We start from the raw sequence: 144,179 nt of genomic DNA, 5'->3' as shown, positions 1-144,179 counted from the left end.
CTTAAAAGGGGGAAAAACCTATTTGGTTAGATAGTCAAGGATAACCATGTAAATTCAGCCGTAGCGTCAAACAGATGAATCAAAGCTCAGAGCGTGGTTTAGACTGATTCATGGCAGCTGATCTGAAGGATCGAAGTTTGGGCACAGGCACCTGCTGCCCCAAGGACCTTCTGAAATTCTCCCGAGGTCAAATCAGGAACCAACCTGACAACACCTCAACTCCCCTTTCAGTGTCTCCCAGTAAGTGCATTGCTCTACACGCCTGAGAAAAAAATTGTTCCCAATGCGCACGAATTTCTTTTTTAAATGTAAAGAACGGTATTCTAGGAACAAAAGGCCTTCTTAACGTAAAGTACCACCATCATTGCTTTGTAAATAATGATTTACATTAGTCATGTGAAATATGATTCAAAAATCATCTCCAATCAAATCTGTTTTGAGTTTGTTGTTGTTGTTATTGTTAATGTGTATTAATTAACTCATAATTTAATTTTCAAAAATCTAATCTTTTGATGAAAATATCATTAGCCGGAGGTAATAATGAATTCATATATGAAGTGAGCCATTGCATAGCTCATTAAAAATAAATAGTATGGGCTGAAACCGGTTTGGCTCAGTGGATAGAGCGTCGGCCTGCGGACTGAAAGGTCCCAGGTTCGATTCCGGTCAAGGGCATGTACCTTGGTTGCGGGCACATCCCCAGTAGGGGGTGTGCAGGAGGCAACTGATCGATGTTTCTCTCTCATCGATGTTTCTAACTCTCTATCCCTCTCCTTTCCTCTCTGTAAAAAATCAATAAAATATATTAAATAAATAAATAAATAGTATGGAGTTAAATAAATTGTTGGAGAAAATTAATGAACATAAATTAAGTTTTATTTTTCAAGTTCTTATTTTGAATGTTAAATTCTTAGTTTTCAAATAATCCCATTATTAAGTTTTGAAACATTTGCCCAGGCAAGTCTTTCAGTTTCTCGAATATGTATAAATATTTTTGAAACAATTTATTCTGAATGTTCTTACTGAGAGAAGGCTATTTACTCTCTTGTGCTTTCTAGCTTTTCTGATTTTCTAGTGGTTAATTAACCAGCGGAGTCAAAAAGTGTTTATTGAGGCTTTTCTAGGAGTTCAGCTCCTGTTTCACTGAACTGCCTCATCACGGAGATGTAACACTTGTTGAAGAGTTAAAACGCAAAGGTTTGCCTGGGTGGCTGGCTTAGTTTTTGAGCGTCGCATGAGTCAGGGGGTCCCGGTTCAATTCCTAGTCAGGGCACATGCCCAGGTTGCAGGCTCTATCCCAATATGGGGCGTGCAAGAGGCAGCCGATCAATGATTCTCTCATCATTGATGTTTCTATCTCTCTCTCCCTCTCTCTTCATCTCTGAAATCAATAAAAAAATTTTCTTAAAAGCAAAGGTTTTATTACCATGTAAAATGAGGAGATCAAATATATAAACACGGATTCACCTGTTTCTTCCATTATGTTTTCACAAACTGTGCCATTTTGCCCAAAGTTAAGAAAATCCGAAGGATCCTTAGGGCTGCTATAACAAATAACATTGACTGGCTACCCTATAACCAACATATCAGCACTTTTTATTAGTAACACTAAATATATGGATACAACTATGAAAATTATTGCAGTATCAGTTCGAGTTTCCATCTTGCCATGAGAATAAGATTGTCATTAAAAAATTGACAAAATCTCCCCCATCAATAGCATGCACTTTTAATACTATACTGGTGCTCAAATTCCTCAAGATAGAGTTTGATGGGCTAAAAAACCAAACACCTAACTTCGAATTCTATGAAAGTATCATTTATAATAAAATAAAAAGGTGGGGCATTTAAATTGATGTGGGACAGAAGAAAAAGTCACTAATAAGTTTGCAAATAAGAATGATAAAGTAAAAATCGAACTCAGTCATTTTTAGTATAAATTTCTCATGGTATCCACATAAATTTAAAATAAAAACATTAATCTCAAATATAAATTATTTTTACTTTCCCATTACTAAGTGAAGCTGTTAAGAATATGTATAGGCTTAACTGTGTATATATTGGGAGAAAGATCACATTTCGCATTGACTATTAGTCTCAGTAATCTTAAAAATCCACTTCTTTCATTGTACACAAATGGAGCGTTAAAATCTTGAAAAACTGTCAGAGGTTGCAAGTACACATCTGCTACATAAGCAGTAGCTTTATTTAACGACTATATAATCAGCCTTTAAGAACTTCTTATGTTTAAAAAATAAGGGAAGATTCTGTAAAGCATTCACTAGAGATATGGAAAACTTCATTTTGGACACAGAGAACCCCAGGAATTGGCAATTGCATTATTTGGGCATGATTTAGAGGAAATAAAAAGAGCTTTTTTTTTTTTTTGAGACAACAAAAATTACAACAATGATCTTTGGATGGCTCAACAAGTGTGTTTTAAGTTTAAGTTTGATCATTCTCCAGGTGCACATGATTTCACATTTTTAAATATCTGGGGTAGGTTAGTAAATATTCAGACAAGTTAGATACTGCAACACACTGCTAACCCATTTCTGAGATTTCATGCATTATGTAATTCATATACTTCAATTTCTAGTTTCAAGTGGAGTTCTTTTATGACTGTTATAAAAGTAAATGATGTTGAGAAGTATATATGAAGACTCTAGTACTTTCACAAAATACTACCACTTATTCTCAGAGTTTAAGTGTTTTAGTGGAAAAAGTTTCTTGGTTTTTGTTATTTAGATGATGAAGCAAAGACCTTGGATATTTAAGTTGTAGACTTTTATTTTACTTTTAAAAAATATATATATTTTATTGACTTATTACAGAGAGGAAGGGAGAGGGACAGAGAGTTAGAAACATCGATGAGAGAGAAACATTTATCAGCTGCCTCCTGCACACCTCCTACTGGGGACGTGCCTGCAACCAAGGTACATGCCCTTGACCGGAATCAAACCTGGGACCCTTCAGTCCGCAGGCTGACGCTCTATCCACTGAGCCAAACCAGTTAGGGCTTTATTTTACTTTTTTTAAAATATATGTTTTTATTGATTTCAGAGAGAGGAAAGGAGAGGGAGAGAGAGAGCTAGAAACATCAATGAGAGAGAGAATCATTGACCAGCTGCCCCCTGAACGCTCCCAATAGGGGTGGAGCCTGCAATCTGGGCATGTGTCCTGACCAGAAATTGAACCGTGACCTCCTGGTTCATGAGTCAACACTACACTGAGATCACCGGCCAGGCTATTTTACTTTTAATAATTTTATGCAAACATTCACACCTTTAAAATGTGACAATTCTTACAGCAAGAGCTGCATTATCTTTGAGTGGGATTTACTGTTTTTAATGGACTGAAATGTAGAAGTTTAATTTTAGGGATTTTGCGTATTTACATCTTTACCATTTTATGTTTTTGTTATAAAAAAAATTTTAAACAAATCTGAAGAGGAACCTTGATACTTTTACACCTTTTAAAGCTGCCAAATGATACAATTTCTTATGTGGCAGCCTAAGCATGTTCAGGCCTCTTTTTTTGACAGATGAGATGAATTTCTCTTTCATGGTAAACACTGAACCATTTGGGTGCTAGCTCTCCTTGAATTGCTGCTTTTAATATCTTAAAATCCCCTGTGACTTACGTCTCAGCCCAGGTTGATGTTCAAAGCTGTACATGAATATAAACTTGGAAAGAGAGATGGCCACAAACAGTGACTGGTCTCAGGGGGACCACAAAGCCGATCTGCCTTCAGGTTTTCAATCTCCACTCTCCCGTGGTTCATAAAATCCGCATTACAGCCCTAACCGGTTTGGCTCAGTGGAAAGAGCGTTGGCCTGCGGACTAAAAGGTCCCAGGTTCGATTCCAGTCAAGGGCATGTACCTTGGTTGCGGTCACATCCCAGTAGGGGGTGTGCAGGAGGCAGCTGATTGATGTTTCTCTCTCATCGATGTTTCTAACTCTCTATCCCTCTCTATTCCTCTCTGCAGAAAAATCAATAAAATATATTTTTTTAAAAATTCGCATTACAGAAGATTTCCTTTTTTAAAAATCTAACTTCTATAGATGCATTGATTAGGAAATATATATATATTTTAATCAGGACATTATCAGAAACCTTAATTGAGAAAGTGTCACAATATATTCTATAGTAAATGTTTCTATTTCCCTACAATCCGTTTTGCAACTGCAGTGATCGGTAAAGTGTCATTGCGTTTGCAAAGGAGAAGCTGGGTTCATAAAAAAGCAATTATCACCGTACACCTGAGAACTCACAACTGTTAGGCGGGAATTGTTACCCCTGGATGTCACGTCCTCTCATATCTGCACCATCAGACACGTAAATAAATCACAGCTCCTTCTTAATGAATGGTAAAGCAGAATGAATGGTGATATTAATGAGTTTTGCAATGTGTATCTAATATCTAGGGTGGTTAGCTTTGGGTCAGTGAATGAAGATTTGTTTTAAAAGAGGAGGAATCATAAAGTGTCAACTTTCTTAATAAATGCAAAATGATTCATGCTACTGACTAAAAGTTTGCTTTTTTTAACGAGCAAAATGGCTGTAACCTTCTAACCAAACAGCGGATACATTTTCTGACATTACTCTGAGTCTCTAACAATAACCTGCAAATATTTTCATACAATGTTCATTTTTTATATTATTGTCAAATCTCAGCATGCTTATGAAGTTTAAGGAGAACTCTTACGGCTGAGAAGAAATGCCTCCCTTTACATAGATTGTACAATTTTTGTTCTGAAACGATTGTGGACATAATGTTTTATTTCTGGGCATTTGTTCCGTACAGGGATTGCATGTTAAAGGTAAAAGACATTATTTTAAAATTTAAAAGGACATAGAATATTGAGTGTTCCAAAAGAGAAAAATCTTCTAAATCATATAATTTATTGTCATTTTTATGATCCTTGGAGAGCCATTAAATAAAATCTAAGCTCCCTCATGTCTAACAAACTCCCTCCTTGGCTTCCAATTCATTTCATACCAGGAACCCTACAAACTCCAGATTTCATTCACAAGGTGTTTCTTGCCAGTCCTACAAGTAGTATTTTTGGCAGTTTTAGAAATGGTTATATAAATGCTGTTTGTCAAGTGTTTTCTTTTTGATTCCTGGAAATGCCAACCATCTCACAGTTAATTCAACTGATAAATTCTTACTCATGTTTCAACGCTGACCACATATGTTCCCTCGTCTGTGGGGCCTTCCAATCATGTAGATAATGTAAACTTCCCCTCTCTGCCCCCTCCCTCAGTGTTTAGGTCAAGCTATTAACACAGCATTATGATATTATGACACTGTGTTGTTTTGGCTGTTTTATATCTTTTCTACTTTCCCTGAACTGACACCACTAAATTAAACTCTGTATTGAGGATTTTGCTTTTGCTATTCAAATAAGTTGCATTTTATTTTAAAGTTAAAATCTGAAAATGTATGTCTTCTCAACACATACTAAATATTGGAAACCCATATGCAAAAATAAAAAAAGAAGTTTGATCCATATCTGGCACCATGTACTAAAAATTGATTATAACGCCCAAAACTACAAAACTTCCAACATAAAACATAATAGAAAACCTTTTTGATTTTGTAACCACAAAATTATTTCTTATATATCACAGCAGTTGCACAATTCATAAAAGAAAAAAAAAACAAATTAAATTCATCAAAATAAGAACGTCTACTCTTTGAAAGACCTTGTCAAGATAATAAAAAATCCAAACTAACATAGAGCTTACATCTTTTACAAAAATTAATTGAAAAATGGATGACAGATCTAATGTGGTACAACTCAAAACTCCAAAATTCCTAGAAGATAACATAGGAGAAACTCTAGATGACCTTGGGTTTGGAGATGTCATTTCAGACACAATACCAAAGTCATGCTCCATGAACGAATTCACCACGAAGGGCAGTTTCTTAGAAAAGTAAACATACTTTTACCATATGACCCAGCAATCACACTCCTCAGTATTTACCCAAGGAATATAAACACTTACGTCTACAGAAAACCTTGCATGAGGGTGTTTGTAGTAGCTCTATTCATAATCGCCAAAGCTTGGAAGCAGCCAAGATGTCCTTCAATAGGTGAATGGATAAATCAACAGCGGTCCACCCAGACTATAGAATATTATTCGGTAGTTAAATGAAATGAACTATCAAGCCACAGAAAGATATGGAGGAAACTTAAGAGCATATTTCTAAGTGAAAGGAGCCAATCTGATAAAGCTATATGCTGTATGATTTCAACTACATGAAAAATAATTTTTTTCAATATACATATTTTTGAAGGAAATAAAACTATGGAGACAGTAAAAAGATCAGAGTTGGGCCCAGCCTGTGTGGCTCAGTGGTTGAGCATTGACCTATGAACCAGGAGGTCATAGTTCAATTCCTGGTCAGGGCACATGCAGGGGTTGCGGGCTTGATCCCCAATACGGGGCGTGCAGGAGGCACCTGATCAATGATTCTCTCTCATCATTGATGTTTCTATTTCTCTCTCCCTCTCCCTTCCTCTCTCTGAAGTAAATAAAAACATATTTAAAAACAATAAGGTCAGAGTTGGGAGGGAGAGAAGAATAGGAAGAGCACAGAGGATCATTAGGGTAGTGAAATTACTGTGTATGGAACTCTAATGGTGAATACTCGTCATTACACATCTGTACAAACCAGGAGTGAATATAGTGAATAAACAATGCCAAGAGTGAACCCTCATGTGAACTATAGAGGTTGGGTGATGATGATGTACTAACATAGGCTCATTGATTGTAACATAGGCATCACTCTGGGAAGCAGGCGGGGAGGGTGTTGATAATGCGGCAGACATAAGACATATGTTGGGGAGTAAGGGGTGTATGGGAAATGTCTGTACCTTCTGCTCCACTTTTCTGTGAAGTTAAAACTGCTCTAGAAAATAAAGTCTATTTAAAAAACAACAACAAACCACAAATGAGGTGAAGATACCATATATCTGACAACAAATTTTATCCAGAATTCAGCAATTAGAAAATAAAACAATAAAAATATATAAACACTTTGACAAATAAATATACAAAATGCAAATATCCTCAAGTGGGGGGGGGGGGACGGGAAATTCAAGGACATATTCTTACATATCTATTACAATGGCTGACCTTACCACATATTGGCATTGATTTGGAGGAATTGGGAGTCTCAGAAACATGATGGAAAACAGTTCAGCAGTTCCGTACATGTGTAAATATACATGTATCATGTGAGCCAATCTCTAATTCTATGTTAATATCAAAAAATGTGAGTGAAAGACTGTAAACTAATGTCCACAGCAGTTTAATTTGTAATAGCCCCAAATTTTCTACAATTATATATATATTTTCTCCCAATTCCTTTTTGACAAGGGTGCTTTTGTGAGATGTCAAGATGCTAATTGTTGGGTTTTTTTAAAGAAATATGTCTTCTAAATTCTTAACAGTGCATATCATAGACTCGAGATATTTCTAGCTCTTAGAGTTCGATCTATGTAAGGCTGGACAATAGATCAATACATACACTGCATCCTTCAGGATAAATCAGTTAGTGGTGAATGAAAGAAATCCATTCACCCAGTAAACACTCCATCAGTGAGGATGAAAGAATTGTCACTACAACAAGGATTCAAATGTGAAGTTTGGGGATTCTTGTTGGTTTGGTTTGTTTGTTGTTGTCAATGGACGGTTATTCTTGGTTGTGATGCAAGAAGCACAAGATATTGGGTGTGATTTACATGCACACACAAAAGGTATATGTAATTTGATATTTTCCCCGCAAAACCTGCACAGTTGAACAAAGTAAAAAGTGGAGATTTCTTTGATCACAAATCCATTTTGTGTCAAGTCTCTCACGCCACAAATTAATCTACAAGTGAAAAGCCCCAACCAGATACTGTGAGGTCAAATAAAAATAACTCATATGCATGGTAAGGGCTTGGTTAAGACGGAATAGGCATTACATTTATGGGCGGAAGACGTGAACAGAAAACGTGTTCCGATTGGTGGCAACAGGCTGCCCCAGAAAGCAGTGAGTCTATAGGACGACTTCAGCCAGGTATCCCTGGAGCAAGTGACCTCAAGCCATGAACTGCAGGTAATGGATGCTTCTTACACAGACTGAGATCTGGACTGAAAAATGTAAAAATTACAGGAGAGAGAGATAGACAGACAATATTCACAAAACTTGTATTACAGTCTATTGTTATAATTGGTCCATTTTATTATTAGTGATTGCTGTTATTCTCTTAATGTGTCTAATGCATAAATGAAACTTTATCATAGGTATGAATGTATAGAAAAAACCATGGTACATATAGAGTTTGGTACTATTATCCACAGTGTTTGGCATCCACTGAGGGCCTTGCAACATAAGCCTTGTATGTAGATAAGAGAGGACTTACTGTAGTTTAATCACAGATCTCTTAGCTTCCACGCCACAGAAATAGTTACAAGTAGGCTCTGGCCATACAAAGAACGTATGGGTAGACCAGCATCTGAAATGCTTCCCATTCATTTCTTTCATGATTCTCTGGAGTGTCAAGATTCTCAAGATTTCAGGCAATAGGTTTAGATAACTAGTTACTACCCTCTGGGCTGTGGCTGGATCCTGACTGTTGATGATAACTCTTGCTGGTGTGACTCCTCTGTGTGAAGGTCATCTATTTTTATCCATGGAGTGATGCTCACCTTCTCCTCTGCTCTTTGTCATAGAGACTCCTCTTAGAAAGCCACAGCAACCTGGCCAGCCTGGCTAAGTGGTTGAGAGTCGACCTATGAACCAGGAGGTCACGGTTCGATTTTCCACGTCAGGGCACATGCGTTGTTTGTGCGCTCGATCCCCAGTGTGGGGCTTGCTGGAGGCAGCTGATCAACGATTCTCTCTCATCACTGATGTTTCTATCTCTCTCCCTCTCCCTTCCTCTCTGAAATCAATAAAAATATATTTTAAAAAAAATAGAAAGCCACAGCAATAGTTCCCTCTGACCCCAGTAGCAATCTAGGCACCAAAATCTTTCCTGGGCTCAGAGTCCTGTTATGCCCAGAGTTCGGGATCCCCAATAATCAACCACCAGGGAGCCTTTTCTCCGATGCAAAAACAAAGAGTCTTTATTCAAACCCGGGTTTGGCTCCCGGCCTCTTTCTGGCATAGCAGTGAGACCAAAGAGAGCGAGCCCCGGGAGAACGATAGGTTATAAAGGGTTGGTCATTTGGGTGGGCTTAGGGAAGTGACGTGGGTTACAGAGATCGCCTTATTAGGTTAGGGTTTTTCAGCAGGGTCTTACAGCAAAAGGTCAGGAAGTGACCAGTACATTCTGAGGCTGGAGCCATCCCCCATTGTTTCCTGACTGGTCAACAGTGATGCCCTGTGGTTATGCCTTATTAGGACCTAAGCTGCGTCTCTGGAGCTTCATTGGTCCACTCAGGCAGTGGTTGGGGAAGTTAGGACATTCCTGACGCTCCTGTGGCCACTCCCAGCAGCGGAGGAGGGGGGATCAGACTGACTAGCTCTGCAAGATAGAGGATAGCCAGTTCTGCTTTGTCCTTTCAGTCACAGTACGTGGTCCTGTGGGTCCACTTCTTGTGGGGCCACCGGATGTGATGGGCCCCTCTACTCATGTTCTGGATAAAAGTCATTCTCTGTCCTCATAAGATTTCACATCTCAGCCCATTGTTTGCTAGCTTCTATGTGCCATTCATACAAACTGGATTATAAGGCAAGTATCCAGCTCAAAGTTGCAGCTCTGAGTATCACGTAGAATTTAAATAACTCTCCCAAGAGTGCTGCTTGATGAATCCCATTTGTTTTATTATTTCTGAAATACTGCAATAAATAATTTTAATTGGGTTGCTCTTTGAACAAATGGAGAAACAAACGCTAGCAATCCATGTCTCTGGAAATACAGGGACGGAATCCTAATCCTCTTTACGCGTCATACATTCATAAAAACATACTCCTTGTTACCCGGAAAAATTAAGCGTGCAGTGCTGGAACTCAGAATTGTGAAAACGTTGTGAGCTTTTACCTGTACTTCTGAGCCATCATCTTGACGAGGCTTTTCAGAAAATACCAGACGTCAATGTGCTAGGCTCTCATTGACCCGTTATCATCCCATTACAGAAATGTTAAGTATTTATGTCATGTGCAGAAACAATTTGGTTAGCAAATTTACAGAATATTATGATTTCAACCCCAAAATGAGACACTCCATTGAAAGCATTTATGTGAATTGACACAGGGCTTTATTATAGATGATATGAAACAAACTGGTATGCTTTCCTGCAAGCATCAAAATCCAGAGGAACTGGTCGGTGCTTCATGTTAATGCATTAAGTTGCTCATGTCCAGAGAGGAGCCATAGAAAAATGCAGGACCATTAGCAGCTACTTCATCAACCCTAACAGAGTGCTTACATCTCCAGTAAGAAAGGCAAAAAGGAGACTTGCATTTATCAAATGCCTTTTAATGTCAGCTTCTCACTTAATGCTTTTATGTCCATACAACAGAATGAACTGAGGGGCCCTGTATAATTAATTCATCCCTGTTAATAGTCAGCTGATAAACATAAATATTATATCAATATTCTCCTAAGACAGAAATACAACAGTAGTAAAAATAATGGGAAAAAATACAAAAGTACAGAATCAAAATTGAGGGGGGGGGGGGGGTGGACAACCACCAATGAATGTCTGCAAAACCTTTTGGAAGGCGAAATGTGAATAAATTAGTAGTAACCGATTTAGCCGAGTGGCCAAAACCAATGAGTGTGCAATGGGGGGAGTGAAAGATGTAAGCTGATTTGTGCCACAAAGTAGGTGAAGAGAAAATAAGGTTCCATACTCAAGAGCCAGTTGTCCACACAAACACAAGAGAGATGGAAATGTTTTGTGTCTTTCGAATAAGACTACAAAGGGGTGGGGCAGGCAACAGTGTCAACATTGAGGCATTATCTGGATTTTTAAATCATATGCATGTACTACATGGAGGAAAATATTTTTAAAAATTTAAAAACATGAAAAAAGATAGCTTCAATCTTTGTATTTTACCCTTTCATTGAGTTTTTGCATATAGTAAACAAATAAGAGTGTGTGTACAAATGAGTGAGTGTGGCTACCTCAAAGTCATACTGATAACATTCGAGTGAAGAAATAGAGACTCGGGACGTGTATTCATTCTAAGACACACAGTAATGGATCGATGTGAGTCACAAACCCTAGCTATTTTCATTCTATGTTGAGCGTTTTGCCAACTACATCATGCTAGGTATTTTTCACTGAAAAATAAAGGAGACATAAATAGGTCTAAAGACAAAACAATAGGTATCTGCTTAAGAAAAGAAAAAAGGAAATCAAAATGTTAGTCAGTGAAAAATTATTGAGAACTGATGAACACAAATGAGATTCTCCATGACAAAATGAAAAGTAACATCTAGATAGTACACAGGTGTATCACAGTATCATTAAATGATTAAACTGTTCAAATAATCCTTTAAAAGGATTGCTAATCACCAAACAAGGTTGCCCAAGAGAACAGTCCTCAAACTGGGGAATATTCATAGTGGAAATTACCTGAGGATTCTGCAAAAGAAATAAGCGAGGCTGCTCAAAAGGACTCATCTTTCATAGTCTCCAATTTTATAAACACTAAATGTAGACCATGCAGGAGAATGCCTCTTGTTGAGACATCACCTGGAGTCTTCTATCTTACCTCCCTTATCTGCTTGACCATTCTCTCACTTTCAATAAAGAAAAGCATACTTCTCGCCACAATTGGGCGTCACTCTAGGGTTTACCGGTACAATGCCCTACCCAGAGGCAAATCACTATTTTGAAGAGATTGGAGCTTATATAAAAGATAAGGAGCTTTCTTTAAGAAAAAGATTATAAAATTGTAAATACGAAATTAGGTCTGAACGTAAATATTTATTTAGAATAAGGAAAGAGAGCATACATAATTACTGGAGCACTGGAGTTCAAGATCCATTTCTTGTGAAATTGCTTTAGGCAATTTACCAGAACTGTGTACAGAGAAATGCTTCTTGCTTGCAATCTGTCTTCATTGCCTCTCCTAGCAGGATCTACAACTAACAGTAACTCCCAGCAATCAAAGGAGTCTGTTCTAGGGAGGGACTCTAAACTTGAGGTTCTTGACCTTCCTGGCCATCTACATTGGCTTCCAGGCCTCCAAATAAAGATATAACTTATATGTGGAATCTAATGAATAAAATAAACTAACAAACAAAATAAAAACAGACTCATAGGTGCCGAAAACAGACTGATGAACCATTCTAAGTTGAAAATACCGTAAGTCAAAAATGCATTTAATACCCTTAACCAACCTAAAATTGTAGCTCAGCCTCGCCTATCTTGAACACAAGCTCAGAACACATACATTAGCCTACAGTTAGATTATTATCTTGAGTTTTGTCAGCATATACAGTAGCTTCATTTTCCCCATACTTGATTTCCTCTCTCTAATATATTAGTCTGCCTTCCACAGTTTCTCATAGTTTTCAGTGTGTGGCTTAGCAATTCTCTAATGATAAATCTCAAACTTCCTATGATTTCTTCCCTTAGTCTCCATTCTGTGCTGTAGACAACCTAAGTTTATTTCCTCTTTCATTGAGGTGCTAACCTATAAACTTAAGAATACAGCTTTTCCCATTTCAAAGTTAAATCTGCATATTGCTCATTACTTTGTATATTATTCACTGTGTCAAAATTCTCATTATAGTTTTTTCCCCCAGAAACAGGAATGATGTTTAATTATGGATAAGAAACTTACCACTGATGTTGCTCCAAACATCATGACTGCACTGGGACAGTTATTAGTGTAGTAATTTTAATATTTGTGTAAAACCTTCCAGCCCCCTCAAATGCTTCCTTATCATGTGAAATTACAGCTTACAAGTCAACAAGGGATAATTAAGAATGGCAGATGTAATGCCCTAATGCCACCCTCCTTCCTTGTCTGTATTTGAATGCAAATGGTGCCTTCACATTTATTCTGTTGAGGTTCATCTTAATAGGTTCAAGTTTTAGTCTTGACTTGTTGGCTGACCTTGGACAAATTTATGAATCACTGTGGATCTTTCACTCTTTCACTACTTATTTGATGTTAGGAAACTTCTCAACCTCAATTCATTCATTTGCTTAAACTTCTTATGCAAATCACACCCAGTGAGCTGAGATTAGTATCATTTGTGTGGGATGATTTACCTAGAAATGCAATGTGAGCAGAGGAGTAATCATTGCATGTGTGGGAGGCTGAGAATGTTGTTTTCACAAAATACTGAAGAAGAAAAAAAAAGCGCAAAAAACAAGTGTCCAAAATCTACTGGTAAATTCACATTTCAATCTTCCTCTAATAAAAGAAACCCAGGAATTCTCTTTGTTTCTCAATAGGGTGAGGATCAGGAAATTGAATCTCTTCTCTGCCATTCTGCATTGCTAAATGCAATCGTGTCTGTGGATGTGACAAGAAAAAGAAATGCTTTACCTCCTTAAAAAATAAGAATAATGAAACATTCACTATAACATATGAGGCAAAAAGTATTTTCCAAGAGAGAGAACAGTGCCAAGATACAATCAGAGCTACAGTATAAGACGTGCTAGTGCCCTATTTTTCATCCAGCAGGTAATTCCAAAATTCAACGGCCGGAATGAAAAGAACAAAACTCCTAGAATCACCAAATAATTTTAACTAAAATAAACCCACACAACTGATGGGTATTTATTTGGCCATCAATGCTAAAGAAAGCGTATTTTTTTCCTAATAATTGATCCCAGTAAAACATTTGAATATATATTTCCCAAACACTGAAACCATTAAAAAACAAATCATTGACAATGCAGTTAGGTGAAAAGAAATGCTCTTTTTTTTTTGGAGAGACCAACCAAAAAGAGAGAGGTTGGACAATTTATAGAGAATAATTAGGAAATCAAATAGCATCACCAGGAACAAACAATACAAGTCTTCAAGTCTGCGGAATTGAAGGCTGTAGAGAGTGTAATCTTGTTGACTTTTGAGAATATTTTATATGTAAAATGAAAAAAAAAAAAAGGTAAGTACATACATTAGGGTTATAAAATTATACCTTATGCATGTTCGTTCTTTCTTTGGTCTATTGTTGTTTTCTCAAAATTCGTGAAAGTAAAATATTTTGTTGGTCAGTAGAATTTCCCTCCATTTACAAAGTAGCGGCAGGCCAGAAATTCTGAAGAAGAGCTATAAACCTCACGGTTTCCATTTCAAGACTGATTTATATATAGTGACAAATCCTTACTCAGATTCCAAAGGGAATCAAACATTGTAGTTTGGGTACAATTAAATGAAATGGCACTGACTCTCTGCTGTACTCTACCAGCGCAATCGGCATCTGTGCGAGTTTGTTACTGTCGTTTCTTTTCTGTTTCTGAGGTGCTGTATTGACACATTTACACTGAGTGGCCAGATTATTATGATCTCTGAACGCATAATAATCTGGCCACTCAGTGTGTGTGTGTGTGTGTGTGTGTGTGTGTGTGTGTGTGTGTGTGTGTATTATGGTGACCAGACGTCCCACTTTTGGCGGGACAGTCCTGATTTTTAACAATTTGTCCCGATTTTTGGAAAGAATGCACGACAAGCTAAGGAACGGCGGGAGAACGGGAAGGGAATATACGGTTTTCGGCGGCCATGTGGCTATTTAGCCAGGATATGAGTTTTATATTATTTTTGTTAATTTTATAATGTTAAACTTTAATAATAACAAATAATTGTTGAGAACTGATTATCGAGAACTGCTTATCAAAGTTCGCATTGTTGATCAGTTGTTAGAATTCGACCACCATTGTTTGGACTTAATGAACAATGGCATTTTTGGGGATTGGCAACAACGAAAACATTTTGTAACTGTCTCTCAGACGATACACATCGTACTGCGTGCTAGTAAGCTAAACAAGTGATGTCATTACAAATCAGCTATTCAGATAATTTAGGTAATTTATTTATTTATTTCATAAATACATAAATTTTCTTAAATTTAGCAGACAGTTCTCGTATTATTTATACTTGTTGTTCCATATAGACCAAATTTTTAATCAAGAACACCCCCCCCTACCCCCGGTCAATGGTGCCTATATATATATATTAGAGGCCCAGTGCATGAATTCGTGCATGGGTGGGGTTTGGCCAGCAGGAGGGAACATGGGCAGTTGGCTGGCCTGCCTGCTAGTCGAACTCCAGGTTGAGGGGACAATTTGCATATTAGCCTTTTATTATATAGGATATACACTGAGTGGCCAGATTATTATGCGTTCAGAGATCATAATAATCTGGCCACTCAGTGTGTATCAGCAATAGGCACATAACTAATTGCTCTTCAAAAGCCCCGCACTGTCTGTTCAAATGTCACTAGTTGGTGATACCACCTGAAGAAATTGCACCTCCAGGTGCTGCACAAACTCTTCGGTGTCAAGTTTAAACAATACTATCCGGCGTCTATTTTTCTAAGAAAAAGTGAAATAAGTAAACTATGTGCATAAGCAGAAGCCTTTTCCAGTCCTATGACTACAAAACATTTCAAGACCACCCATCGCTATTCTGGGCATTTTCCTCATATGCCCCAGCTTTTTACAATTAAACATGCACGCAGGGAATCGAAGACTGTTATTGGTATACTAGAGGCCTGTTGCATGATATTTGTGCAAGAATAGGCCTTCCTTCCCCTGTCTTTGCTTCCAGCCGCCTGGGAGCCTGCAAGTCCTTGCTCCCAGCGGAGCACTGCTCCTGTAGCTCCCTCCATCACCCCCCACTCCCCCTAATAGCAGGCATCCTGCCCCTCCCGGCCACTCCACACCTGCATATGCAAATTAGCCCACCATCTTTGTCAGGTTAATTTGCATACTCACTCCTGATTGGCTGTGGGCATGGCAGAGGTATGGTCAATTTACATGTTTGTCTATTATTAGGTAAGATGAGTCCACACCTACCACAATGTAGTCTACTGCACGACATGCAAATATATGATAGTTGACATATGTGTGACCACTGCCAACTGCCACACATTATATTTGTAGCGTTTTGTAAAGCAAACTTTATGCCTTGGTAGTTTTAATCAAAATGTTTCCTCAAGCTACAAAATTAATGGCCACAGGTATCTGGGTGTACCCTGCCCCTGATGACTTGAATCAAAAATAGATCAATTTGGTCTGGCCGGTGTTGCTCAGTGGTTGAGTGTTGACCTATGAACCAGGAGGTCATGGTTCCATTCCTGGTCAGGGCACATGCCTGGGTTGCAGGCCCAATCCCCTGTAGGGGGCCTGAGGGGGCAGCTGATCAATGGTTTTCTCCCATCATTGATGTTTCTCTCTCTCTCCCTTCCTCTCTGAAATCAATAAAAAATATACATATTAAAAAAATAGATCAACTTAATGAAAGACTGTGCATTTATTCTAGAGCAGTGGTCGGCAAACTCATGAGTCAACAGAGCCAAATATCAACAGTACAACGTTTGAAATTTCTTTTGAGAGCCAAATTTTTTAAACTTAAACTTCTTTTAACGCCACTTCTTCAAAATAGACTCGCCCAGGCCGTGGTATTTTGTGGAAGAGCCACACTCAAGGGGCCAAAGAGCCACATGTGGCTCTCGAGCTACAGTTTGCCGACCACTATTCCAGAGCATCACCTCTGCGTGGTGCTGGTGCCAATTTCTGGATGCGTAAAAACAGAGGGAGGAGTACGAGAAATAAGCTTTCTTTGTGATCCTAGAAGTCTTTGGGAGAGTCTGGTGGCCAAAAGGCATTAAGTGTGTGAGTCTTTCTCTTGCCATGGCCAGTTACACGGTCTTCTTAATTCTTTTTTCTATCTCTCTTAGTGCATTATTCTACCTCTCTTAAATTGAATGTTTAATTTTACCCTACTGTTAGTAGCTTCTAAAAGCTAAAGTAGGATCTCCAGAGATAAGCTACTTTTAACTGGTACTCAGAGTGCTGTTTAGAATCATGGTATTTGCAGTTTAAAAAGAGTCTAAATAAGTTCTGGATTTTAAAAGAAAAAAAACAAAACACAGAGCCAGCGAACACATAGCTGGAATAGAATTACAAGATTTTCTACTTAACTCTGGAAATGTTAAAAAAAAAAATAAATAAAAAGGCAGCCCAGCTGGTATGGCTCAGTTGTTGAGCATTGACCTATGAACCAGGAGATCATGGTTTGATTCCTGGTCAGGGCACATGCCTGGGTTGGGGGCTCAGTTCCCAGTAGGGGGCGTGCAGGAGGCAGCTGATCAATGATTCTCTCTCATCATCAATACTTCTATCTCTCTCCCCCTCTCCCTTTCTCTATGAAATTAAAAAAAAAAATTAAAAAGGGCAAGCAGGAGAGCAGATTAACTTCATTTGGTTATACTCTTAGGGTTTTTTCTTTAAGAGTTACCCTGATGAAACATTTTGCATTTCTCTTCACTGCCTGCTTTTCCTGAACCCTTGACTATAAATAGGAAGAATGGCACTTTAAAAGTAAAAGGGCTCTTGCAGTCACATTTGCTGAAATTTATTTGAAATATGCCAATTACATATGTAAGCGACATAAAGGGACCACTGTGCTTTTTCCTCCCGTCACACTGAGACTCCACATGGGGTAAGAAAAAGTTACATTTTGGGGTTAGTCTAGTGATGCAGATTTTGCAATCTGATATATTTTATAAAGGAAAGTACTACTGTGCGTAGCCGCTAAAGCTCTAAGTGGCCAATGAAAACTTTCACTCGTTACTGGAATCCCAATTAATAGACACTCTATAGCTTTCCCATGAAAGCACTATGGCAATTCACTTATTTGTTTCATAAACAATGGGATGTAAATTGAATCTCTGAGAGGAAAGTGGAGAGCAGGGTGATTAGCAGCCAGGCAATGTTTGCAACCAAACCCGGCAGGAAACTTGCAAATATCACTCTCAGTCTACTTAATAATCCACATCATCGTCTAACTCTGTTTTTTGTCGTTAAAATACGTAAGTGGATATTTCAAGTTGTTTAGAAAGACGAGAGAAGAGTAAACAACGCAATTCCTCATGGATCAAGTAGTGCATAGAAATGTCTTCATCTTGGTACATTTCATTTCCTATTTTACATATTGATTATTTTTTAAGTCTCATCCGCGGATATGTTTCCATTGATTTTTAGAGAGAGTGAAAGACAGAGGGATAGACAGAGAGAAACAATGATGTGAGAGAAACACATTGATTGGTTGCCTCCTGCATGAGCCACGACCATGGCTCAGGCTTGGGAGGAGCCTGCGACTGAGGTCCATGCCCTTGACTGGAATCCAACCCGGGACCCTTTGGTCCACAGACCGATGCTCTATCCACTGAGCCAAACCGGCCAGGGCCCTATTGATTTTTTATGTATCAGTGTACCTACCCATGATGGGGGCAGATACTTATTGAGAAGCTTTTGGGGATGCGGGTGGTGAGTTCAGTGTTGATGGATGGACAATACCAGGCATTGGAAAAGAAGGAGGAAATGTGCCCATCAGCCCATGAGGGTTTGATGAAGCTATGGAGACGATGAAAAAGCAGCCACCTTGGTGCAGTCAGGAGATGACAACCGATAAAAAAAAAGAAAAAAACATAACGGGCAGCATTGCTGGGAGGCTGGGAGGCGGAGATATTTATGGGCACATTACCCAGGGTCAGGGAGAGGTTAAGGCCTCCTCGGCTGGAGCTGGCTGGCTCGCATGTTTCAAAATGTGATATGGCCTATTTTTTTCTTCCTCTCTCTCTTTTTAAGTGTCACAATTAATTATGGTGTCTAACACCCTTTAATATGAGCCAACATAGCTGAACATGGAATACATCAAGAGTCTGAATAAATTTGGGAAGTTGAGAGTAAATTGAAAAATAATATCCAAATGAGAAAACCAAATTGCAATGTGTTTTATAGCTTGAAGGAAAATGAATGTGCCCTAACTCAACAAATTTATCAACTCTAAGCATTTGATTAGGTCAGATACAGTTTGTGAAAATAGTAAAACAGGCTCAACTATCACTTTAACCAGTAGGGAAAATAAATCTCTAAAATCATATTCTAAGGCTTAAAGGTAAACAACGATAATAATAGTAAACACTTAGAGATGGAGAAAGGACTTAGCACACTGTTAATTTTTTTCATTTTATTTTAACCAATGTTAGGACACTATAGTATAATTACCTTGAATGCACTGGGCCTGTTCTTACACTTCACTTCTCATAACAAGCAATGATACTGACTTTACAGTTTTAAATTCCATGACTATACTTAAAAAAATAAACCTGGGTGCTGGCGGGGTAGCTCAGTTGGTTAGAGTGCTGTCCCCACATACCAAGGTTGTGGGTTTGATCCCTGTTCAGAACACATACAAAAATCAACCAAGGGCCCGGCCAGCATGGCTCAGGTTGAGCATCGACCTATGAACCAGGAGGTCACCTTTCAATTCCCAGTCAGGGCACAGGCCCGGGTTGCAGGCTCCATCCCTAGAGTGGGGTGTGCAGGAGGCAGACAATCAATGATTCTCTCTCATCATTGATATTTCTATCTCTCTCTCCCTCTCCCTTCCTCTCTGAAATCAATAAAAATATACTTTAAAGTAATCAACCTACAAATGCATAAATAAGTGAAACAAATCCATGTTTCTCTCTCCCTCCCCCTCTAAAATCAATTTAAAAAAACAACAATAACACGTGAAACCTGTATACAGCTTTGGTTTTAGGTTATTGAAAAGGTTATCAATTATTTCCTCTTCATTTTATTATAAAACAGTAGCCCTATATTGATGGCTCTGACTGATCATTATCTTTGGACAGAGCATCAAAGTCTTTGTTTTTCTGTTTTACTTGCTTTTATCTCGTTCCTAAGCTAATTTTATATAATGCTTTAATTGCTCCTACATGTATGTAAACCTGCACTTAAAAGTCATTGGGAGATTAGAATTAGATCATAAAAATGATTCAGCCCAAGGAAGGAGCAGAAATATCAGAAAAACGATGCTTTCACAATCTTTTAATGGCATCTCTGTGTTTTCTTTGTCTGTTTATTTTCTTTTTTTACCTTTTCCAGTAGAATTCTATTGCGCTGTCTATAATAAACAGCCTCTGCGTTGGAGTTGAGCTCTGAGCGGATGCTTGCCCTTAGGAAAAACTGTGCAGCAGCATAATGAGGATACACATTGAGATACTAAAGGCAGAGCTGGGCCCGCATACCCATAAGTGGTCGGGAAAGAGGGCGAGAGGGCATATACGATGCTCGGCCATCTCTGTTACAAGAGGTTTATCTGTCTATTTTAATCAGACTCTTGCTACATTATTCAACACCTATTATAGACTTTGTAGAATATTGGGGAAGTTTAAGAGTATGTGGCACAGGTGTTTTTTTTTCTGTATAAATGTTTCCTATAATGAATGACTTTACACAATCACATATGCTCATTATGTGCTCTTTATAACGAATGACTTTGGAAACCCCTCCTCATTTGCATAATCACTTCAAACTTTAATTAATTAACAGAACTAAGCAATTAATATACCTTAGTGCCACCGAACTTTCCATATAGAGTTTATCTGAAAATATTTTTTTTTTGGGGGGGGGGAAAGATTTTTAAAATGTGGTATCAAGCTTAACTCATTTTCTGAAAATTTAATTTAATGAAACACACTGGAAATCCCTTTTGAAAAAAATCAATAAGGAAATCCCAGTTCCTCACTGTAGTCATAATGTAAGCGCTACCTTAAGAAGCACCTTCCTTGCAGGCAATCTGTTAATTTTTCATCCTCTCTCTGTCTGTGAAATGCACATGCTCTCAGGCACTTGATCAGTGTGTTAGACAATTTGCCAAGTGTACCCTTCAGATTTCTTCCGCAGGGTCTTTTATTCTGCTTTCCACATCTGGTAACACTCGGGCTAGTTTTCTAAATACCTGTCATTAACAAAATAATGTGTTTTTGTTACTCCCTGAACTAATTTCATGGATATAACAGACCTCAAGATCCATTAGGAATCTATAATGCTTGGCTGCTTTCTCAAAGCATCTGCACGAAACTTCATTCTTTGCAACAAGTGGCAACCGCAAGCTATGTACCTACCGATGGGCAGTTTCCATCCAGAGAATCTTCTTTATGGAAGAAACATGGTTATTTTATGTATTTAAGTACAACAGGAAAAGGAGCCATTGTCAGAAGGCTGAGTACAGGGCAGTTGGCTGTGCCCGCTCAGTAATGGGACAAGGGGCCACCTCAGGGAGCCCCGCAGGTGACCTGGCTCCTCTGTAATGCTGTGCTGGGGAGTGACTGTCACCTGATACTCCCAGTATCAGGCAATAAACAGGAGTAACATCTCACAGTTGTCTGATGTGTTGGGGCGGGCCCATATTAATATTCTAACTTGCTTTCTTCTCATTAGGTCTAGAAGGACAGGGCGACCTGAAGGTGATTAGATGCTCGTTAGGAAAAGCTTTAACGTGATGGACCAGGGGCAGGAAATATTAGTCCTCAAATCTCTTGACACAAGATTTAATGATCTTAGGCTACAAGCGAAGGCTGCGCAAGAGGTGTAAAGAATCAGGCCTCATCGGGGTTCGAAAAGTAATTAAAAGGCAGTTAATGTGCTACCATTTTTCATTTCCCAAGAGATGTATGAGAGCTATTAAGAACAGAAATAACATATTTTTTAAATCTCATTTAGGTTTAAACTACATAAATCCTAGACTAAATTTGCGATCCCTATTATTTTCTTACTAGCACTCGATATTCTGTCTCTAGAATATCTACATATCATTGATTTCCTGAAGGGACAACATTTATTGGGTCCTTGTCTTAGCCCCAAGTGTGCTTGTCAGAGTGCAGCAAAAGTATTAGTATATCGATCATTATCTTAACATAGCATGGAAAACCATGAAGGGGTTGGGTGGGAGTATCCCCCCAACAGTTTTGCTTTCTACCTGTTGAAACAAAGAGAAAAGAAGACAGTATATGGGAAAAAAATATCCCAACGTGGACGAAAATACTTGTTTTGAAGGATTGTTCTCATTTGGAAGAATAGGTGAGATATACCATATTCAGAAGGGATGACCAACTACTTTCCAGTGCCGGAAGCCAATTCCAGCATGTCAGCAGGGCTGAATCATCTGGAATGGCTAAAAAGCATCTCCCCAAATCTGAATAGGATAAACATTTGCTGCTAGACAGCTCAGGGCATTTTAATCTGCAGGTTATTGCCTCCTGTTGGCCAAACACCTGAACAGCTATAGGCTATTCCCCAATCTGACAATGCTTCTGTAAACCCTACCCTTTGAAATCCTACCCTTTGACATGCATTATCTCCACCTTGCCTTAGGACAAATTGTGTTAATAAAAGCACGGGTCCTGAGTCAAGGGGTAGTCTTTAGCTCCTTTAACTGAAGCTCTTCTGACCCCCAATGCCTTTCAAAACTATCTTTCGTCCATGGACTCCTTATTGAATCTACGCACAGCCTTTCTCCAGATTGCTGAACCCTTTGTAATGCTGGGACAAGAACCCCAGCACTCCAGGGAATGCCCACAGTGAACACACTTACCCCTCACCCCTCCTGCATGGACCAAACCCATCACCCCAGCAACTGGATTCGTCAAAAGCAAGATCAGCCATTGGTCCTCTGGTGCCCCATTGATTCTGAGTACACAAGGAGCAGTGCTTTATTTCAGTTTCTGGTTTGCTATTGAGTCACAATTTATATACAGGACCTGCACACACATATTTCCTGAATTAACTTTGTGAGGTATGATTATTATGGTTAATAGGATATATTTCTTATTGAAAGGACAGAAGACTAAAGTTTAAAATCTCCAAAGACAGTTTGGATGCATTAATAAAGATGCCACCAGTTGGATAATTTCTAAAGGAACAGAGTTCTAAAATGCAACTGCTCAGTGTGCTATAAAGTGTTGATAAAATGATTGAGATAAAAATAAAATATCAGTCCCTGGTAACTATTTCAATGTCACATACTACTTCTGAAAATTAACTATGATAACATCAACATTTCTCCTTTTACGTTAAAACAAAAATAAATTAAAAAAAATATATTTTTATTGATTTCAAAAAGGAAGGGAGAGGCAGAGAGAGAGAGAAACATCAATGATGAGAATCATTGATCGGCTGCCTTCTGCACATCCCACACGGGGGATTGAGCTTGCAACCCTGGCATGTGACTTGACCTCCTGGTTCATAGGTTGATGCTCAACCACTGAGCCATGCTGGTTGGGAAAACAAAAATAATTTAAGGTGCTTATAATGCAGTCCATTTAAAAGGGGAAAAATATAGATTTTTTTTTTCTAAATAATTTTGTTCTGTTTCTCATTTTTGTTTGTGCCTACCAGAATGCCCAAAGAGCTAATATACAGCCAAGCTTGAGTTAGGATCTGAAATAAAAACCATTAATATTGGTGAAATGGAACAGATTTTGTTGGGGGTGATGCATTAAATTAACTATTAAACAGTATGTAATCACATATTGTACTGACTGCAAAGAATTTTAAAATAGAATGACTCAATTATCCTCAAAACAACCCAAAGAAATAAGCTCAAAGTCATAATCAGAAAGAGCTCCTAGACCATTTGTTTCTAGTTCTAGTGTTCTGCTTTTCTGGACTTTTATGAAAATACATTTTTATTGTTGATAGTATTTCAGATATCTCCATTTCCTCCCCTTCCTCCCCTTTCCCAGCCCTACCCACCCCCTAGGTCTTCACCACCCTATTGCCATGTCGTTGTGATATGCATATAAGTATATAAATTCTTTGGTTTATCTCTTGTTCCCCCACCCCCACATGGAGGTATGTCAGTCTGTTCCATACCCCCCTGCTTCGGGTCTTCTTTCTGGACTCTTTATATTAAATATTAAAGCCCATGGTATGGATACCACATATGAGTAAATATACAGATCAACTAAAGAGTAGCTGAAAGCTGACAAAACTCCTCAAAATCATCTTATAGACATGGGAAAGAGGAGCAGGTAGATTTGAATAGTTAAGTGATGGAGACCTTAAAATAGAATTGTCCTTATTTTCACACTGTCCAAAGAACAGCATGAACTCCATATTCATAAAGTAATTCTGTAAATTACCATGAGGCTAAGCCTCTGAGATTCTGGAACGGACCCATACTGATAGCGAAACAGAAATATCTCAACCAAGGAAATAAATTTTAAAAAATCACGTGACACATTGTTTGCCAGACATATTTCTGACCCATCTAAAAATAATCCAACCCAGAGGGAAGTAGCACCACGCAGAAAGGAGATTATCTGGAAAGCCGTATTCCTGTAGGACCAAGGAGGAAAATAAAATAAATGAAAAAGGAAGTCATCAAGTCTAATAGCTGGGAAAACTAATAACCCAGGATGCCCTGGCGACTCGTTAGAGTAAACAAGAGGAAATGAAAACCTGTGTACAGATAGTCCACTCGACGTTTTTAATCCATGAAAATTAAACCCGGAGAGAAGGTTGGAGAAACTCACAGAAAATCCTGACATACTGTTTTAGATAGTAACGCCTCCAAGTTTATTGCACCTAATTCCCCTGTTACCTTTTCGGTCATCAGACGTGAATACGAAAAGCAGAGTGAGAAAGAGAGAATTAGGAAACCAACATCTATGGGCCAAATAACCCCCTAAATACATACTTCGCTGGAAGCCTCGTATTGTCATCAGGACTTCTCAGCATTTGATGCATTCGCCTACAGTCCCTAATCCTAAATTCAGACTCATCATCTCCATGTCAACGTGTCACATCGTAACCTTTTTTGACTGTGCTAATGACAAATATCTTGGGTGAGGTCATCTTAAATTTAAATAAATGGCCGGTGTCTCATTTTCTTCCATTCCTAAAATCAACAATTTATACGTTTCTTTCCATTCTTTCTTCAAAACATAGTCTGCCTATCATCCTCCTGCCTACTCTTTCCCTTTATCCCAGCTGTAAACATTACATGTTTACGTTTTATTTTGCATAAGCTCCAAGTGACTTCTGATTTATAGTTATGGGAACTTGATTATGAATCGCATAGCAAATGGTTTTATACGATTTAAAGATGTTATTCTAATATACCTCTACACTACTTAGTATTGTTTCTTTTGTAAACATTTAAGCATTCAAGTTGTCTGACTTAGAAATCTTTCCACGCATGTGTGGCTTGTTTTTATGCGTTTTATGGCTGGTCGGAAATGAGCAGCAAGCTGGTTTTAACAGCAAGCCAATTGTGGATGCGGTTACAAATGGAGCTGATATGACTCTGATGTCTACATTTAAATAGAAAAGTGGAAGGAGATTAGCAGCTGATTAAACCTGTTCAAATAAATGGTCCTTTTGAATGGCTTTACAGAAACAACATATTTTTATTTTAAAATCATAATATCATTACAACTTAGTAATCGACTTTCCATTCTCTGTTTTGGAGCTCAAGGAGAATAAACTCTTGGAATACAGTATTTTGTCAAGAAGATAGCAAATGCTCTAGCTTGTCAGAAAATATACACCACTCACAACGAACAGATAATGTTCATTCCCCACAAATTCACATTGCTGTGCAAGGATAAAGGGAAGAAGGTCAAAGTTGTATTAATATTAGTCACTTGACGTATGTCTTACAGGCAACTTTCTTTCCTAGTGTCCTTCAAACTGTCCTAATTTGCATAACATTCAGAGACTCTTTGTAAATGATCACACTTCAGGAAAATATAACATACAGAAAAGATGACACTTTCCCTATAAACAGGCCTCTTCGATTACAGAGAAAATAAACATTTCATAAGGAAAACTGACACGGAATAGTTCAGATCCTTTGGTAGGCAGGGAGCTCTCCAAATCGCCAGGTATGAGACTGATAAGTTAATACACAGACAACAGTAATGCCTTCGGGGCTCACACAGTGTTGAATCTAGATAAATAAAAATGCCCTGGTCAAGAAGAATTAAAATATGATGTGTATCAGTACAATTTCAATAAAGTTGAATTAGCCGTGGCCTCCTGAGCAAAATACCACTTTATTGTAAGCACTGCAACACTTAGGAAGAATATTTATAAACTCTCTGAGCACAGGTTCTACCGTTTTCTCCTGTGAATCTTGATCACCTACAACATTCCTGGCAGATACAGTTATAGTAAACCCTCGAAAATATTTATTAAAGGAAAGCATGTGGAATGAGGTTTCTACAAGTCAACACTCTAAAGACAATCAGTGCAAAATAAATGAGAATTAAGGGAACTGGATAATATACTTAGTATAGATTAATTTTAAAATACATATGGAATTTTCACCGTTATAGAACTTTTTGTTGTGAAATAAAACACACATGTAGAAAAGTATAAAAATAATGTATATTCCCTATCCTTAACCAAGCTCTACAGTCAAGGACACACTGTGTGGTCTATAGGGCTACGGTATCAATGAGTAGAATATTCTTTGGGAAGATCTACATGGATACAAAATCTTACATATGGCTTATGTATTATAAAAGGATTTGTTCCTCTCTTACAATTTCTGTATTTTAACACAACATTACTCTTTTTGAAGAAAACACTGCAATCAGAATGATAACAATTGTTATAAATGACTTATCGCAAGATGATTTTCATTTGAAAGTATAATTGGATAACACAAAAGAGTGAATTTCATTGTCAGGATTTCAGAGAATATATATATTTTTGCAAGGTTATTTCCTGTGTCTGTACTACCCACTCTGCCCCAAACCCTGTCAGTGGGATTTAAAGTAGACCAGTATGCCACGTCTTGATCAAATGCCCTCTTCAGTGTCATCTACTGACAGCCAGCCTATGTCCAGAAGTTCAGCTGGGTCCTTCGTAATAATTTGATATTGAAAAAAAGTATGGCATTAATTCATTCAATCAATACATTATTGTGTTTCCTGTGTGCCAGATTCTGTTTCTGGGTAATTTAAGATCATTTTGGGCTCTCAGTTTGGAAGAAATTACATAAAAAGGGTATAACTGACTAAGTAAATTGAGTAAGAATCTCTTAGAAAATACACATGTGACTGAACTTGACTCATTCTCACCCAGTTAAACTACTCAAGTATTGGCCACATTTTCAAAATTCACTCCCACTATTGTCACTCTAGGCTGCACGTTATATATTATAGCAAATATATTCCAAACAAGCCATAGGAAGAGTAGTTTAGTATTGACTGTTCTGTTCAGAAATAACATGGAAAGGGAGAACTGGAATGTGAAAAGCCACAGGAATTCCTAAAATTGAAAATAAGGCTGGTCTTCTAAGCTGAGCATCTGAAGAACTTGACAAAGATCTCATATGATTAATTACTGTTTATGTATGTATATACATATATGCCTACATGGTAAAATAGGATGATATACTTTAGTCTCTGTAATTACCAATTTGCTTTATTTCAGTGAAATCTGCAGGGGAAAAAATTGTTTTCAGAAAAAACTCCTAATCATAGTTAGCTAAAATTACGACCTCAGTAAAATTTTATCTGCACCTGAAAACATAACTTATTTATGAGGGGTTCATCAAAAATAAATTATGAAGAAGGCTGACTGATCTATCTTACATTATTGGCAACAAAAGTTGCATGCATTGCCTGCGCCCTGTAAAATGAGGCTCTGTTTTCTGTTTGAAATGTTGACCAGGAATATTGCACATGTATCCTCATTTCTCTTTCATGCATTTTTCTTATTCTAACTTTTGTAGCTTACAAAAGTCATCACTTTTGTAATTATCATTAAACTACCACCCCTTCTTATATATGAGATTCATTTCTTTTTAGCAAAATAAAGCATGTCATTTGTCTAATTGACATTTAATCCTTATCTTTAATAGAATAATATTTAACAATGTATACAATATCTTATTCATGATATCTTTTCATACACGGTAATTCTAAGTAGAAGAGAGGAGTTTTCTTCTTTTCTGGGGAAAACACACAACATATTAATAAATTAAACTGTTCTACTGAGTGGAACAATGGCAGCTTGACCTTGGTTGCTAAACTAATTGCTGTGTAATACCTTGAGACTCATTGGCATTATCTTACCTTTCCAGACCATCTGGTATTTGATAAAAGTAGATACAAAAAGGTACAAACAAAATGATCTTTCTGTATTTCTAGGTCATTCTGGCATGAGAGTCTACCCTATTCTTATGCTTTGACACATGCATTATATGGAAGTACTCAGGACAAAACTTATTTTCATAATGAAATGAGAAGTCATTTATTTACTGATACAGTAGAAGAAGAAGAGGCAGTGAAAATGTTTAGTTTGGTGCAAAGAAAATATATGCTAATTAGGATTTGGCGATAAAGGAAATACAAAGCTGATTTTATTTAACAAAGTGGATACGGCCACCAATTTTGATGGGAATGCCATGACAGGTGACAATGCCCCACACAATGCAAGCTTTGAACGTTCCTGGCATGAATGCTCTACAATGCTGGCAGCAATACTCAGTCTTCAACAATCAGAAATGCCCCCATCAGTTTTCACATTCTATTAAAGGAGGTGGTACCAGCCCTAGATGAAAATCGCTGAGACGCAAGAGGACAACATAGGCTGGGAGATAGATTGTGAGGTTGTACGTAGCTAAATGCGGTGGCTGACACTGTCGAATGTAGATCTGGGGCCTATTACCAGCCCTCCGAATCCTTTACATTCTTGATTATGAAGAATGGGAAGCCAAACATAACTGAACTTTCCTTTCAGTTAAAGGTGACCATGTGACCCAATTCTGCCAATGAGATATATGCAGGTGTCCCTGGGGGTTTCTTCCCTTCAAGAGCATAAAAGATAAACTCTCACAAGAGGAAGGATGTTTTCGGCTTCCAGGCATGGCGATACAAAGGTCAAGGTTCAGCAGCCATGTGATATCATAATCATGAGAGTAACCCGCAGAACACAGAGGACAACCGAGGCAGAAGCAACCTGGTCCCTTGATGATAACATCATACCCTGAGGGCAGCCTTCCATGATTTCTCCTCCCATTTTTGCCGTAGAATATCATAGATTTAAAGTCATTTTAGTAGTTTCCTTTCAGTAACAGCTGTATAATCCTATCAGATACACTGTTAGGTGACTTACAGAGAGATTTTTTTCTTAAGATCTAGTTGAAATGATGTCACAAATGGGTGTGAGTATTATGGTCCAAGATATGGATGGTTGAGATATTAGAAGACAGAGACTAAATCATTTTCATCTGAGAACAGAGAAGCAGATAAAGCTAATAATTGGTAGGATGAATAAAATGAACAGGGTAAATAATTCATTCGAGTTAGGTTAATATCTCTATAAATGACAGGTTAAACTGAATTCTTAAGAAGATGGTGGCGTTAAGAAAGGAATTAGGACTATAAAAGAAAAAAGAAGTGTAGTATAGAAAAAACTTTAGATTAAAAAAACCTCTCAGCTACTGATAAAGAAGAAAGGTAGGTTTAATTGGAGAAAGTATATAAAAAATATAGATGGAGAGAAGTATGTGGCCAATGAGATATCTCTAAAATGAGAGGTCCTAAATATGGGGTAATTTGAATGATTAAAAATTGACTTGATTTCTATAAATAATGTTAATAAATTCTTGCATAAAGACAGATTGTCCAACTTTTAAAAAATCCTCCTAGGATTAAATCCTATCTTTTCATTTCGGAGTTCATCTATTGTAAGCAATCATTAGGATAGCAAACCAGTTCATTATCACTTTAAAATATTTTTATTTCAACATAGTAAACCATAGCAGTGGTTCTTAGCTAAAAATGAAAAATATAAAATAATCAAATGCAAAACCAAGAATGCAGAGTCCTCTCCTCATGAGGCATAAGCAACTCATAATCAACTTGCTGTTGTCAAAAAGCATTTTCCTTGCATCTCATTTTCATCTTTTCACTTACATGTTACTTTGAATTGCCAATAAGAATGAAATATTTGACATAAGAGTGAAAAAATAAAATATTGCGACTGTAGAAAGACACAGTAAAATAAAAATGTGACTCTATGGTGCAATTTAAAAAAGGTAGTCTTTCTGGAAATATTTCATGTGGTTAGTGTTATCTTGTGAAAAATGCCTGTAATCGGTATCTTTTTTTTTTCCAATCCTTCCAAGCTAATCTAATAGACAATGAAAAAGCTAGAAATATACCATTTATAATTCACTTGAATAACCTTTATTTCTTAAATAAATCTAGAAGGGAAAATTATTTGTAGCAAATTTATGAGGACTGCACTGTGTTACTTACAATGCATTAGATCCCTGAGTTTTATACACAACTTCAACTATTCTGTACTCCTTGGAAATGTATTGATAAAGTAAAAGGAAATTTATCCAAAATAAAGGGCTACAGGAATAAATTGAATTTATCATCAGAGGAATTAGAAAATGTCTGTAAATTACAGCATCTATAGACAGCTATGTCTGCCACGTCCCTTTAACCACGCTATGATATTTGCTAACCATGCTTCTGCTATTTGTTCTTATTACAGGCCCAGATGGCCAAGGTTGATCTTTAATTTGTTAGGCTCAAAATAAAATATTGTCCTCTCCAGAGCTTCACAAAGGTTGCTCAACTTTATAGTTTAAGACATTCCAAATAAATCTGTGTTACTCTGTAATTTAGCCAAGGGCTGGATATAAAGATGAGGTTCCCCTGGGATCTTTCCAGCTGCTCTGATTTAAATCCCCTCAATTGCTTGACCATCACCGTCTACTTCCTGTAAAGTCTTCTAGTTTAAGCCATTAAGAAACTATATATTTTTTTCTTTCTATTTAACACTTTCTTATGACATCCATATCCTTGGTGGAGTGCTATTAGTGGGAAGGTAGAATGTAAACACCTTGGGATGAAAAAGAAGGCTTCCAATTTCCCTTCCCCCTCTATGGTCTTAATCCATTTTGTGTACTGCTTCTAATTTGATTAGGTTTCCACTAAAACGAAATACGATTCTAGTTTTAGTTTAAAAAATATATTGTATGGTAGAGGTTTAATATCTATAGGTTAAAGTATCATCTTGTTACGAATTCATTGGTGCTACACAACAAATTTCCACTCAAATAATTCATGAACAACTTTTAAAATATTAAAAACAATAAGCAATGTAGGTTTCCTGGTTTTAGACAACTCTGCTGTTGGGGTACTAGTTTAGTAATACTGCTGCTTTGGGTATAGCTGTAGATGGCATTACATTGATTCATTCAATATGTTTTTTGTTGGGAGTCTATTATGTTTACAGGCAGTACGAGGTAGGGATAACAAATAATGAGCAGTGTCGAATATGCAAACAACTTAATGTCTTAAAAAATAATACTTAAGAAATAGCCTTATAAGAATATAAATGGACTGCTGAATTCAAAATTATTGTGGGGAAGGAAAGTCAACTCATATCATTGATATGCAAGGGAAAAGTACCTTTACCTTTTACTTAGGGAAATGAATGTACATTTTTTGACAGTGTAGTATTTCCTTAATTTTTATTTTAAATTCAGCTGGGGGAAAGTCCAGTGAAGAAAATGCTTATTCCTTTCATAACTCGCTGAGTGTGAACAGCCATCTTTAGTGACCTATAAGTGGGTGTGGTCAGCATGTGCTCTATTGAAATCTAAGAGAGTAGATTAGATTACTTCATAGCCCCGATTAGACAGAGACAGAGCCTAGGACTGAGACAGTATTCCTGGGACTCTCACATGGCATGGTGGGAAGAGGAAGAAGATTCAGGAAAGGAAGCTAGAAGTGGGAGGAGAGCGCTGTCATCGATGCCACAGGAAGAGCCTGGAGATAAAGCAAGTGGCCCATATCATCGAAGCCTGCTGACAGGCCAAATACAATAAAACACAGAAGTAATCGTTGGGTTGGACACCATTAAAGTCATGGGTGTCCTTGACATAGCATTTAATTGTTATTTTAATGATATTAATTAAAATAAATGTTTCAGCGTGGTGGGTATGGTCCTCGTTGGTTGCTGTTGAAGTTAATGGACAGCAATAACGGGGCTGGCCCGCAAACCTGCTAAGCGTTTAATGATGCAATTCGAGCTAGAGTGTCTTTTACTGTGTGGCATAAAAGTTATTAATGTTATTCAAATATCCACAGAAATACAATCCTGACCTGAAAGCCGCCCTCTGGTTGTTTGCTTAATATACGTCCTTGCTTGTATTAGGGGCGGGGCGTGTGTGAGATACACTGAGTGGCCAGATTATTATGATCTCTGAATGCATAATAATCTGGCCACTCAGAGTGTGTGTGTGTGTGTGTGTATATATGTGTACACACACACACACACACACACACATTAGAGGCCCGGTGCATGAATTCGTGCATGGGTGGGGTCCAGCCAGCCTGGCCAGGGAGAGGGGACATGGGCGGTTGGCCGGCCTGCCTGCTGGTCGAACTCCTGGTCGAGGGGACAATTTGCATATTAGCCTTTTATTATATAGGCTATACACTGAGTGGCCAGGTTATTATGCGTTCAGAGATCATCATAATCTGGCCGCTCAGTGTAGTTGCTACAGGTTACAACCATGGAGGTATTTCCAGAAGCATTCTAAATTCCCCTTTAATTCTCTCCTCTCTCTCTATTTCCTTCCCTTCCCTTTTCTTCTCTGTCTTCTTCGCTCTCTTACTCTGCTTCCCTCCCATTACTCCCATGAATATCTCAACGCCCTTCATTAAATAATACAAAATGTAAGACTCCCTCCCTCCCCTCAGCCTTCCATCCCTCTCTTTTCCTCCTGTCGGTCCTCTCCAGAACCTTCCACAGATTGTCTGGGACTTTCATAATCAGAAGTGTCAGAGCACAAAGAGGTGCAGTCTGGAGGTTAGGATGAGACCTACACAGCAAACACCAAAACATTTCCACTTCTTTGGGGTACCTGAGCCCCAGCAGCTGAGTAGCTGCACAAACACTTTTTTTTCCTTCCTGGAAATGAGGGTTGAAGTGATAATAAAAATGAAGGTGATTCCTATTTTGTAACACATAATGCTTTAGTAAACCTGAAGGACTTTCCACTATTATTTTAATAAAATCCTTCCTAGCGGGCCATCTGTTCTACCTGGTTCAGGCTTTGGTCTGAACAGTGTATTTCTGCACTCAGCTAGGGCGGAGAACAGTGGCACCGCAGAGGGAAAGCAAATGAGTTTTGTTTATCCTTGAGTGAACCTAGGGTTCGATTTTGCTTTCTATTGATTGATAGTATAATTACCAAAGCGTAAGTTTTTATAAACAGAAAATCTAGCCGTGGCCTACTTTGTAGGTTGAAAGGTCTGTCTTTCACTGGAGATCCGAAGAGTTGCTTTCACGTGTGCGCAGGGAAATATATTCTAACAAGAGTTCTCGGGTCCCTGCATCCTGCACTCTACTTGATAAATGGTGCCAGTAAGACCTTATGAAAGTGACAGTGGCCTAGCCTTTCTGGAGGCCGGTGTTGAGTCTCAAACCTGCCTCAGCTCCCAGCATGCGTGATTCTAAGACTTGACAAGAGCAGACTAGTAATGTTGAGCAAGATTCCGGGTCGCTCTAGCTGTCAAACTTTAGAATTATGTCTTCTAGAGTACGAAAGAGGATAATCACTGTTGAACTCAAGGACCTGACAGATAAACCCTATGCCTTTATGCTATGACTCTAGCAGAGATGAAATAGGCCAGGAAAAGACTAATTCTTTATTTTTTAATATTAGTGAATTGTTAATATTAGGCATAATGGTAAATAATATGTAGGACTTTCTTTCTAAGGACCTGAATATACTTGAGATGAGACTATCTAATAAGCATGATGCACTAATTATAAGAAAGGTTCTAGTGGTTCACATGGAACATACATGCTCAATATTTTTATCATATTTTAGAGATTTCAAAGGGAAGTCAATGGAGAAGATAGATTAAGGTAGACAACCTTTAGATCCCCCAATCTTTCTGCACACATAAAAATGAATAACATGATGTATATCTTCCCATTCATTCAACAGCTATTCTTGAGTACATAACAAATGTGAGTCACTTTTCAAGGGCAGTCTATAGAATTTAACTCAGAAAAAGTTCATATATATATATTGATTTCAGAGAGAGGAAGGTAGAGGGAGAGAAACATCAATGATGAGAAAGAATCATTGGTTGGCTGCCTCCTGCAGATCCCACACTAGGGATCCAGCCCACAACCAGGGCATGTGCCCTGACTGGGAATCAAACCATAACCTCCTGGTTCATAAGTTGACACTCAACCACTGAGCCATGCAGGCAGGGTTGTTTTTATTCTAATGTTTGGCTAACTGAAGTGGGACACCTTACAAGAATTTTCCAAACAAGACAGTTGTAAAGAAGAAAATGAATGGAAATGTCTGAAGCATAAACTTCATTTTTGTGTGTGAAAATCCTGAAAAGGCCTTTGTAGGGACAATTCTAGCGTAAACATTAGGCTCTTCTGTCCCAGGGATGTGTTTTCACCAAGAGTAATATCAACCACAAGCCAGTGAAAATTGTTTTGGGAGTGGTGGGAAAATCTTAGCTATTACTGCCATTTGTTGTCCCCCATGGATCACAATACATAAGCAACAAAAACAGCATCTCTGGACAGAATGGGGGTACAAATGGGATAAAAAGTCTATACAAGCTGCTTCCTGGACTGAGAAGGAAAAGAGGCTGAAAAAAACTTCATCAGAAATAGGAAGGTGCCTGTGAAAAAAGTTTAATAAAAATTGAAATTGACCTCTTACTACCTTACATTTTTTTAAAATTCTATTTGAGCACCACGCATTATAGCACTAAAATTAAGAAAATATTTTTAATTTTTTAAGAATATATTTTTATTAATCTCAGAGAAGAAGGGAGAGGGAGAGAGATAGAAACATCAATGATGAGAGAGAATCATTGATCAGCTGCCTCCTGCAAACCCCCTACTGGGGATCGAGCTTGCAACCCAAGCATGTGCCCTGACCAAGACTAGAACCTTGACCTCCTGGTTCATAGGTCAACACTCAATCACTGAGCCAGGGCAAGGAAAATTTTAAAATAATAAAATCCTACTGAAAATAAAAATCAAAGAAATAATTACATTTTTAAGGTGAATGAAATAATACATATAACAATAGTGGTACTTAATTATTTACACACATATAGGTATATGTGTGCATGTAAAAGTTAGAAAAGCAATTGATAAATCTGCAGAATGCACTGCATGAAGTTACATTACACTCAATGGCTAAACATCATTGCAGTAGGGGAAGGGAAAATCGCCCTCGGACAAGCTAACATGGTCCTGGAGCGCATTTCCAGCCCTAACATTTTGGAAATCATGAACTTCACTCAGTGAACAGCAACAAGTACAACAACAGTCAGTATAAAGTAACACACAGAGTGAAAGAATTCTCATCAGCTGTTTAATCGGAGGACAGGGACCACAGAGCACAGAGCTACGGTTCCAGGGGGAAGGCAAAGTGTTCCATTTGTTTGTGTGTCTGAAGGTAACACGGTCAAAAGGGAGACAAATGGAGGCCTGACAATTTCGTGATTTCCCTAGGAGACCAGGAAATCCATTTAGATGGAGTGTTAGGCAGCATCTGGTCTGTGGGAAACATTCCCCAGAAGAAGGTCGTGGCTCGAATCTTGTATTCAGCTGGTAACTGAAGGTGGCGATTACTGTGAGTCCTCGGACAACCCAGGGAGGCATCTTTGTTGGAAAACAGGAAAATCCCACCTCTGGCAGCATTTAGCAGGGGAGGGTGGGAAGAAATCAACCAATGAACTTGTACGCATATATGCATAACCCATGGACACAGATAAGGGGGTGGTGAGGGTCTGGGAGGGGGGCATGGGAGCAGGCTGGAAGAGGCTAATGGGGGAAAAAGGAGGACCTACGTAATACTTTCAACAATAAAGACTTAAAAATAAGAAGAAGAAAGTAAAATTTTGTAAAGCAAAACAAGGCAAGAAACTCAGTATCAGAGAATTCCAATTTTTAGGTGGGCATCTACCTTTAGACGTCCCCCTGGGGATTAGTATTTTCTCTCCTCTCGATGCATGCAGGAAGCAAAACAGGATTGCTTTCGGGGTGCTGTGGACTGAAGGTTGTGTCTCCCAAAAATGTCTATCTTGACTTTGAACACCCAACATAAAACATGATGTTGTTTAGACATAGGGTCTTGGGGGAGTAATTAAGTCATGAGATCAAAGTCCCCAGATAAAAACAGACACCCCCACCCCACTCCTCTCAGTAGAAAATCTTTACTAAAAGCAGCCTTGATGCTTGATTACCTCCCAGAGTTCCTACTTTCGCATTGTTTTTAGCCTCAGAAAATCCTGCCTTTTGTGACAACACAAAACTGACTGCTAATGTGCTCATAGAAGGGCTGTTCATGGTTCATTTTCTGCCATATTGCCATTAATGGGAATTTATTCTCTCCCACATTCTGCTTGGCCTATCGAATTTATGATAGAAGACATTTACTGTATTCCTTCCATTACCTTTGCCTTCTCATATATTGATATGTGCATCAGGTTTTATCTTGAATCAGATTATTAGCAAATTCAGTTCATTGAGGTTATTAAACATTTGTGGCCAATTTACAAACACATCAGACAACAACAGCCTTCTGGAAGGTTCGGCTACCCTAGGCTCTTGGCTGTTCACTTGTAATGATGCTTGAAAGCCAACGTTGTAATCAATCATTTTATTTATTAACTTTTTTTGTGTGAGATCCTTCCTAAATATGAGGGAAGAGCAATGAATAGAGAGAAACTGAAGACACATTAATATGCTTAACTCTTTTTGCCTAGGGCTAGCCCTACATAGAACAGTGTATATTTTTCATTAAATAGAATAATAAAAAATCAAATGCAATTAACTGAACTAATATGAAGGGACAAGATAAATGCTATATCCTAATAGAATTCCAATGCTAACAACTTCAAGCCATAGCTGTCTTATTTGTGGAGTAGAGCAAATAACATTAAGCTAAAGAACCAACTAATGGATGATTAATGTTCCTTATTAAATTAGATGAAGGAAAATAACAATGTTAGTTGTTAGCAAGTCACCAGAGTGGAGGAAAAAAATAAAAAGGAAACTTTGACAAGGATAATTTTTCTGAAGTTTTATTTTATAAAGATGGTAAATATAATTACCCAGGGAAATTGGATTTTTTTTCTATTTTGACTGTAAATTTTCTTTGTAATGTTATATGAAAATATAGTGTATGATTGATGGTTGCTTTGACAAGTAGATAGCAAGCTGCACGCTGATCACATACTTGTGAGTATTGTGAATACTATTGGGAGGGCTATGGAGTGATGTATGCTACTGGTGCGTGTGCTTGTATTCAAATCTCTCAGATTTCATGTTCACTTTATAAATTGTCCAGGCAAAAAAAACAACGCCTAAAAATTTCCTATTTAAATTGTGTTCATTCTACTGACTGTGATGGGTCTACCTTAAAATGTTGTTAATGTGTAAGACTTGTGTTTCTTCTTACAATAGAGGGTCAAACTAGCCAAAGGTATGCACTCTACACGTCCAATTAGCATGAGCTCAGCTCAGCCAATCTCCTTGAATCTAGAGAACTTGGGAGAGTATGCCTTAAATTATTTTTTTCCTAAAAGTGTTTGATTTATTTCTAGCAACTAAAGCATTCTTAACTTATTGGGGGGAAATGCCATTGAAATTTTCTAAGAACTTGAATACAGTTGAGTTCATCAAAAGATATATTTCTACAATGCATCATCCGTGTATGTATTGTGTGTTCACCACCCCAAGTCAAGTCTCCTTCCATCACCACTTATCCGCACTTTACCCTCTTTTACCTCCTGAAAGCTGTATAATTTTATTAACCAAGGTCACCCCAATAAATTCAATATTAAAAAAAGGTATGTTTCAATGTGTGAATATAGTTAGGGCTCCAACCTAATAATGCATTCAAAGGAAATTTTCAGTGAAGTCCACTCGTTTAAATATTAACAAGTTTGTTTTTCACATACCAGCCCACTGTTGGTTGTTTAGTCTCTGAGCCCAAGGCATTTCCTAGTTAAAATGTTCCTGGCATGCTGATGGAGTTGGGGTTTGTTGTAGAGAAAAAAAGAGAGAAAGAAACCTCTGGTGTGTTAGATAGTTGAAGGCAAAGGATTTAAAAGTGGGTACAGACTGATATAAATAATACATTTTAAACATAAGGTTTTTTGTGATAAGCATGCTTATGGTTTCCAAAATATATTCTGAAATGGTACAAATCAGTATAAATTTGACTGCATTATTTAAATTACTGTCTTCAATCTTGGAACATCAAATGAATGAAGACAACGCATGTGAAAGAACTTAGCACAGTACCTGGCACATACAAGTGATCAAGCATTTTTGGTAGAAACTGAACACTAAATTCATGATTTTAAAGCCAAAAAGGCCACTGAAGACATTATAAAGTCATTTTAACTCAGTATTGGTACGTTTTTCTGTCTATATATTTATTTATTTGTCCAGGAGGTCTCCGGGTCAAAGAACAGGGTGTTTATCACTCACAGAGCATCTCTTTGTTACTTCCCTGAACCCCAGTCGCCAGGAGGCACTCTGATAAAAGCCCGATGCTACCTATACAGGCACTGAGCTTGCACCACAGGAGAGGAATCCCGAAACTATAACTATCACAGCTTATTGAGAGAAGCCGTCACATTGTAATTACCCATGTGAAAAGGATGCACTGAGTTGACATTTAAAACTTGTGCTAATCAAGGTGACTATATTCTAGAAAGATCTTCCACTCCTCTAGACCTTAATGGCTAATCTATCTGTATGTAGTAAAATTCAATGCAATTATTGTATAAGTGTGCCAGCATGTACAATATGCATGTTAGCATTTGTTTATATTTAAAAACAAGAAACAAAAAACATTGCTGTAAAGAGAATGTCCATGTCCTGAATGACATTCTTGATTGATAAGCTGTTTAAAATTAGCATATTACATCCATGTCAATCAATGGAACACCAAAGGTACAACAAGTTTCTTTGTCTTTAAAAGTAGGAAAGATTGTTGAGCAAATGCATTCTGTTAAGCTCAAGAATTTAACATTTTTTACATGTAATTGATTAATGTTTTAACTTTGTGTCTTTTTATTTAGCATCTTATTTGAATACTAGAGGCCTGGTGCACAAATTCGTACACTGGTGGGGTCCCTCTGCCTGGCCTGCGATCGGGGCCAATTGGGACCATCTTGCCCAGTCCCAATTGGGGATGATAAGGGCCAGCCAGCCAGGGAGAGGGACCATGGGAGGTTGGCTGGTGGAGTGCCTGCCCCCTAGTGGTCAGTGTGTGTCATAGCGACTGGTCACTTAGGCTTTTATATATATAGAAGATTATACTCTCATAGTATCAAGCCATCTACATAATGTACATTTACAACTGTAATAAAATAATGTTTAGTGTTTATTTAATAACCTCCAAAATATAGATTTCTTTCCTAAATCACCATACGTGGTCAATTAATATAGAATATATTATTAGTGTTGAGAGAGTATTCTCATTATTTATTTAAGTATTTATATTTAATAGGTGACATAAATAAATGTGATTAATCAGAATATATTAATTAAAATAATTAAATTACTGATGAAACATATAATAAAAGTGGAAGAGAAATAACTGATGGAAAAGATTTCCATCTTTAACCTTAGCAGGGATTTTAAATTTTAATTGTAGAGAGACAGACGCTCACAATAAAAAGTGATCTTTTATTTAATTTCGCCAATGTGCTTAGAATTTCATCAGCTTTCTTTTTATGATTTGAATATGTTTCTTTCATCTTCCCTGTGTGTTTTTTTTTTTCTTTCTGGGAATGTGCCATTGGCACTCACCCATCACAACGGCAGTGGGCATTTTAATCCCAATTATTCCGCTGCTGTCTGTTATTCCCCACGGGCCATAACAACGCATCCTCCTGAGATCTGTTCTCCAAGTGTGTCTTTTATCTCTTCCACCTGTGGGCACGTGGTGGGAGGCAGTTTAATTCTATCATTCCCATAAAATCACAGAGCTTCCATCCCTCCCGTTAAATATCAGGTAAATCATTAAGAGGAAAAGACTCGGAGCTGATGCTTGCGCGAGCCGGGGCATGAATAAACATGAAGAACTTAAGTGAAAACCCCTCGGGTACTTGGGATGTTAGGAAGTATTTAACAGCAGAAACCTGTGAGCAACACAGAAAAGTTCTTTAGAACAGCAGGGTAGCCTATTTTAGTCACTCAACTGAAAACTGTTCTCAACAAGCCAAAGCCACAGCATTCTTAAAGAAAAGAAACCATCTCGCCTACCTCCCACCCCTCCCCAGCCTAGAGCCTTAGGGAACAGGAGAGGAGGCAGAGGCTAGGCAGGCTTATTCTTTTGTTGTTGTTGTGAGTCCTGCCCAAGAACATTTCTTCCATTGATTTTTAGAGAGAGGGGAAGGGAGGGGAGAGACAGAAGAACATCAATGGGCACTTTACAAGTCAGGGCCTGGAGGAGAGCCACACCTTCTTAAATATCAATATTTATGTGAATCAGGTGCAGTGCTGGTAGACGCAGACAAAGCTGTAGCAATAGAGGACTTCTCAAAACCATAGATAAGACCACCTTCTCCTGCTTTCTCTCTTCCTTGATTTTATCTCCTCCAACCTACCTCAGCTCTTGCACTGTGCTACCTGCCAGTAGCTTTCCATTGTGTTACTATAGCCCACGTAAGGCAGCCTCGAGACCAGGATATACACTGAGTGGCCGGATTATTATGATCTTTGAATGCATAATAACCTGGCCATTCAGTGTATGTATGTGTATATATTAGAGGCCCGGTGCATGAATTCGTGCATGGGTGGGGTTTAGCCAGCCTGGCCAGGGGGAGGGGACATGGGCGGTTGGCTGGCCTGCCTGCTGGTCAAACTCCTGGTTGAGAGGACAATTTGCATATTAGCCTTTTATTGTATAGGATATACACTGAGTGACCAGATTATTATGCATTCAGAGATCATAATAATCTGGCCACTCAGTGTACATGACTATACAAAACACTCACACAGGCCCATGTATGTGAAAAATGGGTCATCGAAAACACTTTTCCTACTCGCAAATTTTCCTTCTATTTCCAAAACAGTAGCCATGACCCATGAAACTCATCTCAAAACCCACTAATAATATGTCACTAGTAGCATTATTTGAACTTTTGTATAATCAGAGTTGTGCAATATTCTACTCTACAATAACTCAATGCTCTCTCTCCATCTCATTCCCTTTACATCCACCACTCCAACAATTCCTTGTCCAATTTCCCCCAAATACCCCAAGGATTCCATGACCGATACACACTATTGCTTATCACTTGCATGTCGTCTATCTTTCCATGCCTAAATTTGGTCATTTGGCCTATAATTCTAATCATACTCCTGAGTGTATAGTCAACCCCCTTTTTTTTCTTCTTTTCTTTTTCATATTATCTGGAGGAAGACTAACTCTCGCTAGATAAAAGCCCTTATTCTGTGCCTGCAGCCATGCTCAGGTATTTGGTTGGGCAAAAACACATAATTATACTCACTGGATCCATGTTAAATTCAAAACCACCAACTTTACACATGACTTTACTAGGATACTATCAAATGATGGGCCTTTTTCACAATTAATGAAGAAAATAATCCTTAGATGAAAGCATTCTAAAGCTACCACTACTGAATTTACCTACTTACTTTTTAAAAAAATATTTATTGTTGAAAGCATTACATATAGCTCCCCTTTTCCCCCATTGACCCCATCTAGCCCACTGCCATCCCTTCCCCAGTCCTTCACCACCCTATTGTCTGAGTCCATGGGTTATACATACAAGTTCTTTGGTTGATCTCTTCCTACGCACCCCCACCCACCCCTGCCTTCCCTCTGAGATTCAACAATCCGTTCCTGGACTCTATCTTCTCTCCAAAAGTTAGGTATGAATATTGCATTTCTAATCCCATATGCCAAACCTGCCTTTTTTACACCAGATTCTAGCTTCTGTCACTCAAACAATTAGAGTGGCTAGCAATTTCCCTTTCCCTCAATCAAAGAAGTGTTTATGATACTGATTAGTCGCATAATAAATGCATTTGAAAAGAAGTGAATACACATTTATTGGCAATAATCATCAGGTAATAAAGGGTATCAAAGAGCTATTAACTTTGATTGCTAAGTTTACAATGTCTGTATTGAAATAATTTAATGTCTGTGTTAAAAACTATGCTACCAAGGTTTTAAAGTCAAAATTATATTACTTTAACATGAATAACAACAGCTCAAATAGTCTATATCCTATTTTAAGAAAGGCTAGGTTGATGTAAGAGAATGCCAACTTTATCGGAGCATTTTCTTCCCCTGAAGCTGTCTCTTCAGTTCATTTTAATAATGTCATAGCGGGCAATCAATGTGTTGTCTCCATGTTAATGGACATAAAACTTGTCCCGCATCCAGAATGCATATGTAGGGTTTTATAATCTGGGATTTATTGAGAAAACTGCAGTAAAAGTATTGATGTTCCCATCAGTTTGGGTCTAAGCCTATAATTAATAGCTTGTTTCCATTCATTTCAATGAAAACAATCAAGTTCTAAGCTAATTAAGTGGCGGTAAGCCATAAATTACTCTTTGACTTAGGAGAAAATCTGGTTTTGAAACAAAAGGCCTTCAGAAATTTAGAAAAGTGAATTCATTCACAGTACCTGATTTGACAGTTAGAGATGTTTCCCTTAAAAAATATTTTTTCATTTGGTATTCTCACTGGCGATGCAATAAAAATGCTATCAAATATTGATTATCACAAGAATCCATATATCACTTGGAGATGTCTGTTTCCCAAGATATGCATTACCTCTAACTGAGATCTCTCTTTCATTTGTGAAAACAAAAGCCCATGATATATCTCCTAATATCTCTGCAAAACTTAACTTTTGTTATTATTATGGGGGGGGGGATTTTGTTCAATAAAAAAATAGCACTGATTTAGCCCAGCTGATGTGGCTCAGTGGTTGAGCACTGACCTATGAAGCAGGAGGTCAAGGTGAGATAATTATTCTCTCTTATAATTGATGTTCCTATCTCTCTCTCCCTCTCCCTTCCTCTCTGACATCAATAAAAATATATTTGAGAAAAATAGCACTGATTTAGAACATAATTTGTTGTAACTAAGCATTTCTATTCTATAATATGCTTGAACATAGTTATGTGCAATGTGAGATAATTCTTGGTGTTTTATATTTAATCTTCCATATATCCTTGGGTATTTTCTTTGTAATATAAAACTTTGTATTGCTTAGTAAATGTAATTAAATGCCCATCTAAACATAACACTGAGTATCTATGATAACAGACTGCTTTAATCATTTTGACATTTGTATTCTGAAATACGATCAAAAGGAATAAAATTGGAAGAATTAGAAAAATGAGAGAGAAAAATACATTGCTTACTTTTTAAAACTAGTAAGATGCACTAGACACCATAACTTATTTTTAGGCAAAACAGCCATGGATTGGCTGGTGCATTCTTGATAGAATCAGAACTACTGGTTTCAATTATTTTATTTTTCACTATAAACAATTTTGTGGTTTCATTGGCAATTTGTCAGTTTCAAGACTGAGAAAACCTAGTGTTCCCTCATAAAGCCATGTCTGTTTTATACTTTATGATAACAATTATAAGAATCTTAATATTGATATAAATTCTCACTGGTGATTATATAATTTGCTCTTTTGTTTTTAGATTTCCACCTAAACTTAATAAAAGATCATTAATTTTAATTAATAAAAATATTTAATAATTAAGCTAGTTGGCATTATTCCAGTTTATAAACACTCTAGAGTCTCAATTTGTTTATCTTAAGGCAACAATTTCTTTTTCTTTTTTTTTCTGCAAACCACGAATGAGAGATTATACTCCTCTACTCCCCTAATACCCTCAGGTGATGAAAAAGTCGTCTGGCTATAATGGCCTACTTAAAAAAACAAATACAAATACTGAGGTTATGCATATTAAATGTCTACTTAATATGCCCACCTCCTACAACCTGGGCATGATATTGACCCTGCTAACTCCCAGCAGGCAAAATGCAGTACTTTAGAGAATAACAAAATAAAAACTAGACAACTGTACAAATCGTCATAGAACAAATAATTTCTAGAAAGTTTTGTGTGTTCACAGATTTTGAATATTTATTATAGTCATTTAAAAAAAACATTTTAATTGATTTCATAGAGGAAAGCAGAAGCAAAGAGAGATAGGAACATCAATTATAAGAGAGAATCATTGTTCAGCTGCCTCCTGCACGCCCCCACTGGGGATCCAGCTCTCTACCTGGGAATGTGCCCTGACCAGGAATCGCACCATGACCCCCTGGTTCATAGGTCAATGCTCAACCAGTGAGACACACCTGCTGAGCTATTATAGTCATTTATTAGGTCCCTTGTCATCATTACTATAAACAATAACTGCAATTTCCTAGTTATATTTATGTTCAAACTAAATCCGTGCACCAGTAGCTCTCTGCAGGGCCTGGCTGCTCCGCACCCACGGCCCAGAGGCTCTCTGCAGCCCAGAGGCCCATCCGCGGTCAGGCGTGGCATGCTTGCCTCGTCGCCAGGGCAACAAAGCAAGCATTCTGCCAGGCCACTCACGCTGTCCGCTCTCAGTGGCCACCCCCTACCCGCCCCCAGAACTGGGGGACTCCAGCAGGGCTGCGAGGACTGGGCACCGCCATCTTGTGGTTATGGGCACCACCATCTTTTTAACGGAGTGATGGTTAATTTGCATATTGCCCTTTTATTAGATAGGATATGCCATAGCTTCATTATGTTGAGAATACTAAGTTTAGCAGCAGTCACTTTAACAAGTTGAAAACCCAGTCTGCTATGCCAATAGGTGGTCCAGCACTGTTACCTAGACAACCCAGGTGGCCTGGAAGAGATCCAGCTTCCAGATGAGGCTTATTGGTGCCCTCTGTCACTGTGGAACTCAGTGCCAGACCGGACAGCAGATTGTAAGTCAATCTAGGTCTCTGCGTGTTCTGAGCCCTCTCTCTACCTTCTTTCTCTAAAGAACTGTAGGATCAATGAGAATCGGTGAGTACAGCCCACACACAATCATCATAGCCTTGCCTTATGCTGCACTTCTCTTTCCTCAGGCTGTCCTTGGCTGCCCTGCTCTCTCTGCAGGTGCACATGGTCTGACATAACCAGGTGAACATTCTCCCCCAGAGTCTACACAGGCTCCAACACTAGCAGCGTCTTAATCCTCAGAGGAGGTCTACACTGCACCACAAGCTCTTGGGTCGCTGCTCTGCTCATGAGTCACGTGGACCTAACTTACCTGCCCCCGGGTCAGCAGGGCTTAGCTACTTCTTGTTCTTGAGACAATCTCTTCTCTCCTTCAATTTTTGTGTTTTTCCAATGGGACCCTCTAGACTTCCAAAACTCATTGTTACCCTGTTGTTCACTGGGTTTTATTAGGGAAACCCTCTTAAGTTATATACACGCTTGCAGAAGGCTGGGTTCAAGTACAGGTTAATGTTACTTCCTGAGACTTTGCTTCTTTCCAGTGTATAAACTCAGCAGGTAGGTCTTTCTTATAGGACCAAACTACTTTCTCTAGAGTGATTTCCCCCTTTCCAACAGAGCCTTTAGGTTCTTCCGAATTTTAGATTTCTCTGAAATCATTTTAAGTTTGGCAGAAAAAAACATGTGTGCCAGATCTGTATGTATTTCTCTCCCTCATGAGATTACTGACTTCAATGGTATTTCAGAGGTAAGATGTAGGCATGTTTTAAACAACATTGAAACATTGCTTCGTTTGTGTATATTTCCTCTCTATTTCTATTCTGCTTTCTCAGATTAGTGGATGAAAACACACACACACACAGGGATTGAAGTACCTGCCTCACATCTGCTGAATGCCTCTGTGATAATTTAAATGCACTAACATCCAAACACACGCATACATACACATGCACACAAACACATACACACTCACACAAACGCATGCACACACACACATACACACTCACACAAACGCATGCACCACAAATGATGGTTTCTTTCTGACAGATATTGAAACTAACAAGTGAAACTAACAGCACTGGTGACATGAGGTAACAGTTCACCCTCGGTTCTCTGCGCAGTATTACTAGACCAGTGGTCGGCAAACTCATTAGTCAACAGAACCAAATATCAACAGTACAATGATTGAAATTTCTTTTGAGAACCACATTTTTTAAACTTAAACTTCTTCTAACGCCACTTCTTCAAAATAGACTCGCCCAGGCCGTGGTATTTTGTGGAAGAGCCACACCCAAGGGGCCAAAGAGCCGCATGTGGCTTGCGAGCCGCGATTTGCCGACCACTGTACTAGACCATTTTGAGAGCCTCTGCTGAAGACCATGTGAGGCAAATCCAGTCTTTGTAAAAAAGAGATTTCTAAGGACTGGGACAGACAGACAAAAGAAAAATAGAAAATGAGTCTAAAATATTCAAATGATGATTGCAATCTTATTTCTGACGTGCTTTCTGGAAAGATATTGTTATACAACTCCAGATTCAAACTGTACACCTTAAGAGAGCTTAGCAGCTACTAGCAGGATGAAGTGGCCTCATCCTAAACTGCTCTTTTATGTGGATGTGCTAATTGGAAACAAAGATATATGCAGGCAAATAAGAGAAAAAGGGAAAGATTTTCATTTGAAGAGGGAAGACACCATTTGTGTATTTTAAATCAAAATACCATTTTGCTGTCTGTTAAAATGTACAAATGAACATTGTAAAACTAGTTAAATATAGCCCTTTTAATGGCTGACTAACTTTATGGAAATATATGTACTTCTCAGTAATACAAGGTATAAATAAAAGTATTAATTTAGAATCCTACTCTTTGTAACATGGTTTATCATATATTATGTTCAGCTAACTAGAAAACTGCAATTTGACGGGTACATGCAATTGATGCGATGAATAGAGGCATTATTATTATCATTTAATTATCTTTCTTTAATGGAAGAAAAGTCACCCGTGTCCAGATGTATTATCTTTTTCACCTACAGAAACTTCATATACTTTGGGTTCTGATCTTAACAAAAATGTGTAATTCTGCCAAAAAATGAATCCTAGAAAAATTACCTAAATCCAATGAATAAATACAAAACATTCAGATTACTTGTTTTGTTGACCTTTCTCTTCCAAGGCGATATACCTATTAGAGAATCCATTGCATAAAAATAAAGTCCCAAGAAAATTAATAGGAGAATAAAGAACACAAATATTGGTGAACCATTAGAAAGTTGCTTTATGTTACAGATTTTTAATAAAATGATCTATGTATCAAGTATCCCCCTCTACTGTACCCTGAGGTAGCCATTAATAATAAATCACCTTACTCAAATAAACATACACCATCTATATGTACAGAATCTATCTGTAATTAAAAATCAATCATGTCTATTTTCCAGATCATTTTCCTCACTATGTTTAATAACCTGTGACATGACATTGATATAATTTATTGGAAGATATGATCTTGTGTCCAGAGTTTTGCCACCATCTTCAATGCTGATTGGCATATCCTTTTTGACACATGCTCATATATTTTATTATATTTCTTTGATTTTTAGGACTGTGTATTAGATAGGGTAGAGCTAGTTTCTATGATCGGCGAGCTACAACATATTAATGGCTTAACCCAATGTGGTTAATTTCTCACACATCTAATGATACTGGGTGGTTGAACAAAACTGAGGACAGCCTTTGCCATGCAGTCATTTAGGGACTCCGATGACGACTCAATTTATGCCATCTTCTATATGTGTCTTTCAAAATTTCCCTAAGAACATCGTCTATCATAAGCTAACCAGAAGGTGGAGTTGATCCCCTGTAGGGGATTTACAATTTAGACCTGAGGAAGCACACATCCTTCCACGGTGAAACCTCAGTCATGTCAACACCCCTACTAGCAAGGGGAAGGAACATGCCATCTTATCAATGACTCTAAACACTATTTCATTCAAAGTTGAATAGATAATCATTGAAATGTTCCTATATTTTTAAAAAATCTATATATATATAAAAGTGTAATATGTAAATCGACCAGGCGATAGAAAGACGGGTCAGCTATGATACGCACTGACCACCAGCCCATAGGCCCCAATCACCTGACTGGGGCCTTCAGGGCAACCTCTCGGTCCCTCCCCCTGGCAGCAAGCTCCAATCGCCCCATGGGGAACTGGGAACTAGAGGTGGGTAGTGATGGCTAGCAGCCAGGGAAGATCAGCCCTAATCGTAGGCCAGGCCTAGGGACCCTACCCATGCACAAATTTCGTGCACCAGGCCTCCAGTTTTGTTATAAGATACTTGAGATTCATTGTACCCTGTGTAATCTATAAGCAGTTTTTATGTGGCTTGCTTTACTGCACTGGGTTCCAGAAAATGTTTGTGGTCTCTTGGTCAGGTGACAAGAGCACAATTAAAAATATCAGGATGGGAAGTAGGAAATGACATTACATTTAACAAAACTTGGGTTAAGTAAAATTATTGCTGAACCAATTATGCAATTGGACCTTAGAATTTACTAGTAATAATAAAAAAAACTCTCTCTCTTTTTTTTTAAATCCTCACCCGAGGATATTTTTCCACTGATTTTTAGAAAGAGTGGAAGAGAGAGGGACAGACAGAGAAAAATATCGATGTGAGAGAAACTCATTGATTGGTTGCCTCCTGCTTGAGCCCCAACCAGGCCCAAGCCAGGGAGGAGCCTGCAACTGAGGTACATGCCCTTGAACGGAATCAAACCCGGGACCCTTCATTCTGCAGGCCAACACTCTATCCACTGAACCAACCCAGCCAGGGCATAAACAACTGTCTTGAGGTTGTCCTCTCGTCACCTCTGTCATAAGTTATATAGCAAACATATTATGAAACGTTAAAGCATCATAAAAATATCCTCTCCTTGTTGTTAATAAGTCCACAATATTTGATTTAGATAAGTAATTGCTTTCATGGTATCTGAGTTGGGTGCTAAAAATATTTAGTAGATAATAGGCCTTGTGTCAAAACTCATCAGATATTCTTCGGACTTCTGAGTTTCCAATTCATATCACCTTCTCCTGGGCTGATTAATTGAAAACCATTGAGCTGCAATATTGCGCTCGTCCTCTCTGCACCACTGTTTTATACACATGATTTCATCTGCATAAGAGAAAATGATCCACCACAGCTACTACTTCAAAAGTACAGCACATAAGTCCACCTACGGAAGACCTAACTAATCAACGAAATAGCCCTAGCAGTAAACATATGAAAGAGGTTTCTGTGTTTCCCTTTAAAATACCCTCCAGATTTATGGTATGTATTGTCTGATCTAACAGCTTATAGAATCCACAGAACTCTTGCAGATCGATACCACAATTTACAGACCTGTCACACTATATGAAAGGAAAATCACTTAAATTACTCAAGCGCTCTTAAAGGAAACACTTTCAAATTTAAATAATAGATTCCCATCAAAGAGAGGTTCGCCAAATGCGTTTTTCAGTATTTAAAGACTATTTCTTATGAACAAGGTGGGAAGTCCATTTGTTTAGTAAGAGCAATGTTGACATAAAATTATTTCAGGTTTTAATTAAGGTTGTACAGTATTTCATGCGCCTTTAAGGTTTCCAAAGCTCTTTCATTTAATAGCCAGTTGAGGATGTATTCTAAGCCCCATTTTATAAATCAGTAATATAAGTTTCAGAGAGTTTAATAATTTGCCCGAATTCACAGGATCACATATGTGGCATATAAAACACTGACATCCAAGGTTCCTCATTCCATATTAATGATCCTTTTGCTAGATCATATTAAATACTTCTGTCAGTTTATATCTGTGTCACATTAAATAGAATGTGTGCTGGTCATTTTGAACTTGGCACATGCACTTGAAGCAAAACCATCATATGCAGTCTTTATACTATCTGTATATTTGGAAAGGTTTTTTACTGAAAACTACCATTAGCCAGTCTTTCTTACTGACAATATATTACTAATAATTTTTTTAAATAAGATAAAAAAGGATACACAGTACTTATGCCTTCCCCCAAAGGAATCCAAAATCATATGTGTAGAATTTGCACAAAAATAGGTAGAAGAGCAATGTCTGGCAAGGGTGGCTGAGTAAAAACAACAGCAAGGGGAAAACAGTAAAGTGAAAAGTTCAGGAAATGAAGCAAAAGGAAAGGGGGACACAGAAAAGAATCTAACTTCATACAGCTTATGGTCCTTTTTTATTGTAGTAGGTTACTTCGCCCAATATCTAAGAAGCCCACCACTTTCTGCTTGGTGCCGTCTCTCTAGATACACAAGTTCACAATTACTCTCTTTGAATAACAATATTAAAATAGTGAGGTAATAACTGGTGAAGCATTTTAGAAAAATTGGATGCTCAAAGATAAAAAGTTGGTCATCTGATTTACTTCGGTTCACTCCCAAGAATCTGACAATTAGTCTTTAGTGGGGGATATACCAGAAGCAGGAGGAGGGGGGGGGGAGGGAAAGGGAGAGAGAAGAATAGAAAGGCAGAAGAGGAAAGGAAAGAGAGAGAGAGAGAGAAGAAAGAAAAAGGAAGGTTGGGTTTTTTTGTTTTTCTTACAGAAAGCTTTGGAAGATTGGTGATTGAAGAACATGAAATGTGAAACTCTCCAGTACATATAAGCAGACAACAGTGGAGGCATCTTGAAGTGTCTCCTGAAACTCAGGACTCTCGACCCAGGGAGGGGGTGGTGGTGGCAGATGTCGGTTTGTAAAGGGAGGTTCCCCTGAAAGTACAGAACTGGATCTTTAAGTCACCCCCCCTCGATCCGTCTATGTCAGCCACATATTAAAAAGAGAGAAGAGAAACCTGAAGTGAGGACTAGAAATGTGATTACGATTGTGTAAGGGGTCTGCGTGTGCATTCCACGGGGGAACATCACAGCGGATATGGGCAGAAACACATAGAGGCATTTCAGATCTGCTTGAGCACGTGCAAGACCATCCCGGCCGCCCCTGATGCACTGTCATTTTTGCATTGACTTCCCTGCATGGCTATCCCTGATGCATGTCAAAACATGCTTCCTCGGCTGGGAGAACTCCTCGCCTAGAAGGACAAAAGATTTGTGATTTCTTTGGGTTACTGGTGCCCTTCAGTATCCGGGCTCCCGCCCCAAGGAGAAATAGTTCATGAACAGCCAAAGAAGAGTCTACCGGGCTGTGTCATGATCTTCCTCGTGTTCTCGGTTGTGATTCCATGAAACCAGAGATGGACATAACTGAGTTGTTTGCCTTTCTGTTGGGGATTGCCTTGGGGCAGATGTGTCTAATTTCTGGTTAGTTGTAAAAATATGAAGACTTCTAATAGTGTCATTACTCTTCCTCGTAACAAGACTGGGACGCAGGCAGCCTGTGTAACAGTGGGTCAGAGGCTGGGGACACGGGCTCGACTGAAAGGCCTTTCAAGCAGTAGGTAGATGACAAGTGTACCCAATCTGGGCAAGAAGTGACTTTAGTTTTTGAAGGAGAAAAAAAGAAAGAGAGAAAACCAGCATGCCCTGATTCTTGGAACACCAGATCCCCTTCTTGCCAAGTGATCCACTTGATTGAATGAAGGTTTTATTTGTATGTCTCCTTAACCAAAGAGTTTCAGATGGTGTTTGTTTTCTAACATTTCCATCAGGCCGTGGGGAAAATTCTGGATAAGGACATTTCATGCCAAATTTTTTTTTTTCTCAGAAGAGTCAGACAATTCAATGAGAAGCTGCATTAGGCTGACCTTACCTTTCTGTCTTCTAGTGTTTTGGGCTGTTTGCTATTCACTTAGAAACTAATGATTTTGGAGAATTAGTATAGAATTTTAAATATTTTTTTAAAAATGTAACTGTACATGATAAAAGTTTAGTGTTTTAATGTAGGATATAATTTAGTCAGCTTTCTACATATTTTAAATGAAGAGTTTGAATTTTAAATCTTAACATTATATCATTGTTAACCATGCCATGCAAAGTCCTATACTACATTTAATGTATATTCATGTACAGTTACTAAATGGCTATGAAGAACAATTTTTATAAAGTGTCTGATTCCCAACCTTTTAAAGATGTGGCTTTACTTTCTAAGGTGGAGATTTTTCTATAACAGTGATCATTTATATGATTAGATGTCTAGTTATACCAGGTCATAAAATTAATTTTCACCTTAATTAATGCCTACAGCAATGATTATATTAGTAATCCATTTAGCTAATTGGATTTTGCTAAGTTAGTTGTGTTACAGTTTGGGCACCACTAATATGCCAAGGTCAGTATGTCTCCTATCAGCATCCAATAACCAACGTAAGATTATAGTGAATAATATAACTTATATTTGCAAGTCTTAGATTATCTACATACTCAGATTTCTGTTGGGGGCATATATCATTGTCCTTAAGGATCTTAGAAACAATTAGTTCAGATCCAAGTCTTTTTTCTCCCATGACTGAAGGGTTTATTGGGCCCTAACAGTCTCACATAGGCTAACCACATTCACAGAACACTAATTTGCTTAAGAGCAGGTCAATATATTCATTTACCTTCGGAATTATAACCATCTAGACAACCCTCCTCTGGCTTCCCATGAATGCATTCCTTTCCCGTTAGAAAAAACCCAGTTAGGAAGCCTGGTTAAGGTCATGAAATTGTTTTTGAAGAGCATGATGTCAGTAGGAACTTGATGGAGGGGAGTTAAGCAAATTTCTTAAAAACATAATTCTTCAAAGGGTATAAACAGATTAGGTCCCACTTTCCACTTTAGAGAAAATACATACATAGATACACTCTGAAAGATCACAAACTCTATTCTCCTTGAAGATTTTATAGGAATCAAAGCACCCACCCTTTCATTTAGTCTCATGGCTTTGTAACCTCAGGTTCATGTTATAAAGATTCACTTTCAAAGGGAAGAATTAAATCTTTTCATCTTTCCCTACAGGCTACCCTGCCCATCTATTTAATCATTTCAGTCAATTCTCTTCAAACGCTAGTGTTTTTCCCCCACCTCATTTCTTGTGCATGGTTTCTAGAACTGGAAAGAGATGAGAACAGGGCGGCTGATTCAGAGGCGAGAGAGGAAGGACCATGAATGTGGCAACTTAAGTGCAGACTGCCTGGGAAGTACTATAACCCATACACAGTCCCACAGCGGTGCTGTGGTGGTAACACGATTTAATAAAACGGTGAACAGCTCTTGGAAGCTCTAAACAAAATCAAATGCAATCTCTCTCAAAGTACATCATTATCATATTCCTTGGACATTTAGTGTATCTTGAAAACATAAAAAGTATATGTCAAAAAGGGTTAGGTTCTAAGTTCATAATGTGAAGAAGGCTTTTCACGCAGATGAATGTTCAGAAGGGTATTTAAAATTAGTTTGCAACAATAACAAAAAAGAAAAAAATTAGTTTGCAGCAACCAAATCATGTGAAGGATTACTATGAATCCTATTATACCCAGACACCCTCTGATCACTGCCACTAGATTCCTCGATTATTGTAATGACAATAACATCTTCCAAATTCCCAAACTGCTCCTTAGAAAGTTGTATGATACCTATGCATAGGAAAACCTATGACTTACAGCTGCAAGCTGGCATAAAACACAATAAATCAATTACCATTAGAAACTGGCCTAATTCATAGCCTGACTCTAATACCTATGGCATGGGGCAGTCAGGTGAGACTCTGACTAGTATGCATTCAAGAGATAAACAAATATAGGAAATGATGAAATGGTTTCTCCTCTGAGGGTGTGGATAATATTAGCAAGAGTACATCCAACAGAATAGAGGGAGAAAAAGTAAATTTCAGCAGGTGAAGTCATTTTTAGAAAGACTGAGTAATTTAAACCAGTAAGAATGTATACAACTCATGCATCTTGCTTAGTTGCTAAGGAAGGAGAAAGTTTTTAACTTGTTCAGATCTATTGAGTGAGACAATGCTTATGGAATTAAGCAAATTTAAATTAACGATGTAAACAGTCCTGGAAAAATGTGTATTCAACACATATTTAGACTTGAATTTTTAAAAATGTGGTCTTTTGCCATAAAAGAACAAATTGTTAACTCACGATTCTCCTGCTTCCTCATAACTTCATCTTGAATGACTTCCTTCTATGCTTTTGCCAGGGTCACAGTCCCACACGCCATGTTTGTTCTGCATTCTGGACCTAAAAAAAATGTTGTCATAAACATAGTATTTATTTAAGTTTAAGAAAAAACAATACTCATGTGCAATTTGTTCAAATAATTTACAATTAAGTCTAGAACTTCAAGAATTGATTAATCCTCATGATTTATTCTTCTTGGCCGTCTAAAGATAAATCATTGATAATTATCCTGAGTTTGCCCTCAGTTCAGTTGTTTGCCATTATAAAGTGAAAAACAGAAAAATAAGGTTAGATAAATAATGTCAATATAATTATGACTAAATGGTATACTTTCCATTCACACTGTTGGGTCTGTCTTGATAATCAGCTGTCTTAAAAGTTAAAAAATGTATATATTTAATTAAAAAAAGACCTCACATGTATTATTGTTTACCTAGGATTAGAGATATTAACCAATATTTAACAGGGATTATCTCATTTGTTCTCTATAATAACCTTATGAGCTAGGTCCCTCTATTATCCACTTAAATCAGACCTGAAACCAGAACTCAAACCCAGAATATATCTGATTTCTCAATTCAATTTATTTCAGAATATACTTCTTCAGCTATAACTAAAAGATTTTTAGGTTCTGCAAATCTCTTTTTCTTTTATGTTTCAAAGTTTTGCTAATTTGGAAAAAGAAAAAGAAACAAACCTAATAGGAAAGAATCAAACATGTGTAAGTAAGTACTTAAAGTGTTCCAAGTATTTTAAATTGCAGTTCATTCTTTTTTTTTTCTTCATTCCCTCTTTCTTTTCTGGGAAACGAATTCAATGACTAGTTTGTCTAATAATTTTATCAAATTATGTATAATTTGTGCTTAACGCTAGTCCTTTATTATGGAACAGCCCATTCCTCTTCATGATGTTCAGTGTCTAATAAAATGCTGATAAATGAGTTCTTAGAACTCACTGTTAGAAATATTGTAACAGGTTAAGTTTAGTGTAACACGGAAGCACAGAATAGAGCGCCCAACCGGATTCAAGGGTCAGCAGAAACAATCAGGAGTAAAGGGTATCTAACCCCGAATTGATGAGGGGGACGGGGGTCCATCAAGACATGAAGTGCTGTTTCTTGACTAACCAAGCAAACTGTCTGTCTGTTACCCAGTGGGAGCCTCCATGAACAGCTACCTCCCAGGCCCACCTGCAGTGAGGCAAGCCCCTGAGATCCCATTCCGTCCAAAGAGCTCTTTGATGAAGTTGGTATATTAAAGGCGAGGAGGCGGTTTTTAGAAAATCTTTTGCTTCCAGTTAAAAGACAAGTTTCATAAAATAAGATAAAAATGTTTTCCTGTGAGTAATACGTTTGTTTGTCTGCTTCTCTTGGAGAAAGCTTTCTAAAAGGGCTTTAAATCCACTGTTTTCTCTTGAATATGAAAATGAGTCTCAAAGGGGATACTGCATAATACAATTTGCCCACGAAGGAAATTGGAAATTAAGGGAATGAGAATGTGACTTCCCTAATCAGATTCTCCGTTCAATTAATTGTCTACTGTACAATCGGTGGGAGTGTTATGGAGCTATGTACAGTCTATGGGCTTCAGATCCAAGCATCTGTGCCTCTCTTCCGCCAAAATAAAGACCAGTGAGAGTGTGGGTGTCCGCTGTAAATTCTTAGGCATAGCACATTATACATTCAAATGAGCTCTATTTTAGTACAAAATAAAGTAACTCCCAAGCAACAGGCCACAATAAGAAGAGACTTGAAATTAAACTCATCAGATAAGTAGAAAAAGCAGGGAGTATCTTATTCTTCCGTGGAGATAGGATAAAGGGTAAATAAAAAGACATCTGTTATTTGCAAGTTGTGTAAAACGTGTCTGTTTCTTTATATCCCACCATTATTTTCACATTCTTGGATCTGAAGATGTGAATTACTCAAATGATTTAATAATGATAGTTTCAGTGACATATAGATGTTCACATAAATATTTAATCATTGTATAGAGGTTTTTACAGTTTCTTGCATGTGATTTAAAATTAGAGGATAAGTTTCAATAAATGGTAGCCCTTTACTGCATTATCTGTTTTATGAGTTCTGAAAATCTGCTTACCACTTGGAAGAACCTGAATGGAATGGAATACACCCCCATTTTTAAAGCTTATACAACGTCCTAAATCCAATCTTGTACAACTTGGGATTGCTAAGATCCTTCGAGAATTTATCTAAATGAATGCATCTTGAACATAAAGCCTGATAAAGGATCTGGACATATGGATGAACAACATATCACATGAGCAGTTTATTTTATTTTTTGTTTTCGAAACCGTTTTGTACACACACACATTCACACTTATTCCAGACACAAAAAAACACATTTTGATATCCACCATGTAGAGAAAGTGTTCATTATTTTTTATTTGCTTTATCATTTAGTGGGCAATTGCTATCCAGGGCCCAATGATTCATTTAGTCCTAAGAGTTCAACGCTGAACTAAATGGGTATATTGAACTATACTTCTAATAACCTACTTTAAAAGTGATCCCATCTGAGATGGAGGTGCTAGCTAACCTTAATGTGATCTTCATTTTGCAACACAGGTATGTATCTAATCGTCACATTAAACTTACATAGGTGACATGTCAATAATATTTTAATAAAACTGAGGGAAACGCAAAATAAAATTATAAAATAATTTTTGTTTACTTAATTTTGTTAAATGTCTACAATTATTTTTGTCTACTTAACATTTAATCATCAACAATATAACTTTAACTTTGAAGACTATATATTCTTAGTATCCTCTGGAAAACATAAAAAGACTAGTAGCAAAATAAGTAAGAAGAGTAATTTCAACATTGAAAATCATTTTCCTGAATTATACCTGTGATTTCAAAACAATTACTCTGAAGATCAACTTAGCAACTAAGTCTACACCATATAAATTACCCATATGTCAAAAGCTTATTTTTGTTTAATAAGAATCAGGGATATACAAATAAATCAGGCAAAAGTACTATCAAGTTATTCTTCTGCATATTAAAAAAGGAGGAAGTGGAGAGGATTTGGAATTATGCCTGATTTCTGTATCTGGAATTTAGTATCTATCTATCCTATTCAAAAAATCAAACAAGCAAACAATTAGAAATGCATAAATGTTTTATGTCATTGCAAGGGTATAGGATTTCATAGCCACCCATATTTAGAGGTGCTATATTGAACACATGAGTTTATGTCTGATAGTGCTGACTATTATTCAGGTAAACACATTATAGCCATTCAGGTGTTTACAGTGAGTGTTATCGCTGATTAGGTAGTAGCCATGTTATAGGGAAATACTGTTAAATATTTTATGATATCACCTCTGTCAATGACATCACTTTTAATGGGGGCAACATTCAAAGAAACTATAATAAGATCAACTTAATATTTCTTTCTGCTTGAAAAAATTTTCCACATATATAAAAGGAGTACAATTTTGGAACATTGTGAAAGGACCATGCCTACAAACTTCCCTGATAATCAAGTAGAAGAGCAATGAAAATGGCCCAGCTGCCAATCTAGGAAGAAGAATATGAAAATGTTTGGAGAACTCTAATCAGTAAAGTTATGCTTAAACTAGAGGCCCAGTTTCATGGATACATACGTGCACTGGTGGGGTCCCTGGGGGGGGGGGGGGAGATAGGGCAAAACCAGCAGTCCAACATCCCTCAGGGATGTAGTGTTATGCAAAGCAAGGGTCACTGCCACTCTGCTGCAGTCTCCTCGCGCCCATCCTAGGGCGATACTGGCGGGCCCATGATCAAGAAGCAGCCACAGGCTCGCACCCAGTCAGTCCCAATGCCAGTCCTGATCCAGGTCCTGGTCCGGATGGGGGAGGGGCACCCAGGGGGTGTCCACAGGAGAGGCTCGGGCCTTGAGCCCGGCATCTGGTGCCCCTTGGTCAGCTGAGTGGCATGGGAATGCACTGACTACAAGGGGGCAGCTCCTGCATTGAGCATCTGCTCCCTGGTGGTCAGTGTGCGTCATAGCTACTGGTCAACTGGTCTAATGGTCGCTTAGGCTTTTATACATATAGATAATGATATCAAACTTGGAGAGCACATACCAATAAATGAATAGGCAAGTTGGAGAGTCCACAGTTTGGAGAAAAAAAAAAAAAAACTTAAATAGTTCGGAAAGTTTTTTAAAAAATCAATACTTAGCATTTTTAAACTTTTAATTGGAAAATCTGGGCTAAATATTGAAGATAAAATGTTTGCTGAAGTTTATTAAAATATTCCTTTATGCAGTATTTATTTGTATGCATCTATAAAATATTAAAATGTATGATTATTTTATCAGCTGATATGCATATTCTATAATGTGTCTGGGGAAACCTGGAGGATTGGAGATGCAATTTCCCTGAACAAAAGTGACCAGGTACACAGAGGACAGGCAAAGTTTTCTCTTGCTTATCTCTTCAAGCACATGTCTCCAAACTTCTTGTCCATACACATTGCATTCATTCATCAAAACATTTCTAAAAAGACATGTATAATGTTTGTCACAAAATATACCGATTTGGGAAATACTCTTTAGACTATGAACTGACCAATTATGTATCCTATATGTACTGTCATATTTAACACAATGTAGCATTATGTTCATTAATGTTTGCAACTCAGGTTCTCAGGACTCCGATAAAACCATAATTCAACATAGTGCATTTACCCGCTGTTTATTTATAATCAGCGACTATGCATTTTTCATTAAAACACATTTCATTTCATTGACAGTGCTGACTTGCATACTAAACATGTTGGCTATCACAGACGCTGAATTTTCAGGAAATAAATCTGAACACTTCTCTTGCCTAAAAGTAACCTCAGATTCAAGTAGTATAATTAACTGACCTTAGGTATATAAGGAATTGTTATGTAAAGATGTCTTTCTCTAACTGGCACATTTTTATTTAACAATGGGATTTTACTCATTTTGAAAATCTAATTCCTATCACTTCTATCTTTGACTTCTTTTTAAAAAAATATTTTATTGATCTCAGAGAGGATGGGAGAGGAAGAGAGAAATAGACACATCAATGATGAGAGAGAGTCACTGATTTGATGCCTCCTGCAACCCCCACTGGGGATTGAGCCCGCAACCCGGGTATGTGCCCTGACCCGGAATTGAACTGTGACCTCCTGGTTCTTAGGGCGACACTCAACCACCGAGCCATGCTGAGTGGTTCTTAGGGTGACACTGAACCACTGAGTCTGTGCCTTCTTGAGGCCACCGTTATTTACTGGACTACAGGTGGATGAAGCTAGCTTACGGATACAGGGCAGTGTTTTCATAGGAAGTTTGAATTTACTCTGCGGGTCTATTTAGGAAAAACGAATGCGCTTATAGAAGGAAGAAGTAGCTAGGAAAGCATTAGGACTCTGTCACTAACTGATTCCCTGCAAAGAAAAATACCTGCCTGAACGAGATTCATGACAAGATTGAAGATGACAAATGTTTACGAATCACATTCTAAATGTATGAAGTCAACTGTGCTATAAACCATCTGGCAGATTTAAGTCCTCGCTGAAATGCATATGAATTATTGCCATTTAATGGACTATTTAATGGACCTGTGAAAAAAATTATTTGGCAAAACAACAGGTTTTCAGTAAAAAGAATCAATCTTCCTGAGGATCAAACCTTAGAGAATATTTCCTCGTCCAAATATGAATAATATATGGGATCAAATGGCATATTCTTTTCATTTCAGAGAAGAAAAGCCGTATTTATAATGTGTAAATAAAAGCTATGCATGCCGGTGTCAAAGATAACATTTAGCAGTGTGACAGGGTGGCATGTGAACCCACAGCCATCAATCACCAAGATGAATCAAGTCTCTGAAGGAAAGTAAAATTTTACCGGCATAAGATTTTCAAAATAGCAGTAAAATGTTGAAGCGAGAATGTTCAATAGAAATACATTAACTTGTTAAAACTTTATTAAATCAATAATCTTGCTCAATGATAAAATACTATTTGATTAATATCAGGTACCCTAAACCTAATCAAAAGCAATCTTTATAGTACTGGTATATTATGTTTACCGGTTTTATTAATGTGTTAAAAACAGACCCAACACTAACAGAGAATTGGTGGGTTAAAGATGAAATCCTTTATATTTACCCAATTACTTTCACCTAATAAACTATTGCTTTCTCCATACTATCAATAGTGCAGCAAAATCAAATAGTTACCAGCCTTTTAAGTTATGAAGACCTCAGTTTGAAGGTGGATTTTTTTTTTTTTACTGACTCATCTTAAAAATTTGAACAAGGAATGAATGTCTCCAAAAATTATTTTGTTTATAGATATAACTAGAGGCCCGGTGTACGAATTCATGCACTGGTGGGGTCCCTCAGCCTGGCCAGTGATCAGAGCCGATCGGGGCATCTCACCCAGTCCCAATGAGGGGAGGGGAAGGGGGTGCGGGAAGTTGGCCAGCTGGGGGGGAGGGGCTTGGGGAGGTTGGCTGGCCATGGGGAAGGGCAGCGGGAGGTTGGCTGTGGGAGTGCTCTGATCACCAGGGAGCAGCTCCTGCATTGAGTGTATGCCCCCTGGTGGTCAGTGTGCATCATAGCAACTGGTCAACCAGTTGTTCCTGTCATTCGGTCATAATGGTCGCTCAGGCTTCTATATATATATAGATAGGAGTAACAGTGTTTACTAGGGTATTCCTGGTGATTAGAATTAATAATCTTTTAAAAACATCTGTAGGGTATTCCTGGTGATTAGAATTAATAATCTTTAAAAAAATCTAATAAGATACCTATTATTTTTTAAATCAAGTAGATAAAAATATCAACTATTACCAATTACTAGCCATTGACTATTGGCAAGTACTCCAGTTAATGCTTGAATCTATTATACATGATGTGATTATTACAGCAAGAGTCTGAAATAGCTGTCATTGGCCCCAAATCAATGACAAGGAAACCAGGTTTTAGACATTGGAAAGAAGCGGACAGGTCCCTCGTCAATTCTGTAGCCATGATTTATACCCAGGCTGTAATAACATTGCTGCATTATCTGTTTCCGTGATTAGTGTTACTCCTTTTGATTTGGCACCGATATCTGTCTTTCTGTCATGACAGTGGCCCCTCCTCATGAGGACCCGACCTCTCTCTGTCAGGAACACAACACCTACACGCCCAGCTCCCACCCGGGCATCTCCTGTCTCCTATGATGAATGTAGATCTTCTCTCTCAGCCGATGACAATATCATGGATCCCGCACTGTCGCCTGCCTAGTCTCCCAGCTTCTAAAAGTATTTGTCAAATGTTTGATATTGGCCCTAGCCCATTTGGCTCAATAGACAGAGCACTGATCTGCGGACTGAAGGGTCCCAGGTTCCATTCCAGTCAAGGGAATGTACCTTGGTTGCAGTCTCGATTCCCGGCCCTGGTTGGGGCATGTGCGGGAGGCAATCAATCGATGAATCTCACACTAATGTTTCTCTCTCTCTGTCTCTCCCCATCCCTTTTTATCTCAAAAATGATCAATGGAAAAATATCCTCAAATGAGGATTAACCAAAGGAAAAAAAAAAGTTTGGTATTAACCCTTGAAAAATATTGGGATTAAAATCTCAGTTTGTGGCTATTTCTTACTCTCAGTACTTGTCCAGTTCTGAATGAAAGAAGGAAAAAGAATTAATAAAAAAACAAAACAAGAAAGAAAGATATGGACATTTTTATATTTATTTTATTTCCTTTAAACCTGTTACCCCTAGAGTTGGACTTGGAGCTTGCACCCCAGGTAACCAACTAACCCAAACAACAAAAAGAAGCAATGGTTTGGGGTACAGACCTAGACATATCCAAATCTATTACTCTATGTAAAAGGACAAATCTACATGTACATCATGATGTGTCTTGAATAATCCATCTTAATGATTCCTCTGCATATTTAATATTCTTACACATCACAAGTGTACAGTGGAATCATAACTGAAATGTATTCATTTAATTCTTCACATCTCCATGTCTTCACAAGGACATAGAAATTTTCAGATAAGCCTTAAAAATGCAGGTACCATTTATTAAATATTAGATGTAAGCTAACATATGCCTGTCACAGATTTTAGTTTATTCCATTACCTATTTGTTAAGGATAGATGGGAATAAGAGAATATGGAGGGCAGATAAAGTTCATATGTAACAAAAAATCAAAATATTATTTTAATGTGGAAAAAAATCTGTGGATTTTGTTTATATCTACTATTCATGCCCCCATTACAATGACTAATCAGGAGTTGACTACACTGTAATTAAAACTGAAGTTGAAGAACACCAAACAATTCACAATTTATATTATAATATAGCTCATCAACCCACTCAGTATACATTAATAGGGCATTCAGAACCATGCATTTGGCATTTCAAAGGAAGCATCCCACATCTGGAGTGATTTGGGATAAATTATTTAGTGCCCTCTCTGTCTTGCCACTATTTTTGGTAAGTTCTATTTTGCATAATATTGCATAATATTGCAATCACCCTTTGAGTAGAAAATGTTAATGTAGTGGAGGGGGTTAATCTCCATCTCTTGACAATTCTAAAGAAAATAACACAATCAAGAAAAGAATAGAGAAACCAAAAATCGAGGTAATTAGTCTGAAGAATAAAACAATGTTGATAAATTATGAGATTATTTAAAAATTATAGGTTTCAACTAACATTTAAATTTGAAATTTTCACTTTTTAAAAGTGGAATTTCACTGAACTTGTCTCATGAAATTATATTTAGTTATAAAATACTTCTCTCACAATATTTTAATAATAGCAGGCCAACCTAACACTATTTCAATCTAATTGTTCTTTGATACTACAAAAGACTGCCAGTGATGCATGAATCAACCACAGAATTTCCATTCTTGAAAATACAATCAATGCTTTGTTTGTTTGTTTTGTTTTTTTAGAGAGAAAGGAAGATAGAGGGAGAAACACTGATGTGAGTGTGCAACCTCAATTGGCTGCCTCCTGCACACCCCCTACTGGGGATTGAGCATACAACCAGGACCTATGCCTGACTGGCAATCTTTCAGTGTATGGGGGGACGCCCAACCAAAGGAGCCAGACCTGGAAGGGGAGTTAATGCTTTTAATGTTGGGATCATTTTACTAGATTGAGATGTTGTTTACACATCATGAGTAATTCCTTATAATGCTGAGCTAAAGTTTTCATTGCAGAATGTGTGCAAATGGGACTTGACTTTCATAAACATGTATTATTTTTTATTACATAAATATTTTAGTATTGCATACTAGTATTCCTTGTCAAGGAAAGTGTCAAAAGTGTCATATTATTGCCCGGCCTCAGTGGCTCATTGGTTGTGCATCATGGTTCGATTCCCGGTCAGGGCACATGCCCGGGTTTGCAGGCTTGATTCCCCAGTGTGGGTGTGCAGGAGGCAGCCAATCAATGATTCTCTCTCATTATTGATGTTTCTCTCTCTCTCTCTTCTCCCTACCTGTCTGAAATCAATAAAAATATATTTTAATATAAATATATATTTTTAAAGTGTCATATTCTTCTGTTTCCTTTAGGATAGCTCAGTGTTTCCAGGGGTTTCTACTGGCTTTAGCCTAATGTTATTCAGCTCACTGATGCAATTTGTCATTTCCATGTGTAACTTCCGAATGATTCTGATGTGGTTTATGCATGTCAGAAATGCAGGACATGCCCCTGAAGACTGTGAGAACACATTTTTGAATTACGAGGTGAATTTTTATTCCTGAAATATTGACTTTTCTACTCAAGGAATAATATAGAAAGCCCTGTGGATATGATATGTAAAACGCATGCCGAAGTAGAGCTAAGCATTGCTGAATGAGAGCTGACGGCTTTATTCACCGAGAGGCAATTGCAAGAATGATCCAGACCCTTTGGTTTCCGTACAAAACCTATCACCATGCCTGATGCTCCTGAATAATAAAGTGAGCAGTTTAAATCGCCGCCTTGGTCGGTAAGCCCACGATCCATCACTGATGGAAGGAAGAACTACTTATGAAGTATCTGCCGTCAACATTGAGATATGTACTGACCGGGATATGAACGAACATTTTCTTTTATTCCCCGTTCTCAAGAAACCTAATTGCAGAAGCCTGGCTAAGGCACGCGAAAATAAAGAGGGAACAAAGCAATACATGCCGAAGTCCTAAATCCTCCGCGCAAGGCTTATAAGCGACAGGCTTCCTGCAAAGGGGCAGATCAGGTGATGTAGGGAATTTGAGGGAGATATTAAGGGATGAATGTGCCTGGGATTTCAGGTTTTATTCTTCACGGGCATGATGGAAAATGCACTTTAGAAGAGGGATGCTAAGTACTTCATTTCTGCACTGCCAACTTGACCTACCAATATTTACACTGTGGTCCTCAGCAGATTTGCTAGAAGATAATAGTATGACTTTGAATGAGTTGGCTCACCAGATGGACAGAGGGGAAGTGGCCTAGCGATCAAAGCTGACAGACGAGTCACCAAAGGACCAGAACCGTCAATGAGCAGAGCCGGTTCAGGGCGAACATGGCAATGACGTGGCGTGGAACGGAAAGGAGGGCCTGTGGGAAATACATTGAGAAGGGTTCCGCTTGCAGATGTCACTTGATCACATATTGAACCAGAATGACTTTTAGGGGACGACGATTTTCACATTGACAGTTTCTAGTAGATTATTTCCATCAATGTCCATTTAGTTTTCTTTAAATGTCATGTCAACAAACAGCGATGGAGGTTCAGAAACAATTTAGAGACAGCTATGACAGCACTGTTAAAAGCACTTTGCTATCAAGATATAGGCATTACTTAATTAATATTTTGCTAGACAAGTACACTGTGTCAGCTGGTCTGATTAGAAAAAAAAGTGCATTGCCTGTCCAGTGTGGTTCAGTGGCTGAGTGTTGACCTATGAACCAGGAGGTCACCATTCGATTCCTGGTCAGGGCACGTGCCCGGGTTGTGGGCTCGATCCCCAGTGTGGTTGTGCAGGAGGCAGCCAATCAATGATTCTCTCTAATCATTGATGTTTCTATCTCTTCCTCTCCCTTCCTCTCTAAAATCAATAAAAATATATTTTTTTAAAAAGAAAAAAAGGTGAATTGTCCCTACTATTGAATTTATGTACTTCAACTTCCTAAGCCCGCTGGCCACTTTCTTGCTCTGTTTTCATCCTGTATAAGTTGGAATCGAACCGCTGACCTCTTGGCTCAAGGGTTGATGTTTAACCACTCATCTACACGAGGTGAACTCAACACCTCTTTTAAACCTGATGCCTCCCAACTCTTTCTTCTTGGCTATATTGCTAGTTCTGGCTACTTGTAATCAAGTTTATGTTGTTATTCATAACAAGAGGGACCTATTGGTGTTAGCATAAATTAGCATAAATTCAGAATTGTATAGCATAAAGTGTTGAACAAACTGCTTTGATCATATATAAAGTCATCCAGGAGGCCTCTCAAACAAGAAATAAATATTCATTATTAAAAAGGGCTGAGAGGTAAATGTGGGTTTTAATTGGGAAAGATCAAATTCTAAATGATGTTTTGTATGTATAATAAATAGAGAGAAACCAAGCAACTAAACCATTATTAGCTATCATGAATAGTTCACCAACTATAGCATCATCAACACTAGCAGGAACTACATTTGTGATTTTAATTAATGTTTAGCAAACCAGAACTATACTGCCTTATAAAACATGATAAATGACAAGGATAAGAAGTGCGGTTTTTTCATCATTTAATATTATTATTAAAAATCAGGTTCTTAAATGCTTAAAATGCTTTTTCGGAGCTTCCTATTCAACTCGTGATTTGCAAAATTCAGATTAGCAAACTAAATTCTAGCTCTTTATACAAGTCTAATAATACTCAGATACTATTTCTGGACATCACATATTTCATAGCGTCCATCTTTTTAATTCAATAAACTATAAAAAAAGTGTAGTAGTTCTTTAATACTAAATAAATTGCAATGCTAAACATAAGTTTGTTATATAATTTATATGTAATTTAGAAAATCAGCATCTCATTTTCTGAAGTGGGGAGTAGAAATCTAAGCCAAGTTTGACCTCTGAGAACTACAATCATCTTCAGCCAGACTTACTCTATTACCACACCTTTAGCAGTCCAGTTGCCTGGGAAGTGAGATTACAAAAAAACATTACTGCTTATTTTAGAAACTTTCTAAAAATCAATTTATTCAAAAGACTATTCAGCTAGCTCATCAGAGTTAAAAGTTCCTTCTCAGGGCAACAGCTCACTCAACCAGACCCATCAAACAGTTGCCTACTTTCAGCCACCTATTCACATGGTTGCATCCACTGACCCTAACCCACTTTGCATAAGCCTAACCAGCACCTCTCCAGGGAAAGGTCCACCTTAAATCGGGCGCCAAGGCCATAAAATACTACCTGTGACCTCTCCCTTCAGATGCTCCACTAAGTACAATGACCTTCCTTATTGCAGCTGGCGGTAAATTGGACTTTTCTTATTCAAGGGGTCATACTGGTAATTCTTTGCTGAGTCAACACATGATACCTGACAAATGATAAAATTCAGAACCTATCAACATGGGAGAGGGTCAGGAAATTAGCCCTAATATTATACAATATAAAAACACACATATATATATATATATACATATATATATATATATATATACACACACACACACACACACATACATATATATATATATACATAATATGTAGTTGATACACACACATATATAATCTTAACTTAAAATGAATTACATATATATGTATGTGTGTGTGTGTGTATATATATGTGTGTATATATATAAAAATAATTAATTCTATATATATTACAAGAGGCCCGTTGCACAATATTCATGCAAGAATAGGCCTTCCTTCCCCTGGCTTCACTCCCAGCCACCCGGGAGCCGGCAAGTCCCCACTCCCAGCCTGCCCAAGGAGCCAGCACATCCCTGCTCCCGGCCCGCCCAGGAGCCAGCAAGTCCTCGCTTCTATCCGGAGCACCGCTCCTGTAGCTCCCTCCACCACCACCCCTCCCCCTCATAGCAGGCATCCCGCCTCTCAGGGATGCATATGCAAATTAACTCACCATCTTTGTTGGGTTAATTTGCATACTCACTCTGATTGGCTGTGGGTGTAGCGGAGGTAGGGTCAATTTACATGTTTGTCTATTATTCGGTAAGATAATGCCCCTTCCCCAAAAGCAGTATTTTTGAGAAAAGAAAATCTCATAAAACCCAAAAAGGCACTTTTTTGTATATTCATATAAAAAAGAGTATTAAAACGTATTCATTTTTGTGTTTCCAGTCTTTATCAGCCTTTAAAAGCACAACTGAGAATGCATAAGATTTGGTACCTGGCTCAGAGACTGGACCAAAGGTGACTTATGTTGCTTAAATATAGGAATACTGACAAAAATATTGCCTAAGGTCACTTGGAATTTAGAAAATGAATCCTTAAAATACTGTATATTTATTTAGTCATAAACTCTCTAGGTAGCATCTTGAAAATATGAACCAAAACCTGAAGTCTAAGAAGATATTGAAAAAAATGTTGATCACAGTGATTCTTAATGGCATACTAATTGAATCGGTCCATAAGAAGTTAGCTTCTAGAAAGAACCCTCAATTGCTCTGAGACCACAATGATTCTATCTTCAGAAGAGAACTAATTGGGAAGTTTCAACATACGCATGGTAGAATTTAGACAGAGTGGGTGGTTTCACTTTGATTCTTCTAGTCGATTCCACTTTTCAGTCTTCGTTCAAAAGTACCTGAGGTGCTAACGGAGTACTTATACACCAAAGAAACAACTTTCACATTCTAAAGCTCCTAATATAATTTATATTAATTTTGTGTTCTATAAAATTAAGCTATGCATTTAAGAATTACACGTTCGACAATGCTTTTTTAAACTTCCAGAAAAATACCTTCATGGATCATAAGAAGTGTTATTTGGTAAGAATGAAAGAAGGTAGAATGTTTAAACAGAATTGATTTTATTTAGGCTTGACATGCATTTTCCGGTAAGTAAAGACACTGAACCTTAAATCACTAGCCCATTATTGCTCAGGCTGAGCAAATTAACTCAGCCAATTGACCCTTCAGAGAATAAATCCCTTATTGAGGTCTATAAATGTTCCATTACTTTTCTTTCATTACCTTTCCTTTCATTCTCAGACATCCCTGAACTTACATGTTCAGAGTGATTCTCAAAAAATAGCAAGAAAAAGAAATCATGAAAAGTTTTCTTTGTAGCTTCTGGAAGCTCATAATTCTCTTTTTCCAAGATGTTTTCTTCCTTTGACATGAATTCCATTGATCAATGTTATTTAGTGGTGTCCTGAAAAGCTATACCTTCCTATATTTATGTATTACCATAATTTCCCATAGAATATTTTTCTACAATAAAACTTTTGTTAAAACACTGGTAGTGTTTCTTTGAGGGGAGAGGGGAAAGCAGGTAGGGAGGGAAGAATACAGACATCTCCATTTAAGTACAGAATACAGAAAATCACCTTTTATAAAAGGATTTAAACTGTTTTGGGGATAAATTCTCATTTGTATCGATTAACATTTTTTAATTTAAGTCTCTCTTTAAAGAGCAAATCCTTATTAAACCTTCTTTCAAGACCCAGGAATATTTTTCTTTTTACCCAGGAACCAGCACAAGTCATTCCCTCTGCATACATTTGTAATCCTCTTATAAAAATATGTTTAAGTTTTTTTTAGATAAAAGTTCAACTTTTAATTAGGCTATGTGTCCTTAAATCAATAGCATGTGCCCTGCTCAGCTTCAATTATGCCAGCACACAGCTTAACAAGGTGACGTTATGGAGAACCATCAGACTTCTAATGCATGTAAAGCTTTTTTGTATGTGACCATTCATCTTCATTTTCCATTCTCTGGAATATGAATTCAGAATTTATCAGATGATTGCAATAAGAAGTGAGCTTCCGGTGATGTTATTTCTTCTTAAGCAATCCTGTGTTTTTTATGCAGTAAATTAAAAAAAAAAAAAGGAAAGAAAGAAAGAAAGAAAGAAAGAAAGAAAGAAAGAAAGAAAGAAAGAAAGAAAGAAAGAAAGAAAGAAAGAAAGAACAACAAGGTACCCAGGGTATTCTTACACAACGAGGAGAGTCTAATCTTGGCCTTACCACAGACTAGGGTTTGATTTCACTGCATTCTCTGTTTAACCTTCAGGTCACCCTGTGAGGTGGCAAATGTCATTATCCCAATTTAAGACACAGGTCAGTCAAGCAGCTTTCACACTCGGGCCATGCAGTTATTTAATGGCTGAGCCAAAAATTAAACCCCAACACGCCGGGTCCAAATCCAGGCTCTTAACCACTATCCCATGATGCTTGAAAGCATGTTGTATTGACATAGGTACTTATTTATCAGTTAAGGAGAAGAGAGATCATTATCAATTTGATCCTTAAAATAGCATTTCTGGAGTCAGTCCAGAGACTAAGTTAAAACAAAATGAATTAAAGAAGTATAGAATTAAAGTTAAGGGATAGTTTATGATTCATGTAACACTCAACAATCCCTCTGATATTCGTAGATTATTATTTCAGGAAAAAAACACATACAATTTTGACATCTGTTCCTTAATTGTTACTTCTGGGTTATATTTAGTTTTGGTGAAATCATTGCTGTTGGAATGGGTGTTTTTCCTGTGCATCATAGTTTTCTATATACATCCTACTCTTCGTTTACATTCATTTTTTAAACTTCTCGTTCAACGTGACTATCTTTTCATCTGTCTCAATCATCTTTCATCTACTTTTTCGCTTTCATTTTTTCTATGTGGAGGAAAAGCTACATCTATGATTTAGAAGGAAAGTAGGAGAGGATGAATTATAGATGAGACCAAGAAGACAGACAAACAAACAAACAAACAAAATATACTGATTACAGATCGCCCTTTTTAGGGTCTGGGTCTGCATAACCCAGTGGGGCGAATGACAGAACACCCAAGGTCTGGCTGTGGAGGTTACTTACTAGTAGAAGTCTAGAGGCAGAGTTACATAAAGGAATGAAGACCTTACAAGAGTGGGTAAGAAAGAATCCCTTCTCTCAGAAACAAGGAGTAGATACATGTAATAGCTAGCCCTCTTGCAGGCCACAGACTCTGCAAGCTGCAATGCAATAGGTATACAAAGGCTTCAGTTTTGTTTACAAAAGAAAGAGAAGAATAAAGGAAACCATGCTCACCACCCTGGGTAGAATGACTTCCACAGCCGTGCCTGGGGCTCTTGCCAAATTGGTATCAGAAGTATTCAGAGTAAGTGAGTCATACTTAAAAAATATTTTAAAATTTGCCAAACCTCATGTCAAAATCTATTTAAATAAAGAGAGATATTTGCTCATTTAAAGTCCGGTTTCTTTAACTAATTAGCATACCCAAATTGCACGAACATAGAAGCATCACATCCACCAAGGATCTCTGTAGGGATGACTTAGTTTTCAGCATGACGCAATATGAAGTAGAAAGAGCAAGTGACTAGCAGTCCAGAATGATGTGATTTCATCCCACGAGTCCGTGTGTGAACTCGTCGAGTCATTTAATCTCCCTGAATCTCAATCTCCCTATCTGTACAAACTAGAAATAATAATCCTTGGTCATTTGGTATTTTTAAGGTCAAATAAGTCAAGGGAATGTATTCGGTGTCCTTGAAAAACACCAAAGGACTATGTCTAAATTAAAACTCACTTTGCATAACGTTCAGTACATTCTTTTATGGAAATGAGATTTTTGCCACACATATCAAAAAAGCAGAAGCACATCCATAACTGGCAACGTGTTGGTGACCAAGAATGTGTGGCATTTTTTAGAAGAGAAAAATCCTGAATGTTCACCATCACCTAAAAAAATTGGACACTTTACTTAGAGCATTTAAAGCTTTATTTATTTGCACCATGTTCAGCAAGAAAACATTGCTCATTCCCCTTTAAAGATCTCATTTATTACTTGTCAAACGGGACAGAGTTCAATACACAATTGTTTTCCCGCTGGGGCAGTTTCTTGGCTGCGGTGAGCCAGGGTGTCAGGCAGAGTTGGACAGTTAAAGAATTAAAATGTCCTAAATAGCACAGCAGCAAAAAATCTGATGTGTGGCTCCCGGAGAATGTAAACGATCTCAGAACCAACGGGTATTATTATTTTTAAAAATATTTACTTGGCTCAGAGTGGGGTTGACAATGGGGGGAGGGGGTTTGAAGAACACTGCCCAGAAAAGAAATAATTGGCAAATTCTCCCCTGAAGTTGAAGACAGTTTAAGCAATGGGACACGCAGGAAGCTGCGTGCCCTGGATTAGGGGTTGTGTGCTGAGCTGGTGGGAGGAGGGCAGGGGTGTTAGCAGCCGGAGATGCACAGACAGACCCTGTAAACCTGCTGTGTCAGCAAGAAGCTTGGCAGCCTGAGAGAATCCCACTCTGATTGTATGTTTCTTTTATAAAATCTCAAGCAGCAAAACATTTTTAAGAGACCTAAGAAAAGGGGAGACCGATAAGGATATTCTTCCTACAATCTGCAAAACCCGAACAGAACATGGGTTGTTTTTTTAGTCAGCTGAGCTGTTAGAGGCAATTTCAATATTATGTACAAGTTTCGTCTCAACGGTATTTGAGAAAGTGTCATTGAATCTGACAGCTGCATCCACAGATAGCAAATTCCCAAATCATCTTATTCAATAATATCACCAAAAAATTAGCCTGATTGATCAACGGGAAGGTTAAAATGGCATCGTGATCGTGTACCTTATGTTTGGGGAGAAGGAGACAGTGAAAAAATGTACCAATACAGATGACTGATTTATTTATGGGTTATAATTAAACTGCTAAAACTTGGGGAATGCTAAAAAAAATATTCTTGGCATGGAAATAATAAACGTGACTACCTCCTTCTTGTACAGAATCGGGGATCATCCTTCCTCATTCTTTGGTAATATCTTGGCCATTTCAATAATTTCTTGAAAAAACCTAATTCCCTGGCCAATGAGTTCCATTCCTCCATTTTTCTCCAAAAATCTCCTGTATATATATTAAGCCATCCACTCCTATGGTCATGCCCTAGGTCAGTGGTCGGCAAACTCATTAGTCAACAGAGCCAAATATCAACAGTACAACAATTGAAATTTCTTTTGAGAGCCAAATTTTTTAATTAAACTATATAGGTAGGTACATTGTTATTAACTTAAGTAGGGTACTGCTAAGCTGGCCTTTGCTAAAAACTCAAGGGGCCAAAGAGCCGCATGTGGCTTGCGAGCTGCAGTTTGCTGACCACTGTCCTAGGTCCTGTCTTCACCAATGTCTAACCCGCTCACTAATCTTTGCTTCAGACATTCCTCTAATTACCATATCTGATCATTGACTTCTCTTCGTACCCCGACTCCAACAATTATTCAGACCACCACAACTTCCTACCTATTGATTCAACCATTTTTCACTCTCAAGTATCCCTCCTCACGTATCATTGTTACCTACCCTAGACAACATGGGTCATATTATTAGGATGCTGCTTTTCTAATGTAGAAATTAAAGTTCAGAAGGGTGAAATATCTTGCCCAGGCAGTCATAGAATTCAAGATGATGTGTTCTGACTGCAAAATCTTGACTCTTTCCTTTAACTATTCCAACACAATTCAAGAACGACAAATAGTAGCTAGATCAGCGTTTTTCAAGTTGGGATGCACATTTAGAATTACCTGGGGACCTTTCAAACGCCTTGCTCTAATGTTGTTGTCCTGTGTCTCCTCATGAAATCTATAAACCTGCTATGGACACACAAAGGGTTGCCTAGAATTTTGAGGGGCTTTTGAGCCACTTGAAACGTATACAATAAATACAATGTAAGAACTTATGGATTATTTCCAGGGATGAAGCAGATCTTGTAGGTTCCTAAACACCAGGCAATATTAGGAGCGAATCTAAGGAAACATAATTCCAAATTACAAACACACAATGAGTAATGAGACCTTGAGAAAGGCCAGTGTGAGAGGCCTTTGGGCATAAGCTTCCTCAGCTTCATGGTTAACCCATTTGTGATGACACCATGTTGCCTTCCAACCACTATCTTTAACAAAGAAAAAAGTTGGTGATTTGGGTAAACCAACTAATGATTATGAGTCATTCAGCCCAGCGGAACTATGACTCAGAATTTCCCGCAGGCTAAATTTGGGAGAAATTTCTAAATCCTTATTCTCATTGTACTCTGATGACTCAATATCATATTTCGTTATGTATTGATGCTCTTTTAACTGAGTTAGAGGGAAGCAATACAATACAATAAGAATAAAGCGACAATGTGCAAAGACTACTAATGACAGAAGTGAGTTCCCATATTCCTCACCTAACATGGACTAACAGCAGGTGTATTTGGGTCCTGGCTTTTATTCTGACTTCTGACATCTGAGCCTAAAACCATGCCGTTCAATTTATAGATTTAGTGGGAAAGAGTAAGTGACATCCTCTGATAACACAGTCCCCCTCAGCTTCTGGTGGGTTCTGAATCCCCTGGGTGTTCTGCAAGTTACTGACATATTTTATTAGCTCTGATTTCTGTTAGTTATCCTTAATTTCTTACCTCAGAGCGGGTGTTGGAGTTTGCCACACGAAAACCAAAGCTTTAGGTGAGCCTTTGAAAAGTTCTGGGTATGTTTTAAGTTCAAAAGAATTTTGACCTCTAAATTTCCCCCCCTCACCTCCCCCTGGTCATAGAACAAATTACATGGCTTCCTTAACCCAAACTTTAGCCAAGTCTTCAAGTGAATCCAAACAGTGAACTCTGTTTGAGATGCTAAATGTAATTCACAACCAATCTGCATTCTGAGTTCACCTATTGAAAAAGATTCATTTGTTTATCATCTGTATATTATCATATGAATATTATCATTTATAATGTAATTTTCAAAATTATGGTTAGTCACAAAGCATTGTTATATGCCATATGCAGTTTTAAATATTCTAATAATGATAGATGTTATAGTAACAAATGGAATAGAAATTGGTTAGTATTAATGATTTCAGTCTTTGATTATAAAAATAGAATCACATTTGCATATTATCAATTCACAGTGTCATATTGCATCATATAGTTGATTACTTTTTCTTGCAAACAGTAAATCATGAGCTGAAATTAATTTATTATAGTACTATAATGTATTAATAGCTAAGTTCTAAGCTAAGTCTGAAATGCCTCATTTATACTGTTAAATGTTAAATTAATTCTACATGAAGAGTTGTTTTAATATTTGACATCTTTCAATTAAAACAAGTATTAAGTAAATATTTACAGCTTCAAATGACATATTATAGAATTGTACACCTGAAACATATATAATTTTATTAACCAACTAGAGGCCCAGTGCACAAAAACTTGTGCACTCGGGGGTGGGGAGTTCCCTCAGAGTCGCGCCTTCTCACAGTCCGGGACCCCTTGGGGGATGTCCACTTGCCAGCTTAGGCCCGCTCCCCAGAGGATCAGGCCTAAGCTGGCAGTCAGACATCCCTCTGGCAGCCTGGGAGCCCTCGGGTGATGTCCGACTAACCGCCCAAACTATGAAGTCCCACCCCAGCCCGCATTGCCTACTCCCTGTGGGAAGCAGACCTAAGCCATTAGACATCCTTAGAGCTGCTGCAGAGGTGGGAGAAGCTCCCACCACTGACGCTGTGCTGGCTAACCATGAGCCAGCTTCTGGCTGAGCGGCGCTCCCCCTGTGGGAGTGCACTGACCACCAGGAGGCAGCTCCTGTGTTGAGCATCTGCCCCCTGGTGATCAGTGCGTGTCATAGCGACCGGTCATTCCACCGATAGGGCCAATTTGCAACTTTATTATATAGGATGTCACCCCAATAAATTAAAAGATATTTATAAAATAAAATAAATAATGTATTAATATATTTTAAAATTATCTTCATTTCATACATTTTTCATTAAGTTTAAATTGTCAAGATTTCCAAAGGAGAGAAGAAAGACCCATGTGTTTATTGAAATGAACATACTGAAATGCAAGTTAAAGATGTTTATAGCCTGGGCAACGTGGCTCAGTGGTTGAGCATTGACCTATCAACCAGGAGGTCACAGTTCCATTCCCAGTCAGGGCACATGCCTGAGATGCGGGCTTGATCCCCAGGGTGGAGTGTGCAGGAGGCAGCCGATCAGTGATTTTCTTTCATCATTGATGTTTCTATGTCTTTCTCCCTCTCCCTTCCTTTCTGAAATCAATTAAAAATTTTTTTAAAGATGTTTATAGCAGGAGAGAGGAAGGGCAATTGATACATCACCTACTCTCTTTTCCTGCTCAAGCAGGATGGTTCCCACCTGGTTTGGTGTCCAGGGCTCTTTGTTTCTGGTCCATTCTCACAGGTGCCACTTCCCCAGAGAGATAATGTCCTGCAGTTTAATAGGTTTCTTTACTAGGATGCTTTTTCCCGTTGAGGAGCCATTGTATATGTTCATTACATAATTCCCTTCCATTACATATGGCCATTATCTAGCAGGAAAACGTGCAACATTCTAACTCATAACGTTGATGATAAAAAATAATAAATTACTATTACTAGGAGGATTATTATTAGGAAATAACCTGAATGGATGCTGTGGGCTTGACTTCACATTTGTACGCAGTGCTAATACTGTGCATTTCTTCTTAAATACACAGTGTTGGGAAAGCATTAAAGGTTCTGACTCAGAAAGTAATTGAATTTTCTTATAGATTAGGGCTGCGGGAATGAAGTCGAATAGCTCAAAGGAGAAATAAAATATCTGCAAATACAAACGTGTAAATAACACATGCTAAGGCATAATCAACTTAATCAGATAGGGAGGCCTAATCCTTCACCATTTCATTTAATTGAAATTAAGTCTCCATTCATCTTTCCTGACTCGTAGGTATTATTTTGGAATTTATTTACTAACTGACTCCTTTGAGCAACACGGAATTAGAATTATGGATTTATGACACAATGGTGAACCACACAACACGGGCATGACCACAAACCAACACATTTTCCATTCCTTGAACTGCATTTAAATATCAACCCAATCGAACAATGCTTAAAACAAACATAAGATCTCCCGGTTCGGCAGAACATGAAGCTGGTTATAGAAAATGATCTTGGTAAGGGAAAGAGTGGAGAACTGGAAAAGCACACAGATGGTAGAGAGCAGGATGCAGGGGTTTATGATCAATGGTTGAGCAGCTCACCTTTACAAGTGAACATTGCTGCTCTTGAGGCACCAAAATGTAAGAAAAGTATGTTAAAAACACAAAAACAAGCTGAAATCGAATCTCAGAGGAAACACAGGATTTTTCTGTGTAGAGGCACAACTTCTATTATAAGCAGTATTGTGGTTAATATTGTGCAACTGTGCCTTTTGTTAATATCTAGATTTGCAGAATTGTTATATTTTCCTAACACAAACATTCCTTTTTACTTACCTTATATTTTTCAGTGTTTTGATGTACAATGTAAAAACTATACATGTCACTCATTAAGGCACACAATATCAATAATTATCACTGCAATCGTTTTATTCATGGTTGGGAAACAGATTCTGATCATTTCTTCATCCCCTTTGTAAACCTCTGCTATGTACACAGTAAGAAATTACCCTTTGAACTGCTTTATCATAGGACTGCACTCCAAATTATAATTACTTCCATCAAAACTGTCCTTTAATTTGTAGCTGAATAGTAATTATCATCAGGAGGCCTTACAGATGATACAATAGAAGTCAGAGTCTAAGTTTGCAAAAAGTTCTATAAAAAGCAAGTGAACAGATAAGATGTTCTTGTTCCAAGTAGATAGATTAGATGAACAACTTTGGCCTCTCACCAGAACCTGCTAAACAATTTTGAAATAGTACAGGCAAAGTAAAATTGCCAAGATGCTCACATGGGAGCTAACGCTAGCCAACGTCCTTGGGAAATCAGCATTCCATAGTAAGTGTCAGGATGACAAACTCCTCCACTGTGGAAATCACCAACTCAATGGGAAATGTGCAGAGAAAAATGAGAGAAGTGTCTCCAACTATAAGGCTCCCCGACTCCATTAGTTATAGGTTCTTCATGAGTAAGATTATCAACTAAGTTGTCCAATCATCTTAGACATTAAAAATATAATCTGAAAAGTCACTAGCTAAAAAATAATTGGTTGAGAGTCCCTGTGGTCACATAATCTACTTCTTATGGGCCTGGGTGATACCATAAACAAATTATGACTTATAATGTCTTATCATACACTAGAGGCCCGATGCACGAAAATTCGTGCAAAAGTAGGCCATCCTTCCCCTGGCTGCCAGCACCGGCTTCCCCCTCCGGCACCCGGGACCCAGGCTGCTTCCCTCCTCCAGTCGCCAGCAGGCACCCAGGACCCTCTGGCTTCCCTCTGGCCCTGGCTTCATCAGAAAGGACGTCCGGAATGATGTCCAGAAGATGTCCAGTCTAATTAGCATATTACCCTTTTATTATTATAGATGAGGCACACTATTATTGGTTTTTAATGGAAATAAACTAGTCCTGAAACAAAGCAATTTTTAAAAATCTCTTCTCCCTTTTAATTTCTAATAAAATCCAACTTAATGTTATTCAACAGATTGGTGAAAGCATTAAGCAGAAAGATTCTTAAGAATATTCAGCTCAAACCATGTTTTTTCTTGTGTGTGTGGTTTTTTTTTACTGCAATAATTCCAACTGAGTATACCAATAGAATGGTTAGCTTGAGGCTTGAACAAACAAACTGGTTCATCTCATGCTCCCCTAGAAATAACATTAATTTTCTATTCCTTTTCTTGCAGTACTTTCACTAATAACCAACAATATTATTTCTCTCTCAGTGTGCTTTATCTGCAAGACTAAATTTGCCATTTGAAAACATATCCTGGTTGAAAAAAAAAATGATTGCTAGAGGTAGTCAGCATTTAAGTGGCAAGGACATGCAGAGGTTCTTCGCCATTTTTCCTCAGGGGGTTTGAAACCGCCTTCGGTTGAACATGAAATCATCCTGCATTAAGGACCTCATGAAACTGACCACTGGTAGAGAGAATGGATGCTCTGGATGCATCTCACCTGGGATTTCACTGATACAGGGGATGGGACAGGGCAAAATGATGAGGCAAAAGGCTTACAGACTAAATCACTAACTTGCTAGTTGAAAGTTGGAGGATAAAGTTGGTCATGAACAATAACTCCGTAGTTGTTAATCAGGTGCTTTTAAAAGGACAGGAGCTATTTCTTCATCTGATTTTTTTCCCTCCTTTTCTTTTTTTTCTAACTTCTCCCTCCCTCCCTCTGTCTACTTCACACACATTAGTCTTGGTGACCTGGGAAGTCACATCTCAAAGGCCAATCTCAGCTCCACTCTAAGTAGGAAAATAAAAGTGCTGTGTGATGACGGATGGATGGGGAACATTTAGCCTGGATTTTGAGAAAATACATAAACTGGCATTTTCTTGGAATTAAGTAAGTTCATAAAAGCTAAATATTTGAATCCCGAAGAGAAACTGAAAACATATGCTACACTGATTTTTTTTATTCAAATGAATGCAGTCAAATATATTAGCATAATGAAAAAAACCTGTTTATTGTCATGTTCAATTTGACTTTATCAACTAATGCTTATTGGGTGTGTGCATATGTATGTGAAGAGAAGAATAATAAGCATGTCTTCCCTTTCTCCCCACATGCTAGAACAATAAAAAAAATCAGGTTTAAGTTTACCCTCAATAAATATGTTATATATTAAAATGAGGTGTCAGAATGTTTTCTCGTTTCCTACTTTAATAACTGGGGAGAAGGTTATTCAAGTTCTTGAGACTTAGAGAAAGATTCCGCTTTAAGGGTAAAAAAAAAATAAAGGTTTCAATTTTGGATGGGCTAAATTTCCATGTCTCTGAGCTATCCAAGTGGAAATATCAAAAGCTCAGTAAAAATATCTTGGCTGTAGCTACACACGGGGAAGTGTATGGATGGTATTTCAGGGAGCGGGAGAACCCTAAATTGATGACAGAGGGGAAAACAGAGAAGAGGGTTCGGATGATCAGAGAATTCGAATCACTGAGAGGAAAGAGCTGCCACGAAATTCTGAGAAGGGTGGCTGAGGAGGCACGAGGACACCTGAAGAGGAAACGCCCACCAAGGCCAGGTTGGTTCTCAGTGAGGGGAGGTCAACTCTATCAAACATCGCTAACTTTGACTGACTGCATCTAAAGGAATAGAAGTTAAATATAAGCTTAATGTGTTTCTGTTTCTCTCTCTCAAACAATGATAACATGCCTTCTCATATTTAATCAGAAGATAAAAGATTATCGCCCTAACCGGTTTGGCTCAGTGGGTAGAGCGTCGGCCTGCGGACTGAAGGGTCCCAGGTTCGATTCCGGTCAAGGGCATGTACCTTGGTTGCGGTCACATCCCAGTAGGGGGTGTGCAGGAGGCAGCTGATCGATGTTTCTCTCTCATCGATGTTTCTAACTCTCTATCCCTCTTCCTTCCTCTCTGTAAAAAAAATCAATAAAATATATATATTTTAAAAATATTATTAAGGATTCAACAATCAAGCGGTATAAGTGAGATTAGGATGAAATCAATAAAATACATTAAATCGGAAGTGTTTTTATTTGAGATATTTTGGCAATTTGTCTCTGTCAAGTAAGCTTGTTTGTTATGTTAGTAGCAAAGGTAGGTTATTATAAAATAGTTATTTTGCAGAAATAAACTTTTCCATTGAACTCCAAAGCACACCAAAAAAATCAATTTGTGCTGTACAAAACGATATTATCATATTTTATAGTGATTTATAATGTACAAAGTACATTCACAAATAGTGTCTCATTTGTTTCCTACAAAAGCCCAGTAAGAGAGGTATTATTACTCATATTTATGGATGAGAAAGTGAGAATCAGAGGGATTAAATTATGTCTGTGAGATAACAATAATGAAAAGCAGAGCTGGGATTTGAATTTAGACTTAATTCTCCATCTAGGCTCCTTCCTCCACCATCACATCCCTTTAAGCCCCAATTTAGAGACTTAAAGAGGATTTATTATTCTATCACATACAAGGTTACTAGACAAATTTTGGCCAAGCTAATACAAATATGATGCCACCTTCTTTAATCACAATGCAGGAACAAACTAGAGAGAGAGAAAAAAAAACTGTACACAAAATATCCAAGGCATGAAGAAACCAGAATTGAAATTATTGGAGATGGATCTGGGGGTAGAGAGAAATTAACCCAATCACTTCCACCTGCTTCCTCAGAGATTCTGCCTGGAGGGAGCCCGGGCTAGTGTAGAACAAAATAGTGATTATCTATGTAGAATATAAATTAAATTATCAGGAAATAAAAGGGCCATTCGATTCATTTATCAGTAGCAACGATCTGAAACATGCTATGCTATTTCCTCCAAGGGAAAAATGTTATATATTATTGATGATATTAGACTAACTCAGGGAGAGTCCACACGTGACTATGAACAGGGACTTAGGCAGGAGTAGGGAAAACACAAAGCATGGTGAAGTACCCTCAAGCTGCTGATGGTGGAACTGTTTCCATCCCCAGGCCAGAGGAGAGAAAGAGCCAGAGAAGACTGTGAGAGAAGGCCACACTGGGAGATGCAGAAGCTTTACATTGTGGGGCATTGCCTGGAGGTCAGCTGGGAATAAACATCTGAAGCTCACTTTCCTCCCTTCTTCCAACCTATTGTGTGAGCTTGCTATTAACCAATACAATGGAAGCCAGAGAGGAAAAGTGGTCTATTGAGGTGCCTGTACAGGTCAGGTTCCTGGGCACAGAACATGATGCATAGAATAGCATCGTTCAACCTTTTTCATCTCATGGTGCACATAAACCAATTACTAAAATTCTGTGGCACACCAAAAATATATTTTTTTGCTGAGCCGACCAAAAAAAAAAATAAAAAAAAATAAAAACGGTATAATTTTGATTCATTCACACCTGAGCACATGACTTGGGTTACATTTTCTCTGAAGGCTGTTTTTGTGGTTTTGGAAGCTTTTTCTTCACCTGTTGATACCAGAAACTATACAATTTCCTTGCCATATAGTCATGTGCTTCTTAGCTGGGTTGGGTTCCATTGCTCAGATCCAGTATCCTCACTGGAATGTCTTTATTCTAGCCCAATCCCCCCTGGCATATTTCTCACTCCATCCCAACCTGCATTTCCTTAGTTCACTATGTTCTTATTTCAGTCTTTGCATCTCCTCCTCCTCCTCCTCCTCCTCCTCCTCCTCCTCCTCCTCCTCCTCCTTTTCCTCCTCCCCCTCCTCCTCCTTCTCCTCCATCTGCTCTTCCTCCTCCTTCTTTATAATGTTATTATCTTATTTCACATTAAAAATTATTTTCCAAAGGAAAATGTCCTTTATAAAATGAGTTCCTATTTTACTATATCTGTTGCCTGTAGGTTTTAACAAGAAGAACATCTATAATTTTAGTTGACTTAGCACCAACTATTGTCCATCCAACTCAATTATAGAAATGGTATGGAATATTTTGACCAATGTGAATATTAAAAAATTATCTTTAGTCCCAAATCCCAACTACCTGTTTTTAAAAACGCTCCTCTGCATTGCTTTGCCCTCCCACCGTCCCCATTGCCTTCTTCTCACCTTCACTGTCTCTTCCTGCAACCTGCACCTTCTCCCTGTGTTTCAATAGACATGCGCACCTTCTCCTCATCCTCCCCTTCTTCTCTCACTCCTTACTCTTCCTCCTTAACTACTACTCTTTCCCCTCTCAACTACTTAAAAAAAACCCACACATTTTCTTTTCTACTTTTCAGGGGAGGAAGAGTAGGAGCTATTTGGGGACAGAGTGCAAGTAGCAAACCTTTAACCTCTCCTCACCTGAAAATAATGGAAAAGCCTCAAGAAATGACAATATTAGAATTGTGTTCTATATTGTGACTCACGTGAAGGTCAGAAAGCCTGGCTGAAATGGATCTTGCTTAAAGCAGGAGACCGAAAACGTCAACCTGACCCATGTCTTTGCTCTGAATCTAATGTTTCTGCTCTGGGAGATTTGGATCATCCGATCAGTTTCTAATTAAACTGCTCCCAGTGGGATACAGGTCTGATCATGTAAAACCATCTCCATTTCTTGGCATTTGATATTTACAAATACCTCTGCCTGTGCCATTCTTTCCTGTTCTACAAGACCTGCCATATCTGACTGCCCTAAGGTGAGACCTGGAAATGAAGGTTGTATCATCAGCTGCCCTGTGGCCTTCAATTTGGAAGCCTTTCCAGGAAACAGTTTAGAGAATATAAACTTGGGGGGGAAATCAGAGGTTGCCAACTGAATTTCAATATCATAATTACTGCTTCCATCCACAAGTGACAGACAAATTTCACATAAGTGTAAGAGCATTAATGATGCCAATCTGTCATGTGGCGAAGATTTAAATTCCATTAAAACGGAGAACACATAAATGGTCTTGTGCTCTCTAGAGAAAATAAAAATAAACAACAAAATCAGCTGGGGCTCCATCATCAAGTCAGGGTGTTCGAAGCTCCAAAACTAGCTCATTGCAGCAGCCTGCCTGTGGTAAGCAAGGTTTAGGCAAAACTAAGTTTGAGCAAAGACAGAAATCTCAACTATCATGTGCACCACCCCTAATGTACACCTGCACCTCCATGCCCAACCCCACCATCAATAAAACTACCCCCAATAGCTCACGCGTTCCGGGGGCAGCCACAGGCGCGCTCTCTATCTGCACCTTTATATCTAACAGTCTAGAAAGAACTCTCAGCCCTGCTTCTTTCATGTCCTCATTTAATGCTCATTCATCTAGCCCCTCTCTGAGTCTCCCCTCCAATGATTCACTGGAATGGCTCTACCATCAGTCACCCGCTGACACTGTGGTTGCGAGATAAGCCCCACTCTAATGGATCAGCAGCGGGTGAGCTGTGGACACTGCATTCCTTCGAGCATGTTTGTTCTGAGACCTCTAGGTCACTTCTCAGGCTTCCTGCCCTCTGTGCATCCTCTACACGCTGGTGTGGCACCCAGCTGTGCATAAGCCCGCTCTCTCATCACTGATGTTTCTATCTCGCTCTTTCCCTCTCCCTTCTTCTCTGAAGTCAATAAAAATATATTTAAAAAAAAATCAATCCAGAACTATGTTCACTCACACGTGAATGGGGAGGCAGCTGCATCCGTCCCCATGCCCAGCGAAGAATGGCCGGGCCATTCACACATGAGTGAACATAGGTCTGGATTGACTTTTTTAAATATGCTTTTATTGACTTCAGAGAGGAAGGGGAGGGAAAGAGTGAGATAGAAACATCAATGATGAGAGGAAATCATTGATCTGCTGCCTCCTACACGCCCCACACTGAGGATTAAGCCTGCAACCCGGGCATATGGCCCAACCGGGAATTGAACCGTGACCTCCTGGTTCATAGGTCGATGCTTAACCACTGAGTCACGCTGGCTGGGCAGGTCTGGATCAATTTTAAAAATAACGTCACTAACCTGAAATGTCTCCAGTGATAGAAATATTTTTTAAATCAATTCTTATGTAAAAGGGGAAAAAATATCCTAAGCTCATACACTCCCCAGCCGGATTCACGAAGTCAGTGCCGGCGAAATGGGTCCCTGTCCCTCACTGGGCGCCCGTCCAGCCATCTGATTGCTGAGGTGGATGTGCCAGGTTTGGATGGCCACTGGGAGCAGACACACTTAATTGCTTGTGCAGCGTTCCTTTCCCTCCTCTCCGTACTCCCAGCAGGGATTTCTGAGCTATTACACGATTTCCACACCACCCAACTCCAGGGGCAACGTGGACAACAAGGCGACGCTGGAGCAAGACGCTTATTCTAAGGCAGCCGGAAGCCCAGCTGGAGGCCTGAACAGGTGAACCTGGGATCTGGCATTTCTAAAGCCCACCAGATGGTTCTAAGGCCTCTGCCAAAGCGGAGAACCAGGGTCAAGGCCAAGCACGGCAGTCCTGTCCCCCAGTGTCCTAGGCTTGCTCAGCAAGGCCTGTGCAGTCTAAACCAAGCCCAGACATAAACCATCTGGGGAGCATTCTAGAAAAACCGCCGCCTCCTTGGTAAAAATGCTCTCAATGCAGGTAGGACGTTTACACTGAAGCCGTCAGCAACGCACGTATAAGGGCTGCAGCCAACACGCTGGGATGGCAGAGAACAAAGATCTCCGGCTTCAGCCCCTCCTTTGAGACCTGTTTTTGCCAACTTGCAGCTTGTCTTTTTGTCAAGGTTCAGGGACTAAGGAGGGGTAGCAGGAAAAATAACAATAAGGCTTGGGTGTGGTAAAAGGGAGAGGAGGCATGGTCCTACCATGTTTGTTTTCATCCTTTCACATCTCTATATATAAAACCCTAACAAGAAGAACATCTATAATTTTAGTTGACTTAGCACCAACTATTGTCCATCCAACTCAATTACAGAAATGGTATGGAAGTGACCAATCGACCATTTGACCGGTTGCTATGATGCGCACTGACCACCAGGGGGCAGACACTCAACACAGGAGCTGTTCCCCGGTGTTCACAGCTGGCAAGTGCAGCTTCTGGGGGGGAAGCCTCTCCCGCCATCGAGGCAGCTACCAGGCAGCAGTGACAGGCCATCGGGCTGCGATGAGCACGAGTGGCATGGCTGGAGCTCGTCTTCCTCCCCGGCCACCTGCCGCTTCTTGTACTACTACATCCCCCGAGGGGTCCCGGATTGTGAGAGGGCGCAGGCCAGGCTGAGGAACCCCACCAGTGCACCGGGCCTCTAGTAAGATAATATAATCAACCAATTTTCTCAGTACTTCACAAAGTCATACTTTCATGTTAAATGTGTTATAAAATCTGTTCATTTAATATAACAACTCCCCCCTGCAACCCCCCAAGGAGAGTGACAGGTAAAAAGACTGAGACAGAGAGGCTGATGACTGGCCCAGGGTGTACGCATCTACCAAGTGTTCAGCAGAAGCAGGTTTTCAGAGAAGCTATGTTGCAACTCACTCAGCTGAACTGCTCCTGGATAGAGCATCCTGAACGGATGCACAAGGAGCACGTGTTCCTTAGGAGGTAGAAACAAACTTTCCTAAAAGCCCACGATGCTAATTAGGCATTTTACTGCCAACCAGCCCGGTTGTAAGAGCTTGTGGGAGCATTGCGGCATCGGATCTACTTGGTATTCATGGTTTGAGGACGGATCCCCATCTCCCCAGGCCTCCTCTCTGAAAGACTACCCGAGGAATGCTCATATAAATGAGAGTGATTTTACATCTCACCGCTCAAAATGGAAAGCATAATACTATATAAATAAAATATTATAGATAGTACTTTATTAAACATAAAAGCGATTGTTCTCTTTTATGGCATCATTAATAGACATTTAAATTTCCTGCTTGAAGAAAAAAAATGTTCAGGGAAGTAGTTACATTTCAGCTTAATTGTAATGCAAAATATGCTTCCAACACAGTAAAATGTTAAGTGAATGAGGCTGGTTCTTTCTCTCCTATTCTTCTGGGGTCTATCTTGAGATGTTTGGGGGCTCCTTCTTAGGCTGGGAAGATGGAGAAGAAATCACACTCAACAGTCAGCACCAGGCATCCCCGAACGTCTCATGAAATAGAGTGGAATGAAAGGCCTACACAGAGGAACCTCATGCTCTAACTATGGATGCTCTGATGGACGCGCCATTTGCAAACTTTCTTTCCGCACATGCTAGCATGTACATTGGCAAATCTCCACTCTTACACATTTTGGAGAAAAATACTGGACTACTGATTTTGGTTTTCCTGGTATAAACCTGTTGGGAAGAGAATCAGATTGCTAGGGTAGGAAAATAAATGAGAAAGAAAGGGAAATCATCTACTTTGGATCTCAAAATTGGCTCTTGAGTCCTACATCCTAGACTCCGCTTGTTTTGTTTTGTTTTCCTTTGAACACAGACACAAGCCTGAGGAAACCTATACCTGGCCCTGCTATTTCATCGGAATTTTCTGTAAAAGAAAGTAAACTACTCACTATGGACGATCTTAGGCTTGCTCGATGTATGAGGCGCTAATGGTTGATGGGATCTTGGATACTTGGGACGTACTAATTAACCTGTGAAGGCAAGCACTTTATCATCTATTCTTTGAAAGAGAAGGGTAGAAATGTATAAAGTATTTGAGACCTGCACAAGAAAGAGCCCTTGTAATCCAAATTTTTAATGGTTTTTCCCCTACTTCTTTACTAAGTTATTGGTTAATTTGAAACTTTTCAAAAAGTAATCTGCTCCTCTCTGAACTTACATTTTCTCAGTAAAATTCATATCTTAATGAAAAATATTGCTAAATATTCCAGCTCTGAATCATCCTGTCACCCCTAATGTTTGTCCACGTTAGACATTTCAGTGGTTTGGTTGATTTATGTCTTGGATGAAGTTCTTAGCATATACATTCTTTACCTCACCTATTTTATTCTCCTTCTAACTTTCTGTCTTTTGTTCTATGTTACTTCAATGTTATCAAGAATATAGCTTCTTCATATTTCAGCATTTTCACTTAAATTCTTATATTGAACTTTATTTCCTATAATAAAAATGGGCTTTAGTAGTTTCCTACTGCATGTTTTATTGTTTAACAACAACAAAAATCACACATCACAACCTAGCCTTTCTTATCTACTCCTATCTCCTTTCATTGGCTTTTACTTCTGGATGAAAGGTTACAACTATGGCTATTACCTTTATTAAAAAATAATTCGCTATTCATTCTGAGAGGATTCTGTCTTAACAGAATGTCTTGAACATTACTTATTCAAGTAACAAGTTTGAGAAGCCACATACTTCCAAATGGACTTTCTATTCTGATAAAAAAAATTTTCAAGTGGCCACTTCAATTTTTTAATAAAGGAAAAACTTTATCTGGGAAGTCAAGATGTTTACGCTCGTGTAAACCTTTTCTGATCATCAAGGTGACTAATTACATGACTGCACCTTTTAAGGAGAAAATACATTTGACATTGTGCTTTGAGAGCCTGTGCTTTTGTGCCTAATTATGAAACATGACTAACCAAGCATACGGAAGGGACTTCAGGAATTATGAGCAGTCATCACAAAGTACTTTATTATGCTCAAGTAGTAAGTGTAGGGCCTGAGATTTGGGTTACATTCTTAAAGGTGTTTTGTTTTGTTTTGTTCATTACAAAATTTCCATTTCTACAAATTCAAATTTTGAGAAGTCTACTTTGAGGCTTTTGAAAACATTTTTTTTCTGGTCTTGTCGACTTATTCTATTATTTTTGGACAATTCATTCCAGAACAATTAATTATCCTCCTTGATAATTAATCTTCCCAGTTACTATAGGTTTCCCACAAAAGCTGTCTTCCCCCATAGACCTTTGCAAATACCTTTGTTCCACCAGGTATCCCATGATTCTTTGTTTAAAGAAATCTGCCCTTCCTACAGCTGAAAAGCAAGAACTCTTTACATCCATCTTTATAGCACTGGTTCTTATATGTGACGTGAAGAAGCATTTTTTAAAATGGCAGAACATCAGAGCAAAATTAGTTGTGTGGAAACGGAAATGTATTTATCGGTTTTCATTAGTGAAAACTCCAGGAGTAGGTCTGATTTGAGATAAAGCTGGCTCCGGTAGGGAAAGTGCTAGGTGACATTAAAAATAACATCAAGGTATACTTCATTATCTTAATTCTTGGCAAGAAGTAAACATAACACGCAGTACCTATGAGTTGAATGAATAAATAAATCACTCTCAAAAATATCACACTGAGTACATATGTAAAACAGCACCAGATGTTGCCACATCTGCTTTTAGAGACAGAATAAGAAACAAAGCAAAATGCACTTTAAACAAATTTCACCCCTTTTACAAATTTTCTATTTTCCTCTAGGCAAGAAAAGCTGCAGGTACTGAGCTGGAATCAGAAAGAAAACTGATACTTATTCCGGAAATTTTGCAAATAAGGTGGTCCCTGGTCCATTAGGATTGGCCAGGAAGGACACAGCATAACCCTCCCGCACACACACAACAGAATCCGCGCATTCAGCCCTGTGTGAATTCCTACCAACAGAATATTGCACTTAGACAAAATAGGAGGTTTTATTTCCTTCACATCAACGCCTGGGCAAATCTCTCTGCTGATCTAGCTTTACAAAATGCATTCATTCAACACAACTTCCTCCTCATTCTCTCTTTCTTTAAAAAGCTCTATCTTCCATATAACAAACAACACACTTGTTTTGAAACTCCAGTGACCCAAACTGAGCTAAACATAAGCCTTTGGAGAAGAAAGGATGGTTGCAGTAGATGTTCGGACAGGCACTTGGGCACTAACCCTAGATGGAAGGTTCATTGTGCGTCTATAATGTGAAAGCTGGGCAACAGCATTAACAACAAAGAAACCTAATGAATTCACATATTATTATGCACTTTTAGAAGAAAAGCCATCTATAGCTAAAATATATTAAAATTCTATTTGTTCCCTTATATTTAATAAAGATTGCTCCTATGTCTTGCTATATCAATTTACTTAGACAAAGGGAATCCTATCTAATAAAGACAGAATATGCAAAATGACTGCAACTCCATGACAAATATGGCAGCACCCACAGCCAATAAGGAGGGAATATGCAAATTGATGTGACAAGGCGAGAGGCGGAAAGCGGCTCTGGGCCGGAGCAAAGGTGGTGCCGGCAGCCAGGGGAAGGAAGGCCTATTCTTGCACGAATCTTCATGCATCGGGCCTCTAGTACTTTATAAGTTATGTTTCCAGTGAAAGTAAAGAGTAGTAGGAAATTATTAGGGTGGCACAGTTAAACACACACAACAGTATGGTGGTTCCCAGAGGATAGGGGGGTGGGTGGGGAGGAGGTAGAAGTGGATAAATGGAGGATAAATGGTGATGAAGGAGACTTGACTTGGGTGGTGAACACACAGTACAGATGCTGTATTATAGAATTGTATACCTGAAGTCTGTATAATTTTATTAACCAATGTCACCCCAATAAACTCAATAGGAAAGAAAAAATTATAAAAAGGATTGCACAGTTAAACTCTTAGACTCTCATAAGTATTTGTTTTGTTTTCAGGATTATGGACTTGGATGCAATCACACAAAGTTAGTCACTTTTTTTTTTCTGAAAAAAGGTCTTTTAAAGTATTCCTACTTGACAAAAGAAATTTCACTAGAAAGAAACCAATTAACTAAAATTATTTTTTTACTCTCTAAACGTTATGAGCAATTTTTTCCCCCAACAAAACATCTCTGGAAATTAATTTTTGATTGAGTGATTCAAATCAAAACATTCAACACTCTGCTGGATAGAGAAGCAGTGGTACTGTATGTCAGTACTCTTTAAATTTAAATGTAGAATAATAATAAGGCTTAAATTCAAGTTCCCAATGATGCATTTAATTTAGTTTTAATAAGATTTTGGTAATGTTAAATAAATGCCAATAAATTCCTCAAATCAGACTTAAATATACAATGTTAGCTGTTTTAATTATTAGCACAATGGGTTTGACGTCCTTAATGGCTGTTACAAAAATCAGACCCTTATGGGTGCTGTAGTTAATATGATACTGTACAAAGAACACAGCATTGAGGCTGAAGGTGACTGCTTTTCAGGATGTGAAATTTGAATGCAGCTCTCTCATTCCTTCCTTTTTCCACAGTAATATCACAAGCAACAGGTAAAATATTCCTGACCACTCAAAAAAGATATCTATCTATTGCAGAACATCTACTTGGAATTTTATGGAAGGTAAAATTAAATTAGATTTTACAGCACAAGATCACCTGTAAAGACACGTAATATGGCATGCCCAACAGCCTTCTGAAATAAAAGTGGACATAAAGACTGCATTAAAAAGAAAACTCCTTGGAGCATCATACCAGAAAGTAGGGTATTCTATTTCCACAGGGCCTCAAGGCTAAAGTTAAACATGAGGCTGTTAGAAGGCTCTAGCGATTATGACTAAGAATTACAGAGAAATGAGACATTGGCCAAAACAACTGCCATCCTTCCCAAGGCAACCAGCAAATTATCTGTAAAAATGTGACACCTATTTTTTGGTCAGAATGGAGAAATATATATATTTTTTGGTGTGCCACAGAATTTTAGTAATTAGTTTATATGTGCCATGAGATGAAAAAGGCCGAAAATCACTGCTCTAACAGATGAGACAATTTCAAGACACTGGGTAAGGATTATATTCGTTACACATAAATTGTACAAAGCACATTTCTCAGATGATTTTGTGCATAACAGAAATGCTCTAATATTTATCATTTTAAAAGCTTTTTTATTATTATATTTTTATTGATCTCAGAGAGGAAGGGAGAAGGAGAGATAGAAACATCAATGATGAGAATCATTGATCGGCTGCCTCCTGCATGCCCCACACTGGGTATCGAGCCCACAACCTGGGCATGTGCGCTAACAGGGAATTGAACTGTGACCTCCTGGTTCAGAGGTCGATGCTCAACCACTGAGCACACCAGCAGGCTGTTACCATTTTTAAGTATGAATTTTTAGTCTTTTTTTTTGTAGAGCCTTTTCCATATAACCTTGTTTTTGTTTTGATTTCTGCTTTTTGTTTTGGTTCATTCTTATCTCTGTGTTGGTTGTTTTGTCTGATGTTGGATTTTCATGTAATTAATTGGTTCTGATATTAAACCATGGTTTATGAAATAATGTGTCATTCCATACTGTGTGTACAACTGACTAAAATGTTGGGGCATTAGGGCAAACAAATGTTTTCAATGCACCAAAATGGTCTAGAATATGATTTGTGTATATACACATTCATTCTGAAGAATTTTGTAATAAATGATCTCTCGTTTTGAAGTGATATTTTTAATAGTACCAGTATCCATCAACATAGTAATAAGCATGTTTATTTTACTGATATTTACCCCATTTAGAAGCCTGTGACTTTATTTGAGTTATCATTTGTGCCAACATCCTCGTAACACTTTATAAATACATGTGCTCTACCTGCAGCTTTTAATGAGGAATGATTCCGTTCACAGCGGCTCCCTCAGACCATCAGTCCCAGGGACTGTGTTCGGCGCACCAAGCTGTGAAATTTTCCTATCATTTATGTGTGTTTTTTAGGCACTGCCTGTGGCTTTACTGTTGTTCATTATTAAAAGCAAAGCACTCTCAGAATCTCAATCCGTTCCTTCTACCGGAATACCAATTAAAACCTGCTTAACGCAAGCGTAGAAACCCACTCTGATTCATCACTTTGTTTGTAGCAGAATGTCTTGGCTCAAATAAACCTCTGTTTTCATAAACTAAATTATGCATTACTCATTTCTGCAGAATGACATGTGAATAGGCAAGCTATAGTAATTAGTTGTCTAACCAAGAGAGAAGAAAGCTGACATTCTGTCCACCCCGGGTCTTAATTAGAATTTTGTGAGGTAGCACTGAGTCATGAAGTTGAGTCTGAAGATACTAGGAAAATCTGTGAGCATGGGATTCTGTGTTGAATAAGGGAAATAGCAGGAGAGGCCTTGACAAGACAATTCCATGAAAACACATAAGAATGTGATGAACTATTTTTTAAAATATATTTTATTGATTTTTTTTACAGAGAGGAAGGGAGAGGGATAGAGAGTTAGAAACATTGATGAGAGAGAAACATCGATCAGCTGCCTCCTGCACACCTCCTGAACCCTACTGGGGATGTGACCGCAACCAAGGTACATGCCCTTGACCGGAATCGAACCTGGGACCTTTCAGTCCGCAGGCTGACTCTCTATCCACTGAGCCAAACCGGTTAGGGCTGAACTATTTTTTTTTAAATCAAGCCTTTATCCAACTTAAAATTTTGTGTCTCAGAGCTCAGGCCTGACCCAGGTACAGAAAACTCAGTGGGTGGATGCTGGCGTCAATTTCTACCCTTCCCCCATCCTCCTTTCCTCTCCCACTCAACTGGCCATGGCTCCTGGGTGTGGACTGGAGAGGGGGTGATAGAGACTTTAAAAGTTTGATTCTTTTTTCACCATTGGATCTTTATTTTTGCATTTCTTATTTACTTCTTGTCTTGGTTGAGATGGAATAGAAATAAAGTGCCTGGTATCTTATTTAACTATTTTTATATCTTCCATATGGTTTTTAAAATAAAATTCACTTTTCCTTGGAGTATATTTAGCATATTTTTGAGAAAGATAGAAAGATGTGCTTAATATTTAGCAGTGTAAAAAAGTAAAGTACTTAGTATTGGAACTGAAAAACTATAATGGAACCAGTCATATAAAAAGAGAAATTTCTTACTTGCTTAATTATCTACTGTTTATAAAAAAGTGATGTTGACTCTAAAGTAGGAGAAAGTGACTTAGGTATTCAATTAGTTAAATTTAATGTCTGAATTGAAATAAAGGAAGTAGTATCAGCCAGAAATGAAATGAGACATCTAGGACACGGAGAATCTTGGGTTAACCTTCTGAGTATCAGAAACTGTCTCTGACCTTGGACATGTTACTTGCCATAGGTCATCTTCTGATCAATAACATTTTTGGCAGAGAGATAAGAAATACTTGTTTCTCCTTGGAACAGATAATTGGATTTCACTTAATGAGATTGCACAGCCCTTGAAATATTAGGTAAATAGGCATCAGACACAGATTTAACCTCTGAAAGTGATGTTTTAATTGTGTATTAAATGAGAACAAAACTATTTACTGCTTGGAAGATTTCTCATGATACTCAAAATTGGTTTGTAATAGGTTGATTACACTTTAGGATTCTAACACAGCACGAATTATCCAGAAGCCCGAAATACAGAGAACTGTGTCATGTATCAAGCCTCTGACCAAACTCTGACTGACTGTGAAACATTGATGATCCTAGACATTAGTATGGTTAAATTAATAGCAGAGAAATGGATTTTACTGTAGTCAACATCTCTGTGAAGAAAGAATATCATAACAAAATAACAGATATATTTTACCAGAAAGAATTAGCAATTGTGAGCACATATGTATCAAGTATGTACAGAAAAAATAGGAACCAACCTGAGAAAATGACAAAGCATGATGATATTTAGGCACATGTCTTTCAACACCAACCACAGTGCCAAACAACAGTGGAAGAAAACTCACAGATACAGCTTTTAAATCCTTATTACTTAGTCAAACTAGTAGAGTGCCCAGCTGGCGTGGCTCAGTGGTTGAGTGTTGACCTATAAACCAGGAGGTCACGGTTTGATTCTCTGTCAGGACACATGCCTGGGGTGTGGGGTCCATCCCCAGTGTGGGGTAGGCAGGAGGCAGCCAATCAATGATTCTCTCTCATCACTGATGTTTCTCTCTCTCTCTCCCTCTCCCTTTCTCTCTGAAATCAATAAAAATATATTACATTAAAAAAAAAACAACTAATAAGAGTGAAGCCACGATGTTTCCCATAAAGTTTGATACCTATGTACTTACCCCTGGAAAGATGAAAGGTTAAAAATGAAATAGCGAGAAATTAGAAAAAGAACAACAGTAAACTAAGGGAGAAAGAAGGAGATAAGAAATACAAGACTCAAATCAATGAAACAGAAAAAGTTAGGAACAAGTGCTTCGAGCAACAATAGAGTCTAACAATAAAGGCCATGCTGGATTAACCCCTTGCATAAAACCTGTGCATAATACCCCAAAAAAAATAAGCAGGTGAAAGCACACCTAGTTTGTGGGTTTCGTTTTTGTTTTTGTTCTCTTAGCAGCTCTCACCCTGAGGCTACGAGCCTTTGGCTGGCACAAGCCGAATCTACCTGTGATTTAGCACAGGTAGAAAAAAATCAGTCTTTCTGGTTTGAGGAAACCAGGATTGCTTAAGTAATTCTATAATTTACTAAAAAGTTTTAAAAAATCACAGAAAAAAATGAAAACTATTCCCACAAAGATGGTAGTGCTGGCTTCCAGCAACAAATCATCTCAATCTTATTAAACTCTTCTAAACAATAGAAAACTGCTTCTTCAAAGGAATCCCTGAAGAGTACGTATCAGGTAAAAACCCTCAGGACAGTAGAAGTGATCAGTGAGTGCAATTTTATTCTTCGCTGCTCTTTCTTGACAATTTAGGTAGCGGACTATGCCTGCCAATCAAGCAGGGCTGACTTTCACGTGAGAGCACCTGTCCTCACAGAGCTGTGGTCTCTCACAAGGACTCCATAAAGAGCCACCACACAGCAAAGTGCCCTTCACTGAAGAGGTCACGGTAACATCACGATGACCCTGGAAAGGGAATTCTGTGTGTTGTCTCCAAGAACATAATAATGGATGTGGCATGGTCACGTGTCTTTGGAAGAAGCACACCAAAGGGTTCCAAACATCCAGTCCAAGGCATTTTCACTTCGTCAGCTGTAGGGGTGCTGGGTGTAGCACCCAAGGGTGGCAGGGGGTCATGGAGAGAAACAATACAAAACTGTCCCCGGCCATAAACATGGATGTTACGTCGAGGGAGATGGCCCACTCATACTGTAGTTTCTCTGCGTTGTACACTAAGCAGGTGAATGAAAGGTCCATTAAAATGCAGAATGGGGTTGATGCAAAGCCAGGAAATTTTAAAGGGCTGGGTGTAAGGTAGGGTTATGTGATCAAATTATCCAGATCAAGCTAACACTCTTTTGATTATTGTTTTTTAATTTATTTTATTAATTTCAGAGAGGAAGAGAGAGGGATAGAAACATCAATGATGAGAGAGAATCATTTGATCGGCTGCCTCCTGCATGCCCCACCCTGGGGATCTAGCTCACAACCTGGGCAGGTGCCCCAACTGGGAATCAAACCGTGACCTCCTGGTTCATAGGCTGACACTCAACCACTGAGCCACACAGGCCGGGCTAAACCTCATCTGATTATTATTGGAATTGAGCACTCCTCTGCCCCTGCCCCTGCACTCCCAAGTCTGAAAGAGATCTAATATTTGTGTAAGCACCTAATTCTTCAATGGCGTGATAGTGGTGAAGTAAGATGTCTATGCCTCTGAGAGCATTGTTCTATGGGTCTGCAGCTCTAGCTATAACACGTGGTATGACACCACCTTCAAATATGGTTTTTAGATTTCCATAATTTTACTCCATATTTAATGTCTTCGGTTTGTAAGTTATTTTTCAAAATACACGAAATCCTATAAACTGCAGTCACTATACGTCTGTGTAAAGTTTATATTGCCCTTTAAAAGGACTGAAAATAGCTTTATATTTTTTCTGAACTGGTTCACATAGTTATTCCCAAGGGTACTTACTAAACTTTGGATTTTAAAAAAAATCACACATAGTATTTAAATTTCAAAATGCCACATTCATGTACTCATATACTCATTCAGCAAGGTGTTTGCTGAGAGCTTATCAGAGCGCAGAATGGCATTAGACCTATCAGGGCACACGGTGTCCTCAGATGTCGGTCGAGCACTCCTGCCTTCAGCCACAGCCGTTCCTGCTCCCGCCTCCTGGCGCCCAGCCACCGCGGGGCTGCGCTTCATTCATCAAACCCTGCAGCCCCGCTCTCTGCCTGGGCAGCGGCTCCTCATTTCTGCCCAAATCTCTTCATCATGGAATTGGGTTCCTTTCAGAAAAGTTCATCATGTTGAAAAGGGCCTGCGATGCAAAAACAATGCCATTTATCAGTGTAGGCGAGGGGACGGCTGGAAAATGATCGATTTCCCGGACGTGGCCGGAGTTTATCACCGGCTCATTTTTACTGCTCCTTTGTGCTGGCTGGATCCAGCCGTGTGACGGGTGAGCTGGAGGTGCCGTGGCCCTTGGCCCTGGCAAGTGTGCTTACTAATCCGGTCTGCATTCGTAAAGGTGTCTCCCACCGGACAGTGCACAGGACAGGCAAACGGTAACAACTACAAAATGTTTTCCAAAAGCACCACGTGAAGAATCTATTCTGTCCCATCTTCTAATCTATAATGAACTGCTCACTGGAGATCCAGTGCCCATTCCAGTGTGGTTCTGGGTGATACACCACTGACGCCCTCACCAGGCACAGTCTCTCACTGTGACACTTCAGCCACGGAAAACTAGATGTCCCTGCCCGGCTGGCATGGCTAGGCGGTTGAGCATCGACCTATGCAGCAGGAGGTCACAGTTCGATTCCAGGTCAGGGCACATGGCCCGCTTGCGGGCTCCATCCTGTTTTGTGGCATGCAGGAGGCAGCCAATCTCTGATTTTCTCTCATCATTGATGTTTCTCTCTCTCTCTCCCTCTCCCTTCCTCTCTGAAATCAATAAAAATATATTTAAAAAAACAACTAGATGTCCCAGAATTATGGGCCCCTCCAGGCAGGATTCCGTGCAGTGCCTTCTTCATCCCGTATCTCCAGCTTCCAGATTCACCTCTGGGCGAGTCTCCTTGGTCAGTGGAACTTCGTTCTCCTGCGTGGGATCAGACACACGGACACTGGGAAATAGTTGCTTGCTTCTCCTTTAGGGAGACATGAAATGCCCCGAACTAAAGAACAACAAGGAAGGATATGTTCATCCGTGTCTCCGGCAAAGAGTGCCATTTCCAATTGTTCCTTCGAATACTGGCAACTCCTAGTTGATGCCATCTACACCTTGTTACTCTGCAAGTGCAGTCGGACATTTCTGTTGTCAATTCCATGGCCATCTGCTCTCATGCCACAAATCCTAAGACTAAACTGCCGTTTCCTCCCAAGGGAGATAACTTCATTGTAAAGAAGATTTGAGTTGGACACTGAAGAAGAAACTCGCTGTGCTCGGGGTTACAGAGGGCCAACTATGTTCAACTGAGGCAACAGGAATGTGCTGGAAACCAGGCTGTTTCCATAAGGTTTTTAGGAAGCTCCCTCATGGAATTTCCAGCGGAAATTTCAAAAATTCTCCCAAGGAACATGAATGCTCACTGGAGCTAAGGTAACAATCTGCAAAGCCACAGCCAAGCGTAGCAAGCTTTGTTGTCTCAAAGGCGTTTTCGGGGCTTTGATGTAAGTTGTGTTGGTTTTACATTTTGGATAGTTTTAACTCTATTGCTTATTATCAGAGCACTGTAGACAGAAATTTAATTTATATAACATTGCATTATAAAGAGGCAACTGTGTTTGCAAACAGGTTTATTTTTTGACAATCATTGGGAGGGAGTGAAGAAAGACAGAAGGAAACCTGGGTGGCTATAAGAATACACATTCAGAAACTCCTCTTTGAAAGTTTTCATTTCTGTGTTGACAGAAAAACAAACATGTTCGCCATCCTCACGATTTTTTTGTCCCAAACACTAAAGCAATCATAAATTCCCAATGTAAACAGAGAGTTTAGGAGTTAATAGTAAAATGACAGGCTGCTTATGTGGATGCTTCAACTTGTACCCATTGTGTTTCATTAAAGAGACTTGAAACTCTCTGGTCATACTCAAAGGTAGACACCGTGAAGATCTCATTCACGATCCAAGGGTCCCATTTTTTGAGAAATAAACTCAACAGGTGAACATTTAAGAAATTAATGGTTAGACTTTAATGAGCATTCTTTTATGGAGCTCTAATGGCAACGTGAGATACGTATATCTCAAGTTGTGTACAGGTTGCATCTACTTTACTGGGTTTTGTAAATCGCTCCCAGCCCATCACTGTTGGTCTTTTCATTGCCTTGTGGTCACCAATTATAGTAAGTAAGCAAAGAGAAAAAAATGTCAAGTGCCCATGAGCAGAAGGCTAACAGTCCCCTCCACACAACTCCTACTAACGTAGACGTCTGCTCAAGACTACACTGTGAATAGTGTGTATCATAGGTGGGCTCATTGGCCCTTTAATAGTGACCCCTTCATTAGCTCTTGACCCCTACAGTTCAGCAGTGACGGAACCATAACTTCCCCTTCCCCAGGCCTCTGTACTATTCCCACAGTTCCCCAGTAATGGGGTGTGTGTTTACTGCAGCTGCACTACAGAGCCTTGCATTGCCTGCCCCCCGCAGCAGCCCCACGCAGCTGTGGGTCTTGGATGCGCACTGGTGGAGTTCGTCAATGAGCTGTGCTGATTAGGGCCCACCAGGAAGGCGGGCTTCTTAGGATAATTAGCTCCCCTGAGAACAATGGCTGCCTTCCTAGCTGGAGAGCCACCAGAAATGTATTCTAACGTATGGGAGGCACGGAAAAGGCACCTGTAATTACCAGTACATTCCTTTTCTCTCCTTTTCTTTCTTAATTGTAATTCAGTTTTCTGGGGTGTTTTCTTTTTTTTACGTTTCCATCCTGAAATCTCCAACCTGATTAGCAGAACGTTGCTATATAATTTGGTAATTACAAAGTCTACCTGCTGAAGGTCGTGTCTTTAAGTGCTCTGACTTTAACCTTGCTTTTCTCTTTCAGTGCCAAGTTCGACAGATAAATACTAGTAGTATACAAATGCATACAACTTGTGGGGAAAAGCCTAGCTGTTTAGAATCCTCGCTATGTGGGCAAATGATTGAATGGACTCTGATTTTTACATCCGGCATCTTTCTACAATTTGCACTGAAGCATGGTCTTCATTTTGGGATGAGGTCATTCTCCAGTTCCTTCTCATTTCTTTCTGATATTTTCCTATTCTCCTATCTACTAGGGACTTTTGTGTGTGGTTTTTGCATTGATTTCACAGAGGAAGAGAAAGGGAGAGAGAGATAGAAACATCAATGATGAGAGAGAATCACTGATCAGCTGCCTCCTGCACACCCCACACTGGGGATCGAGCTTACAAGCCTGGCATGTGCCCTGACCGGGAATCTAACCGTGACCTCCTGGTTTATAGGTCAATGCTCAACCACTGAGCCACGCCAGCCAGGCTGTTTTGTTCTGTTTTGACTCTTTCATCCTACTACAGCCTTCCTGTTGATAGCTGACAGTCTGTTGACTTTTGTTATGAATATACCAATTATCACTATAATAATGGTTCCAACCTCTCCCAAGTGGGATGGTAAGCTGCATGCGCACTGCAGAGCAGGGTCAACAACAGCATATTATCTCGACTGTGAATCCACAATTCAGTTGACTCGCTGGCCTGAGATTACCTGTCGCCTTCATATGAGAGAATGCCATAGAGTCCTATACCATCCACTCTAATGGGCAAATATGTATCAAGTCAACGGCCTTCTCTTTAGGCAGAACACCCGCTTGTTTGTGGAACTGGGATTGTGGAAGGTCTAAGCAGTCTTCTGTCCATCCTAGACTTGGGAGGGGTGCGTTTTGAAGGAAACTGGGGAACAGAAATGCTAATAACCATGGTAATTAAAATGGTCTTGCAGTTTCCGGAGTTCTTCCACGAACATCTCACTGAGTCGACTACAAAAAAACAATAGAAGGCAGTCTGTTCAAATAGCTGACGCTACTGCCTCAGAATCTCTGAATCTGAGATTTTAGGGAAGTCGACAATAAAGTCAAGCTTCTTGACTCCCGAATTTTCCCGCTCCGGGGCTATATTTGCACAGCACAATCAACCCTGCTGTTTCAATCAAGTCAGTAAGAAACAAAAAGCCAGGGGAACCAGATGTTTGGCATTTTGTATAGGACACAGCTGGCTGATTGTCTGAATTCTTCATTTTTTAACTAATCATGCTGTCGTGCTATAGAAACATCATGAAAATGGATTTCTTTGCTTGTAAAATGTAGCTAGCTCCCTTAAGGGCCACGCTATGGGGTTAGCTACCTTAGAATTAATAGCAAGTGGTTTCGATGGACAAACTCGCAAGTATAGATGGTGCAGAAAAGAACACATAGTGTTCAAGGAAATTAAATTGTTGAGTTTCAACAGCACTGCTATACATTTTATTTTAACATCTCTTCAGCTACACAAGTATCATAACTGTAATAAAGAATCAACTACTGCCCTAGCCCGTTTGGCTCAGTGGATAGAGTGTCATGGACTGAAGGGTCCCAGATTCGATTCCGGTCAAGGGCACACAGCTTGATTTCAGGTTCCCCGGCCCTGGTCAGGGCGTGTGCAGGAGGCAACCAACGGATGATCAGTGTTTCTCTCTGTTTCTCCCTCTCCCTTCCACTTTCTCTAAAAATCAATGGAAAAATATCCTTGGGTGAGGATTAACAAAAAATAAAATAAAATAAAGAATCAACTACTAATTGGTTTTATTTTCAAAAGGAGATTATAAAAGATCTTTCCAGTTATAAAATTAATCATTATCTGAATTTGGGATTTTTGCCCTATTAGAAATTGAATCCAAATTTAGAAGTACCTATTTCTTTTATTATTATTGTTTTGCATTTACAAAGACTTTTATTTCTCTCAAGTAAAAAGATTTTCTTAAAGCACTGTGCATTTTAGCCCCTTAAATAAAGCAAATCCAGCGTCACAGCGGATGTCATCCATTAATCAAACCTGCAACCCTTTGGTGCACAGGCTGAGCTTTCACCACTGAGAAACACTGGCCAGGGCCAGTCCAGCTTGCTATCTTTTTAAATTTATCTTTATTGTTGATTAAAATAAAATTGAATATAAAATAGCCCTAGCTGGTTTGGCTCAGTGGATAGAGCGTTGGCCTGTGGACTAAAGGGTCCTGGGTTCAATTCCGGTCAAGGGCACATGCCCGGGTTGAGGGCTTGACCCCCAGTAGGGGGCGTGCAGGAAGCAGCTGATCAATGATTCTCTGTCATCACTGATGTTTCTCTCTCTCTCTTCCTCTCCCTTCCTTTCTGAAATCAATAAAAATACATTTAAAAATAATAAATAAATAAATAAATAAATAAATAAATAAAAGGAAAATGAAGCTAGATCCTAGAGATAATGGGGGTGAGATTAAAAGTCCCCTTTGTTGTTGTTTTTCCCCTCCACCCCGTACCTGCCCCTCAGCCCAGCTTTTAAAAAAGAAAAGGCTGATGGTTATATCTCAAGTTGTGATCAACTGCTAAAGTGACTCTGGATTTTGGAGATATGAGGGGAAGGTGGCTCTCCATAAGCACATCTTTCCACCATAACTCATTCCAGTCTCTTTAACTCGCAGTATCTCTGGTCCTCAGACTTCTACTACCTACAAGGAACTTTTACAATCTGAACATGGGAAGTCATGGCAACCAGGGTTCCCCCCCCGCCAATTAGTTTTCAATATATTGTTGGCTCTTCATCCCTAATGTCCATTTCATAGGCTTAAAAGAAAATCTTTGCAACTGTCAGTGATGGTTTGAAGTAAGTAGCTTCCTAAATCAATGCCCTGTCACTTCCTATTAGAATTGCTTGCCTGATTAAAAAAGAGAGAGGGAGAGAGGCAGTAATTAAGTGTTTGCCTGTTAATCTAACTGTTATTAGAAGTCACTAATGAAAATGGTTTATGGGTTCAAATGGCATTTTATATTTAAATTAATGCTGTTGCTAAAAGCTAGAAGAGATTTGCACAACATTCAAGACCCTCTGGGAAGTCAACTATTGAACTGACAGGCCCTGGTTGAAGATGTTATCTTGCAAAGTCATAGTTTATATTTGTTTGCTGCCTTTTCATGTCAGTCTAAACATTATGGGTATTATTTATCTGTAATTGAAATGAGAAGTCACCTATATATATAAAACCCTAATATGCAAATAGACTGAACGGTGGAACAACAAAACAAGTGAACAACCAGTCACTATGACATGCACTGACCACCAGGGGGAGCGCATGGAACATGGCAGGTGTCAACAGCAAGCGGCAGAGCATGAAACATGGCGGCCGCTGGCCGCTGTGGGATGGTGGCGGTGAGCAGGGGCTCCAGACCAAGGCGGGGCACCGGTCACTGTCATTGGGATAAGCCTCTGATGGTTACTGAAAATTCTTTGCTCCCACATGCCATGGTCCCACCCAGCACTCACACCTGCTGCTGGCGCCAGCCCCACTCGCACCCACTGCTGGTGCCCAGAGCAGGGCCCAATCGCTCAGCGCCATCAGCAGGTGTGAGCAACAGCTGCCGGCCCCTATCGCCCCTGAGGGCTTCTCCACCTCTCCCTGCTCCTGAGGGGCAATTGGGGCCAGCAGCCACCTCTAGCACCTGCTGCTGGCACAGGAGCCGCCACTCCTACCCACTGCTGGCACCGGCCCGCTCACACCCACAGCTGTCGCCTGGTGCCAGTCCCGATCGCTTGGCGCCATCAGCAGGTACAAGTGGCAGCTGCCGGCCCCGATCACCCCTGAGGACTTCTCCACCTTCCCCTGCTGTTGAGGGGCAATCGGGACAGCAGCCACCAATCACATCCACTGACAGCGCCGGCCCCACTTGTACCCACTGATGACGCTGGCCCCAATCGCTCTGTGCCATCAGCAGGTGCGAGTGGGGTCGGCGCAGTCAGCGTGTGGGAGCGGCGGGCAGCAGCAGGAGTGGGGCTGCTGGCAGAGTGGGGACCAGGGGCCGCAGTGGGAGGGGCTGGGCAGGGGCACAGAGAATGGGCCGAGACCCGCCCCTGTGCCCACCGCAGCCTCATGGCCCACAGTTCCTTTCAAGGTGCACAAATTCATGCACTGGGCCCCTAGTATTATTATAAAAAAAATAAAGGAGAAATAAAGTGAGAAAAAAGAACAAGAGTCCTCCTAGTATTTCTGTCCCTAAGTTGGGTGTAGAGTTCTTTAATTGCAATAAATTGCACTTACGCTTTGGGTGGGGAGAATTTTAAAGTACCGTACTGCTATGAATGTCGTATTTTATCTGTGAAAGATAAAATCCTCGATGATAGTTAAATACACAAACTATAAAATGAATAAACTTGTTTACAGATTGGGTCAAGAAGGTCCAACTTAATCTTTAACAACTAGAAGGTGCCTGAAAATACAAGAATTCTCCATGACATTAAAATCTAAGGGGTAGGATTCCAACAGCTTTCCTGACCTAATCAATATTAATCCCACCCCCATTATCTCCAGGATCTAGATTCATTTTCCTTTTATTTATTTTGTATTCAATTATGTGCTCTTGGGTTTAATCATTTATCCACTGTTCATCTTTCCACGCAGGCTGTATTATGTGAGGCCCTGGAAAAAAAATTTTTTTCCGCATCTGGAATCCTATATTTAACTTTAGACAATGCATTTTTTGGTTGGCTGAGTGATGTTTGAATTGATGGAACATTGTAGTAAAAATTGGAAGCAAAAGGGTCAAAACTAATACTAGTTATTGGCCTGGGGGGCTTAACTGGTTGTGAATGAATGGTATTATATTTATTTTTGTTTAAATATGTTTTTTATTGATTTTAGAGAAAGAGGAAGGGAAAGGGATAGAGAGATAGAAACATGGATGAGAGAGAAACATCCATCAGCTGCCTCCTGCATGCCCCCTACTTGGGATCAAGCCAGAAACCCGGGAATGTGCCCTGACCAGGAATCAAACCGGCAACCTCTCGATGCATGGGTCGACCGACACTCAACTACTGAGCCACACAGGGAGAGAGGGTGAGGAAGAAGGCAGCGAAGATAACCTTAATAAAGGTTCATATCCATTAAACCCAATCCAAAAAAATTCTACATAGAAATAGGATCATTCAATATTGTTTCTCATTCTCTCTGAATATTATAAGAATTTCCTGGAAATCACAGATGCTGTCAAAGCTTGCCCCCTAACCTTCACTCCAGGATTTAATTCCAACAAACATATCTAATGAATATTAACAATAATCTATATAGTATATATAAAAGCCAAGCGACAGGAATGACGGAACAACAGGAATGACCTGAATGATTGGTCACTATGACACGCACTGCAGCAGCCAACTGGCCCAATCGGGGCCCCGATCGGCCCCCCAACCACTCATGGCCCCTCCCCCCAGCCAGCCCTACCCCCCGATTGGCCCCCCCACCCCAATAGGGGGCACCACCGGCTGGCCAATCCCCATGGCCCTTCCCCCTGGCCAGCCCCACCCCTGATCAGCCCCACCCCTGATCGGCCCCCCTCACACCAATTGGGGGTGGGGCCAGCTGGCCAATCGCCCGCGGCCCCTCTCCTTGGTGGGCCTAGCCTCCAATCAGCCTCCCCCCCACCTTGACTGGGGCCAGGGCCAGGTGGCCAACCACCCACAGCCCCTCTCCCTGGCCCCCAATCAGCCCCCCCAACCACCTGTGGCCCCTCCCCCTGGCTGGCCCAGCCCGATTGGAACCCCTACCTTGATCAGGGGCGGGGCCAGCCGGCCAACCTCCCACTTCCCCTCCCCGTCCCCCACTGGCCCAGCCCCAATCAGCCCCCATCAGGGCGGGCGGCCAGACTCCATCCGTGCACGAATCCATGCACCAGACCTCTAGTAAAGTAATAAGTCCATTTCCATTATTTTTGCATGGCTCATCAGGGCAGGACAATATTTGTGGGTTTTCTCAGTAGGCATTTGCCTACTGTGTCCTCTCTGTACCTCCTTTGCAAATGTACAATGAGGGTGAAAACTGGCTTAGAGGATAGAATATAGAAAAGACAACTATTGGGCTCACCTTTAAAGCACACAGAGGGCATAAAGGATTTGGGACTGAGAGTCATGTTGTATATAAACCGTAATCCCTCGCCATACATAAATCTGCTTTATGTATATTCTGATATGATGTTTTGCTGTTGTGTGAGCCTGAGTAAACATTTTAATGTGTTTCTTAATGACTTCAGTGGCTATTAGGAGAGTTATTCATTGTTTCTAAAGACCTTCGTTGTCCGGGATCACATGAATGGCTTCCTTATTCAGCAGGCTGATAACGACTTCATTTCTTCTAAAGGACTTCATTTTCAGAATTATTTACTGCTCTCTGCTTATAAGCAAGAGCTTAAGCTTGGCTTTTATCCAGAAGAGGAGGACAGGGATCTTTGATTCTCAAGACACTGCCATGTTTCAAAGAGCAGGAGAGAAATGGAAGATGGTTTGTTCAAAGTAAAACCTCAGTCTAACATCTGATCATGGGTGTACATGTGTATGTTAGTGGTGTGTGTCGGTGGTGTGTTGGGTATATAATCTCTGGTCAAAACAGGCATGTTTTACACTTTTGGCAGATGAAATATACAAAGCAAAAAAGGTAAAGTCATTTGAATGGCTTCTCCCCAACACAGAATGTCCATTCATTGAAGTTGCAATGTATGGAAAATTCAATTACGATCATTCCTGTATGTAGATAATCCCATAAAAATCAGTCACACTGAAGTTCATAAAAACCATACTTTTTTAGTGTAGCAATGTCTCTAATACCATCTCTATGGTATTTAATCAACAGCCGTGATTTACACAGTTTCATAAAGGGAAGCTTCAATTTTCCCCAGAAAAGAATAGATGAAAAGACTGCACTGAAAGAAATAGGATATTATTATTTTTGAAGCCCTAAGAGACTCTTCTTGATCAAATTAATGCCTAATCTCATCAAAGGCAACAACCATGCTATTTCTAAATTAGTTGCATGTCTTCAGAGTTTTAAATATATATTTATATATGTGTGTTACTTTGCATGTATTATATAAATATGTGAACATAAGTTGTGAAGGATTGCATGGTTTTGAACATTTACCATTGATCATACTGTACCCAATGCCTCTCTAATTTGTTCCTTTTTGTTTAGCTTTATTAGTTTTGACATTATGAACTTAAATAGCTGTAGTTCATCCATCTTCTAGGAGTGGGAACACTAGATCCCAGGGCTTGTACATCATCAACTTCACTACACAATAATGGCAGCAATTTCCCCTGCCTCTGGCAGGGTCTCGTGTCACCCAGTGGACTTCCTTGTAATCGTTTAATATTGTTCCTACTGGAGTGGGCCCGGGAAATCCGGCTCCTCCCTCTGAGGAGGGTTTGTTTCCTTCCTTACCAGATAACAGTGCATTTATATATACAAGTGTTACACGAATAGATTCACAGTCATTCCATTTTACATAGGAAATGTGCCTGGAGGTGTTTTGGTTTTCTATGGGGATGTTTGGTAGTGTATCAGGTCTGCCAGAATGTCAGAGGTAGAAGAATTTTGAACACGATGCCATTTTCCCAAGTTTTCAAGGAAACCCTCTCTCAACCTGCTATCCCCGTTCAGCAGCTGCCTTACTCTTTTCCTCTGTGTCATTAGCAAACACGCAAAAGGGATGCCCATGTCTTCTCCTCCCAGCCTTTGGTGTGCTCAGAGTGGAACTCGCCACCAGTCACCCCAAATAATTCTCGGGATGCTTCTCAGTTTTCCTTGATGTCACATCCAATACTCATCTGCAGCCCTCACCCCTGTGAACCCTCAGGATTACGTACATTTTGGGGGTGACATAATGTTCAGTATTACCTCCTGGAATACACTCTTTTTTAAAAATATTTTTTTACTAGGAGCCCAGTATGCAATTCAAAATCGCACGGCGCTGCCCACCTTCAAGTGGCCGGTCCAGCCCTACCTCCCTCTCTGGTCCTTGAAGCAGCCGCGGCCACTGCTGATCAGGCCCTCCCCCCCCCAGCGCAGGCGCGCAAAGGCCTCTGCTGCCCCGCCCCCGATGCTGCACAGGCAACCTCCTCCTGTCCAGTTGACCCGTTACGGCGTCCTGGTTAATTACCATATTTCTCTATTATATATAGATAGATAGATAGATAGATAGATAGATAGATAGATAGATTGATTTCAGAGAGGAAGGGAGAGGGCGAGAGAGATAGAAACATCAATGTTGAGAGAGATTCGTGGACTGGCTGCCCCCTGCACAACCCCTACTGGGGATCAAGCCCCAAACCCAGGCATGTGCCCTGACTAGGAATCAAACCGTGACCTCCTGGTTCATAGGTCAAAGCTCACCCAGTGAGCCACGCCAGCTGGGCCTGGAATACACTCTTCTGAGCTTCTGTGAAACAGCCCCACAGCGGAGCTTCTCAGTCCCGTCGGCTGGCTTATCTCAGCCACATACGAAGCTTCCTCAAGGCAGACATCACACATGGCTCCTCTCTGCCTCCTCGACCACTTCCCAGTAATCCCATCTGGGCTTCCCTTTCTCAGCTGCGAGCAGCTGACGCACACATTTATATTTTCAGACTTTTCCATCCAACGGCTTGCTTGTCTCCTCAGAAATGATTCAACATGTTCGCTCAGAATTCAATATGTCCACAACAAACCCACACTCGTCTGTAGAAAGTTATTTAAAAAAAAAGAAATGAAAAAAAAGGCTGTCTTTCTCCACTGTTCTCCATGGCTGTGCATAGCAACAGTATTTATCCTGCTACACCAGCCGGCTCTGTCACAGCCCCCTTCCCATTTCAACGTCATGCCCATCTCTCCCCCTGGACAAGTCCCCTGACCCCTAGCAGTAATACCATCCATTTCCCTTTTACCACAGTAAAGCGGGGGGCATCTATTTAAAATCCCAAATGCAACATGCAGATGATGTCCCACCGAATTGTGCACTTGAAACCCATGTCAGTCCACAAAATTAACTCAAAATAATGAAGAATAGCCCAGCTGGTGTGGCTCAGTGGTTGAACCAGGAGGTCACGGCTCGATTCCCAGTCAGGGCACATGCCTGGGTTGTGGGCTCGATCCGCAATGATGATTCTCTCTCATCATTGATGTTTCTGTCTCTCCCTCTCTCTTCCTCTCTGAAATCAATAAAAATTATAGATTTTGAAAAAGCAGCATATCATGATGTGAAAAGCATGAACTATGGAAGCAGAAACCCCGGGTTTATGTCTTGGCTCAGCCACTGAGTAGCTGTGAGACGAGGGACCTAGCCTCTCTGTGCCTTCATTGTATTATCTATAGAGTGGAAGTGGCGCTAATTATGGCTCCTCATTTTTAAACTGCAACTTTTAAATGTAACCCACTTAGAACAGTGACTAGTGCCCACAAAGTCCCATATAAGTGTGAGTTATGTGGATCCACCCCTAGCTGGGCTACCTGTTTTCTTCCTATTCAGCAGAATTTATTTACAAAATGGTTTTACTGCAATGCTCTCAACTCCTCTAACGCTTATTTTTCATAAGCTAATGAACTTGTCTTGAAACTCCAGTTCACTTGAGAGCCATTTGTTTCTATTTGTTTCTTAACTACGTGCCGTCCAGTTCCTACCTACTGTATTAAGTGGCTTTGAAGGTACAAGAATAGTTTTGGGGTATATTTTCCAATTCGGCATTTCTTTTCATGTTGAAAACTTTCACCTCAAGAAAGGAAGTTTTTCATGTTCATCTCTTCGACTTCGATGTGAATTTGGGCCAGGCGGTAATTAAATTAGGAGCATGGTCCAAAGTGACTATTTGCTTTTTCTTTTCTTTTTAATTACTTCTAAAATTAAAAGATAGGTACCTATAAGAAATCTATCCAAATTACACATTGCTCTGGTAAGATGTTTTATAATCATGAAATATTAAACAGCTATAACATTTTATTTCTCCACGTCCTAGCCTTTCTCTTTAATAGAATCAGCTATTTTTTTTTATGTCTTCTTAGATCGCATTCCTATCCAAACACAGAAACATCCATATTTCATGAATAATTTGACAAGAAACTTTACATGATATTCTAGGTCACCGCGGCAGGATGAATATGTATAGATGAGACTTACCTGTGTGTGTGTTTAGCCTTTTTGTAAGTACTTCCCATCTCCCTCCAGGGCAGACATGCAGCTGCTGTGTGCATACGGCTATTTGATTCAGTCCCTGGACTTGCTATGTCATGTCACTGATATTGGAAATAGCATTTGGAGTTTTATTTCATACGCTATTTCACTCACATGAAAGTTTATTTCAGAAAACTTGAAGTGCAAACATTCGTCTTTGTTAGATTCCATATTACATCTCAAAAGTCCACGTTAGGCCCTAACCGGTTTGGCTCAGTGGATAGAGTGTAGGCCTGCGGACTGAAGTTCGGTCCCAGGTTCGATTCCAGTCAAAGGCATGTACCTTGGTTGCAAGCACATCCCCAGTGGGGTATGTGCAGGAAGCAGCCGATTGATGTTTCTCTCTCATCAGTATTTCTAACTCTCTATCCGTCTCCCTTCCTCTCTGTAAAAAATCAATAAAATATACTTTAAAAAAAAAGTCCATGTTAGGTATTACTCTCAAAATTTGAGAAGTGATTCAAGTATTTACATATTTAATGGTAATTATTTAAGGCATATACACTTAAACAAACAATTGGCCTCGTACAAATGGGCTCTTTGTACTTAAAGTTTTAGGGAGGAGCATGGGAAATGGTGGAGAAGTGGACACCTTGGGAGTTCAGCTGGCTGGACTCGGTCACCTCTTTTGCAGGCAGACATATCATATAGAGATGTAACCAATTATATACAGTTGCTCGCCCATAATTATATAAAAAATATGATATAAAAGTTAAAGATCTTAGTGGCAACATTAAAATGTGGTCTGATACATCAGTTTGATGACAAAGATGCCTGAACAAAAACTGCCCCAAATATCTGCACCCCTCCCCATAGTCCCCGAAATGCCTACCTTCTCACTACCATCTTTCTCACAGTGTAGCCACTGGGCCATGTCCAACAGGGCTACTTGGAGGGACATACTTCCTGAAACCACATCTTGGACCTACGGAGTCAAATCTTCTGAAGGTGTTCTGGACACCACATTTTACAAACATTTCCCCAATGACTTCTGTGTATATTCAAGTTTGATTGGCCCTTAACTTTTCGTTTTGCATTAAATAATTCAATTTCCACATGAAGATCCCAATACTCTTTAGAAGAAACAGATATTGAACCATGATTACTTCTCAAACCTGCAAGAAGTTAATTTATCTAATTTTCTAACTAGTCTTCTCAAAATACAGATGCCTGGATTATCTGAGAAAACAGTTACAAAAGGGGAGAACATATATTGACATTAACCTTTACACACATACACACACACACACTCCAAAAAACAATCAGGGATGGATCATTTTGAGCAGCTCTCTTTGCCGAAGCCACTGGCCAACCACATTCAAATAGGTTCAAAAAATCAAGAAAGAGAAAAAGGAGAAATAAACGTGGTTATAAAATAATGCTTTTGCAGTTCAGTAGTACAATTTTTCCATTAATGCAGAATGTGTTCTGCTGACTGTTAGTTTGGTCTGAAAAGGAATAATAACTGACACTTGTACGTGATAAATACTTCACTTTTCAGAAACTGCATTAGCGGACCCAGCACTGTACATCATAGGGTTGTTATTTATATCCATTTCTGAAACACCTGTCCTGCACGCCGAGTTGGACTTAGAGAGGAAAATTAGAGTCTGCCGTGGCTCTCAAGCTGAAAGTGGATCACAGGTTTGTTCGTTCCTCCGCTAGGAAGTCCTGTGTTGCCAGGGTATATTAGCATCCTGCATATACATCAGGGCATAATTAGCATATTAGGATGTTTTTGCATGGAGACTGGCTTTTGCTCTTTTTTTTTTTAATCCAGACATAGTTTTATTATTTTAATTTGGTTTGTTCCTTGGTAAGTTCTTGGATATTTTTTTCTAGAGCATTTAAAGCTGTCTTATTATCCTATAAATATTATCTGGTTACATTGAATTTTTTAATGTTTGCTGTTAAATACAAGCAGGAACAACCTTTCCAATTTGATGTTTTAAAACATGAACTTCCCACAGTTTCAATGGCAGCATTCCACGGGGGTGGCGTTAACAGCCATCAGACACCCTATAAGGAAGGAGTAGAAGGTACTTCTCAAAGGGCCTTGAGGTGCAATCATTAAGGAAGTTAGCACCCAATCTCCCATTGTCTATGGGAGGGCCGCTGCCTGAACTAGAATAGGAGATGGAGTGACTCCATCAAAGAAGCCATGGGCTGAGTCCCCAGGATTGCGAGGACAGGACATGTGGACGTCACTCATTCATAGGGTCGCCAGGAGTCATAGCCCACAGCTGACTCAATAGCACATCACACCTGTGACAGGGTGCGGTCAGCTCCTCTTACTTGCGGACCAGTGATTGTTTGAGAACATGTATGGAATGGGTTGTGTCTGCTTGACTATGTCAAGTTAAGGTTTCTTCCTGTCTTTGCAGCCCTCTTGGTGCATGGCCGGTGATGGGCAGCATAGTCTGCTTTCATGTTTCTTCATTAAGAAAGCTCAAACTGCCGAAACCGGTTTAGCTCAGTGGATAGAGCGTCAGCCTGCGGACTCAAGGGTCCCAGGTTCGATTCCGGTCAAGGGCATGTACCTTGGTTGCGGGCACATCCCCAGTAGGGGGTGTGCAAGAGGCAGCTGATCGATGTTTCTCTCTCATTGATGTTTCTAACTCTCTATCCCTCTCTCTTCCTCTGTAAAAAATCAATAAAATATATTAAAAAAAAAAAAGAAAGCTCAAACTGTTCTTTTTTCCCCCCTCTTCTAGCTTTATAGAGAGGTTTTCTGGGTTGGAAGGAGATTTTATTTTTAATTATGTTCCCCCAACACACTGCAGGATAACTGTCCTGTAATCACTGAAAATGTCAAGGTCATGAAAGGGAAGAAAAGCTGGAGACATGGTCTAAATTGAGGAAAACGAAAAGACAGCAGTTAACTGCAGTGTGAGGTTCCAGGCTGGATTCTTTTGAATGGACACACATGCTAGGAGCTGCCAAACCTTCAGTGGAGTCTAAGTGTTCCATGTATTGGGAGTGATTTTCTTATTCTGGTGGCTTCACTGAAGAATGTGTTCGGGTGAAATACTAAAGTATTTATGAGAGATGCACGATTATTTTCAAATGGTTTAGAAAAATTATTTGAAAATATACTTTTCTCTACATATGAGACTCGTTCACAATTGATATTGGAGTGGGGAGAGTAGACAGATACAAAATAGATCCTGATATACTCATCAAAAAAGATAAAATTTTGTTAAAGTTTCTGCTAGTTGGTTCTTTCTTTAAATAAACAGTTACTTTTAAAGTTCTATTTTGGATTCCTATATTCCCTCTCTTGAGACAACTATTATGTATCATACCCACATGAGCTTATATAATATATGTTGTTTTGTATTTTAAACCACATAAGTGGTATCATACTTGCCCACACTTTTGCAACGTGTTTCTTTAGCTACTGTTATTTTGGGATGCATACACTTTTTACATATTGCTAATATTCATTTCTAACAGTAGCATTACATAAGCCCCCGTTTATCCATTCCTCTGCTGAGAAACAAGTTGCTTTGATTTTTCCCACTATCCTAAACAATGATGCCTCATTATATAAATTTTAAATATGTCTTCTCCCACGGCGTGGTTTGCATGCTCCCCTTAAGAACTGACATCTGACACACGGGAGATTTCAATTTTAATACTGGCCCATTTGTTGACCCATTTTTAACTGTTTGTCCTGTCATTTTATAAAAAATTATTTTTTGTGTTCATGTAGTAAGGATATTTTTAGAGGTACTGCAGGGGGGGAAAAATAGAACAAACTTTGAAAAAAAATCTTGCCCTGAAAAGTAAAGAATATAAATGAACTCACTAATATCTATACATACAAAGAGGTGATATGCTAATTGTCCGTGACGGTGTCCCAGTAACGACCAGTTTGCATATTGACAGACCAGCAGGTGCGGCACAGCAGGGGGACTTGCGTGAGGCTCACTTCCCTGCCCCTGGCGCCGGAGTCCTCTTTTCCTCCCGGGTGCACGCGACCCACAAACACCCCCGGGACACTGCACCCCGTCCGAGAGCACTCTGCCCAGGGACACCACCAACCCCCCCACCCCCACCGAGGTGGGGGGAGCCGAGAGGCAACACCCGCATGGCAGAAGGCCGGTTCTCGGGGCACAGTCAGCAGACACCAACCGGGGGTGCGCGCATCCACAGTGACCCCCGGGAGGGGGTGCGCACACAAATCGAGAGGGTGTGGACCCAACACCATGAGGGAAGGGCCGGGCGCGACAACAGGGAGTGCACAGGCGACCCTCACACCACAGGGAAGCCGCCCCGGCTCTCTCCAGCCGTCCATTCATTCATCTGCCCGGTCCGACCCGGACGGGGGCTCACGTCCTGGGCAGAATGCCCCCCGAGGACACCCGTCACCTGCGAATTCCAGAGGGGAGCGGATGGAGAGCCGCTCAAGGCATGGGAGCGGGCATGCCAGGGGGCGGGAAAGGCCCAAGTCCCTCTCCCTTCAGCACTCAACGGGAGAAAAGCCTGGCGTGCATGTAATGCAGCGGTCCTCGCGATGGACGCCAGCCCGGGCCAACTGGACCCTCTCCCAACTTGCTGTTTTTGTAGGCAAGACACAGCTGCTTTGTCGCTCGGCCCCTCAAAGCCGGTGCGAGAGGGGCCCGAGTGCCCAAACAGAGGCGACTACAGGTCCCAGAGAGGAAAGCAGTCAGTACTAAGGACGAGAAGCATAGCATTTTTAATGAGCCTGTAAAAAGAGTGAAAGAGTGAGGGAGGAGGGGGGAAGATGGGGAAGAAGGAAGGGAAGGAGGGAAGAACTTTATAAAGGAGTCAGTAGAGAGCAGAGTTAAAGAAGGAAAGAGGATGTATGAGTGAACTGTAGGAGCTATAACGAGAATCAAGTATAGTTGTGTACTGGGGACAGATTTTAAAAGTAGGAGTCAGAAAAGAAAAAAGATAAATGTTAGTGAATAATTAGGCAGGTAGATAGATAGCTATTACAACAGTGGAAGTAAGTAGAGAAGAGTGTATGGGAAAAGTAGGATGAGAGAGAAAGAGGGAGGGAAGAAAAGTTTTAAAGCGGAGCTGGTAGAGCTTAAAAGGAGAATGGGAAGAAGGAAGAAATGGGGCAGGGAGCAAAGCAGGTCTGAGGGAGGAAGTGAAGAAAAAAATTTAGGGGTAAAGATAAAGGAAAGAAGGAATGTGGGGAGGGAGGGAGGGTAGGAGAAAGATGGGAAGAAGGATGATGGAACAGAAGTAGGAAATAAGGAGGAAAGAAAAGTTTATAAATGATGAGTCAGTAGAAAAAAATGTTACATAAAGGAGAGAGAAAAATTGTGTGAGAGGGGGAAGCCAATAAGGAAGTCAAATACAATTGTGTGTGAAGGGGATAAGATTTTTTTTAAAAAAATGTAAATAGGGGTGACCAGGCAGGGGAGGGCAGTTAGGGGGATCAGGCCGGCAGGGGAGAGCAGTTAGAGGGATCAGGCCAGCAGGCAAGCAGGTGATCGGTTAGGAGCCAGAGGTCCCGGATTGAAGAGGGTTCAGATCTGGCTGAGGGACTCCCCCCCCCATGCACGAATTTCATGCACCGGACCTCTAGTACATATATATTTATCTAAACTGTAGTGTCGACAAACTTCTAAAATAAATACTAGCATCACATTCCATGTTATATAAAGAGAAGTTTGAAATTAGTCATTTTCTGTGTTTGAGAAAACGCACTTAGGATAGTCAGGCTTACATTATTCGTCTTTTGCCTAATTATGTGGAAAAATGCTTGAGAATCTTACTATCTGAATCTACTTCTAACAGTCATATATTTATTCTTTCATGCACCCATGCAAGCACACATTCATTTAGTCAACAGATATTTGACCTGTTCATATTTATCCTAGCACCTAGTATCTGCCACAGAGTTCTAGAAGCAAAACAACATTTCCAACCACAGAGATTTTGCATTTTGGTGAGATGATACAGGCCGTAAACAAAATAAAGTGGTTGGATGATGATGATATGGTGGCAAAGGAGAACAGCAAAGCAGCTGAATAGGAGGGGGGAACTTGGCTATTCTTTCAGGCAAGACTTCCTAAACCAGAAGAGGAAGGTGGAGAGAAAAACAGGGAACGGCATTCCAGAAGAGGGAAGGGCAAGTGCAAAGGCTCTGAGCTCAGCATGCAACCTGTGAGCCGTCCTACTAGGGCGCCTGAGCAAGCACCATCCATTGCTGATGGAGGAGAAGTTTCTGCTGACCCCTGCAATTTGCTAATAATAAACACGTAAGAAAATTCATTAGCAAATTACCCTGGCTTCTAGGTCCCAGGCCTAAATTTGCTCCTGCGGGGCCATATTGTTTTGAAAGTGTGAGCTGCACAAGGATATTCCAGCTGAAGTGCAACTTTTCTAGTCATCTCCAGAGTGGGTGAAATACTAAAAAGTGTTGTTAGTACTAAAACACCCACCTTCACCAGTGAAGATTTGCGCATTGCCTGGGGGATAAGAGAGCTGGAGGCTGGAGGAACAGTTTTGTGGGTTTTTTGCTGTTTTTTTTTTTTTTTTAAGATCTCATTGATTATATCTCAGTCTGTTTTAAATGGCAGTTTATAATATTTAGAAGAAAACAAACAGAATGATGTCAAACTCAGCTCAGGTCACGGCATTGATGGGAAAGAAATTGACAGCATTCACTTAGAAAACACCGTAACTACCGGCCCGATGAACTCGTTACGCTGCCCGCTGACTTGATGTTATCAATATAGATTGAATCAAGCTAAGCCGAAATGGAATTTTATTTTAAATGCTTTGTGATTGAAACAATTTGCAGAAAATATGGGCCTTGTTAAGCCAATATCCAATGAATGCTACATGCAATTTCGACAACACTACATATATAGCGACATGCTCAGCTGAAATAATACATTTATGTATTTCTGTCCTTCTAGGATTAGAAGGTATGAACGGAAATGTCAACTGGACCAGTTCTCCATCTTTCAGGTTTTTCTTCCCCAAAAATATTCTATCAAGTAACCAAGGTTCCAAATTGTTGCAAGCAAAATGAATAATTTTTCAATGAATTTATGTTTACTATCAATCTATCTTCACATTAATATTTATAGGAAGTTTGAGAATCTAACTTCATGCTTTAACTGGCAAACATCTATATTTCCATTTTACAAAAAGAAATTATCAGGTGTGAAATATAACTTATTCTGCATCCAGCTTGCAAAATGCAGCATGCATTCCTAATTATAAAGGAAACTAGAAAATAATGTGATAATTTATTTTCCATATCTAAAGGTTTGTTGTTGTTTTTTTTTAAGTATTCTGGTCAGTTTGAATATATAAGCACTTAGGAACCTGGATGAAATAAAGTAATTACTGATACTAATTTATTAACATAATTAAATAACTATCTTAACTATTATACAAAACATTTTACTTAGAAATACACCATTTGTTTTCCTTTGTTATCTTGTATTAAACAATATGATTTAGGCTCCTGACTTGCAGTATTGGCATCAAGCACCATAGAGCCAATTTTTGCATCATCTCACACTGTTTTTCAGAGTACGCCCTCTTTGCTTTCCTCTGCATTTAAATATATATATACATACACACACACACACACACACACACATACACACACATACACACACACACACACATATATCCTATATAATAAAAGCCTAATATGCAAATAGACCAAACGGTAGAATGACCAGCAGAATGACCGGTCACTATGACGCACACTGACCACCAGGGGGAAGACGCTCAATGCAGAAGCTGCCCTCAGCCTGCAGGGCCCAAGCCAACCACGGTGGGTGCCAGCAGGGATCCCCCAATCGCCCTGTCGGTCACCCCACAAATCGGCCCTGATTGCCAGCCAGGCCTAGGGATCCTACCCCCCTACCCGTGCACCGGGCCTCTAGTGTGTGCATAGCTCTGTTTCCTTATGATACATTCATAAAAGAAATGTAATCCCAAACCCCAGTATCAATTGGAGTAATATCAACACATGTATTCTCCCTCCCCAGAACTTATGTAGGTACTATATGTTTCCTACATACAAATCAGTAATTGTTTTTATCTCATTTTTTATATTTGTATTGATTTCAGAGAGGAAGGGAGAAGGAGAGAGAGAGAGAGAGAAACATCAATGATGAGAGGGAATCATTGATCAGTTGCCTCCTGCACGGCCCCTACTGGGTATTGAGCCCACAATCCCGGCATGTGACCTGACCTGGAATGGAACTGTGATCTCCTTGTTCATAGACTGACTGATGCTCAACCACTGAGTCATGCCAGCTGGGCAGTATATTGCTTTTAGAGATGAAATTTTAGAATCCTGTTTACCCGAAAATAGAGACACCTGCCATTGTCTCTGGGACTAACTACCAATCCCTGTTAAAGGTTTTTGTCTAATTTTATATCGTTCCCATGAGCTGAGTCTGCCAATAAGCCCTTTCCCCCTTCTTCCTAAGTGCTTGTCTTTGGTGCCTGCTCCTTCCCTGCCTCCCTCTTCACTGGCATCTTCCCTTCAGGATCAACTCGCTCAGTCGCAAAATCTCGCACCTATTCCCAGACCAGGCTCGTATGAAAACAATGGTTTCCATAAGATTCACATTGCCAACATTCACCCCCACATCAATTCCAACAGGCAGTGAAAGGTTTGTCCTAACAACGCTGTGTGTGCAGCTCTCGGGTGAGTGATGAGCAGGTCATTGATTAATCTGAAGGTCCTTTTCAGAGTTTATTCCGACTCATTTTATGAGGCGAGTATTATCCTGATACCAAAAACAGTACCCCAAACCACAGGAACTCATGAATAATAATGTTAATTCAGCCAAATAAAAGTGATTGCTGGCTTCAGAAACAACTTAAAAAATGCAATGTTTCTCTAGTTAAAGGCGATATGACATTTAAATAGAGCACCCACTTCAAAAATCAGAGTGACATAATGGTGGCTTGTTAGTATACGTGTCAGTAATAAAACACTTGTCAAAAGGCTGGACACCAGTATAAATGCAAGCATGCACCTCATACAACCAAGAAAATAAATAAATAACCACCTTAGTTTTCGGCAAGTAAACGCATCGCAGCCCCACTGTATCAAGGCTTTGAATAAATGGCATCTTCGAAGACCAAACAAAACTCATCGTGAACTTGAAGCAACCCTCCACGGGAAGAGGAAAGTGAGAAAGGGATTTGGAAAGGACTCACCCATCTGCCCTGAAACAATTCACCTGCAGAGGAAGTGACTAACTCAACCTCCTTCGCTGACTCACCTGAGAACCAGGCGGGAGGAACAGCACGGCCTTCAGCTCCCATTTGAGGTTTGCATCTCGAGACTGAAAAATAAGCAACAACACGAAAGCAATTAAAATACAGTTCTTGCCCTAGCCGGTTTGGCTCAGTGGATAGAGCGTCGGCCTACAGACTTAAGGGTCCCAGGTTCGATTCCAGTCAAGGGCATGTACCTTGGTTGCTGGCACATCCCCAGTGGGGGGTGTGCAGGAGGCAGCTGATCGATGTTTCTCTCTCATCGATGTTTCTAACTCTCTATCCCTCGCCCTTCCTCTCTGTAAAAAATCAATAAAATATATTTTAAAAAATAAAACAAAATACAGTTCTTGTGACGATTTCCTCTGTTAATTATCTTTACAAAGAATCACTCTTTCAAAGTGACATGCCCTGGCATGAATTAATCTTAAAGGAACAGGAACGTATACAAGCCTGGCAAGGTTTATTTTATTTTACCCAAAAAGAGCATTAATCATAAACCAGAGTATTAGCCACAAGACCAACATTATTCTCGGGTTCTATTCAGGAGCCAGGGGGCATACATTTATTTTGATGAAATATTAATTTTGTCATAGTTTATAGACTTCTAGACAAATCGTTCCTTCAGACGTAATTACCTCAATAAAATTAATATCTCAAAAAGTAAAATTTAGAGGTTAGGAAGGGATATAAAATCTATTTGAAATTGCTTTTACTGTTAGTTTTATAATTTTTATCTTACCCATTAAAAGTGTATTTTATGTTTATTATTACCATTTGCTCATGGAGAGAGAAATTCCCTAAACAGGAGACTCTGTAGGGGAGACATAACATTTTAGTTTTTAAAAGTTGGTCACCAGTTGGATTAGGTAAGGTCCTGTAGCAGACAAGCTGCTATAACAAACAGACCCCAATTGTAAAACCGCCCACGCATAACAGAAACACGCTTTTCCCATCAGAACATGCGTGTTCCTGAGAAGAGGATTTCTCCCCGCCAACTAGTGTGTCAGAAATTAACCATTCCCTTCAATCTCATGACTTGGTCCTTTAAACATACAACATTCACTGATTTTATTTTTCAAAGGGAGGAGGTGAAGCCAGAAAAAGTCAACTATTAAATCATTGGAGCATAAGCCATTTGACTGGCTTACAAATAAGGTATTTAGCTTTTCTACATAAAATTCTAATGAGTCAATATATTTACTTGGTGGACCTGGCTAAGGCATGGAATTGGAGTTTCCAAAGATCTAGAGCCCTTCAAGGTTACCTTCCTGTAAGTCTGAGTCACAGAAAAATACAGGGTGTCCCCCCAAAAATGTATACACACTTAGCAGCTGGTAGCTCCGTGGATGGGTCTTTCTTTTTAGATTTAACCCATTGGAATTAATAATTATTCAAAGTGTGCATACATTTTTGGGGGGCACCATGTATTTCAGGATGAAATGCGAGTGGGGTAGATGGGTAAACAATCCCTCTACCTCTCTCTCTGTGCACACTTTTCTTAGCACCCTTTTATTTCTGCCACTTTTTCAAATGCACACAATTCCTAGACAAGGTAGCAACTTCTGGTGCTCCAGACACTGAGGGAGAGAAAAGTGTAAAAAGGACACATCCCTCTCACTCAGAAGTGTCCTGCGGATGATTAAAACGTGTATTAGATACAGAATAGATAATAAACTTTATTTCCAGTTATACACAAGAGGAAATCCTTTTAATAAACAGCAGTATCACTAATCCAATATGATGATTAATTTTAACAAGAAGACGGCGGGTAATGGATGGGGCACAGGCCGGTAATGTAAGAAAAGGAGTAACTTGTCCCCATATTTTCATTCTTTCCCTCTGACATTCTTCTGGAGCCATTGCTAAGTGTGTCTAATGTATGTGCACATGGAGTCACATTTTTAAAATATTACGTTTTTAACACATTTTTGGTGTAACTACCTGGCTGGTTCAGGAGCTTTCATGTCTCCAGACCCTTGTATCACCCGGGCTGGAGCTAGGGGGCCACTGACCTCCTGGGGTCCACACTTCCCATCCGGGGTTTCGCACCTGCAGATTCCACCAGCCTCACATGGAAAACGGTGTTCACATTTGTGGCCGCACATTCTCAGCGCAGGTGGAAAACACTGTTTTCAGTCCCCAGTTGGTGAAATCTGCGGATGCAGAAGGCTGGATGCATGGGAGGTGGCTGTATTTCTCTGTGGAGATGCTTCATAATTTCATCCATCTCTTAGGATGGAAGAACTGAACAAAAGGCGAGTGACATCTAAATTATGGCACTTCTGTTTACATAAGTGTGCAGAAAACGTTATAATGCCATAGATAGCCTGCAGCCATACATTTCCCTTTGTTCTTGAGCAATAATATACGTATTGCTCACATCAGATAGCAAACCACTTTTCAAATATATTCATTTAGGTGATTCCCACAGGAACCTTCTAGAAGCAAGGAAGCTTCTTTTTCTTCCCACTATCCTCCTCGTCATTATTTTATCGCTGAATGAACAGTTGCTCAGATCATCAACTTTTCAAGTTCATGTAGTCAATAAATTTTGGAGACAGAACTCCGGCCTCCATGTCCATATGACACATTTTTGTGCTTTACATAACGCCATGCATCTTAACAATTTCCCAAGATTTAATATAAAAATAATTGGTGAAATAGACATGCACATGCCGGCTATGTGGGGAGTAATTCTATTTTCCATGTAGCTAGAATCAAGGTCTGTGGAGAGCTGCAGATGGCAGACGTGGCCCAAATTCATAAAACAGAAAACTAAGATGAAAGCATTCAGGTTTTCAGAATGAACGGAACTTTGAAAGTTCCTCGGCATTATAGACACATCTATGAGTCAGTCAGCAGATGGATCTAATATTTATTGACCTGGAGTATGTTACTCATTTTCATTTCACAGTCAGCTTATGTTATTGACCATGTTGTAATTTGTACTCAACAAGGGGTCGCTGTGCTATTTTCTTTAACGGTATTGCCCCCAGGTTAGCACGGTGGCAGTCATGTAGCAAGTGTCCAATTGGATTAATCAAATGTACATATTTGATACCATTTGATTTATAAAGTGAAAGATGATGAAATTAAGGCACAGACATTTTCAGATATTTGCAGGAGATCTCACAGTAGCTTTGGAAGAGAAAAAGAACAAAATAGGAATATTACCTAATTCATGCTGTGTTTTCTTCAAGATCAAAACTAGTAAAAGACAATAAGACTCAAAATTAAAGGCCATTTCATTGATCAATGTAGATACAGACATCTTGTAATCATTTACAAACTGGTAACCTAAATAATGTGTGTAGGTGTCCAGGCGTGTATATAACTCCAGTCATAAAACACACACGTGAGTATATCAAAGCCTTCTTACGCATGCCCATGTCAACGACAAATAAAACAGCAGACTAAAGCGCACAATTCAGAATATTTCCCTTGACTTGCTGCTCTTCATTTCACACGTTTATTTATTCTACTTCCTTCAAGGCAACACTTTTATCTTCACCCTTTTCCATTTCTTCTATCTCTGTGGCGCCCTGTTCAAAGGCCTCCCAGAACCTGCATCTTTGGGACAATTTCTGCAGAAACGGTTTAACCTTTTGGGCCTGGCCTTTTTAGTTTATCTTATCAACTAATCTCCTGCCTCATTGGAACCCTTTTGTAATTGGAGTTCCACGTGTCTCTACATTTTCAAAATCTGTAAATGACTCTATCAACTTTCTAAACTCAAGCCATCTCATCTTTTAAAGAATTATCTCGGCTTTCCATTATAATGCACAGAAGAATACACTGAGTGGCCAGATTATTATGATCTCTGAATGCATAATAATCTGGCCACTCAGTGTGTATATTAGAGGCCTGGTGCATGAATTCGTGCATGGGTGGGGTCCGGCCAGCCTGGCCAGGGGGAGGGGACATGGGCGATAGCCCAGCCTGCTTGCTGGTCGAACTCCTGGTCGAGGAGACAATTTGCATATTAGCCTTTTATTATATAGGATGTACACGGAGTGGCCAGATTATTAAGCATTCAGAGAGCATAATAATCTGGTCACGCAGTGCATATAAACCGCATTCTCTCTCCGCCTGTGTACAACCATGGGAGTGTATCAAGAATTAACTTACTACTGCAGGGCCTTGGGTTTGTTTACAAAAATGATGTTGATATAATGACTTGTATAGTTTAGTCAGACATCCCTACCTGTCTTCTCCGAATGATGCCAGACCAGGAGGTATCCCTAACAAGCCGCCTTCGTGGTCAACAAATACTGAGTTTCCATTTGTGCAGAGCCTGGTTTAAGCCACAGAGACACAGCAGTGAGCAGGGTGAGTGAGGCTCTGCCTCGGATCCCCTGACATTTTAGCAGACCGATGGGCAATGCGCTTCCGACGCTATTTCGTTCCTATTGACACACGTCTGTCTTCACACCCGTTTTGTAATGAGCTGAAACCAGCTGGTAAAAGTTCCTCAAATGTCTCCTTCTGAGCACTGTTTTGGCCATTTCTAGCTCCCAGACAGGAACAGAAGGGCCGGCCCCCTCTCGCTGGGCTTCACCTGGGTGCAAAGGGCAATCAGCACGTCTCCTCCTCCTCCTCCTCCGCCTCCAACTGGTAGTTTGGACACAAATCAAAGTAGCCCTGAAAGAACTTTTATAATTTACAGTTTCCTTCCAGGCTGAGCACTCCCAGGAATCAGCGCCTGGCGCAGCCTTAGTGAGTTAATGCCTGCGCTTAACGTTTCTATGGGATTCTGATTATTGGGAAAACCCTCCGCTCCCGCTGACATCTTGACGTGGGTTTAAGCAGTTCCGTGAGGGATTATTTCAGCTCTGAAGGAAGGACAAAGAATTCTGCTAATTGCAGAGGAATCTTCACGTACTTTCGGCATTGTGCTCCCTGAATGCACTCAGCACTTTCATTACAGAGAAAAAAATTCCACCAGAAGATTAGTTAATGTTGCATAAAAACACAGGTTAAGCAATTCTATCTTTAGATTATCCCCTCGTGAAGTTAGGTTATTTCTCTTTTTAGTTCCTCTCTAATATTTTGATATTTCTTTTTACTTTTATGACATTTTTCAATCCTTAGCTACTTTAAGTAGACTCAACTAATTTAAATATTAGGTTTAAATCCAGATGAGGAAACCTCTATTAGAAGTACAGCTGGTTAGTATTTCTTTTTACCAATAGGCATTTAGAGAAATCCCAATGGTAAATATTTTCAATGACAAATAATTGCAGCCAAATTTAAACAAATTATTTACTTTTGACTTAAGAAAGTGGGATAAACATGATTAGTTCTGAGAGGGATTAGATTATGATGGGGAATATAAGGCAGTTTTTTTGGGGGGGTGGGGGGCAGCAATCTGAATCTGTGCCAGTAACCTGCCTTCTAATGCACACTCTCGCTGGCCGATAATTAACTCCATTGATGCCTGTCCTGTCTCGCAGAACCTGTTTCCCAGAGTACCCCCGTTTTACAAAGGGCCATAAGCAAAGAATGGAACAGCTTAGCTAGACAGGAGGTCACTGGCACCACCCAGACCAGGCATTTAGATGCAACCTAACTTCCCCTTCTAACTGACTCGGGAGGGGCTGTGGAGGGAAGCCCACCACAAAAAGCCTGGTAGTCAGGAAACAGATAGAAACCGAAGGGGATGAAGGGAAAACTTCCTCCATATTCACTCCCTCAGGGATTTGGAGAGCTGACCCCCTGAGTCACTGTACTAGTACATCTGAAACATCGGAAAAGAAATGGGTTTCTCCTGGATCTCCGACTACTCCCTGTGTATTTTCTGATCGCCTGGTAGATTCTGTAACCATTATGTCAGTTCAGTGCTGCAGAACAATAATTGCATGAAAATATCAAAAAAAGTGTACAAGCTGATCTCTAAGGTTTAGAATTGTTATCAGAAAAAAAAGCAATGGAAGAAAGAATTCATTGTTAATTGGAGCTCACATCTATATTTTAAAGCAAATTGGACCCAAATTACCCTCTAAAATTTTACTATTTTTTCTACAAGAAAATTCAGGTTATGATGAGAAGCATTTCCTGGTGTCTTCCTGGGGGAAAAGAAAAGAAAGCATTGGCCAGAAGACGTATAATTTTTACTTGTTGGAATGACTACCTAATATTTGTAGCTTGATGAAGATGCACTGGCTGATGAGTAACTATGACGTAACTTTTTATCCCTGGGATTTACATTATTCTCAAATCTTACTTTCATTTCCTTTACAAAACTCCAAGATAAATTAGTTCTAGGACCTCAGAGGACACTCAAAGGCCGCAGCTAATAGCAGAGTTTCAACAAACCAACTACAAACAGTGATATTCGAATAGCAGGTTTTTTATAAATCCAGTTCTGACAAAAAAAAAAAAAAACCCTGCCAATTTGTTACTGATTGTCCTGCTGTAATGGGGAACATGGATCATCGGCAAGTTTAGGAATCTAGAGAGAAAACTGCAGAACCAGAAAGGGAATATCAGAAGGCTAGAGAAGAATCTTTTTTTTGGGGGGGGGGGGGGTGTTTCTCATTTACAGTATTTGTGATGGGGAGAAAGTCTCTTGCCTCCTTATCCCCATTTCTACTTCATTCCCGGGACCGGGTTAATTTCTAGTCATGTCAGCCGGAGGGGTCTACCAGAGTCAACCAAAGTCAAATACATTGGCTGCGTATCCCCCGCCATCCCCCATGTGTGTGTTCGTTGTCTGTCTCCCTTTTTTCTCCAGGCTTCTCGCTAACAGTCTCAGCTGCTAATATCACAAAGGAACAAAAAGGATTCTCTTGTCATAAAAGCGCTTCTAACGCTTTTCTTATTATACACTGCAGTGATATAACCAGCTTAAAAAGTAATCTTCCAAACCATCGAGAGAGGAAGGAAGCGCAGCGGAAACCCCCCAAAAAGGCAAAAATAGAAAGAGTGTGAAACTGCACCTGATCCCATTCTGATGCTTTCAAAGGCTTGTTTCCTCTTTCAGGGGCCTGAGAGCTTAACGTCTGAGGACGATTAAGAGTGGACAAAGAGGGACAAATGAGAGTCCGCATCTATGAAACAGGTGAACGAAAAGCCAGCAAACAAACCACATCAGTCAAGTGAAGGCTTGGTTTTAAACACTATTCCCTCTGATCCTTTAAAAAAAACCATAAAATATATAAAACAAAATTCATTTGTATTGTTATAAAGGTTTATTGGCCATGTTTGGGGGGGTTTTAGTGATTTTTGTGTGTATGTGTGTGTGTTGAGGCCTCTAGTTTTCATTAGAGCAAGAGGATGCTGTGGGTTTTAGGATACAGTCAGTATGGTGTAGCTCTCAGGAAAACAGGCTTTGTAATCACACATACAAAGGAAACTCTGGACACTGGCTCTGATTTTAGCTCTAATGGAATCCCCGGCTACACTTCTTCTAGGTCCGGACTAAGGGGAACGGGCCTTTGGAAACTCAGGGATGTGATTCCATGCAAATAAAAAGCACTCCTTGCCCTAACCGGTTTGGCTCAGTGGATAGAGCATCAGCCTGCAGACTGAAAGGTCCCAGGTTCAATTCTGATCAAGGGCATGTACCTTGGTTGTGAGAACATCCCCAGTAGGAAGTGTGCAGGAGGCAGCTGATGGATGTTTCTCTCTCATCGATGTTTCTAACTCTCTCTCCCTCTCCTTTCCTCTCTGTAAAAAATCAATAAAATATATATATATTTTTAAAAAAAAGTAGTCGTTCTCCAGTGCAAGTCTCAGAAAATTCTTTTTCTTGGAATAGCGCAAGAACCCCACTCCCATGAGCCACCGGGGGAGGTGAGCCCCTCTCCTATCCTGTAACATATGGGTGTGCAAATGACTTGACTTCGGGGACCCCTTTCTCTGGGAAGTCTGGAACTCCCGATACCATATACATTTCATAACAACATCAGCGTTCCTGATTAGAATAAGCATTTTGATGAGACAGTGGTCGGGGGTGTTGAAACGGCAGGTACACGTGAAGTCCCGATTTTCGGTAGCCTGCCTTTGGCAGGACGCTTCATTCCCGATGGGCCCTGGCACGAGGCTGCTCTCTGTCAGACTCAGTCCTCGCCAGGCCTGACGAGCATGCAGTGCAGCTGCCGGGGGCTCATGTGAATGCCAAAGGAAAGAGGTTGTGTGGGGGCTGTTTTTTCCCACATTCAATTCAACAATATTTTTCAAAATAAAGAGCAAAAATGAGTAAATGACTATTTATGGTCAGGCTCTTTAATTAATGCAAAACAATCTTCAAACAGAGCAGAAACGCAGACGGAGGCAGTGACAGAGTAACGGACTGGGACTGCAGAGACCCAAGGGTCCCGGGTTCGATTCCGGTCAAGGGCACAGGCCTCAGTTGTAGGCTCCTCCCCGGCCTAGGCCCTGGTCAGGGCTTGTGCTGGAGGCAACCAGTTGATGTGTTTCTCTCACATCAGTGTTTCTCTCTGTTTTTCCTTCTTTCTTCCACTCTTCCTAAAACTCAATGGAAAAACATCCTCGGGTGGGGATTAACCAAAAATTAAAATTAAAAAACCCACATCCTTCAGGGTGGAAATCAGGTGCAAGCTTTGCATTTTCCCCTCGCTGTTGTGAGAATAACTTGACCTGGAGTCCTGGAAAAACTGTCCGGCTCATCTGAAGAAAGGTAACCTGACTCGGCCGACTTCCATCACCACTCTCAGCAAATCCTTGGTACTATGAGACTTCTCAATGGTTTCCTTCCTCCTATGAACCAATTTCTTGCTATTACCAGCATCCTGCAAACACACATTCATATGCCTGATAAAACCCACATAATCCTCTGTGAGTGGAGGAATGGGAGGTGACATTGGAGTTATTTCTACTCATCAGGGACTGAAAGCAACCTGCCTTTTATTTCATGTGTAGCCTTCCGACACTTAAGAGTAAAACAGAGGATGTCTCAATTATATCCACAGGTGATCTACTCAGACTAGTCAAACCTGCAATAGGAAAGTTTATAAATAATACAATGAGAGACCTTGTTAATAGACAAAAAAAGAGAGAGAGAAAGAATGAATGCATCTGTCAGAAATACTGAGCATCCCCATCTTGTTCAGTAATTATAAAATTAAGCAATAAAATCATATCAGAAAATGTATTGTCAGCCATAGAATTTGAATAAATGGCCCAGCCAGTGTGGCTCAGTGCTTGAGCATCAACCTATGAACTAGGGCAGTGGTCGGCAAACTCATTAATCAACAGAGCCAAATATCGACAGTACAACAATTGAAATTTCTTTTGAGAGCCAAAATTTTTAAACTTAAACTTCTTCTAACGCCACTTCTTCAGAATAGACTCGCCCAGGCCGTGGTATTTTGTGGAAGAGCCACACCTTTCAAGGGGCCAAAGAGCCGCATGTGGCTCTCGAGCTGCAGTTTGCCGACCACTGAACTAGGGTGCCACAGTTCATTTCCTGGTCGGGGCACATGGCCGAGTTTCAGGCTCGATCCCCAGTAGGGAGCGTGCAGGAAACAGCCAATCAATGATTCTCTCTCATCATTGATGTTTCTATCTCTATCCCTCTCCCTTCCTCTCTGAAATCAATAAAAATATATGTTTTTTAAAAAAGAATAAATGGAGTTGGTGGTGTTGTGTAATATAAATAAGAGAGAATATTATACTAGAATATGATTTAGAGCCAACGACTCTGTATTCACAGACTATGATGGTAAATTAAGTTTTTGTTCCTCTCCAATGCTTCTGTCTGCTTAGCCTCGAAATATTACCTCAAAAAATTTGCTTAAGATGGGTTCTTGGAGTAACAGGATAGTGACAGTAATAAGATGAGTAATAAGATAGTGATGATCAAAGACTGTTGGTGAAATCCCAATTCATGTCTGAAACACAGAAACATTTCTTTTCCTTTTTTTTTTTTTTAAATAACTGGCTTTCCTGAAAGTGAAAACGGATGTATAGGCTGACAAATGAGTAACTTTGTAAACAGAAATTTAAAAAGGAACAAAACTAATGAACTATGTTTACTGTTTCAACTTTAAAGATTAGAGAGAGAGAGAGAGAGAGAGAGAGAGAGAGAGAGAGAGAGAATCTGTCTTGAGGATCAATGCTACAGAGACACAATTTCTTTTCACGCATGATTGTGGCTGCAAATTATTCCATAGAAAACATATTCAACTTAGGAATATTTACATTATTAAAGTGAGGGAGGAAACCAAGTGAGCATAGCATAAGTTAAAACTTAAAATATAGCCATATTAATAAAAAAAAAAAAGCTAAACTCCTAGAATTGGTAATGAAACAACAAAGCATTTTTGCAGATTTTTATACTTCTTCCTATTCCAAGAACAGTCAGCACCCTAACACTATTCAAAAGCTCTTTAAAAAAAAAAAAAAAAACTTTTAGATGCTCAGCACTTAAATTTTGGACTCGACGTATTGCTACCAGGCTGGGCTGTTTATCTCTTAATCCTTTATTGTTTAATAATCTTTCTTCACAGCTGGTGACATGCAAATTATATTTCCCCCCAGTAAATAGTGCTGGGAGTGCAGATTTAAACCTCAATAAATCAGATTTGTCTTGGGCGGCGATGAACGTGAAGAGAGGGCCACGTGGGCCTGCCAGACTTCTTGTCTCATTCCACACCGTATGGCCGTTCGGTTCCTAAGCAGGTGGAGAGTCACCCAAACAGATTGTATCTCAGTATTAACTCGATCTTATCAACTGTGTACATTGAATTAGGAGTGAGGACTTGTCAACGCACATAATTACTAGGAGATGTCCGTGCCCGCATTGCTGAGAGTGAAGGCAAAGCTCGCTGAACTTTGGCAGACTTACAGGTTGTATTCAACAAAGTCCCTCTTTACCAGCCATCAGCTCCTTTCCACTTCCAGGCGACACAAGTGACCCCCTCCACACCGTGATCTGGAAGCCGTGCTCCTGAGCTATGGTGCCACCAAAGAAAGCTGCTCTCATTCAATTCGGTGGTGGTATCCGGACTATGCACATAATGAAAGGCTAAGATGCTAAGAACCTATCTACATATATAAAAGACTAAGTGACCATCCGACTGTCCAACCGGCCGGTACATATGACATACACTGACCACCAGAGGGCAGATGCTCAATGCAGGAGCTGCCAAGCTGCGGTGACTTGGCAGCGGTGATTCTCGAGTGACACACCTGGAACCAGAAAGGAGGGAGCCCGATTCCTCACGGGGCTGTGCGATTCCACCTTCAGGTGTGGGTTATGTTGTTGGTGGGGCACTGTCTTCCCCAAATCTGGTTTCCTGCTGAGCTACGGTGACTTGGCAGTGGCAGTTCTTTTCTACTTAATTTCCTTTCAATGTGCACAAATCCGTGAACCAAGCCACTAGTTTTAACCCTTTGCACTTGCTTGCTTTTTTCTCGATTCCTTTATTCTACTCGGGATTTAATTTTTTAAATACCCCAGATTTTACAAAGCGCGGCAGTAGAATAAAAAACTAGAGTTTCTTTTCATACAAACTTATTTATTTGGATTTTTTTATATTTCAAATTATTGATACATTCAAAGAGTATAAAAAGAGCTGCTACCGATGCTAACCATGTCGAGTCACACTCGACATCCGAGTGCAAAAGGTTAAAAATAAGAGGTAAGTAGAAGGGTTTTCTTTGTTTGTTTTTATATGTAAGCTTCCTGCCACCTTTTCCTCTAATACTCAGAGCCTGTCCCAGACCCTGGCTCTGTCCTGGAGATAGAGAAAAGAAAACCCACAGCCTGGCCAGTATGGCTCAGTGGTTGAGCATCGACCTATGAACCAGGAGGTCACAGTTCAATTCCAGTCAGGGCACATGCCCGGGTTGTGGGCTCGATCCCCAATGTGGGGCATGCAGTAGGCAGCTGATAGATGATTCTCTCTCATCATTGATGTTTCTCTCTCTCTCTCATTTCCTTTTTGAAATCAATAAAAATATATCTTAAAAAAAGAAAATCCACAATGCAAACCTCTTTATAAGTCAGAGTCTAAAATAACTAGCAAAATCAAAATTTCTTTCCCCTAGGAGTGTGGTCGGCAAACTGCGACTCGCAAGCCACATGAGGCTCTTTTGCCCCTTGAGTGTGACTCTTCCACAAAATACCATGGCCTGAACAAGTCTATTTTTAAGAAGTGGCATTAGAAGAAGTTTAAGTTTAAAAAATTTGGCTCTCAAAAGAAATTTCAATCGTTGTACTGTTGATATTTGGCTCTGTTGACTAATGAGTTTGCCGACCACTGCTCTAGGCATTAAATGTCCAAACTAATGAAAGCCCAAAGCATCCCGTTCTATTTCCTACTTCGAACAGTCTCAGCCAGAAGGCTCTCGAAGCCTGTGTGGACTTGCACGGCTCTCACTCACTGGGATAAGATTTATTATGAAATTTTTATGGCCTCACAAGTTGGATTAATTTCATGTCAAGTTTCTGATGTACCTCACTTTTAAAGAACACTTAAAGATGACAGCATATGCAAAATTAATAGCGAATCAGTCCCATCCTCTCCAAATAAAAAAACATGCCAACTCTTTTCCCAAAAGCAGCTCCTCAGGCAAAATTATGTTCCTATAATCTGGTACCTCGTGTTGCCAAAGAGCATGGCAGAAACTCAGTCATTTCTGAGAAAAAAGTGGCTTTAGAGAGTGAACTATCAGATCGATCCTCTCAGGGATGTTTTCAGACTATAAGACTTGTGAACGTAAATTCCACTGGGAGAAGTCTCCTAGCAGAATTTTAATTTTGTCAATGTGCAATAACCATTTCTGGGGAAATCTAATTTTGCACACTATCTTCTCTCTTAGGGAGTGAGCATTGCTGACTACTTGCAAAGTTCTAAAATATAGAATAATGGCATCCAAGTCCATTAACCAAAGTATCTCAAACAGTTATCCAGTAACCTATGCTCATTAACCAAAGTATCTCAAACAGTTATCCAGTAACCTATGCTCATTAACCAAAGTATCTCAAACAGTTATCCAGTAACCTATGTCCATTAACCAAAGTATCTCAATAAACACAGTTATCTGGCAATCTATGTCTGGGTTGATTCCCTATTATTGAAAATTCTGATCAAATATTAGACGTTGAGTCTGGTGGAGAAGATAATCAGGAACCTTCCAGTTGAGTTCAAACCATGTCATGTGAAAGCCTGGTCTGGTTTTAGCTCTTTTTGAGGTAAAACCCCGTTTCTTGAGCGGTAACTGGAACGTTTGTCTTGCCCCTCCCAGGTAAACACTCAGATCGTCCCCCGGGGATCAGACTAAGACACATCGGAGACGTGAAGAGAAGAGTAACGGGAGTTTGGCTACAAGAACGTAGCCGTATAGTTCATAGGCAACCGAGGGAAAACATTAAGCTCCGTGGGATCGGTGCTAGAGTATGAAGCCATTTTCCTTGTTACTATAGCAACAGCAAAATGTCAACTATTTTTAGAGCTTTGTTCCAAGATTCAAGCAGCCATGCTAGTTATCAGTGTGTTTAAAGACTCCGGAAACATATGCCAAGCAATGGAGCTGGAAATGTAAGTGTATAAGGTCATTTATTTCCTCTCAAACATTTTGGTAATATGCATGCCCACCCCCCACATTTAATGCTTTTTTATGCAAATATAAATCCACATGTTATAAGAAATTATATAAACAGTATTATTATAACTACATGCAGTTAATACTGCACGTATGGTGTTTCAACGGTGAGTATAACATTAGAGCGCTCATAGCTACAAACACTGTAATGAACTTGGTGCTTAGACACTCCATTCGTTGATCTCTGATCATGTAGCTCATTTCTTTCACCTTCAATAAACACCTACTGAAAGCCAGACACCCCAGTGGGTTCTGGAAATATAAGGATGACAAAGTGCCATATTTTTGCCCAAGTACATAGTTCTAAACGTGAGCTTGACCTTAAGATGCACGATAGGATAAATCCTGACAAAAATGTTAGGACACACCAATGTGAGCTAAGGAGCTTTTCTCCAGAAATAAAATGCCGGTTCTTAATTGTTGCCAAGAAGCAGAAATGAAGAAGGGGTTCGTCTCCGTGCGGTTGCCTTTGTGTTTGGTGCTTAATGAAGCTCCGCTGGCAAACGAGAAGCTAAAAGCCATCTGTGCAGAACACGTCGCAGATTCGAGTGTGATGGGAAATTAGCGACTTTTATGTTTTTATGGGCGGGATGCAAACCATGCAATTAGGAAAAATGATGCAGTTACAGACATTTTGAATTACCCAATGTAGTGCTCACTCAGAGCTCTGTATGTCCATGATGTTTATAATTCATGATCTTCACCTTCCCTTTTTATATTTTAACCTATATTGTACATTGTGGGTTTCACAGACAGAAGTAATTATTGAAAGCTATTTGAGAAGAAAGTGATCTGGCCAATTATTCTTATATTGAGATTTACTTTCTTAGATTACCACCGTCCCTTCCTGAATACCGCAGACATAATAGAGTAATATTTTAAATTAGAGGCCCAGTGCATGAAATTCGTGCATGGGTAGGGTCCTTAGTGGCTACTGGCTGCTGGCTGCTGGCCAGGGCCTCCCTTCATTCTGCATCACCCTCTGGTGGTCATGCATGTCATAGCAAACGATGGAACTCCCAGTTGGTCGAACTCCCAAGGGGACACTTTGCATATTAGGCTTTTATATATATAGATGTCCAGTGGCCAAAACTCTAGAATTGAAAAATACATGGTTTCTCAGAACTACCTGTTTTTTTGAAAAATGTGAGGGGTCAGGTTTACTTAGAATAATTATTTAATTCTAAGGTAGTTTTAATGTTTTAATGTTTAATATCCTGAGTACACTTTGAGACATATTCTTTTTCCTTGGCTGTAGATGACCAACAATGAGTGAGGGAGTCACTATTGATCTATTCTCTCCTAAAGGGAAGCCTCATGTTTAAGAATAATTATCCTATCACATCTGTTGTCCTTTGAAGAATGCTTTATAAATAGACAGATCAGGAATTCTTGTTTTACAAGAATACTCAAAATAAACGACTTTTGAAAGTGAGTTCAAAGTTTATTTTCACTGAGTGGATGAGAAGTTCCTTGGGGTAAAAGGAGGAAAAAGAGCCAAATTTCTTGGACTTTAAAATATGAGGCTCCAATAAAATTGATAAAGGAATTTCTAAATTTAAAAATAGATTTTGTATCACCTATGACTTTCTTATCCATCCAGGTACCAGAAAGTTTCCTTGCTGCTTACCTTTTTTTTTTTTTTTGCTTTTCTTTTTATTTTTATTAATTTCAAAGAGGAAGCAATAGGGAGAGAGAGAGATACAAAAACATCAATGATGAGAGAGAACCCAGGCATGTGCCCCAATCTGGAATCGAATCGTGACCTCCTGGTTCATAGGTGGATGCTCAACCACTGAGCCACACTGGCCGGGCCTTGCTGCTTATTTCTGAGCAATAGCATCACTTGGTATTTATAAAATATTCTCATGGGAAGCATATCTTTTTAGTTTTTGTAATTGGTGAGTGTTTGATGCTTATGAAAAGTGTCAGATTGACATCCCTCGACACCAAAGTCCTCAATCTGTGCCTTATTTAAGCCTTGGGGAAGCAGAGCCTCCTCAATGATCTTAGCCAGCGTAGCTACCACAGAGAAGTTAAGGAATACCCCGATGGCTCGGGGCACGGCCTCTCCGCACAGTCTGTCAGCCGATGCACCAATTAACTCAACTACGATTTTTCTGATGGGTACCAATTTCGCTGGAAAGTGGATCCGTGGCTGTAGGTTTTACAGTTGCCTCAAGAAACAAAGAGCCTGAACTAATTGCAAAAGCTGTCACTAGTGTCACCGAGCCACTGAGTTGGAAAGTTTACTGAACAATCTCTCGCAGTTGGCTTTGTACCTAAACATAGCGATTTTACCTAAATTGTACTATTTGCCTTAAAGCCGAACGTGAAACAAGGAAAAGTTAATTGAATAATTATATCAACGTAGACCTTCAGTGTTTTATTTATACGGTCGTCAATTTCACCGTATAAGTTGAGCGATCCGGTTCTTCTCAGTCATACTGCTTAATCAATGCATTGCTGAAACTGTCAAGCAACATTTGGTCTTCATACAAGGCTGTTTGCAAGGTGTATAAACATATTAGGTGTAAGATTAGTTTCTATGTCTTGATGATAATTCTTGAAAAGAATAAACACATGGATGCCTGTCCTCGTTCAGTTATGAAAATTGGACAGTCTTGTGGATACATGAAACTGACATGAAAACGAGAAACCCCCTAAGCAAACTGAAGAGATGTGACCTGAGGTGAACATCTGGGTGGATGGGAAGAGGGCTGGTGGACAGTTAGGAGTGGAGGAAACTTTCTGCTGAGGAAAAACGTAGATGCTATTGTGTCACTCCCATAAGACCCTGGGTGGGACATTGTCCACAAAATGTACTTTAAACTTCAACAAATACATTTTCATTTTGAGCATATTTGGAAAACAAATAAAATTGTGTATACTGATAAAAAAAAAAAAGAGGGAGAGACAATAGGGTCAAAATGGAGTCAGTTGTGCTAAAGCCACATTCCCAAACCAAGACTTAATGCCTCATTTAATTATAGGCTCAACCTCCCCAAGGAGCAGACTCCTACACCAGTCCATCTGGACTCACCTGGTCAGCACTAGGCAGGGCTTCTGTCTGACGGACCCCTGTCATTCCTAAAGAAGGTGACCTTGCCACGCACAATCCGCTCTTTGCTAGGAACTGCCTTGGCCTGCGCCCTCTGCCTACACAGCTCTTTCTAGGAGATCCTTTCTATCTTCTAAATGGGATGCTGCCCAATCCATGAATTTTTGAATAAAGCCAATAAGATCTTTAAACCTTACTCAGTTGAATTTTGTTTCTTAACAATGTAAATCTCAACAAATTTGACAAAATCAACAACTTACAAGTTATGCTTGCTGATGCTGATAAGATAAAAATTGAAATCATTAAATTTGACTGTATACTTAATATATATATATTATATAAAGTTAAAATAAATATATCTATGCATATAGGTATAGACTGCTATCAAATATGTATTATTTGTTATATAAATAAAATTGTCAAGATTAATTAAAAATACTTAGAACCAAAGGAAAATGAAAAAAATGAAAAGTATAGGGAGTAGATGATAAAGTGGGACTAAAAAAGAAATGCAAAGTTTACATATATTTGGTGAAAACAAGGCAAATTCTTAAAAATATAGTCAAACTATCTAATTTTAAAAGTTGGTGAAATATCAAGAGAGCAAACCCAAGGGAGATAGAAGGAAGAAAAATAATAACTGTAAGAGTAGAGGTCAGTAACAATAACAACCAGAGAAAAATCAATAGATAAAATTAACAGCATTAAACAAACAACAACTGTGTTTCAGGAAAGAACAATGAAATTTAGCCAAATCTCTGTCAAAAGCATAAAATAAGTGAGAACATGCAAATAAATTCTGAATGTAAAAAGAGGAATAAATAATTCCAACCACAATAGAAGATTAATAGCTTAATAAAAGAACACAGTGAACAAATGTACACTAATAAATTTGGAAACTTATGGAACTTTAGAGAAAACCAATAGCCTTTTATAGTCTTATATTTTTTTATCCTCTCATTTCCTGCAAATGACTTTGCATTTATCTCCTGGTGCATAATTATAAGGTCTGCTTGAAGTCTTCCCTTCATCTGATCATTTCAATGTCTGAAAGAGCTTGCCGCTGACATTTTCTTGCCTTTTCTGGAGAATAAATCCCATTTTCCTGCTTCTTTCAATATTGAGTGATGTCGACTTTCACCTCGTGCAAATGCTATATAGACTCTGGGTTCTGCCGTAAATCTCTGCGAAATATTGAGCTTTTTGTTTCAGGAGGCGATCAGTCGTGCTAGCCTTAGACTGCACGTTGTTCTGTGCTAGCTCTGAGGTGGGTTTGTTCCATTCTCCGTGCACTTTTCCCAGCCTTTGCTACGCTGGGCTGAGTCGGATCCATGCACATGCGTAGCAGAGGCTAGTCTGGAACTTCTGAGGGTTCACACATGGAATTAGGGGATCGCCTTCGCTGGCTCTCTCCTTCTCCCATCCTCCCCTCATTTTCCAACCCGTAGGGGCTCCCTTTCCTGTCTTCTGGCCAAAAGATGACACGATTCTGTCAGTTCAATGGAGGAATTTTCTGGTTGAAAGAAAGAGGCTCTGGCCTGGCCTGGTGTGGCGTGGCTCAGTGGTTGAGCATCAACCCATGAACCAGGAGGTCACAATTCAATTCCCAGTCAGGGCACATACCCGGGTTGTGGGCTTGATCCCCAGTAGGGGGCGTGCAGGAGGCAGCCAACCCATGATTCTCTCTCATCACTGATATTTCTATCGCTCTCTTCCTCTCCCTTCCTTTCTGAATCTATATATAGATTTCTTTTTTAAAAGAAAGAGGCTCCATTTGGCTTATATCTTGTTGCCCCTGGAGATGCCTACACGTTTCTCAAGTAAAGACACCAAGTACGCACTCAGATAAACACAATTGGACAAGGGAAGGTACGTGAGGGCTGCATGCCCACCATGAGGAGGGCATGGCGCCGGAGATGTCAGAGGCAGAAGGGACACTGGGCGTCACTGACTTGGTCCCTATTACTCTTCAGAGCAACCTCTCCAAATAGGGAGTCACAGTGACTGGCTTGGGGACCATCCCAGGCGAGCCAAGAATTCAGTGCCGATATAGATCGGGTTACATCGGAGACATGAGCACCGAGTCCCCTGATGCTGGTTCCAACAGTGTGGAGTCAGACTGTTCTAGAAGCTAAAAATCACAGGCTCACATGCCAGATACGTGAGCGACAAGGTGGATTTCGTTTTGAGACATTTCAAAAGAGTCGCTTTGGTGCTTGCTCACAATTTGTGGTTAAATATCCAAGGATAAAGGCAATGGACGGAATAGAAGAATATGGGGAAGCCAGCAGAGGGGATGAAGGAATAGAACCTGAGTTTGACTGAACATAACGAATTTAAAAAAATAAGTACCTGGACTTGAGAGCAATCTTTCAAGGAGGCAGCGTATGTACAAAGCGCCTAGCAGAACATCTGCGGCAACAGTGAGCTGCCACTCAAGCAGCCTTAGCGTCATCATTAGCTTAAACACACAGGCGCCGCTGAGGTTATGCCTAGTGCTCATTAGCAGGGGGAAGAGCATTCTGAACATCAGGATGTAGGAGAGCTGAGCACAGGGCTTTGCAAGGAAGGGGGAGCTTCCAGTGTGCCGTTATCCCCCGAGGATGGCTCTCTTGTTCAACAAGTTTCTTCTTGCAAAGGAAACACGATATGAGCATTGATGAACTCACCACTTCTTCCAAAAGCACGCGTAGGATGCCTGAGCTGGTTAGAATGTAGGCCCTAAAGGCAAGGAAACTGGCGTATGGCTCCAAACCAGGACTGCTCTCGTATTAAGAGCCCAAAGACAATGCAGAGCCTTTGACGATTAAGAGAAGACAGTCATTCTGGCTTGTGGGTGCCATTAAAGCTGTCCTCCACACTTTAACCAGGATAAATGCTGTGGCAGTTCAAGAGGATCTGAGTCCGGTTCCCCGTGTCCACTGGGAGACAGAGGAGCGGTTAAGTCGAACGCCGTTTTATTGTGATTTTGGTAAATGTCCATGACGCGTGCAGTGACCAAAACCACGGACATGTGACAAGCAGCAGGGAGTCGGGAAAGCAGTTGAGCCCCTGACGTCGCTGCTGCACGCCCGGGTGCCTGTCCCAGGAAGTACTGTCCCCGCCAGGCTCGCCTAACTGACAGCCAGCCGGGGCTGCGTCTCTAATTGTGATGTATTGAGACAAGTCTGTGCTGATTAAAAAAAAAAAAAAAACACACACACACACAGTGATAGGCCTCAACCCTGGCACCATTTGGGCATGAAAATGTTTTCTTAACTTCTGTGGATCGAGGAGGAGTTTGGACTAAAGGGCCTCGTGTGGTCACTTGCACTCGAAGAATCTACGGTGCCACAATGTGTTCCACTATGCGCAGTGTATACCATGTTCACTTCACAAATCTGGCTTTTACAAGTGATTCTACTTCAACAAAGGTTTCCAAGACTTTAAAAAAATCCAAATAAAAACGGACTGGAATAGACATATATAAATAGTGGGGGGAAGAAATGGATGATGAAGTCTAGAATGCTCGCGACGCCTGCATGACTTTGGGGAGGAAGCTAATACGACCAGAAGGAAGAATTCTTCCTCAAAATCCAGCATAAAGAAACACTTAACGAGATGATAAACTGCTGAGCCTGAAGGCACAGCGGAAGGCACAGAGTGCAAACATTAGCTTAAGGACGGGGCTAGGTCTGGGACTCTAGGTCCTTCTTGCATGTAATTAAAACACACAGCTGTGCGATCCCCTCTCTATGGTTAAGAACCTGTTTTCACAGAAACCTCCTTGATCTAGTGCTGAAATAGGAGACCAGGCATCCCTGTCCTCTGCATCAGGAAGATCAAAGGGAGGGTTAGAGCACAGACACGCTGTGGAAAGAGCGCCCGAGCAACAAATCCCCATGTTCCCAGGAGAGGAACAGAAATGGGTAGAAGAGTCACATTTGGTGTGAAGACATCAGCACCTCTTAAGAGCAACAGCCACCCGTCATCTCCACAAAAGGGCCGACCCAACCAGGCCAGGTTTTTCTGAAATTGTGTTCGGAGAAAAGCAACAAAAAGCTTTTTAGATCTAAAATCTTTAAGAGTTAACTACTGCCCGGCCGGCGTGGCTCAGTGGTTGAGCATCGACCCATGAACCAGGAGATCACAGTTCGATTCCCGTTCAGGGCACAAGCCCAGGTTTCCGGCTCGATTGCCAGTAGGGGGCGTGCAGAAGGCAGCCGATCCATGATTCTCTCTCATCATTGATGTTTCTATCTCTCTCTCCCTTCCTCTCTGAAATCAATAAAAATGTTTACTTTTTGAAAAAAAAAGAGTTAACTATGCAACATTGTGGAGGCAAAACCAAACCAGTGTTGCCTGAAGCCATCTGTTTGCCACCTCTGGTTTCCAAAACAAGAGGCACATTTTGGGCTGTCCTTTTTAATGTGGGGATTTTAACTCATGAAATGTTTTGTACTCTTTGGGAGGGGTCACCTCTAACCGCCGTGTCCCTGCGGGGAGACATAAGCTTCTATTTCTTTGTGATTTCTCTCAGAAATGAATGCCCAGGGGGCATCCAGTTCCTCCTTGCTGGTGGGGTAACATCCTAAGGGTCATGCGCAGCCAGTTAGGTTGGCCCTTCTGAGCCCTTTGAACACACACCACAACTGGCAAAGGCAATTCGGAAACTGTTCTACGGGATCCTGGACTGACTCTCTCATTTTCCTCTCAAATCAAAAGCAATAACACAGTAAACAAATACTCCTCCGGCTCCATTTCTATGTGTCAAATTAAAAAGTCTGAATCGTGTTAAGTGCAGGCTTAAGCTTTTGATTAAATTCAACTTCATTTGTTCATTCGGCTGCTATTTATTGAATTCCTATTAACTGCCAGACCGTCTCCCAGGTGCTGCCGATGGAGCAGTTAATACGTTAATAAAGCCAAGTTCCTGCCTTTATGGCTAGCAGATTTTTGCAAGGGGCTTTGCAAATAATATGCTTATAACAAGATCTGCTTCCCCACCCACCCCACCCCCAGTCTTCACTTGTTTTAATTTTAGAATATATCCAGTGTAGAAGATGCAATTTGGGGATGTATGGTCTATTCTTAAGTGAACACAAGAAGCCCTCTGACAAACTTTTAAGTAATTATACTCAATAATTAAACGATCAAGGAAGATCCAGTCTATGTTGTTTAAATGAGTCAGAGGGAATTGGAAATAACGGTCTAACTGGTAGAGCTGTGTGTAATTATTTTCCATTAATATTTGCAATAGACCAGAACTTAGGCTCGGCCATACACAGTGCTGGGGGATACTGCAGAAGAGACCTAAGCAGGCTTGTATAATGCGGTGCTAAGCAGCATTTTATCGTTGTTCTGTAAGGAAATAACATCTTGCCGTGGCCATTACTGCAGCCAGCACGGAGATGCAGACCTTCAGGAACAGACCCTGGTGGGGTGGTGCTAACTGAGGCTAGTATGTTGCTCTTAGCAACACACTCTTGCCAACAGCACAGTGTATGTTGGCTTTGACCTTGGGGAAACATCGGTTTCCTAAAGATAAACTGACCAACCTATAGAAAAGGCACGTGATTCCAAACTCATCCGACAGAAGACAGCTGAAATAACCGGCCTGCAGGAAATGGGCATGTGAAACGGAATGCACACTCATGTCCTGCTCCCAAGTGGCAAGTGTCAGGAGGGTGCCTGTGGCTGGCACAAGCACTTTCGTGGTTTTCACTCAGGCATCTTGGAGGCCACAGGTCTCCCAGGCCTGCAGAACGTTATACCCTGACCCTCGTTCCTTCTGACCCCGCCTTCATGCTTGTTTCTGGGAGGAAGTGGGAGAGAAGCAACCCAGGTGGTCGGGGGAGAGCCTGGTGTGTGGACAATGAGGAGACTTACCTGCATGGCAAGGTGCAGGCAGCCGTGGGTGATGCTGTGATCTCGGGCTCTGTTGCTACTTCTGCTGACTGTGTCTCAGCCACTGGAAACTCCTCTGGCTCCTCGAGGTGGCTCCCTCTTTTCAGGTCACCAGGCGACACCTTTACAAACACAGTAGCAGTTAGTCAAACCTCACGGAACAACTTTTCATTGTCTTCCCCCCCTTATATTAATAAACTTACACAAAGAAGTAAATGTTCTTTACTCCATACTGAGACAGTTCTATTATTATTATTATTATTATTATTATTATCATCATCATCATTATTGAGAGGAAGGGAGAAGGACAGAGAAACATCAATGATGAGAGAGAATTATTGATTGGCTGCCTCCTGCACGCCCTCTACTGGGAATCAAGCCTACTACCTGAGCATGTGTCCTGACCAGGAATCGAACCCCGACCTCCTGGTTCATAGGTCGACGCTCAACCCACTGAGCAGGGCTGGAGAGGCAAGTGAGAAAGTTCTTGAAAGAGGAAGTGCGCAAGAGGGGGAATCGATTTATTTAGGAGGGGACTCTTTAATCTCCAAAGTTACAATGAAGAATGGTGTGTGTGCTGAGCAACATGGTAACCGCTTCTTGTCCCTGGCAAGGAACAGTCATTTCAAGGAACAACTTGTTCCTCTGGCTCAGAGAACAAAGTTCAAGTGAACGTGGTATAATTAATGGGGGAGACTGCAGAACAGAAAGCGATAGAATGAACTCCTCGTTCTAAGTGTTCCGTGGATAGAACAGTCAAAGGACTCCAAAGAGGTATTTGGAAAAGCAGTGGGAGCCCCGGGTATCAACCTCCTGGAACTCCCGACACGGGGTTTTTATGTAGCTTTTCTGTGGGAAGGAACTGGGAGAGGCTCAGGGCCGCATGGCTGCTCATATCTGTTTGTGGCCACTTTTGTTCATCAGAAAATTCTATGCAAATCCAGCCTCTTTGCATAGCCACCCGTTGCTGAGGGTTCTGCCTTGTGGAGTCACAAGAGCACAAGCTCAGACAGAAGACAGCTTACAAAGAAGCGCAGTATTTGCTGTGAGGGCAGCTCGGGGAACATGGGTCTGATGGCAGAAGGTGAAGAAAGTAAGTCATGAATGACCAGAAACGCAAAGCTACAGAAGTTCAAGTGTATTGGGGTGGTTTCTTCACTGCTGTTGGGTTGGCTCTCTTTTTAAAGGTACATGCATTTCTGTTCTTTCGTAAACAATCCGTGACTCAGTGCATCTGCCTCTTGGGAGTTAGATGGAGCCAGAGGAGACACAAGTCCCCACTGTCATCGTAATATTTTAAGAGATTCAAGTTGAGGGAAATATGTGAGCGATCTAAATATATGACGGATCACAACGCATATCATAAAATTATGCAACGCCGCGACATATGCACCAGAGGGATTTGAGGTAAATGGTGGAATTTTCATAAGCGAGAAGCGCACGCTGAAAAACAGGCGTGGTTTTAAAAATGTGTGATCTAATCGCAGTTTCAAAGGTCATAGGAAGACATAATGAATTGAGGGAAGTTCTTAAATGCTTTATGAATTTATTTGCCATGGAAATGGTCTCTGGATCCATCTGGAAGGTGCTATCACGTGACAAATGATAAACTCGAATTCAGACACTGACTCCAACTATGGAGGGTATGTCTATGCCTTTAGAATTTCTATGGCACCGTTCTTCCCCTTGCGAGTGAAATGCTGCTAGTTTAGGTCTACGCTTTGGGGGGACTGAGTTGTTTTGTGGAGGAAGCGTCCACACAGGCCTGAAATGGGCTCCATCCTTGCTGCCAGGGTCATCTCCGGGCTCGGTCCTCACTTCATCCATTTCGGTAGAAGCTGCCATTTGTCTGTGATTTCTGGGTTATCCCTCCCAGGCTTTGGACAGTCATCCTCCTCGCCGAAATACCCTTTCCGTGGGTCGTTCCATGAGAACAAAATCTCTCTCTTCAGTGGGATACACCCTTTCCCACAGCTCTTCCATATGAGCAGTGAAACTTGAACATGCCCTGTCCGTCAACATCAACTCGCATCATCCTTTGTCTTCTTTAGTTTAATGAGAGTTTTATATGATAAAAGTGCTGTGCACAATGGTAAAGGGAAGTTATTCGGGCGTGCATTAAAATGGCAAGGCAGACTTCATTCGGGAGCAATGCAATGGGGGGTTGATACTATTGCAATAGAGGAGAGAGATGATCAGCTCCAAGTACAAGGACAAGTGAGGATTTACAGCCAGGGAGAATGAGGGGGACCAGTGAGTGGAATGTTAGCAAGAAGAGACATCAAGGGTAGGCGGATTCTTGCTAAGCGGGTGCAAAAGAATTCTTGTTGATGAAATTCAACAAGAAGGAATGTGGTCAGGCCCAGTTGATGTGGCTCAGTGGTTGAACGTTGACCTATGAACCAGGAGGTTGTGGTTTGATTCCCGGTCAGGACACATGCCCGGGTTACAGGCTCCATTCCCAGTAAGGGGGTGTGCAGGAAGCAGTCAATCAATTATTCTCTCTCATCATTGATGTTTTTCTCTCTCCCCTTCTCCCTTCCTCTCTGAAATCAATAAACACATATATATTTTTTTTAAAAAAAAAAGAATGTGATCACATATTTAAGAGTGATCTGATATCAAGAGTGGGGGTAATTCTTGCTACACTGACTTAGCAGGATTCTTGCTAAAATTGGGGTACAGGCCAAAGATTAGGCCCAAGGATGAGGCCTACTCTGAGTGGAGTGTGACTCAAGTTTGCCAGGAGAAAGTCTTTGTCAGTAATCTATAGTTAATCTCCCTCTTCACAGGAAACACTGGTTACTTCACATCCTCCCATTTATCTTTTTTTAATCTATAGGCTAATAAAAAGAGATTAGCTGAATCTCAATGCTTTCTCTGGAAATGGCTCTTAAATTGTTGCAAAATAAAATCAGGAACAGTAATTGAGTGACATATGATCCAGGTTTTTTGGTGAAAGCGGCCCAGCCCAACCTCTGCTTATTCATCTGCTGGTGTTTGTCTCCCACTGTTAAAAATACGTTCTTCCTTGTCAAAATGTGCGTCAAAGTTTCGGAGATGCAGAACACTGTGCTTCCTCCCTCGGCGTTCTTGAATTTTGATTTCGCTCCCATTTTAACCTTCTTTTCTTAACTGTCTGCAGATTATCTGACAAATGCAAATATGCCTGAACTGCTCGGATTGTCTGCAATTCACTGCTGGCCCGTTTTATCTTCAACTAAGACCACACACCCACAGCGCTATGTCTTCTCCTGTGAGGAGAGCCTTTGGGCCCCGGATCCTCAGAGGAATTATGTTGGCAATCCATCTTCATCCTCTCATTACTTTAACTTCTTTCCTCATTCCCCTCTTTAAACCTGCGAATGGTATGTTAAGCATAATATACATTGTCTTTTTGTCCAGAAGTTGGCTTTTGGAAATGCCTATCTTTGTTTTTTGTTTTAAATATATTTCATTGATTTCAGAGAGGAAGGGAAAGGAAGAGAGAGAGAGAAACATCAATGATGAGTGAGAATTATTGATTGGCTGCCTCCTGCATGCCCCCCATTTGGGATGGAGCCTGCAACCTGGGCATGTGCCCTGACCGGGAATTGAATCTTGACCTCCTGGTTCATAGGTGGATGCTCAGCCACTGAGCCATGCCGGCCGGGCAGGAAATGCCTATTTTTGCATGATTTTAAGAAAAACAATCTTGACTTACTTATAAAAACCTGAAAAATTATTCCAAGTTCCCTCCATAAT

This window comes from Cnephaeus nilssonii (genome assembly GCF_951640355.1).
Source record: "Cnephaeus nilssonii genome assembly, chromosome: 23".
Lineage (NCBI taxonomy): Eukaryota > Metazoa > Chordata > Mammalia > Chiroptera > Vespertilionidae > Cnephaeus > Cnephaeus nilssonii.
Note: the sequence above shows the minus strand (reverse complement) of the source record.